At 34.5% G+C, this 127,980-nt stretch overlaps 1 protein-coding gene across 1 annotated transcript; it reads right to left on the minus strand.

Annotated features, from left to right (window-relative positions):
* Nucleotides 1-18,040: 18,040 nt before the first annotated feature.
* Nucleotides 18,041-104,600, minus strand: RTTN (rotatin). The gene is made up of 49 exons (XM_067292157.1): nt 104,410-104,600; nt 103,105-103,342; nt 102,319-102,517; nt 100,409-100,498; nt 99,972-100,050; nt 98,520-98,634; nt 97,817-97,967; nt 96,439-96,604; nt 93,716-93,897; nt 89,311-89,426; nt 84,801-84,971; nt 83,236-83,448; nt 81,865-81,977; nt 80,598-80,724; nt 78,693-78,818; nt 75,888-76,004; nt 73,506-73,645; nt 73,153-73,324; nt 71,951-72,050; nt 70,000-70,088; nt 67,267-67,384; nt 66,899-66,995; nt 65,999-66,067; nt 65,585-65,773; nt 64,309-64,548; nt 62,666-62,810; nt 59,773-59,927; nt 58,532-58,751; nt 56,063-56,191; nt 53,655-53,762; nt 52,848-53,006; nt 52,625-52,696; nt 48,595-48,787; nt 46,714-46,796; nt 40,785-40,896; nt 39,949-40,147; nt 38,843-38,933; nt 37,700-37,853; nt 37,407-37,544; nt 36,218-36,429; nt 32,493-32,598; nt 29,880-29,974; nt 28,068-28,145; nt 26,101-26,227; nt 24,141-24,340; nt 22,064-22,331; nt 20,700-20,803; nt 20,262-20,331; nt 18,041-18,499 (listed from the first exon to the last, which is right to left on the minus strand). Exons 1-49 carry the CDS (start codon nt 104,598-104,600, stop codon nt 18,417-18,419), a joined length of 6,909 nt encoding a protein of 2,302 aa, XP_067148258.1. The 3' UTR covers nt 18,041-18,416.
* Between the last annotated feature and the right edge of the window lie 23,380 nt (nt 104,601-127,980).

Below are 127,980 nucleotides of genomic sequence, written 5' to 3' on the forward strand. Positions count from 1 at the left end.
AGATAGCCAGTGGCCCATCTGATGCTGGGTGTAAAACTTTAAATAGAAAAGAGTTGAGTTGAAGACTCAGTGTTGTTTTACTAGTATTACAGAGTTATCTTTTGCAAACAGATCAAAAGATTACTTTCTATTTAGCTTGTCTCAGGAAATAGAGGTATTACTGTTAAGAAAAGCAGGAAATGGGAAGCTTCAGAAACTAAACTACAGATTTTGTATTGGAGAAGAAGGGATTTTGTGAAGCAAAGAGGTCTGGTCCCTGGATGCTGTATAGCCTTGTGAGATGCCTTGTGGCTTTTGAACCAGCTATGCAGGGTCTGTAAGTTCTCACATTTAAATCTTTAATAATCTCAGTGGCTAGCTGTTCTCAAACTGTAGTTGTAAGTGAGGTGACAAAAAGTCTAAGTACCTCTCTAGCTTGAAATATTATTCTTTATGTCATGTTACACGTGTATATTGTAGTGCGCAGATCTGTGGTATTTCACAAAATCTAAAATGGAAAGAAAAAGATAAATGTATGTTAATAACTTTTTTTATTATTATTACAAATCAAACTTCCTACACATCTGTTTTCCTTAATTGAAACTGAGATGAAGTATTCAGGAAGTCTCCTAAATGAAGACAAATTCCCTTGAATGAAAATTATTCCTCACTCATCTGTTTATATATAAATTACTATTTTATTGGTCTGAATTTCATGCTCATTTCTCTCCATCTGGCATTAAAAGAAAAACAGAAGAATATTAAGGTCCAGCCCCACATGGTGACTAAGTACCATTGATATAATGTGTTGTCTAAAGACATTTATTTGTAGTGGAACAGGCACAATTACTATAAAAGTCATGCCAGGGATTCCTGGTCATCTAATTCCCAAAACAGGGTCCTTTGCCTTGTCTGCTAAAAGAAGCAGCCTGTAATGGGAATGTTACTGGGTCACCCTGTAAAGACTGAAATAAAAGTCCCCTCTGGATGCCTGGGCAACACAGCCAGCACAAATTAGAAAACTGCAGGCTCTGTAAAAGCTGACTCTACAGATGTAATTTGGGAGCAGGCACACACTTCCAGTACCATGTTTTCACATGTATAAAATGTAACTTAAAATAGTATAGCTAGAAAAGCAGAAACACAGACCATCTCTACCCTGCTGTCCTAGGTAGCACAAGTATCAGCGCAGGTAGCAGAAGGGCAGGTCCATCTTGCAGCCTGCTCCCTTCTAGCCTCCTGCCGTGATCTCCTTTCCTCTGATCCTCCCTGCACTCCCCAGGACCAAAAAGCTGGAAAATTCACATATCTCTGATCTACTCTGGAAGAAACGCCCATAGCAGCAACACAATTCATGCTCACCCCATCGCGTTAAGGCTCTCCCTCTCTTGTTCTCTGCCCACCATCCTTGCTCTTCTTTCCTGGGAATCCACCTTCTCTCTATTCTTTGAAGCTCAAAGCAAAAGAAGGAGTTGATCCTGAAGACATTCAAGCTGTATTTAGCTAACTGTTAGCTAAATGCCAATTACATTTTTGAACATGAAAACAGCATGGTGGAATTCTCCAGCTGAATGTTTAACTGTAGGACGTGGTTTAAAAGAAAAGATAGAAAGAAAGATGAAGAGAAAGATGACTGTGCAGTGAACATAGTGGAGAGCTACAACTTGGATTTTAATATTGACTTGAACATACTTTTTCCTTGATCCTGGATGAGTCATTTCACTTCCTGGTGCATTAATTTCCCAAACTCCAATACATAGATAATTTATAATGAGCACAGCTGTTTCAAAGTATGTCAAAACGATCTCTATAATGAGTCTTTTTAATGGAAATTGCTAAACAAGTGTGAAGAGTAAGACATATATATAGGGCCAGCACCATATGTTAATATCCTTTCTAATGATTTATTAATATTTAAGATTTAACATATATAGATAGGCCTGTAGCAATAGTGGAGAAAGAGAGGCAAATATACTTGCAGACTGCCGCTGCTGCCAGAAAAAAGGCCTTGACTGTGGCAGTATAGTGAAGCAGGTGGTAGCTAAAAAGGGAGACAACTCCAGGTACCACTTCTATACCTTCACCTCTGCAAATGATCTGGATAGGTTTCAGTGTCTGGATAGTTTCAGTGATGCTTCAGTGAAGATAAGGAAGCAAATGAGGTGAGCGGAGGGAGGGTTTTGTAGTCTTTGAGCTGAGTCTGAGCCTCCCCTGTGCTTAGGTCTTCCCCCGGAAGCCAGGTTAACCAAACTGGAAAGGCAGTTCAATTACGAAACATATAATTCCCTATTTCTTTATGGATGATGGGCCTCCTGTTGCTAGCCTACTACGATTAAGGAAATTACCTCCTTTTCTGTTCACCATTCTATTTTTCCTTAAACAGGATGGCCGAGTGGTACAGCAGGCTAAAGGCACAATAATTCAATTTGCTTTTTCCTATTCTGCATCTAATCTAACTCAATCAATAAATCCCAGGATTGGATTAATGCACAAGCATGCCTGATTCAGTAGCATAATAGATAGGTATCTTTAGTATGTATTCATTAACCTCAGAGGACAAGTTTAGTTAACACCAGGTATTCTTCCAAAGAGAAAGGAGAAAGCTGTGAATTAAAAACAATCACATTTTAGAGATATCTTGGCAAAGATGATTTAGAGAGAAAAAAGTTGAATGTAAAAGGCTTTCCCAAATATAGAAAAGGAAAGAAAATACAATCTACATAGTCAAGCGCTCAATAATTTTTTATTATTAAACATAATAGCCTCAGAGAGGCAACACTATATAAAGTATAGTATCTGTAATAAAATGCTTCAACACAAAATTATCTATCTTTGCAAGAGAATATGTGCATAAAGGACTATATTTTTACCTTTGTGGCACTGGAAAATTATTAATTTACATTTTTGGACCTGGACTACAAACTAGATTCTCATTCTGCCATAACACTGAGCACCTAAATGGGTCAGGAAGCTGAAGACTATTGGTGATAAAACAACAGCTATAACATGAAGGCTAGATGACACTAAATGTTGAGATGCGGGAATGGTAGTTTCTCAGGTTTTTCAAGGAAATTAATCATAACTAATCAATGACATCTGAACTATGTTTAGTGATAGAATGAGCTAATGATGAGATATAATAGTAGCATAAATGTGTGATTAAGGAAGTGGAAGAAACACCACTGCTGAACAAATGTAGAACTAGAAGCACTTGTGTCACAAACTATCAAGCGAAAAGGGTGTTGGTAGGAAATAAGAAGGTCTGTGATATTTTTTAAATTCACTGTGTAACTACTGTTCCTTTGATGTGTTCATAGCAAGAGAGTTTGCCTGTGACAACTTGCTGAACTTTAGTAAAGTTTGCATGTCTGCATGTGTGAAGGGGAAATTCCTAAAACAGCCAAATACTTCTGTCCATTTAAAGAAAACAAAAGTGGAAAATATGACAAAAAAGTGAACTTAAGATAATTCTTAAGATGATTCAAAAAGACAAGCTGATCTACTTTAAAAAAAGAGGAAAATTTCAACAATAAATCCTGGGAAAATAAACAGATAATTTATTTTAGATAAGAATTTTCTTTATATTTTAATTAAGTGATTACTTAACAATAGAGGCTATCACAAGGCATTTTCTATCTAGCTAAACCTTTTCTATTGACTGTAAAATATATGCCACTGATTAGCACAACAAGGTATCAAAAATATCCTTTAAAAATATTTTCTAAACTCTTCCTCTAGTTGTAGAATAGGAAGCAACTATTGGATTTCCCATTTTGCTGATAATTTGTTTTGACCTTGCATTTTCATCTGATAATAACGCAGAAGACAGCATTTGACAGACATGAAAGAAACTAACTTACAAAAGAAAGTAGCTTATTACATTTGGGTCTCTATAAATTTAATGTACTAATTCTGTTTAGTTGACTATGCTTAGCTTTTCTTTTTTTAATTTAGTTCTTGTCTTCCTGTTGAAGTTTCCTGTTTTATTAGTTTCCAATAAGTGATATTATTTGCAGACCCCCCAAAAGTTTAATGTTAATGAAAGAAAAATCAAAGCAAAAAGACTTCCAAGGCTCTCAAACAAATCCCTTGTTGGACTGGGAAATAGATTCTTCCATTTCCAGACACAGCCCTTCTGGTGCGCCTGTTATCTTTCCAGAATTATTTCTTTTTCTGGTTCTACTATGCTTTTTATGTCAATCATTTCCCTAAAAAGTAATGCGCTCTTACTTTAAAACTGTTAAAAGCCACTTTCAGGAACTGCGTATTGCTGAGTTTGTCTCTTGTTGGCAGAGGCTGCCAGAGCTGTTTCCTAAGCCCTGCCCTCAGCTAGAGCCAGGGTGTAAAGCCTTCCTGCAGAGGCAGGTCAGCTAAGGCTGAGGCCACCCTGAATTATGATGTTGTCAGCTTAGCCATGTCTCCAAGAAAGATCTGTAACTTATACATGGCAAATAAGTTTATGGCTGTAAAAATGGCCTTCAAAAGCCAGAGAGAACACTAAAGAGAGAAAAGAATGCATCTTTTTTATATGGCATCTCTAACCTTTTTTTTGTTGGCACCACCAGGACCTGACGAAGTCTACTTTTCTAACAAAGAAAGGTATCTTTTGTACCTTCTTTTCTTCAGTCCTTTTTGTGCCCCATTATTAAAAAAAAAAGGGCTTAGTAAACAGCAAAGTGACCCTTTTTCATTTTCTGATAAGGCACATTTCTGTCCTTACAAGAGCAAGTCAAGCTGCTGATGCTATCTAAAAGCTCCCTCCCTCTCATAAAAAACCCCAGAAAACTAAAACCAGAGGAAACCCCCTCAACACCAAACATCCTGGAGTTAGTAGCGATGAATGCAGCAAATGAGACAACTGCTTTGTTCGCTCTTGCCAGTTTGTGGAGCCCTGTATATTGCTTTTCTGTTAAGAAAAAAAAAAGGGGGGGGAGGAGGTGTCGCTGGGCAGCAAAGGGGAAAGGTGACTGTCCGTGCTGGTGGGGCTGCTCAGGGGGCGAGCAGGACAGGGGGTCACGAAGCAAAGCGCCTGCAGAGCACGTGCCCACCAGACAGTGAGGGGGGGACCTGAGGCACGCAAGAGCCCTCACCTCCATCTTAGCATGCCTTATAGACGCTGGGGGCTGCAGAGATTTATGCAGCCATGGGCAGCTGAAAGGCTTCGAAGCAGAACTGGAGGAAATAACTGCTCCCGTGAGGACACAGGCTTCAGGGGGAAATTTATTTTCAAACTCTTTTATTTAATCTGTCACACCTAGGAGTTTTGAGATCTATCTTTCTGAAGGGTTACCTTGACATGGTTCGCTACTTGTGTCCTGATGAAACCCAGCCCAAGGCAGCGCCACTGCAAGGTTGCACCCTGGGCACGGCGACTTCAGGAGGAGCAGACACAGTTCTAGCTCCAGAGGCCTCCTGATCTAGTGATCCGTTACACAAAAAGGGCTGATTTGCAGATGGCTAATTTAGCACAAATGCACAGCCACATTCTTCATAACCAACTAGCAACCTCTTCCCTAATAAGTATACTGCTTAAAGATATTCAAAATGGAAAATGAAAAAATATTGGTTAGCAAATTCTTGAAGAGATAGGGGACTAAACTCTCTCGCCACTCTAGCGGGGAGAAATGACCTGAGGAGTGAGGGAGGGGGAGAAAAGTATAAAGAAATATTATAGAACCAACTATCTCCTACCAAATCCTTATATGGGTAATAAAATGGAAGAATCAACAAAAGACAAATCTAAAGAGAAATTAAAAATTCTGTTCTATTGTACGCAGGATCTTATCCTGCACCCGGCATCCAAGGATCTGAGCACTACTGAGCTTTTTACCTGATTCCTTCAGTCTTTCACAGCCCCAGAAGAAAGGCTGAAAGAAATACAAATGCATTAGAGGGAGAGATCATCTGTTGCTCTTTTTTTTTCACCTCTACACCCCTATGCACAAATACATTGCAATTCTTCAAGTGAAAATCCCCTCCCTACTAAAATCAAGAATAGATGTTTCTGAGCACGATGTTGCTTTACAGAAGTTTATTCACTTAGCCAAAGGTGTCACAGTCAACTGTGAATTAACTGAATGAAGGAGTAGCTGCTGCAATCATTTCCTTTAGTAGAAATAGTGTAATTGTACCATAACCTCCTGTCTGATTCACTACAATCATATTACTTCTGTCTTATGCTAAAGCAGTTCCAAAGAAATCAATGATATTTATCCTGACATAAAGCAATAGTGAGTCACAGTCTCAATTAGTGTCTTCAGTTTGAGAAGGAATATAGATTTTTTTTTATTTTCCAAAGCAACCATGCTCGCTGATTTCCAAGAACCTGAAAGTTTGATTACATTACATCACTATTGCATCAGAGCACCCATTTCAGAACGATCACAAGTTATTTTTTGAGGATTTATCTTTTGAATTGAAATATTGTGACTGCATTTTGTTTCATTAGTGTGTTTATAAAAAGAGGCACCAATCTCTGACAGGTTTTTTAAACTCTGTAGATGTGATCTATACGAAGCACAAAATTTCTGTAAAGTAGCATACCTGCCAAAGGATCTCTTATCAACTATCCTAACAAATTTTATTGATTTGCTACCAATCAAAAATATTATGCTTTTATTTTTATGCCTTGGTTTAATTTCCCTCAATTGAAAGCATGTGTGAAACTTCTACCAGTTTGAAATACATTCCGTTTTAAACCTTTCAAAAACCTTTAAAAGCTGTAGATACTTCTTTTACTACATTAGGAGTTTTCTATTCTTAATTGCTATTTTGTTTCTTTTTTATTATCATGAAAGAAAAGAAACAAAAGAGACAAAGTAGTGATCTGAGTTTATGGCGTCTTATGTGCAAGCGTATGAAGGCTTACCAGAATAATCTGCAGCGTGACATGAGCAAGAATTTAAATGGGGGGGAGGCTAACGCTGCTGTGGCATCTTCAGAGTTGCCTGACTGAGTTTACGGTGATCAGAAATAATGATGAGAGACGCTGGCTTCGGACGCACTTCATTCGTAAAGTTCTAACAGGAGAATGTTCTTCGCACACGTGTCGGACTTTCGCACAGGCAACTTTATTTTTCAGGTTGTTCAAGCTAATAGCCTAGATCAAGATAAGCAAGGTCAAAATTGTGTTTATCTTGTAGCTTCCTTGCAGTGGCATTTGTATCAGTGACAAGGTATATTTATTTTTCAACCAGAAACCTGGACACATAGCAGAAGTATTTTATTGTTTGATTGTTTTTCAGAGCAAAAAATAAAAGATATACTTATATTATTATCACTACATTTTGTTCCTGGATTCCTGGCGTGATTGAGAACTTTGTATTCTGGCTTTTGTTGTTGTTTTTTGTTGTAGTTGATGATAAATGGTATTTCCTGGATATTATGTTTGAGTCTCAATGGGCATTTTTTTCCGCAGCTGAATCAATTGTATTCTCTGCTAAATCTGAGACAAATGTATTTGCCCCCCTTCCATTTGAGCAGAAGTTCTATTGCTTCAAAAAACGTATATATAATATACAGAATGTGGCAGCTGAGTTAATTCATCAAAGGGAGAATAGAGTCTTCTGGGAACAAAGATACAAATTTCATGTCATTCTGATATAAGCCATTCTTTATATGAGACAGGTAGTATCTAAAGTATCTTAAATAGTCTTGATTTCACTTTGATTAAATAAATAGTCCTGATTAACACTTTAACAGTGTTAATTACATCTAAAAAGAGAAATTTCTGACCCTCTGAATTCATTTCTTCCTATCTGACCTGCTGCTTTTGAAAAAGGCCATCAGGTTTGTTGCACTGCTGCAGGCAATGAAATTCCTGGGGAAAAAAAATTACAGTTAGTTTTGTTAGCTACCAAATAAGGCATCTCTGTGTCTTCACCAAAACATACATTTTAATTCCTCTGTGAGGGGACTTCTGAGAGAGACTACTAAAAGACTAATTCCTTTTGAATATAGCAGCAATAAAATGCACTGACGGCAAGACAGAACAAAAGCACAGCTCTACCCCTCATTTTCTTCAAAATTCAAAAACACCTTGCAAATATAAATTGAGCTTCATAATGCGCCACGTGGCAGCCAGCTTGACTTTACAGACAGGTGAGCTAGTCCCAGTTTGCCAGGGCCAGACCCTGGGGACAGCTTTGCACACCGTTTCACTCTGTGCTGGGCAGCAGCAGATTACCTGTAATTCTAAATCAGAGTGGGTTAGTTTCTGTGAAATCAGAAGACAAGACAGAACATTTCTAACTGACACTAAAAAAGAACTACTCTCAGAGCTTAGGGGAACGGCACAATGAGGACATTTTCAGCAGAGGAATATAAAACTGCCAGACAAGATCTTCTTACATTCCCTTTGTTTTCCATGAAAAAGATCAAGGGCTTTGCTGTGCACAAAACTTACACTTCTGTGCTGCTAAAGTTAGAGCAATGTCATCGTCCTTGGACAGATGCAGTTACACCAATAAAAAGTTTATTATTCATTTATGGTTTCATTCATATATGAGAAGTAAACATATATGTGAAAGTTATCTCTAATACAGTTAGTATAATAGTTACAATAGTCATAATAATAAAATAATACTTACACTGGTATAGAAAAACTTATAATATTTTAACTAAATTGCTATAAAAAAATCCAACCTTAAAGTAGTCAGTTACTCTCTTAAGTGATTGTTTAGTGCCAGACGACTGCAATTCACGGGGTAAGGTTCAACAAAAGTTTCTGGAATGGCAGTAATGGCAAACAGCTTAAGTAGGTCATTACCAAGCAAAAATAAGTAAGAAAATAAAGATCAAACAAATGAAATTCAAACAAACTATGATGGCCCAGATAGTTGTTGTTTTCACAAGTGTTGTACAGCTGTGATGCTCTGAACTTGTTTACTACAACATCAGGCTATTTTACTTGTTATGCTCTTTCTCTTCTTTTCACCTATAGTTTCAGTTAGATTTCAAACCCTTGGTTTAGTATTTGTCAGCTACCACTATTTCCATTTGATGAGTTTGTCTCAAACTGAAAATAAATTTATGCCAGCCTGTCTGGGAGAAAGCACCGCATATTCTAAAGAGTCATATGAAAAAGTATGTAGGCTGTTAAAGATCTTTCTTCTGATATATTATTGCAAATACAGTCCCAGCACCAAATAAGGGGATTTATTACCATTAAGAGATATTTCAGTTCAGAGGTAGTATAAAATAATTTACCCTGAAGAGCTACGTTCTGGGTGATTACATTTTGACCTCAATTCCTGCTGTCCTCCATACTGAATTTTTTCAAACAATAATGTTTCCCCTGCTGGGATCTAGTCCAATATCTCCTAAAGTTAGATCTTTCTATTCACTTTAATGGTCTTTGGTTTCTTAAAATCAGTTGCTGTTACACTCATAAAAAAATTTATTTGCATGTTGCATGATAGTTATTTTGTCATGAAAAGCTTTTAAAACCATACTGGATAAAAACCACAATGTCAAAGTACGTGTTTAACCACACACAGACTCTAAGTATTACTGATGGAAGAATACCAACCCTTACGAACTACTTTAGTGGCAGATTTTTTCCTCCTTTTTGTTCCTAGAAGATGCAAACTTCTTGTCATTAAGAAAGTCAGATTTAAAAATAATATTCAGAGTAATTTTTCTGACTCTTGCCTCAGTCATTTTGCCACCTAAAATAGTATTTATAGCTTTATTTAAATTTTTTTTTTGCCCTGTTTATGTATGAGAAACCCACCCACATGAAAATGGCAACTGACTATAAAATAGAAGCAATGGAACTGCACATTACTGCCAACAAACACCCAAAATGAGCAAAATACTGTTTCTCCTATAAAAGTTAAATGTAAAAATGGTAAAAAAAGCTTCTTCAGAAAGAATCACTAGTTTTTATGTTAACCATCACTATTTACTTTCAAGTAATTCTTGCTATTTTAGCCATCCTTTGATTACTAACTTTCCAACCCGCTGTATGGGGGTGGTTGGAAGGGAGTACGAACACAGAGCAGGGGAGAGTTTTGCATATGAATAAGCTTTTTGCAAAGATGCTTTGCGAATCTTTCGTTATGTACAGTAATTTCAGACAACACAAGATCTTTAATTTAAGTAAGTGGAGCATTTTTAATATGTAAGAAACCAGTATGCAGGTGAATTAAATATTCCTTGTTTGCAACTTATCTGTTTTTAATGCTGGAAACAGCACATTTTGCAGGTGCAAAGCAACCACACCAAATGATCTAGGAAACATTTTCCTGGGCTCTGGATTAAGGAGCAGCTGATGACTTAATTCATACAAACAAATTAAAAACTATACCAAAAGTTCAGAGACATTTTGAATTCTAGTGACACTGACTTTACAAGCAAGGAGAAGCTTGTTTTAGCCCTTGAAACTTACTTGCCATTTATGACTTTTAAACCGTGGAGGATCTAACCTGAAAGGCATTAAAACACATGAATAGGCCCAGTATTCAGTAAATTCCAGCTTCAGGAAGCCTCTGAAATTCTGATAAAATATCTTAAATTGGAAGTAATGCAGAATTTTTATTCAGCTCTTATTCTTCAGCTCTGGAAGATACCTTTCTGGAAAGATCTCCTGATGGGCAAGAAACTCGGGATGAAAACAGAGAGTGAGTCACCTTCCAGTTGCCATGGCAACAGGAAATGGCCTTCTGGGCAAACTGTCCAATGCGGAGGGTCCTGGACCAAAAACTTACAGGAAAGAATTTTCCCCTTCTTGATTTAGTAGAAATCACTTCTGAAGGGGAAGCATTTTGAGCTTTTCTAAAATACTCTAAAGTTGGGTTTATGGGAGCAGTACTGCTACTCTGATGTTAGTACATTGGCTGCTGTCGCCTCAGTTGAGAATGCATCTTTCTCAGTTCAGCTAGACTTTTGACAACCGTGTTCTCTCAAAAGAGCCTTTAGAAAGTCAAACTTTTAAAATTCTTTCATATTGCTCAGGCTTATCGTTCGGTTTAATAATTGGCACTAGGACATTCTAGCTGGTCTCTGAAGTAAGGTAAGAAATCTGACAGCCTAAATGACAACCTAAACCGTGGAAAAGGTGGACAGCTGCACTTGGAGCTAGTTGAAGTGTCTGTGTTGCTCTTCACGTTCAGCATCAGGAACATCTAATTATGATAATCAGCTGGGAGACAAGCAAGACAAGCCTTGTCTTTCCATCACCCCTGCACCTGCTTTTGCTGCAGGCTGCTGCCTTCCTCTCACACTCTCTGCAGAAAGTTTTGTGAAGCCCCAAACTTTTTCGCCACTGCAGAGTGCTCATTAGCTCTCATGGAGAGTCTCTCCCTCCCTCCAGCAGGTCCCTCAGGCCCAAGTGCAGTGGTCCTGTCATACCCAGCTGCTGAACAAATACATGTAGCGATTACCAACAGACGAGCTGAACAACTATCAAATAAGATACAATAATTCTGTTTCTTGGATATACTTGTCCATGAAGACACAGATAACTTTTTTACGGAGCAGATAAATAAGGATTATATATATTCTTTGGGGGCACCAAATGGCATTATTTTGCAAAGTCGGCAGCTATGGGACGTAGGTTAGCTTCTGGATGATGCTGTAATAAAAATGTCTAGTAGGTATATATCCACACATCTAGATACTTGGATATGTAGGAGCCTGTGATACAGACCGGACACAGGAGATAAACTGAGGAGGCATGATCTTCATGTTAAGTATGCTGTATGCAGACCTCAGCTAAACTGGCAAGCAAGTTTTTGATTACGTATGTTTTATTATTCATGGATCCAAAGCAAGGACACAGGCAGTCATTTAACTCCCTGTACATGTTACTGAGTCATATGTAGTGAAGATTTCTGCTCTCCCCCCAGTTCTGTTCCGTCACAGTGAAGCCTTGCACTGCTCAGTAGTTATTGAAGGAGGGAGAACAGAGAATATTTGGTTTTAAAAGGCATTCCTTACTGATCATAACCTTGTATGTGTTTAAGTTTCAGATCAGCCTTCTGAAAACGTTCTCAGTTATGAAGCATTCCTAAAACTTCCATTTATAAGACAGGCAAAACTTGTGAAAAATCACAAGGTGGGTAAGTAAGTTGCTTATTCTAATAGTAAACAAAATCCTGTATCACCTACACGAAGCACTGGGAATTGCAAACCTGTATTCTGATAGCTTTAAACATTTCAAACATTTGAATCACTAGCAGTGTTTCTTGTCTCATAGTATCCTACACTTCTTGAAGTAGTTTTTAGAAGCACATTTCATTTTCTACAGCAGGAGAAGAAAAAGAAAACACGCAGTTTTACCTCCCAGTGAGAAGAAAAAATAGCTCTTCCAGAAAGTATGTAAGGATATGCATTGCTTGTGTATTGCCTTTTTCTTCTTTTCCAAAAATTCTGTCCAGCTGAACCAGTATTGCACTAAAACGGTTGACAAATCAATGAGAAAAACAATAGATTCTATGTATCCTTCTAAGCAAAGGATCCAAGAATATCTAGGACACACCTAAATCAGCTTTCTCCCATTTTCAGAGATAAGCAATGAACAAATAGGAATTTGATTGCATTTTTGCCTTGCTATCAATAAAGTTAGAAACTACATTTAACTAGAACTTTTCTATTCTAAATAAAATGAATCAAGAGTCTTTGACCATCGTACCAGTTTAAAAGATGTGGGTGAATGCAGTCTATTCTGTCACTTAGAAACTAGGTTCAGCTCTATGTCTTCACGGACTGCGAGCACAGCTCTCAGCTGAGAAAGCTTTTGGCCAGTTCTCCTCCAGTATAATTTTACTGTGAAATAGCTATGGACTTTTGAGGATACTTTTTATTTCTATTCTGAAAGTGGTTTCTGTTGTATTTCACTGTATGCCTTAAAATCTCACAATATCTAAGTAAATAAAATACGATAGATGAGATGATAAAAAAATTTTTTTTTAATCAGCTACATTTGATTCTACAAGGTTAAGGTTTGTTACCAAATGCTTATTAAACAAATATTCCATTATAAGCAGAGAAACTTTGCTTGAAGGTTAAAGTACTACATACAATACGTTGTATAAAATACTTAGAACTTGGCACTTTTGCTACCATGCAGAAATTTATCATTAACAAAACTTCTTTGCTTCTGATAGATGTCTATCACAATTACCTATTGTGATTATTTCTTGCACTGGAGGTACAAGGGAAGAAAGCAAGATTAGCAAAGTTTTCAGCTTTTTGCAGATAAAAGCACATTCTGTAAGTTGTAAGGCATATCTCTGACAGGCTAAAAATAACAACAGGGGCTTGTATGCATCACCCATGCTTTGTAAAACCACAGACCAACAGATACCTTCAAGCTTCTTGAAAATCATCAGTTGCATTTGGCAGCAAGAATTACCATTAACCTCTGCGATTTCAATAAAATCATGCGGATGCTGGTCTTATGTTGGGGAAAGTAGGAGTAACAACAGATGCTGCTTAGAAAAAATAAAGAACAATAAAAAATGATAATAATGCTTATTCTTTTCAACAAATTAACAAACTATTGAAAAGTGTCTGGCTTTATGACTGAAAATGTCAGCATCATGTTTCAGATTAGTTTGATAACAGTGGCTAACAATTTCAACTGCATAATTACACACATTATTAAGAAGTATTAGAAAGGCCAAAGCAAATTCAAGATTCAAATACTGGATAGAATCACTGGCCAGAAAAAATTTACATTTTTAGGTCCCAAATAATATTGGATCTACAAGGTGAATAACAATGTGTTAATAGTCTAAAACAGAGGAAAAGAGATAGAATAAAAGTTGGAAAACACTAATGTTGAAGTTACTCAAAATTTGTTTAAAAATTCTGAAAAAAGTATAGAAATGAAATGTGAAGCCAAAAATCTATTTATGAGTTTCCCGAGATTTCTTTAAAAGGTTGATTATTTTTATTTTCAGCTAAAGAGGAAAGGAAATGTAAAAATTTTGTGGAAAGAAAAGAGAACCTGTTTCCAAATAGCCCTAGCACATATTTATTAAAAAACTCTGCTAACTGCAACTGTCTCCCAGCATTTCCATTTTGAATAAAATAATAGAATTGTAGGAAAAATCATATACAGTATTTATTTCCATTAAAATTATGCTTCTGCCCTGCAAAGACTTGCACAAATATACTAAACTTCTGAAGACGAGGATCTCAGAAATGCAAAACTTCATACTCCTGCGGGCAAACAGTCAAGCAGCTAGAACGACGGCATAACGTTCGGAATGATTATTCAGAATTGACACTTTTTATTATTTCCTGCTGTGTTTACAAAGAAAGAGCACACTTGTGAACTTGAGTGTGCTTGTTTACTGTAAATCCCAGAGAGATTATCACTCTTCATTTTGGACACGAGAAAGCAGCTGCTGTAAGAACCTGCTCTTCCAGTGAAAATGGGCCTGGGTTTCACACAGAAGGGTTTTGTTTCCTGAAAAGGTTGTGGTACATGAGTTAGGGCTCAGAGGGGGGAACATCCGGCTGAATAACAAACGCAACTGCAAACCCCCTGCTGTTAATCTACAGCATCTAAGGCTCCAGGTATCCAGACACAACTTGCCCAAGCCCAGGTGGTGCTGAGGCCAGAGGATGACTCTGGCCCGAAGTGCCAAACTCTTTCAGATTCCCCAAAACAATGCCGAGGGGCCACGCTTGCCCCGAAACTGTGCCTGGAAACTGAGGGCAGGGAACAGCAGTAGCTTGTACATGCCAAACCTGCGCCAGGCTTCTTCAAACTGTTTAACACTATAGACATTTGACTTCTTGTGCCTTCCACTGGCTCCTGTCATTATTTGACTTACTAGTATAGATCTTGCTTGGGTGTCTTCAATTAATTTACTGCTGAAGGAGGTCAGGTAATCACCAAAAAGTGAATAGGCTAAGGAAGAGGTAATAAATGAAGAAAGTATGTCTTCCACAGTGTGGCCTAGGAGCCAAAAAATGAACTGAAAAGGATTTAGGAATTATGAAATTATTTACCGCAACTGTTTCTCTTTCTTCTAACGCCTTGATAGTATGACTGCTATGGCATTGGTGTAGCTGCACAAGATCGCTCTAGGAGGCCATCTGAGGGAAAGGTCTGAAGGGATCCTTTTTTTATAATCAGAAGAAAGCCCAAGTGGGTAGTAGAGTATCCCTAGACTCCTTAGAGCAAAGGAGGAGGAAAATCTTCAGATGTCTTTTAATCAATTTTTACTCCTAAAAGACAATAAAACACTTCTCTGAAAGACAATCATATCTGAGAAACTGTCTCAGTAGCCTCTTTGGAAGCTGTGAATATGCAATAGATGACACATCAGTCCTGAAAAATCTAACAGCTTTATTTTATGTATGTATCTCTTTTGCATTTAAATAACTTCCCACTTAATTATAAACTACAACTAAGACTGTAACTAAGGAAGACCATAGCATATCTACACTAGTGCAAACTGATCGTATTCTCCTGGATAAGGATTTTCAAAAGACTCCTAACTTGCATAGTAATACCTTTCATTAAAGAAACGAGATGCATGCTGTAAATCTCCTTTCAGTCTAAGTTCTTTAGTCTCTTCGGGGAATCCCCCTCCACTTTAATTGCTCTTTCCTCTGTAGGAGGAGAAATTATTTTACAGCTTTTAAAATTTGAAGGTCACAACCCTGAAAACAGATGCACTGCCAAAATTCTGAAATTAAGCTTAACTGTGAATGAGTCTCAAGTTTTCAAATTTCTTTCATGAAACCTATTAAGACTTTAGGCAACTGTGAGCATAATTACAGTCATCTAGTATCACTGAGCAGAAATTATAGGGTCACATGTCCTCATAACCCTCCTCATCATTATAAGATCATATTCTCATGCTGGGAAGCAGGACACACCTACTGCATCTCCCTCAGTTTAGGAGATAAAAATGATGAAGAAGGTGCTGTCCTTCAATCTCACCTTTGAATATTAATTTTAATTTCCATTTTCCTTAATCTTGAAGGGGAGAAGTTTCAACGAAGAAACTGAAAACAATTTTCTTCTGAAATTCTGTGAAGGCTTTTCATTGAAAGTGAATAGAGATTTGATGTCCATGCCCTTGGGGCACATATTGTGATTTTTCTGAGAAGCAGTACCAAATAAAAGTATTTACTTATGCCACCGTTGGGGGTTGGGGTGTGTGTGTGGGGGAGACGCCTGCCTTCCATGACTCTAAGATGTTGCAAAATACTGAGAAAATAGAAGTTATCTGCATGCTCGTTTGGGCAAACACACCACTCATACCGTAAGACTTACCATAATAACAAATGTATTAGCAATTTATCTGGATTTTTCCATATTAATAATTTCATAAAGAAAATGTATAGCTCAGGAAAATAGAAATGTTTAATACAAAACAGGCATGCAGTTCTTTTACGTTCTTATTGTATTGTACTTGCATTTAATAAAGCCATTCAGCTATAACTAGCTTATAGATATTCAGAAGAAAAGAGACAAACCACTATCCAATACGCTGTAAAGAGATACTACCTTAAATAAGCAAACTCTTGTCTCTGCAGGTTTAAACAGTTCAGAGATGGAGATCAGTTTGCTATCAGGGTTACAAGCTTTCAAACACCTCTTCATTCATGCTCTGCAACTTAGCATAGTTCCTATTTCTTGAGGATATACTACTTTCTTTGCAAGGTTAGAGATTTCCAAGATTGTGGATCCCTAAAAATATTTTAATATGAATCAGATAGAAACAAGATTTAAAGCTGAATAAGCTTTAAAAATGCCACCCTCTTTCATCTCACTAGATCCATGTGGATTTCTGTACTTTGAAAGAGCTCTCTCTTTGTCTTGCTAAATGAATAAAGTTATTTTCATTTAAATGAATTTGGCATTGAGTGGTCTCATTTTTTGTGTCTCTGAAAAGGGAAGCAAACTGACAATCTGCATGCTGATTTACAACTTGACTTAGGAGAGAAATCACCAGGGGCAAGTACGTAAGAGCCTGAAAAGAACCAACGGTTGCTAATTTGAGGAGAACAGGCCTTCCTCCATAGGCCAGACCCAGAATAACGACTTCCAGAGCTGTCTACCCACTTGTGAGTGTTCGGATCCTCGACTGCCTTGCAGCTTACACTTCTGCAAAACTCTGAGATGAGCATGACAGTATTTAATATCCACTTTGCAAGTTACAATAATGATGCAAGGTATCAAGTGGAAAAGAATCAGGCTTGGGTGGTCTCCCCCTTCTTTGTTTTCAGAGGGGTTGTGTTAGCTGATACAGAGTCACATTTCTGGTAGTGATCTAATCCAGCCATTAAAAGCATCATGGTTATGTCTATTAAATAATATCACATCACACATTATTTATAAGCATTGTCAAAGAAAAAAAAATCCCGTTTTGTCTGTTGAAAGTGCTTTCATTATCTGGTTAGGAAGAGAAGGCTACTGACAGGTAAACATGACCTTGCTACAAGTCTTTTAGAGATGTTACCCAAGATTTGCTTTCTGTTTGCTCATTTTTACCTGTCGCTGACAGCTCACACAACTACAAGTGTTGAGAGAAATCCATAAATACCCTCTAAAATATTTCAGAAGTGTTTGCAGCAAATTTGGCTGTATGTTGACAGGCATCATTTTCTGGCATGTATTTCCCTCCTAAACTCATTTTGTACAGAATATATAGTAGCAATTTAAAGGACACATAGACCTAAATAACATACTGTTTTTTTCCTCAAGGCAGAAAGAGTGCTCTTTTTGGAAATGTTTATGAAATGGGATCCAGCAGATTGTCTCTCAAAGTATTTTCTACAATATTGTAACTAAAACTGATGCACATACCTCATATCCTTTATAAACTGGTGTGTTAACAAAACTGCCACCTGTAGTATCAGTTAGTGGGAGCTCTTTTTCACATTGTTATCATTTAAGGAAAAAAATGCAGCAGTTTGAACTGAAAACTCCTCCAAAAAAAAACAAACAAACCACATTTCTATTCTATATCTAATAGGTAAAGCACGCAATGACTGACCTGGGAACACTTTCAGTTCTTAAGTCTATTTCCTCTGTGTTCACCTGTGGCATTGCAAATTACAATCCATAAATGACAAATACTAAACTGAATTAAAAAAAAAAAACTTTATTAAAACTGATCCAAACCAGCAATTCTACTACTTTACAATAACATTTGCAATGCATAATTTAAGAAAATTACTGATTTTTCATATCTGTTTCCTCTGTACATTCTTTCTGCTACATAAGTACTATAGATAGTACCATCATTATAACTTCCCATTGGGATTACAAGACAAATAGTTTCAAATCATATTTAGTGCAATTCTTTGATTCAAGGTGATCAACTCCTTCCTCAAAGACTTCGCAAATATCTTCCATAGCATGCTGCTGCCATAAATCCAAGGATTAGAAGTATTTTCTTTAAATTCCTGTCCCCTCTTGAGCAAGCTGTCCAGTTTCAAAATGAGAAGTCATCTGATAATTGTTAACAACCGAGAAGCTGCACTACATTCTCTAAGCATTTTAAGTGGTATGCATTTAGCTGATTTCCTTCTGGCTGTGGAGTAGCTAAGGAGAAGAAAAAACATGACTTAAACTTCTAGTTGATTCTTAGCATAAAATGATTTTTTTCAAAGATTATATCAAATGTGTGGTTGAGGATTCATGCTATTTTCTAATTTTTTCCTCTATATTGGGAGCAGCAAATCAAGTACTAATACTTTATTTTGCAAAATGTGTTTTTAAGAAACCTTGACAGAATTAAGCAGCTGTCTAAGCCTTCACTCAGCTGGGACAAAGAAATGAAAACTGCCTTTTGATTATGCTATATTACAATACAGGTATGCCTGATAGTTGCCAAAACCTCTGGGAATATTTGTTTCTACGGTCCTTTCTCCATGTGAAGGACAAATTTGGAAATGAAAAAGAACAAAAAGTGTGTTGAAAAATTCCTCCACTTGTACTCAGAAGAACAATCTATCATTCTGGTTATTAACCCAGACATCACTGTAAAGTGATCAAAGCTTTATTAGGGTAGGCTAGTTCAGAAACTTAATGCAGGAAAATATTAATGACAACTTCACATGACTAAATGGTTAAAATTACAGTTCCATAAAGCATTTTATAGTCAATATTATAATTTTTTTTTTAAATTCAAAATGAATATTTCAGTCTAAGATCTTATGTTCTAAAGTAGTACATAAATAAATAGGGATCAATATTGAGGTGCTAGTCTGTAAAAACTGCAAATTTCTACCTTGCTGATTCAACATGTTAATTTGAAAAAAATCTTTGATCTGTGCTTTGATATATATACCACAAATACTATAAAGAAACAGATAAATCTGTATTATTCTTTATCAGCTATAACACACTGAGTACATAAAACGTTTCATAATGTTATGATTGATGGTTAACTTAGTAAAGGAAGAATCTGGAACAACAGAACATAGATGAAATCAAGGGATGAGAGTTACATAGCACAAGAAGAACTATCATGAAATGTTCTAGCAAAAATACACCTCCTCCTTGTTAGGATATTGCCAAATAGTGTTCAATGCAAGTAGAAATTTTGTGGCAATTCCGTCCTGCCAGAAAATTTAGAATTTTAAATTCCTGCACGGGTAAACCTATCTGAGTACAAAATACAGCAAATGCAATCAGTGGAAAAATGAACAGCTTAAAATGAAACACTTGCAAAATTGAAGTCTTAACTGCAACTACCAAACCTACTGCTAGCTATTGAAGTTGCAGCTACAGACCAATGTCTGAGCATCATTTAAAAATGAATGCTCTTGAGTTCAAAGTAATATATTGTATAAAACTACTCAAACTACAGTTATCTTCAGTTACTTAAAAAAACCCTCAAGTTTTCAAAAAGCCAGCTAACTCTTGGTACAATATTTTCAGACTGGTACAATGAATGGTTCTGATCTGTTCTCAGTGTAGTTGAATACAGTAAGGTTGAACAACATTAAGCACCTCAATGTTAAATGGATAATTTTTCTAAACACTAAATTTAAGAACTAACAAAGCACAGCACATAGTAAAGAAAGCATTTTGCTGCCATATCTTTAAAACTAACCTTAGCAATTTCTCAGGTCTTATTTACAATTTGTTAACCAAGAGACATTTTTGTATATCTGTATTTAAGAGATGCATAACTATAAACCGTATCACTATTTGTTATTTTAGGGATAAAAATAACCTCTCAAAACCTATGTTTTTGACTGTGATGCTGTAACTTAGAATGTACTAATGATCTATTTGATGGAAAAATTACAGACTGGCATAATTCTTCCAGATGGAAAACAGTTTGTTCAAAACTTACTTTTCTTCACTGAAGAATAAGCTTCATCTATTCTCCTCCTTATTGATAGATTCTTCAAAGTCACTTTTGCCTGTCACACACAAACAAAAATAAAGCAGTTTTACTTTTCCCCCACATGTTGTCACTTTATTAATGAAGATAGCTCTTCTACTTAAAATTACAAAATGACAGTAATTTAGTAGAACATGATATCCAGGAATTTTAGAATTAGCATATGACTGTATCATTGTACAGTTTACATTTATGTAAACAATCACAAACCACATCAAGCTGCTTACATTTCATGTTGTATAACATGACCTGAGCAAATGATTAAAATTGGAACTGCTGCTGTAAACTTTATTTTTATTTATTTAAAGGTTATTTTATAGCATAATATTACAAATTTTCCTTCAAATGCACTTATTTTTCTTAAACAAGTGTTTATCAAATACGAACCTTCTGATAGTTGTGAAGCAAAGCCCAAAGTGAAGCTGCTCCAATTCTCTGAACATCAAGACTATCACTTTCCAAACAGGTAGATAGCACAGTGATAGCTTTATCTAATGAGAGAAAAAAAAAATCACCTAGCAAAAAACATCAAAAGTGCACAAAAGTATTTACACTTCTGAGTATTTTTATGATTGGAGTGTGCTTATTTCTATGATATCTATCTATGACAGATATTGGTATGGCACAGGAATTACAGAAATTAACTAAATATGTCTGAAAAATTTGCAGATTGCATTGTAAAGAAGTGTTAATAAGCACACAGCAAAACAAAAATAATCATATCTAAAAAATTAAGCCATAAATAGTAAAACATGTACATGTAATGTACAGCCATCACCTATGCATAAGTACTGAGTAAGTCATTTTCATGAAACTGTTTTATAACTCCCAGTAGCCACAATTACAACCACACTGGAATAAAAATTAAGATGTTCCTTTTTTTACTTAGTAATTACTATGTAGGTGATTTGTAAGTGATGAGAAATTTGGCCCCCACCTGAGGTCCCTTAATTTCCTAGGCTTACTCTGCTCTGTTTGTTCAAGTCTGCTTGTTTACTTCATAAAACAAATGCACTCAGTAGATGATATAATTGAATAATGTGTGTCTAGTTAACGCAGTGAATCAGCATCTTGGAAAAACAAAATAAAAGTAAGGACACTACAGAAGACCTACTGAGAACTTAAGGAAGACAAGAGTTTTCTCTCTGCAATTAAATGGAGAAAAAAAATATGGCTTTTACAGACAGACACAGAGAAGTTCACTCCATGTTGTTATGTTAAACATATATGCTACAATCACCACAACACCTATGATTTGTTGGAACTAATAAGGTTCTGTCCAACTGAAAGATAAGAACTTCTGTGGTGGTAAAAAAATCTGAAGGAGCTTATTTCAAGATGACTGGCACAAGGAATCCTTCAAATCTCCCTCTGAAAAAAATTGTAAAAATACTTAGAGTCATCTTGCATTACTATATTTCTCTATATGAGAAAACTGTAAAAATACTTCCATTCATGTTGCATTACTATATTCAAATGACCAGTCTCGGAACAAATCCTGAAAATGTTTTAGTTATCTGATACATTTGCCTTTTTTTTTTTTGCTATATATTCTTATAAGTACATTTCTGCCAAAATATAATTTCTATAATCACTTCTATGTTGAAAATGACAATTATTTTTATAAAAATATTTTCTAAGTAACAATATTGATTTCTTGATGAGTAACCCAAATTGCAATGAAAATTTGGTATTCTTGAAAACATCACATTCTCAGAGTAAAACAGTTTCAATACCTTTCAGATACTTACCATTAGCTAGTATCTTGGGTTTGTTAACTGGACTAAAACAGATGTTATGTAGAATAAGAAGTGCTATATGTTGGTTGCTCTTGTGTTTGTATTTACACATCTCCACAATCTGGTCTAAAGTACCATTTATCTTCATAATCATCTGCTGTCCATCTTCTCCCAAAGATATGTTCAGTAGCAGCTTTAGCCAAAGAGTAGACACATTACTAAGATTTTTATGACTTCCTTTTGGTAATGACAGAGACAGAAAGTTCTGCAGGAAGTTACTCTGTAGGAAGAAAACATGCAAGATATTAATATTTGTATTATCGTATGCTTTCATTGCTGTTTGACCTTCCAATCTGTAAACTTGAAATATGTATAATAAAACATCAATACTATTTCTTGGTCAAGAAACCCATTATTATTCAAGAATGTTTAAAAGAAATATTTATGAGAGATCCATGTCTTGTTTAAAAAGGTAGTTTGATAAAATACATTTACTTCTATAATAACTTACACAATACTGATACTTAAAAGTTGGTCCAACACAAAATATTTATTTAAATGGCAATATCAGTCACTCCACAAGTTTTTTGTTTTGCTTTGTGCTTTTGAGTTTCTGCTCAAAAATAAGCTGGAAACAATTTATTCAAATCAGTATAGTATTTAGTATGTTCTTGATTCATTAATTATTATTTTGTTATTAGCAAATCTTAAAAGTATAGTATGTCCCCTTCACTGTTAGGCATAGTACCGCCTCCCATTTTTGTAAACTTTGAAGAGAAAGATCTTTGTCTTGATATCTCACACACTACTATTCCTATTCTCAAACAATCTCCACTTTAAGGAGATTTGGAGCAGGTAAAAATCTATTCCACTGTTGCAAGAGAGCAATGTTGTAAACAACAACATTTCTACCATGAAAAAAGTCCTTGGCTAAATATTCCCATCCTCGTAGACCTCATACAATAACGCATGTAGGTATCTGGCCACCAAAGCAAACAATCCAGCAGACAAACTCACTGTGGTTTTGTTCACACAAGTATAATATTGCTGACTTAATTCTAACAAAAGGAATTAGCAGTTCTTAGACTTATGCAAGCAGAGCCCAGGAGAAAGAATGAAGAAAAGTAACATTACACTAGACTGAAACTCTGAGGAGAGCTATAGACAAAACAGTTCATTTAATAGACCAGCTTCTATAGAATGAAGCATTTGAGATATCTTTTTTAGAAAAAAGTTTCTGAGAATAACAGTAAGAGTATAATCATTTTTCAACATAATTACTGTCATAAAAGGATCATATTTTCCTCCTTTTCTATTAGGTAATTAGGCCCAAGAAAGAAAATGTTACAATTAAACTACTACAAAAACTGCTAAAATTAATACACTTTTAATAATTGCTGTTGTGTTAGCTATTTTTATCAGGTCACAACCATGCTAGATCATCTACACAGTTTGACTCCCTGTCCCAAGGTGTTGAATTTCATTAGATGATGAAAGTAAAATTAAAAAGAACAAAACAAAAGAAAAAAACAGATCTTTCTAAGAACTTTTGATAAAACAGTGTAAGGACCATTCAGTGTACAAATTAAAAAGGAAAAAGACAATATTTATGTGTATACAATAAAAGATGATTTCTACGTAACACCCAATTACTGGTATATATGACATCTTCTCTAAAACCTTAACTTTTTAATCAAGATTTATGCTTCACAAAGTATAACTATTTATCCAGTGCTTAATTTCTCATTTACTCACATGCAGTTTGTTCTACTGTATGCTCACACTCATAATCCAATAATATATGGGGATATTAAAAATTCTGCAGCCCAATGAGGTTACAAAAAAACCATTAAAAACTATAAATAGTGTAGTTCCACATGCTATTTCTGTCCAGACTACTATGAATATGACTGAAATACAAGCTGCACTTACAGAACAGTAACACAACTCCAAAGTCCCACAGGTTTTGCTTCCTGTAGAAGCATTTCCATGATCCCAAGACACTCCATATTGAAATTGAGGGTTTATTAAGAAAAGGAAATTGCATGCATTGCAGTGCTAAAATCAGTAAAGAATATTATTTACTTACTTTTTGAATAACGCCTTTACAGTCATGAGATAGAGCAAGGTTAGAAAGAAGACAAAAGACCATCTGCTGAATTGGGCTGCTCTCATTCGATATTCGGGTAGCCAATTTCATGATGTTATGCATTAATGAATTGCCAGCTGCACTTCGTACAGATGGAAGCAGCGGTTGTCCACCACTCGCCCAACAAAGTGAACCACAACCTTAAAGAAATGAAATCCTTATCACATGAGAAAATTTCATATACATTAAGAAAAGATTGAGCTGGGACTGATGCAAGGTGTTTTTTTTTTTTCTTTTTTTGAACCACAGTGAAGCAATGGGATGGGCTTTGAGTAGAGAAGTGACCTGGATGAGACGGTTTACAGGCATGGCAGTCTATTGTTCTAAAATCTAAGAGCATATTCTGCTGTTAAAGAGAAGTTGTTGCTTTATTTCAGAGTATTTCCTTAAAAACTGGAACACTGCATCTAAGACATTATTGGCATGAGAATCTGAAGTGACCCACTGAAACTGTCCCAGAAAAGAAGCCTCTAAACTTCTTCTCGAACTTTTAATATTTTTCTTAAAATATTTTTCTGACAAATAAAAATGTTGTCTGCATTTGTCATTACCTTGTACCATAATAACAAGCAAAATTCTACGCTACAGAACTACAAACTCAAAACAACATCAAGGAACAACTAAGTTACAAACATGATGTATGTAAACAAACATGCATATACACATTTTTATTTAGTGGCATTTGCCACCTGCAGCCACAGTTACTTTCTTACATGGCAACAGTAAATGAAAATGGGACAGTTCATTTCTTAACTGCTATAAGCAGCCACAGGCATTTCTTTGTTCAAAGACACTAAAGGGAAGTGGTTAACGAGTTCAGAGCAGTTAAGTCTGGGTCACCTCATAAGCCAACTACCCTGAACAACAGGAGAAAACATGATTAATTCAAAACCACATCCCCTTAATAGCAAGGAGAACAAAATTGCAACCTAGAGCCACACAACTGAGGAATAAGAAAGGCCATCAAAACTTCAATCCTGATTTCCAATATATCACAGGACATTACATTCCTTGCATTTAATTCTATATCCTGTAGTTGGCTAATATGTATCGACCTTTCCTCAGTCCATATTAAAAAATATGTTGTTCATGAAAAACAGCATCACGAACTGTTTGGGGCCTGGAGAAATTAACTTAAAAAGAGTGTAAAAAAGCTCATGCAGTTAATGTATTTTAATTATGCCATATCTTGAAGGTAGCTTGACAGGGAGAAATCAACAGATACTTAAAGGTCTCTTCAAGCCACTGGAGAATCATAATCTGAGTCAATAACCAGAATATGAAATGAGGCAAATTCATACCAGAAAAAGGAACAGGTTTTTAACAGTGGGGATAATTACTCATCAAAACAAAACAAATCAACAGAAATAGAGGATTTCCCCCAATCAAAAGAGAATCCTTATGAAAAACTACTTTAGTCAAACACAAGTTACTGAGTCCAATAACAGAAATAATTGGGTGAATTTTAATAGGGAATTAAACTAGATTATTGAATGTGTCAAAGACGGAATCTTCTTAATAAGGGCTAAAGTATAAAGTACTGATATATGTTCTCTCTGATATAATTCCTGGGAGTAGTATCTCTACAGTATACTTCTCAGTTTGGCAGGACTTTCGGTATAACCTTTAGACATGGTTTGAATTAAATGCTATTTAATCCTTTAATATAATTGTATTCTTGCTAAACCAACCCAGCTATTGAAAGTCTTGAAAGAGGAACTGGGCAAAAATCTTGAATGTATTAAAAATCAAAACTCTCAGACTGTGATGAACCAGCTTTTGTACTTTGCTCTTATGGTAGTAATAAACATCATCATTCTTTTCCCCTTATTATACTGTTTCTATCCTCATTATTCTAGTTAAATATTTGATGTATTATATCATAGAGTGACTCTCATACCTGCAGGATAGTTTGCAGTGTAGACCCAAAGCAAATGCAGAGCTATTTGCATCGAGGAGTCATCTAGTAAAAACCATGGCCATAGTGAATGCAGAACAGGAACAAGATGAGCTTTGAGCGCTGCCATCTGCGAGAGTATGAGGAAGAATTTAGAGAACTCTATTATTTAATATTTTGAAAAGATTACACCATTTTAGCAAAAATTTAAAATAACATTTACTTTAACACGAAGGTCTTTTTAATAAAGTGGGAGAAGCATATTTTTATCTTATTTTGTCCCATTAGTTCTTTTAAATGATTGTACAGAGGGAAGTGACACCCTCATTTGAGCACCAAAGTAACTTCCAGTATATTCCACAAGACAATAGCTTAAAATCAATCTTCAGTTTTAAATATTTTAATTGAACTATTTTCAGGGAATACCTTAAAATTATCTTTAGTGATATGTATACCAACACTTTGCCATATATACCTTAATATTAGAAAGTTTTGGTAGCAAGTTCTCATGTATATATTGATATTTTTTTTCCCTTCAGCTTTGTAATACATAGTTACTGAACATTATTTGCTAGGAACTGAATATATTGTTCTGGAAAACCATACTGATGTTATCCAAGAACCACTCTAAAATATTTTAATTACTATGAGATATATAAAATAAAAATAAAGATTTATTCATTCTAACCGAGTTCCCAGTCTACAATTTTATTCTACTTAATTATACTAATTATTAGAACTCAAAAAGCAAGGACACAGGAGAGTACATAGGAGAGCTCTACAGAGCAAAAAAAAGCAAAACATTTCAATTATCAACAGCAAACACCTCTCCTTCAAGCAACTGTCTCTGCAGACCCCTGATGAAGGCAATTAAGAAAAAATAAATACTCAACAATAATCTCATCTAGTTTCTGCCTCAGTGGTGGTGAAGCAAAAGTTCTTGGTTCCACAGGGGAAAGGTTGCATCACTGTAGTCAAAGCACTGATATATGGGAACCTTAGGAATAACCAAATAGCTTATTCAGGCCCATAATATAAATGGTGTTCTGTACACAAAAAAGTTGCTAACACATGCCCTCAGCAGCAGTATTCCTGGAAGGTCTGGAAATCTTCCACCGAGTTGCCCTAAGACCTTTGCTAAAAGTAGCAGAATTTGCATCACAATGCCAAGACAAATTAAACTGTGAAAGAAAAAGCGACCTGGAAATAACTGCGTTAAAGGTATCAACTGTAAGGAGTATGAATAGTAGTGATCAGAGAGAAAGAATGCAGGAAAGAAAGAAAGAAAGAAAGAAAAATCTGAGCCACATGGAAAAATAAATAGGGATAAGAGCTGAAATAGAAAAAAAAAAAATTAACAAGCACAGAGAAGTGATGAAGAATGTAAAGTGAAAAATGGAAGACAAGATTCTGAGCAAAAGAAATGAAGAAAAATCAAAACAAAATTGGACCCTGCAGGATCAGTCTAAAACATGCTATTATTTTACTAATTTAACTGAGACTGTATGAAAAGTAAATGGCAAATTAATTTTTAGGGATTTTCTTTTCCTTCAGAAAGGGAAAAGGAAAAGGAGAGAAGAGTAAGGAAAATAAAGAACACATCCTTTTTTAATCTTTACAGGCTTTCTTATTCTCCTTTCTTATGACCCCACACCTTTCTTCAAATCCATTTTTCATGTTATCTCTTTTGAAAATTGGATTGATTGATTTCTAACCAAGAAGAAATAGGTATAAAGGATGACTGTCATCTGCAATCTTTGGGACACAATGTTTCAATATGAACACTGAATATCTAATGCATGCATAAGATATTCCTAGGGCAGGAATAATAATGAAATTTGAACTATTTCTTGCCATTAATATCAAGTTTAAATCTAGTCAACTTGAAAATATTTTCAAAATAGAACAAATCTATGATCTTTATTCACTATCTCAATGTGGTGGCAATATTTTAATATAATAATACTTACTTTGCATTCTTCATTTTGAAAGAGACAATTTCTGAGGAGCTGCATAGCACACCTTAACTGCTTGATAAGGCTATCCTCCTATTTAGACAAAAGTATTTAAAGATCATCAACATAAAATCAGGATTAATTTTGTGCAAGGGAGAAGAGAGTTTCAAAGGTCAGGTGCAAATCTAAAGGTGATAATGTTCAGGTCAAACCTGTTCTGTAGAGTTTCTTTCTGATCTTAGATAGGATTCATCTCATCTAGCTTTAAACAGGCAGACATGCATGTACACTGCAGACATTTACAATAAGTTACTTGTGTCATCCTCATCTCTCTTTATAACCCACAGATAGTATTTCTAGAGGGATTGATCCAGCTAAATGCAGAGATCTGTAAGGTAGAGCTCCATTTCCCTTACAACTAATGAAGGGGAAGGAGGGAACAATTTTGGGGTATGAGTTATTCTATCATAAAGCAGACCTGTAAGACAAGCCAGACGAATCATCCCTAGAAGCATCTATTTTTCTTCTTTGGATATAAAACAAGGATAAACTAGTTTTATCTCGCAGATCTCTACATTTAGTCACACCAATCTATCCTTATCTTCTCTGTGTCTTAGTTCCCTAACCTTAATATTGGAAATAGAAGTACTTTCAGCCTGATAAGAATATTGTGAAGATAAATACAGACCTTTGAACAGCCAGGTACTATGCTGAGATTTAACTATGGAAGTAAACAACGCATCTGTCTTCATGGTTGTGCTGTGACACTAAAGGACTCTAGCCATGGCTGACCTCTAACTTTGAAGTGGTTGACATGTTAAACCACTTCTGAAAGATGATCAAATTCCAATAAGCTCGTTCACCACAGGCAGCTATTTCTGTTTTTATCAAGCATAAAGGAACAGAGATGTATGTAAAATAGTATTCAGGCCTCATCTCAAATAAAGTGAAGCAACAATACTTGCCTTTAAACGATATCATGTGCAGCTGATGACATTTAGTGATAAAGTAAAAGTCTATCTCAAAAACAGCAATGAAAAAGTCAAGCACAGTCGGTGAAAGACGAACGTACATGTCATCATTACAGATGCCATTTATAACGGGTTTGTCCCATTTTTAAGTAAATAAAATGCAAACATTGAACAGTTCCTTCAAGAACTTATGTGCATTATATATAATTCTCTATTTATTCAGTAAACCCAAATTACAATGAATCCCACAAAATGCCATAAACTACAACTAAAACCTAGTGTGTAAACTGTTACCAGGTTAAAAAGATACAGATAGTGTGGATACCACTACTTGTTTGGGTTTTTTTTTTTGGGGGGGGGGGGGTTGGAAGGTGCAGATGATGGGACACTTCATTTTTACTAGGAGCCTTTTTTTTTTTTTTTAATAAAGCTTGACTAAGCTAACCATTTGGGTCTTGTAAAGCATTTAATGCCATTTGTTGTCATTATGGTAATTTATTCGGGAGAGGAAAGGAATCTCAGGTAAAATGCTTCCATTTTTCCTTAGAATAAAGCTAGGTCAAATGCATTATTTTTCCCAGCAGTTAAAAGAAAAAGGAAAAAAAAGATAAACTCTCCCTGCTGGGGAAGGAGGTCAAGACCCAGTGAACATAACATTGGGCAATGGAGTGATTGAGGGTGTGAGATAATCAAGTAGAGTAAAAGCTCTAAACTCATTGGTTCTTAAAGAAACCCCAGTACCCAGATCCACTATGGGTTGTCATTTACTCTGTCTCACCCATGACAGAAAGCCAACAGTATTTGTCTCAATAAAAAACCTGAAAATGCCTTATCATATCAGCCTTATGGATTTTACCTTTTTTTTCTGTGTTTTCCCAGGCTTTAGGGAATCCAAATTCATCTGTGCATGAATATGTTTCATCTGTTCTACACAGCTGTCTATCAGGTCAGCTGAAAAAAAAAAATCATGAACATGCATCTTTCTTGCAATTATCTTGATTACTGTTACCAACTTGAACTGAAACTTAAGGGTACAGATGACCAAATTCTGAAAGTTCAAGAAATATTGCTATCTTTTTGGTTTCAGAAAGTAACTAGCACACTCTGGGATGGATTGAGTACAGTTGGATGATCTCAAGAACCAAGAAAATATTTGTCTCCTCTTGCAAACAATTTCTGTGAGATGAACTCTGAAAGAAGGAGGAACTGATAAGATGGAGAGAAGAGGATTTTTGATGAATTTTTCTGATTTTTTTTTTAATATCTATAGTTCTGTATTTCCACAGGTTGCTGAAACAAGGCAGATAGCTGTCAAAGATGGAGACAACAAGGTTGTCCTTGGAAAAAAAATTGTGGGGAAGAGGATTGCAATTCATAACTTTTGACTTCTTCAACAATGCTGCCTAGAAACCTAAAGGCTGAACCTTCAAGAGGTTAGGGCAAATAACCACATACATTTATCTTACCCCCATCTTCCCCCTTGCTCTTGGCAGATTTGCTATACCTGAGGAGGAGACAAAGAAAAGCAAACATTCCAGTGGCTCAGAATCTAAAATGTTAAGAGAGGCTCTTGTGACCTAGAGCCCTTGAGTTATTACAAGATCATAGGATTATGCAATAATGAATGTTGGAAGGGATGACCTCCAGAGATCATCTAGTCCAACCTCCTACTCAAAGGAGTCAGCTTTAAGAACTGACAAGGTTATTTGGGGCTTTATCCAGTTGGGTCTTGAAAACCTCCAAGGACAGAGACTGCACAACATCTCTGGGCAACCTGTTCCACTGCTTGACAGTCCTCATGGTGAAAAAGTTTCTTTATAGCCAGTCTGAACCTCTCTTGTTTCAATTTATGCCCATTGTCTCTTGCCCTCCCACAACATGCACGACTGTAAAAAGCCTGGCTGTGTCTTCTTGACAACCTCATAGGTACTGGAATGCCGCTATTAGGTCTCCCTGAAGCCTCCTCTTCTCCAGATTGAACAAGGCCAGTTGCCTCAGTGTCTCTTCAAAGGGCAAGCGCTCCAGCCCCCAAACATCTTGGTGGCCCTCCACTGAACTTGCTCCAGTTTGTTGATGTCTTTTTTGTGCTGGGGAGCTCATAACTGGATGCAGTATTCTAGGTGTGGTCTAACGAGTGCTGAGTAGAAGGGGATAATCTTTTCCCTACATCTACTGGCTATGCTTCTGTTAATACCAGCCAAGATGTTACTGGAATTCTCTGCTGCCAGGGAATACTGCCGGTTTGTGTTCAGCTTGCTGTCTACCAAGATCTGCAGGTCCTTTGTAGGTCCCCAGGCAGTCAATTCCCAGCCTGTATTGTTGTAATGGGTGGTTTCTTCCCAAGCGCAGAACTTTGCATTTGTCTGTGTATGTTATCTGGTCCCTTAAAAAGTAGTCCTTAAGAACTGAAGAGTTGGTGTTAAAGCTAGAGACATCTTCAGGACATTGCTTTGACATCAGAACTCGATCCTCTTCTCATTTGTGCTGCATTACTGCAAGGTGACTTGAAGGCTGCTCTAGCACAGGAAATGCTGAACTTTATGCACTGATAGTGCCTTCAAAGGAAGATGAGTCTCTTGGGTGACCTCTTGTGACACCAATGAAAGGAGAATCCTGATTGAAGCAAGGGCTAAGTGGACAGCCAGTATCTTGGGGAGGAGCAGAAAGTGGGTATATAATGCAGGATTAGAACTTTGGAGTTTGATGCCAGTACTGAGATCACACACTGAACAGATACATCTAAGCTATTTCAGTGTGATCGAGGTTTAAAGAATCAAACCAACCAACATGGAGATGCAAATACATAGAAAACAACCCAGACAGAAAGTGTATTTGTGTTGATCAATAGATATTAAGTGTATATTACATGAGAAATGCAAATGAGCCAGTCTCCCCTGCATTCTGGTGGACTCAAAAAGTCTCTTACCAAAGGATTTAGTTTTACTACTGAAAAGCAAAAGCCTTGAGCATGGAAGTTGTTGCCTTCCAAGAGGCAGGCAGGCACTTTAAAAACTGTAGAATGGGAAGAAACGAACAAACAAAAGAACATTTGGGTAGAGAGAACTGAGAATGCAAGGCATGCTTTCACCTACAACACTATATTGGCAAAGCATGAAACAGTTAAGAAATGGAGGAATTCTCTGAAGACACTGCCAGTGCAAAGAGATCTCCAGTTTCACACGGATGAATATACCACTGGCAGTAAAAGCTCACGTTTCTTCTTACTGTAACATAGAACGTGATCTAACTACAAATTTTAGACTGGTTACACCACAATATTTTATTTCTATCTGAAAGCTTTAATTATTAATAAATGTTATCTGTAAAAATTTGTTAAAAGTGTTACTGAAAATTAAGTCTTTTGTTTTGACAAAGAACGTTATGATTTTTAAAATGTGAAAAACACCAGCAAATATTTGATTTATAAAGCATTTAACATACGTTTTAAAATGTATTTCCTTATGCTCACCTTCTAAAGCACATTTCTGGGCATTTTTACTGACAGCTAACAGGGATAGTAATGCACTTGCAGCAACTTGTTTCAGGACATCCTTTGAAGATTTTCTTTCATAGACCTACAAATAATGCAAGATAAATGACCATAATGGAAAAGTGGTCATACATATTAAAAGTGGTCATACATATTAAAAGTGGTATTCATACCTGTAAATATATTGTTATAGTCTATATTCTCATTCTGATGATTCATCAGTGTATTCCTATTTGGAGTTCTCCCTGCACATATTCATATTTATAGCTTATCTGCATCAAAGTGTTTCACTATTTTCTTAACTAAAAGGTTAAAAAAAAAAATTCCTTTGCTCCTAAGCCCAACTCTTCTTATTCTTTTCTTTACATTCTACCTTCCTAAAGAACAGATTCCAAATTTTGGCATTCTACAGAACTTTTCTAATCTGCAGCCATGCTATCGTAGACAACTCAGTAATATTCCTCCAGTGCAATCTTATTTTCCTTCAAAAGAATGTTCAAGAAGAGACATTGAATATCTGTGAATTTCTTTAGAATAAACACATCACTGACACAAATAATTTTTAGATACACTTCCAACCAGAGAAAAACCATAGTTTGTCTTATTTTTGTATCCATGTGAGGCCTTTGTGAGCACCGTATTTCTAGTAACTAATAACAATATAAATATTCCTTTGGAAGTATAGAGATTATATTTATTTGGAGCCATATAACAAGACAGTTGAAAGACTGGGCGCTGTCTCTGCTTTATATATTATCCACTAGAGAACGTTGCCCGTCTAGAATTTTTACCTAAAATACAATCCCAATACTGATATCCAATATAAGTGAAAATGGTATGTACTAAAATCAGAAGAATACAGTAAAACTAGAACTAATGTTGGATCATTGCAGAAAGAAAAATATATTTTAAAATTAGCCCCAAATACAGCATCCCAATAAAAATCTTAATACATAAGATAGAAATCTCATGAGTACCAAGCCAAAGGACCTCATAGATTGGACCTCTATGTACATCACATACATCACTTTAATATTGGCTTTTGTCCTCTACCTAGTAATTGCCTAACACATTTTTCAAATTTTAATATGCAATAAAATATCAATGTTTGCTCTAAGGTTATCATTTATTGAAATGCTCAGTGCAGTCAGGACTAAAAAGGTCAAGAGATGAAGAATAAGAAGTTAATAACATGAAAGAGAAAACTCAATGATATGAGCAATTGATGGCAAATTAAAGCACCAACGCACTGACTGGGTTCTGCATTTATAGCTAACAAAAAAAAGATCGTATTTAGACTACAACCAGTTTTATCAGATCCCAAATGAAATCAGAAAGCTATAAGCAACATAAGAGTTGTCTACCTATATTGACTATTTTCCATATTGATAGGTGGTGGTTTAGTTCTACAGCAGAACATTTAAATGTTTGAATAGTTTAAAAAAAAATATATAAAAAACCATAAATGTTTAAACTTGATGCTCATTTACCCAAACCACGAAACAACAAAATGTTGAGTTCCTTTAATATTGAATTGCCTAATAAGTAGATTTCATGATTTATCCATTCAAAGCCTTTTGCAAGAGTAAGTGGTGAAGATTTTATTTCTACCCTATTAAATTGCTAACTGCCTATATTTTTCCTAGTATTTAGGAATATTGTAATCATGACAATATAACATATTACCCTGATAATCTCTCGAATTTTTTCTCCTTTAATTAAAATAGTATGTGGCTGATTACTGATTAAATAATTAAGATTGGTTATACTATATTTGTATCAATTGCTCTAAATTTTTAATTTTCTTATTATTTTCTAATTTTATCTTAAAAATTACCAAAAGTTCATCCTTTCTTGAAGCATACTCCTTAATAATTAATAATTGACTACTAGATACATAGAAAAACAACAGTATGTAAATTTATAATGGCTTCTCTCTGCAAATCCTATAGTTTTTAAACTCAGTATTATAATAGTGAAATGAGTATGAACACATTCAAATCTTTTTGCAAATTATGATGTGTAATAACTTTCAAATGTCCCAAAAGTCCTTAAGGGTTAGCTACATCAACAGATGTAGCTATGTCAGTCTGCACCCATTGTAAGCTAGTTTAAGGGGAGATCAAAGACTTTGCAAATCTTTGTACAGCTATACCTAGGCAAAAAAAATAATGTCTAAACTTGAAATTTGGTGTTTGGATTATGGTAATAATTTCATTATTGCTTTTTTATTTCTGATCTTGCAAACATATATACGGGTGTTAAGGTTTATGTGCAAAAAATACAGAGACCTTTTAAAGTCAGCATGTGCATGTTTAAAAATTGGTGTATGCAATAACACACATTAATTTAGGACCTGGTCTGCTAATATTCACACTTGCAGACCAGGGCCTAAGTTTCAATGTGCCACTGCCTATCATCCATTTTGTAGATTTTATGTAGTTAAGGTGACTAATGGAGATTACTGATTGTTTGACAATTCTTTCCTTCTCTACATCAGTCAATTATTTGCTTGGGTACTTCTCTTGGAGAAAGACTATATTTAATTTTTTTGTTTTGTTTTTTTAAACTAGATTACTTTATTTGTCCTATGGTCTCCTTTAACTGCCTCTCAGTGATGACCATGGTAAAAAAAAAAAAAAAAAAAGTAATACATAGATGCATTTTGAAAGTAACACAATACTGGAATGCTACGTCTTACTGGTTTGTAAATTTATTTTTCTATTTTAACTGTTAAATTTATCTTTCTCCCTTTATCTTTATAATTCTAAAATTAACAAAAAGAAAGCATTAGTAAATGGAAGTGCTTCAGCTTTACTCAACTACTTAGTACATTTTATTCATGGATCACTATTATTGTTACAGGGACAAACTGCATATGATTTAAAGAAGGACAATGACTATGTAGATAGAAGAACTGACTTGTGAAAGAAGATAAATTAGGTACAAATTTCATATACATCTTGTCTTACTGGTAAGTAATGGAAGAAATTTTAACAGTCTGTAATAAATGAAGGATATAAATATGAAGGAGGTAAAAGTAGTATTTAGGACAGTACAAACAAGTATAAATAAGAATAATGAGATTACATTAGGAAAGAGAAAACATTCAGAATGAGTATCTAGAAATATGGCTTATCAGTAATATATATTATGTTGGGCAACAGGTTCCCAAAGGAATGAATGAAAATATAATATCTGACAGATTTAAAACTAGGTTGGAAAATACACTATTATATGTTCCCATACCGCAACAACACTAAACTACAGGGCTTAATGGCTCATTTTGGTTCACAATTTTTATGATAAGGAGCTTGTTAAGAACAAGGATGCTGCCATTTACAGTGGGAATAACTATATTTTGAGTCTTAAAATCCCACTATATGTTTGGAAGAATAGAAAGAAACATTTCAGTATGTGGCCAAATGTATTCTACTCACGCGCAATCTTCCCCATGTAAGATTTCATATCATGTTGTTGCAGTATGACAGTAATTGTCTTGAGAGGTACTGCCTAGAAGTTGCTTCTCTGCAACTTGTCCAGTTTATTACACAAAGTTCAAAAATAAGTTTAATAGACACAATGGATGAAAGATGTCTCAGTTCATAACTGGAGACTCAACTAATTTTTCACTAGATAAAAACATTCCTTTCTAACAAAGTACAAAAATATATCCTACAATCACATAATCCAAGTTTAAATACCTGAATTATTAATCCAGTAAATTGAGTTACTGATGCCTGACATCCTTCAGCTTCATCCAGAAGAAAGCTAACAGTTGGATTCTGGCATATACTCTGTTTATCTCGGAGCTGTCTTTTTCCTTCTTCAGTCAAAAGGGCAGAGAGGAACTGTAAACTAGCCATATATAAACCAGGACACGCGGCTGACAGATTAATACAATCACAAATGGTATCTGAAATGTTAAATAAAAAAAAATAAAGATGTTTATGTTTCATTCTGTAAAAAGCTAAAGTGCTTCAGAATTTCAAAAGATTGATCAAAAAATGCGGGAGCCAAGAAGCAGCTTCATTGGTGTACTTCACAAGGAATCCTACAAATTCTATGCATTTGACAGTAAGTCTTTAAAAAAAGTAAGACAGGAAAGTTTGAGTTTTTCCTAAGGTTTGAATGAATTATTTGTTCTCCATTAACTTGACTGAAATTAAAAAGTTACTTTCCTTTTGCTAAACCATTCGTTTGACATTTTTCTGAACTCTCCTCACTTTATTCTACAGCTTACATTATAGCACTGACAGTAATCACATTTGCTTGATATGCAGCTGGACTTGCACTCACCAGATCACTCAATATACACCTGACTGAAGTCACAAGCTTGAACGGACTATACTCACAGTTCAATGTTGAAACATGTTAGAGAAGCTTGCTGACTCAGAGCCCTGACTAGACAAGTAACTAGCAAAGGAATTTTAAAAATGACTGTATAATATCTCGAATTGCAGTATCCCTCATCTTCCCTCAAAATTTTTTGCTTTTGTTTTATGTAAGATAAAATAATACATATGAGGAAAAAGCAAAATGCTAATTGACCATTTCAGGCTCAAATGTACTGTATTTGGTTAAGGTTTACAGTTAGCAACACTACTATGCATGCAAATAAAACTTGTGAATTTATGTAGCAGTTCAAAAATTAGTCTGACTGTATAAGAAAGAATTATAAAAGTTGAATAAAGGAAAAAAAAAAATCAATCAAGCTCTCTTAAGTGAAAACCTGGCAAAATAATGTTTATCATTATGGATATGCTGTTTGTATACAACTTGACAGCATCTAATCAGGGATGACCTCCTTCCCCCTCACTGCCCTTTTTATTTATTTATTTATTTATTTTTAATTAGCTGCAAGGTTACAAACCATCCAGGAATAAGCGTTACCAATTACTGCTGTCCAATGATTTGCAAGAGCTGCTGTCACAGATGGAAAAGATATTTGGCCACTTTTCCACAGTAATGTGGCTAGAAGATTGAAGTAATCTATCCATGTTTCATGAAGTGCAGATGTTAACTCAGCATCTGCAAAGAGAATGTAGAAAAATCAAAACATTTACGTATGCACACAAATTTGAACAGCCAAGCCTGACCACAAGGTTTGACACTTTAAATGAAGCTGATACTTAAGTAAAGACCTGCATCTGTCTGGCTATTCTGGAAACAAAATTCTTTATTACCAAGCCCATCTTTAGAGCGAATGGAGAGAATTGTGAAGCTATTTCCCAGGAGAGGTTTCAACAGTTTATCCTGGATTACAAGCTGAGAGTCCACCAATAAGCATGATTTCAGAAGCCTGGACACAGACGATAAGTACTGAAGTAGCAGTAACACCTGTTAAATATTTTTAAAAAGATATGAAATTAAGGCATATATTTGCACTTTCCACATATTTTTGAGTTAAACACATTACCTCAACTTATCCATTTAATTTTGAATTTATATATACCACTTAAAAGAAATCATAGGACATAAATTAAAATTTGTTTTCCTAATTTTTACAGTAGAAAAAGAAACATAATTCCTACTCTGGAAATGCCTGTGTGAAGTATTCTTTCTAGTGAAAAAGTATTAAGTTCCTTATGAGAAAGTCATGGCTCGTGTAGACTGTAAGAGTTTACTGGAAGCTCAGAAGGGAAAACAGAAAAATAATCACTAATACTGATAAATATATGCATATTTCCTGAAAACAGGAGCTTTGTTTTAAGCTTTAAAAAAATTATTGTTGGCATACTTACTCATTTATTCTCAAAAAATTTCCACAGCAACACACTTCCTTAATGGTCTGGGTATTTTACTTCAAATTAAATATTTTGATACAAAAGTAGTCCCATTGGCAACCAGTCTATACACTTTGCACATACCACAGTTAGTTAAGAACTATGCAAGTGTCTACAAGACTGGGGACAAAGCAAAGCAGACAGGCAATAAGTATAGAATTTAGGAAGAATCTGTATATGAAAGCTGTTTAAAATTTCAACTAAATGCGTCAGTAACTGTATAAGGCTAATACTTCAATACTCCACAAAGAAATTCCATCATGTGATTTTTAACTGCTCAATTCAATTTGTATTTTTAAAACACAACTGGTTTTTATTTGTTCAATAGTTCTAGGTATAGTTCTTTTAATAGAGAAATAATTTTTTGTATGTTGAACATAGCACATCGTTCATTTTCTCCGAAACCTTTTCATAAAAGCAGTGTGTCACCTGAGTGTTACCTATGGCAATGTGTCTGGACTATATTAACAAATATAGATTATATAAACATAATTAACTTCACCATTTAAAGAAAATTCAAATGATAACAAATACTTCTCTAACCTGAACTTTTACATGTTCCACATGACAGGGATGACCCAAAGGAGCTTTCAGTTCCAAAATACATCTCTTGACTAGATTAGCATTTACAAGACTAAAATAAAGCAAGTTGATAAGAAACATGTTTAAATACTTAAAAAGTCTACTAACTTTACATTAAGAGTTCATTTTAAATAAACAGAGTAAAATAAATTATGAGGTAACTATCTCAAAATAGTTTTTTAAGCATTAGTTGTAGTGCAACTGCAACCAAAGTAGCATAAAGTAGTTTCAAAACTAGACTCTTCATTTCTTCTTGATTGCTTATTTTCTCTCCTGTATAAGAATTAACAGTTTTGTACTAATATAAACTGTATTCAAACAGAATTTGTTTTTATTAATTTATGTGTATAGAGTAACTACAAAAGCTTTTGAAAGTCTTAAAAAATAATAATAATAATAAAAAAAATTTCACACATCACTTCAGGACTTCCAAACACTTTCTTCACATAAAAGAATCTGTTCTGACTCAGGCACAAACATGGAGAGTATACAATCTGAAAACTATTTCAAATTGTTCTTCCTTTAAGAAAAGAACCAAAATATTAGGGTTTTGATCTAATATTTTCCCCAAATTGCCAAGGATTATTTACTCTCTTTTACTGTGACAGCCCTTGGTCCGTCCTCAAAATATTCCATGCAAGTAAAAAAAGAAAAATCATACAATGAACAGACATGATCTGCAACACTGAATGCCTGACTGCATCATATATTACTCTACTAAAGAAAAAAAATCAAATCCCCAAAAGGATGACAAAATGTTCATCTAGATGAAACCTAAAACATTTCCAGAAGAACACAGTAGTCCTGGGGAAGAACACCACCACAACTAGAATCATCAATATTACTACCTCTACCTATAAAAACCTAAATCCTCTTCTTCCGCTATTTGTGTTAAAAAAAAAAAAAAAAAAAAAAAAAAAAAAAAAAGCGCCTTTGTTAACATCCCAGAAGCAAGATCTGATCAATATCTTTAACAGTTTTGGTATGAAACACTGGTAGATCTCATTTCATTCTTTTTACCTCTATTACTACACCTGTTTGTAGTTCAGCAGTTATTGATCTCCTACCTGCTGAGAGCTGTTAGCAAGTGTGCTTGTTGAAGAGCAATTCCAGTATCCTTTGGAGTGACAACAAGCAGATTATGCAGAAGGCTGCAAACAGCTGACAAGAGAGAGGGTGTGACTACGGCACACTGTTTAGACAGGACAACAGACATGGGAGAACCATGTTGACTTGGAGATGCTGTTGTGGTAGTATCACTCTGACCTAGAATGTTTTTAATAAAAACAAATGAGAAAAACAAAAAAACACAAACGAAAAATTAGGGCAGTTACAAAAACAACTTGTGCTCTATTTTTCATAGAATATCCAACTTCCCTATATACTTAAAACAGTACATTCTGGAATTAAAAAAAAAGAAATCAAATACAAGAAAAGTGTTATTTAAAATCATTTCAAAATAAACTGTTCTTTCTATAGGACACTAGTTATTATTAAAGATAAATGGTAAATTTGTAATGATAAAAATTTTGTTTTCACTTCTTTCCTTCACAGAAAAATTGTGTGTGTGTATGTATGTTTATCAATCTACCTTGACAGCTTTATTAAAATTGAGTGTTTTGAAAGGGTGACCGGTTAACAGGAATGGAAACTAAGTCTCACAAATGTGTTACATTTCGAACAAGATCAACCATTACTATTTAATGTCAATGTATTTCACCTTATTTCATTTTAAAGACACGGGTTTATGCTTGTCTTCTAAAACAACCACTAAAAGTGTCAGAGTGACTGTTCCAAGAACACACAAGATTTATATGCATATACAAATACTGGAATATGGACAGGCTAAATAATACATTATATTCATCATTATGTTTACAAAGTCAATTACAGTTTGGCTTACCTTGAGCCATAAGCCTATCAGCTGCAGTTTCAGGAATAAAACTGGTTGAATATGTTGGGACTTTTGCCTGAAGCTCAGTAACACTCCCCAGGGATGGTGATGCAGACAGAATCTAGAAAGCCATAAAAAGCAAACTAGCTGATTCAACCTTTAACAGAGCAGACATATTTACATTTTGCTTGAAGGAACAAAAATAAGCTTAAAAATTACTCAGTGTTCAAAACCAATTTGATTAAATTTTGTTAAAAAAATATAAACACCTGAGAATTGAAACTACTGAAAACAGGACAATATGGACAGGCTGAAACATTTCAGTCCACAAACTGGTCAATGCCCAAGAATGATACTGGAAATTCCTTCTCTTCATCCCTCTTTTTTTCATCCATATGATTGACTCTATCCACTTTTTGATGAGGAAAGAAAGGCATGACTGAAACATTTAAAATAGAGATTCTTGTGCACTTTTGCTCTACAGAGAGGATCAAGGCTTGTCCACTTGTACAAGGACACACTTAGATAAAATATAACGAGTGGGCTACTCTCATCAGCCAAAGCTTAACTTCTGGAGCCTTTCTGACTCTGAGTGCTTCTCTTAACCTTAGTCTTGTGATCCTCAGACCTGTTGGTTTTCTGGTGAAGATACATTTACATCACAGTAACATACTACCATGCTGCTTCTATTAATTGAGCAACTAAATCACCCGCTGTATTATTAACTTTGCATGCTTTCAAAGGAATTCTTAATGCTCTTGTCACTGTGTTTTAAACTGCAAGCACAAAATCAGAAGACCGAGACTCTACAGCTTAATAATACACTTTGTGACCTGCCAGGACCAGTGACCTGTCTCAGAGCACCTGATAAATACCTATGCCCGGTTACTTTTTCACTTCTGTTCTTTGATTCCTAGCTGGACTATTCACATAAGATAAATACTTTTCAAAGGAGTCATTGTTGTACAGTGTAAAGAATACATAATGTTGGGGACAGTAATGGAATCCCAAGTCAGGCACAGCTTTAAGAAGGACAGTATTAGACTTTTCCTCACAGTGAGCCTTCTAAGGAAGACTGAAATATTTCAAAGGTTTTCTTTTTAGAGTATTATTAGAATATCAGTTTGAATAATTTTTACCTAAGGAAAAGTCTGAAGTGACCCAAAAGACAAAACAAAACAAAAAAATGGTGGAGGGAAGGAAATCATGAATTCCTCTCTTACCCACTGAACCCTTGCAGATAGGTCACTTCTTTCCAGGCTTGGTTTCAGTTTACTGAGTGGCATTCTGAGTTACAGAAAACACTCTACACAGTCTTTTCTCCTCCCTAAGAAAGTTTTCTGTTTTCCCCTCATTCTTCCCAGTCACTTCCAAACCTTGTCAGGCTTCTAACAGCACATCTTTACAGGACACTGAATGTTTCCCTGCATGAGCTGAAGGGTTCCACTTCTGTGCTGCAACTCCCTTCTCTCCCCCATTTTGCACTGGTTTCCCACTATTGTCTGCCCTATAGTCTTGACTTTTTCTCTGCAAGCATGCTCAGTTGGTCCTCAAAAAAGAGCAGGGGTCACTAGCCAAGCTACAGTAAGATTTGGGGTGCATATCTGAATCCCAGGACCACATAATCACTAGGACATGTTTGGGTACACTATATTCTTCCTGTAAGCAAAAAACAGTACCAAATTGCATCAGCCCATTGAAAGTCAAACATATATGTATTTTACATATATAACTAAAAAGCATATTTACAAATTCAAATAAATTAAAAGCTTTCTGCTTGCTGATTTACATCATTATTTAAATCAATAATTTGTATTAGAGTAAATCAATCCATCATGACACTCGGCAAACTCTGCATTTATTCAGCACTGTACTTTAATTCTAAGCACTTTAATAAATGTCAAAAATATATATTAAAATATATGTGTGTGTGTGCATGTATGTATGTGTGTATATATATACATACATATACACTTACATACATACATATATACACACATATATACACATACACATACACACACACACACACTTATATATATAAAGCACAAACCCAAAATACTGCTTCTAACAGTCCTTACAGTTCTTCTGCTATAACTACAGCTCTGAAAGAAATTATTGCTCTATTGGGACTCATCTCAAAGATATTATTATGAATGCATACAAGCTTTCACGTGTTAATAAATCAACACGTCACCTACGCTGCACAACATGTATTCTTTCTGCATCCTGTCAAACTGTCTGAAACTTATGGTCAAAGATATAAAAATAAGGTCTTATCTAACTGAAAAAAAAGAAAAAAAATCAATAATAGCTTTATCTGGTTGGAAAAATATACCTTATTAGCTTCCCACACTGATGGAACATTTATTGGTAATTGCTTCACAGTGGGATATGGGGTTAAAAACAGACATTTGCTGCTATCTTAACAGAAAACATACAATAACACAATGAAGTCATTTCCACAGTGTTCTGCCTTCCAGGAAAGAAAAGATATTACCACTTTTATAAATCACCCTTGATAAGGATGATCTGGGGGTCTGGGACATCATACCCAGTAGAGGATATTTACAATTATTATTTATTTACTATTGCCACCATATTCTTTCTGGGAGCAATGAAGCATTCTGGTGCTTAACAGTGAAACACAGAAATTTTGGAAGGTGATGTACTGGGGAGAAAGAAGTGGGGGGAGAGAACTGCAGATTAGAAGAACTAATACAAAAGAATACAGAAATTGTCATAGGAGAAACAAGACAAAGGTGATGGTTTTGCCATTTATCTACTAGATATGAATAAAAGGTCTTTTCTTAACCTCTAGTATAAAAATCCCTCTGGCATTGCTTTAATAGGTATGCAGTGATTAATTCTATTCAGTGCTCTTCTCAAAGGTTTAAATCACTTTAGTGTAGAGCACTCTGGTATCCATGGATCCAGCAAATAAAGCATACTTTTTTTTAAAATATAAAATAGCAAGAAGATTTCATGGCCATGACTTAAAGCTATCTGGGAAAAGTCTGTAGATCCTTTAACCTGCACCATTCTTAGCCCAAGTTTTTAAACAACTGTTCATTCTGCTAAGCAGTCCTGGGCAAACAGACCTGGTATATTTATACAATGTGAAACAAGTTGGTATCTCCATGCTGATGGTGCCTTAAAGCATACATATTAAAAATAAAACAAAGATGTTCATTAAAATAAAAGTAAGGATTTGTTTCCTGTCATGATAAATTGAGTTAATGTTTACTAATGTACTAGTTCTATAAAAGACATTATTTTCACAGAAGTGAACTCTTTGTAATATCCACACTACCGTTTACAGAAAAAAATAAGATGATTTTGACAAAAATCTGCAGTCTACTGAGATCTTAAAGACACTAAATACAGTGCAGATCAGTTAACAGAGTACAGGCAATTCAGCTCTACTACTGCCTTTTATGTGACCTTGAGTCATTGATTTCATCCCCACATTGCAATTCTTCACTCTATAAAATCAGGAGAGTTGCACTTACTGCCTCTGCAAGACCTCTGACAGACTACTTTATAGACTAGAGTAAATAAGAATCATTTCTGTTATTGATGTACTTGCTTTTTAATTTTCTCATTTTTAATTTTTACAAAGTTGGGAAAAAAAGATGAAGCCAAAAAGTTAAATACTATCTTCATTTAAATTTATGTGAACCCAGCGTAAAGTCAGCCTTTGGATAGCTCAAATTAACTATTAATTACATGAAAACTGAAAAGGAGAAAACTAGCAGTGTCTTTTTCTTTTTGTCAGAACTGTTTTCATCCATCCAAAAAAATTCAGCAGACCTTTTCTCTGTTCTTAGAATTCAATAAAAGGACAGAGCTTTTGCTTCCTCAAAGATCTTCAGGATGTGGCTTACTGAAGCAAAAAGCAGTTTCAGCTTCCTAGATTGGCATTCTTGCAACGAATGGATAAAGACAGATTTAGAACATTTATTCATTTATTTAAGTATTATTATTAAAAAAAGTAATTAAAATATAAGAAAAGAGCTTCTGATAGAAACAATTTTACTTGGATTGATAGCTGCTAACTCTCAATTATTTGGGACTGTTGTCATCAAATCTGTACCAGACACAAATGCATCAATATTTTTCCTTTTAGTATGACATGTGGCTTCCCTTTCATCTGTGATGGGGAAACCATGCCATCTAGTGGGCTTGGAATAATTATATCCTCATCAAAAGACCAAATTCGGAGACAAAAATCTATAAGCTTTTTGCATAATGACTTCATAAATGTTTTTCTCCTCCTCATACATCAAAATGGAAAGTTTTGGGCCAGACTGTAGGAAAACAAAATGTAAGTGTATAAAAAATAAATTGCAAGTACCTAATTTTAAGACAGTCTGAGTTTTTAAAATATATCTTAACTTTAGACAACAGATAAATACTTAATAGTCACTAGCCACTCTTTGGAATACAGTTTCTATTTAGCCTCAGTTCCCTTCTGCTGTCTTTCCTCTCACAATTAATACCGACATTGGAACATCAGACCTAGGCGTCTCTCCTTCCAGTGTGGAAACTTGCCATCTGTCATGTCAACACGGATATTTTAAAGGTAAGTAACCTAGTCAATAAAAAATAGAGTTTACAGCTGCTTATAAGGTCCATAACGCTAATGAATGTGAAGGACAAATGGAAATTAAATAATCTTTTATAAATGTTAGCTTTTTTTATCTTAAAAGAGAAAATACAATCAAATAATTGTTTTGTAAAATCTTTATATTCAGTAGTGGAAGCAAGAAAAAAAAATCCTTGTATATAACTCTCTTACATCAGCTGTAAGAGCATAATCCTCCCAAATACATATAAAAAGTCTGACAACATCTGGAAGATTGATACAATTGAGTACATCATCGTATCACACTGTGCTTTCAGCTATAAATAATTCAGAGTTTTCCATTTGTTAAATGCAACTGTAAATCTAAGTCTTTATGTTAAATAATAATGCTCTTTTACACATATAAACGAAGATGCTTTAATCTGATCTAGTAAATTTCAAATTGGACTTTTCTTTTTTTAAGTCACTGAAGCTGAACCTCCTCTCAAATAATATGCATAGAAAAAACTGAAACTTGTTCCACTTTTACGCTTGTAAGAAGGTGACACTCAGATAATTCAGTTAGGAGCAGTTTGGAAAAAACTGCTTTTAAACAACTTGAGATTCCTATGTATTTTCTTAAAGAAAAATTTTATTATATTTTTTTAGAAAGTATTCAAGTTAGCCCCTATTTCATGATTTATAAACACTCAGTTTTCAGTTTCAAATATTCAGCTCTGAATATTAAAGTTCAAAATATCTCCAGGGTTTTTTTTTAATAAATGAAAATCAAGGTCATTAATAAAATTGCTAAAAAGGAGAGGAAAAAACCCCCTAATTTTTAAACTAAATTCTAAATTATTCAGAATTTTCCAGATAACAGTAACGACACTTGATAGCAATACATTGATAATAATAAGTCAAAGCAATAATGAAAGATGACAACTGTGAAATATTTTGAGACACAAAATTTCAGTACTGGTTATATTTTCATTTTCATCATCTTGCACAGCAAAAAACTTGCATAACATTTTGTGAGTCAATAAAATAGGATAGTAGCCTGTTGCATTTGATAAGTCTTTATCAAATCAGCACATCTATTCAACAGAAATTTCTAGAGAATATGTCTTGCTGAGAGAAGCTACAAAATCCATCATTGCCTTATGCATTTAACTAGATAAATTAAGCCATTTTATTTGTATTTGCTCAGGTAAATACCATAAAAGTTTTTGTTAGTGTTTAAAGCTAATTTAGAGTAAGTTTCAGTTAAGTTTCAGCTTTTTCTCTCAGCATTTATAACTAACTAATTTTCTTCAAATCATTTCAGGAACAACAGTATATTTAAAATAAATGGGTTACTCTGGAAGTTACCATAGTATCAGATGTTGACAGAGAATGTGAAGACTGGCTTTCAGTGGATGGAACCTTCCAAAGATTAACTGAATCATCAAAATCTGTAGGAAAACCAAAAAAGGATTTAAAAAAAAAATGAAAATCAAACAGAAAAAGTTTTCTTTTTCATTACCACAAGACCAGCAGAGTGCTTTAGCAAGCTTTCCAAATCATTGTTTCAGTGAAACAGAAGTAAATGATCAGTTTTTCTTCTGAAGATCTCAAAATGTTTAATAGGTTTTCACATGTTGCACCTATGAGTTATTATCCAGCAAACCCCTCAAACAAGCAGTAAAGAAAGTATGCTATATTCAGCTACAACATAAACCTAGAAGAAAAATACATTCAGCTCAAATTGCAGTTGCAGAGGCTTTACTCATTTGAAATAGTTCAGCTTTAGTTATATTTACAAAATAATAAGATAGAAGTATTGAAGAAATTGGGTCTCACAGCATAAATAGGTAATAAGCAGATGCTCTCATTTTCAAAAAAAACCTTCAAATTCATATTTTAGGAGAAGGTAGTTTAAAGAGAACCAATATTGATAAGCATATTGAAGGCAGAATTACTTTGTAAATCTGTTTCAGAATAAAAAGCGCCAAAATATTGTATAGTGGAAACCTGTCAATAACAGGTTTTCTTTGGAAGCTTTTATACATTGGAGAAAAAAAAATAAAAATAAAAATAAAAAAATAAAAATCAAACAATATAGCACTAGATTATACAGTTTCCAAATTCAAAAATCACAGAAGTAAAAGTCCTATAGATATCTGAGCTTATTACTAAGCTCTTAGCTATTTAATTTTATTTTTAACATACCTTTATAAATTGGGTAAGGTTTGAGTTACTGAAAAATGTGAGGAAAATACATAAAAAAATTACAAAAATAATTTCAGAAAGATAAGCCAAAAAACATGTGGGCTTAGTAAGGGAAATAGCATTCCTCTTCTGTATGTTTCTGTAACATTTATTAGTTGAACAGAAACAGGCCTACAAGAATCTTTCAAATCTGCAGCTTTAGGAGATGAAAATATAGGATCCTATATGCAAAAAAAGCAAAGAAAACAAAGCATGAACTTAATTTCTTTTTCCTCCTTTAAAAAGTTTTTACTAATTGATTTCTTTCAAGAATTTCCTAACTTGGTAAACTTGAGTTTGAAATATATATTTGGACAAGAACGTGTGTTCCCACAGTTCATCATAGTAAGACTTAAGTATATTACTCAGAAAATTAATAATCTATATAAAAATGTATAAATCAATATTAAAAAAATAATAATGATCTGGGATATTCCAAGGATATACAGGTTAAAAAAAATGTAACCAATCTAAATACTTAATTATTTCAGTCTATGAATTAAATTAGATCTGCATGTCTTAGAATACAGCTGACAAGCACCTCGGAGGCCTTTCCAAATTATAGACCTTTAAGTTGAAAATAAAAAGAAAAAAACAAAAAAAACACACACAAAAGTAGGAGTGTATAGTTTTAAAAACAGTCCATGTAATTTTTTTTCCCCTGTTCCCTTTTAATATACTGGTCTGTCACAAAGTCACTGCTGTAAGAAGTATTCTTTCACCAATATTTTGCAAGAAAATGGATTGTAGAACCAAATACATCTTTTCCATTAATAACTTTTTTGAAGATGTAAACAAGAGTTCAGAGCTACTTCTCAGATATGTTGAACTAATGAACTATCTACTCTTAGATCTTAAGGGCAACCTTTTAACTTAATAGTATATCCAATTAGTTATTCAATTTAACCTCCATTTTTATTAAGAATTACTTGAGGTAAACTACTCAAAACTGGAAATTATTTAACTAGATTAAGAACACAAAGTTAAATTAGTGTCACTTACCAGTCATACCACCTTTTTCTATGATCAGATTGTCTCCCTTGGAACAATTCAAATCAAACATGTAACGTCCTAGGTAACAGTGCTTCACCATCTGATTCAAATGTTCATAGAAGTGGCAGTGATAGAAAAGGGCCTGAAGTGCAGGTTTTCCTATCTGTGGCAGACCAGACTCTTCATCATATACACAGGGTCCCTGAAGACATGAAGTTCATGAAGACCATTTCTTTAAAGGAATCTTTAACATAAAATAAGGTCTGCCTATTGGAGAATATACTGTCCTTACACTACAGCTATCTATTCCAATCTGCTATAATAAAAGACTTATTTAGAAAACAAAACATAAAAAGAAAGAAATTCTCTTTGAAGACTGTTTTGCATTAACTTGTTTTTAAATATCGACCTCAGGGAAAACATTCCAGAGAGTTGGATTTACCCTAAAAGAAAGACTTCATAGTATTATTTCAAATCAACAGTTTGATTTGCCTGCTTTTGCTACAGTATTTCTCCAGTGCTTTTTACATTAATAGAAGAAAGCAAAAAGTCTTTGCTCAGCTAAGATATAACCTGTTTTAGATGGACCATAATAATAAAAGTGTTAATTGGCAAAAGAACCCAGATTGAGAAAAATTCAAACCAATTACATCCTGCAATGAAGTTTTTTAGTAGGCATCTGGCAGTACTTTAACAGAAACTATTTAAAATTACAGGAAATAAAATTTATCAATGCTATTTAGAAACTTTCTTTGACAGTCAGGAGATAGTTGAGTTAAATCAGCTGCAAATAAGTCATTTGAAAAACACTGCTTGTCCTCAACAGGCTGGATCTGATCCAATCCCACCATTTACACTGAGTACAAGCTTACTTTGCAAGAAAAAAAAACAATGGATAAAGTGGAAGGAGTAAAACTATTTTGTGTTATAAGTTATGGCTAGAGTTTTGGATGGCTACTGCCTGTTCTTTTTGGTTGCTGTAACATATAAACAGATTACTTTCATTATTTGCCTTTTATACCAATTAATGAAGAACCAGATGTAACATAAATAGTTTGAAAAAGAACACTACCTCATGTAAACTGTTTATGATGAATTATAAAACTGTAATAGTGCATGGTCAGCAATATAGTTGGATGGTATTAACTATGACAAATGAATACTTCAGAAATTTTGTATACATAAAGTATGATTACATTTAGTCAAAGTTTTACTATCCAGCATTGTCTTTGCCAGTTTAAAATACTATGCCAGCACTTTATGGCACAAGGGCTGCACTGGAAGAGTCATTCATCAGTCACATTCACAACATGCTCTGACTTCAGCAATCTTTAGATAACACAGTATGTTGTAGTCTCATAACACACTACACAGGTTGATTTTACTCGTGCCACTTTTCAAAGTAGCATAGCAAAATGAATTATTATAAAGCAAATCAACTGCATAACAGCAACACAACATACATTCACATGAAAAAAAAAATCCCTATAATCTCTAGGAACAGCATTTTCTTTTCCAGCCCCCTTTTCCTAAGGGATAAAACAATAATGCTCTACTTTAGCTATGAAACATTATTCCTGCTATTCACCAAATCCTCTTATTAGCTTTCCTTTGAACTTTGCTTGCATTAACTGTTCTACAGACAAACTATCTCATTTTGTGCAAGGCAAAAAATAACTCTCTGAAGTAGTCTTATAATTTTAATTGTTGTTTGCATTTTCAGTTTTCATTCATGTTACCATGAAGTGTTGTTCAATATCTTCAGCATGAACATGTATTAAGTGATAAGCAATTTCCATTAAATTGCACTTTTTAATAAGAATCACAGTGACTCAAAGCTCGTATTGATAGCACTGGAATTCACTTGGAATTCTGCAACTGGATTCAATTTTTGTCACCTCATCATAGTCCTTGAAATGTTTAAAAAGGATTAAAAAGCAGCTTTTAATACAGTTTAGATCCATAAGTTACAGTGTCTGCCCTTGCAAATCCCCTGCTATTATAAATTTAAAGAACTATGATTTATATTGATAAAATATAAGTATCTAATGCAAAGACTGAAACAAGGGCCGGATTTGAGACACTACCTGAACATCTTCCTTTACTGTGAGATATAAAGGAAAGATAAGACATACTGTAAAATGCAGCTCTGGAAGAAACAGCATAACTGATTTTAGGTGCAGCTGGACCACAGGCAGCCTCTGCTGATAAAGCAGTAGTAGTATCTTCCAGCACTAACTTGATCTTTTTTGAAAAGGAACAGATAAAACAGAGTATGTATATTTCTCCAGAAGGAACCTACATGGGTACCATTGTTCTAAATGTAGGTAAGACCTCACAGAGCAGAGAAAATACGGCCAGGCAGAATGGGTATCATAGTAACAGGAGGTGAAAAATGAGGAACTCTCATTCTAAGACCTTTACGTGAAATGAATCAAGGTTGTTGATGGTAAGATGAGATGACCGGCTCCAGATCAGAACTGGAAAAGTTGGTACAAGTATACTGGAGAAGAAAAATAAATGTGATGAAGTGATTAGTTGCCACAGTAGTTGGCAGTCCATCTGACTGAAGGAGAGTCCAACTATTAATAAGTCACAAGAAAAAGATAACCAAAAGATATTTAAACTTCCGCATCAGACAAGTCCAGAACTGGGGCTATACAATATATGCTGAGATGGGACAATTCAGACATCATCACAGAGATTAAGAACAAATTGTATTTCAGTTTGATCCTCAGCTGTTTTAAATTCACCTGTAGCACCACTGCATTCACTGATGATTTACAGATGTTTTCCTATTCGGGTATCAAATCCAAAAAGCCAGGAATCTTGGTAAATATAGTCATCCTTGAATACTTCACTGATTTAGTCCACTAGTAAACATACTAATAAAATAATATATTTTATTATAGGAAGAGGAGGTTTCACAATGGGAAGTTCTGCACCTGGGGAGGAATAATCCCATGCACCAGGACAGGCTGGGGGCCGACCAGCTGGGAAGCAGCTCTGCAGAGAAGGACCTAGGACTCCTGGCGGACAGCAAGCCAACCATGATCCAGCAATGTGCCCTTGTGGCAATGAAGGCCAACAACAATCTGGGCTGCATTAGGAAGAGTGTTGCCAGCAGGCTGACGGAAGTGATCCTTCCCCTCTGCTCAGCACTGGTGAGGCCACACCTGGAGTGCTGGGTCTAGGTCTGGGCTCACCCGTACGAGAGAGACATAGACATACTGGAGCATCTCTCATATGAGGAGAGGCTGAGAGAGCCGGGACTGTTCAGTCTCAAGCAGAGAAGTTTCAGGGGGGACCTTATCAATGTGTGTAAGTACCTGATGGGAGGAAACAAAGTAGACAGAGCCAGACTCTTCTCAGTGGTGTCCCATGATAGAACAAGAGGCAATGGGCAAAAATTAAAACAAAATTCCACTTAAACATAAGAAGAAACTTTTTTGTGTGAGAGAGTAGTTGAACTTTGGAACAGATTGCTCAGAGAGGTTGTGGAGTCTCCATCCTTAGAGATATTCCACACCTGACTGGACATGGCCCTGAGCAACCTGCTCTTTTTGACCCTGCTTTGAGCAGGGGGTGGGACTAGACAATCTCCAGAGGTCCTTCCCAACCCCAACCATTCTATGACACAATTTTCATGCCACCTCCAATACTCAGATCCACACTTAAAATCTTCAGGCATATACAGAATAGAAACAGTGTTTTTTTAGACAGCATTCAAAATTACATATAAGTAACAAGCTGTTTTGTCTCTTTCTGAAAAGGCTTGTTTCTAGTCACTCATAGATTGATTTCAAAACATTTTATAAGCATCACATGCATAGCATTTCTCCTTCCTCATACCACTCAAATCATGTAGCATTTCAAGTCTGGGCAAAATACATGACCAGTTTGTATCCTAAAACATTACTGACACTATGTAGGTAAGCTTTTTTTTTTTTTTTTTAATAGATATACTGACATGTTTTTATATCAAAAAATGTCTCTCTATGACACTATGACCTTCTCATCAAATGTAATAGTCACTCACTTGCCAAGTACAATCTTTCACATCTTCAGTAGGAATTGGGATCACAAGGAGATTCTGTAGAATAAAAGCAGCCTGAAAGAAATGAAAACATCAATATTCCCATTGCTACATTACAACTCAATAAAACATCAAATTGAACAGCACAATCTACATATTAACTCATTGCTCTAGACATATGCTGAAAACCACAACCTAAGATGGCAGAAGGACACAAGAAACATACCTCCCTGCGCACCATGCTACATTCAGATTGGTCCAGAAGGATATTTATCACTGTTCCCCATAGTCCTCCTGAAATGTTTTGGCAGCTTTCTGCTAAAGCAATACATCCTACTTCAAGAGATGTAAGAGCTGATCCTATTCCAAGTGAGGTAAATCTGACCTAGTACAAATAAGCACAATACAAAGCCACATTTCTTACAGTAATAAGCAACACTAATTATTAAAATTCTTATAGAGTTAGAGGAACTGAATCTGTAGCTTAGGAGGAATGTTTTTAAGAGCAACAAAGTTTTTTCCTAGATTCTCTCTGATCATATCCCCACAATCACAACTATGTGTAAGTAATAATGATAGAATTAATAAAAAAAATACTTTGAATATTTAAAATATTAAGATAGTCTTCAATATTCTTTATATTTTACCACTTAAAAATAGTTCTGGTTAACAAACTTTCATAAAATGTAGCAGATTTACACCAAACATATTTGCTCTAAATTTGTAGTTCATGTGTGTAGTTCAGTGTTTCTGCTTTGCACCTAAATAAGGCAGTTTTCATCAACACTGCTTTATGAATCATTATCATGAGTGACTAATGAGAGGAAAGAAGATCAGAGATGTAGGGAAGCATTGCTCAGCTGTTTACATGGAAATATTCCCCCACAATTGTTATTGTTATTCAGGATATAGTCAATAATGTTTTGAATAATTCAGAACAGTAGCTTTAATATTAAACAAATTAATGAAACAAAAATATTGCAAATATTTAAGTGCCAAAATGAGATATCAACTTAACATTGTATTAACTAACCTCAGGGTCTCTATCTACCCATAAAGGAACCAGCCATGCCAGACCTAGCTGAGAAGGAACTTGCTCTTCATTGTTATCATAAGGCAAGGACCAAAGAGATACCCAGTCCTGATAACAGAAAATAAAGTAAGAAATTATTTTATAAATCCTTCAAATTCATGCCAGCTTACCAACAGCCTGAGCTATCAATTACATACTAAAAGTCTTTAAATTCACGCAGCACTGATATTACAGGAAGATTTTGATTCTCCTTCTGTAAAGATATGCTTAACTCACTGACTTACCTGCTGAGTAAAATTAAGTTTGTATCTGCTTCTTCACAAGATTAGGATAGTAGTGCTAAAGAGATATTAAATATTTCACTTGAGTATTAGGATAATGATTTCTATTCAAAAATTGCTCCTTATATTTATTTTCACTCATTATTAACATCACCTTTCTTTTTATACATATACATAAAAATATCAAATGAGACCAACATGCATTTGCTTCTTTGACCATAATTCTTTCCTTTTCTTCATGTACTTGTTACCTGATTTAAATGAAGTCATGCACAGTACCACATACCACTTAGCTGAAGATTCCAGGAAATCAAGCTTGACCTTGCAAATTCATTTCCTTAGCTCAGGTCAAAGAAACATACCTGCAAAGTGCTTTGCATAACCATGTCACTACACAAACAATGCAGTGAGTTCATAATGAATCATGATATCTAAAATTTTAGAGATATGTTTTCTGACCAACTTAGTTCTATAGATTTTAACACAGCAGATGACTCAAATTTCATTTGGAGCACAGTATTTTGCATGGATCTTCTCAATACAAACAGTATCAATAACAAGCATTGATTTTTACAATCTGATTTTTTTTTTGCATTAAAATACAAAATGAAACACAAAACATAAGTCAGTGAACAAGACCATAAAAAAAGAAAGAAAAAAAGAAGATAGATTGCTATAACTCCAGTACACCCTAAATACATGCTTTATTTTTTATGTTTTCCTTATCGTAAACACGTGTTAATCACCTCCGTCCATCAATCTGGGCTAATGGATCTAATGTTTGACCCAACAAGGCAGCTCTTTTAATACTGAAAAAGCAAGAATGGTCCATAATAATGCAAAGAAAAAAAAAGTTGTTTTAAACTAGTTTTTCTTTCAAGTCATTAAACTGTGTTTTTTAAGTTGGTATGATTAACAACAATTTTTTTTTATTTTTTTTTTAAACATGGTTATCCAGAGTACCTTTTGTCTACTGCTGCTTGCACAGAGGAATAAGGCTCATTTTTTTATTCCTCTCTCCATAAGATTTGACACTAAATCACATAATTGTAAATAATGGCCAGGATTTAAAATTTCTTTATGAGCATAAGTTATTAGAACAGTCCAGGTAGTAACACTGTTGTATACAGAGATTATGATTCATAGTCACAAACAAATATACCACTGATCATTATACAACCATTCATATTATTCTGTAAGACTGTTTTAAGAAACAGTTCAAGTCTATTCCTCCTTCTATGCACTTATGATCTAATTCTCTAGAAGTTGCATTCTTCCTACAGTCTACTTAATTCTCTGTACCTGGTAATTTTGATAAACTTTGTCAGCACTTGATATCTTGAAGGAGTACACAAACAGATGTGGAATTTGGGGAAGCAAGTATATTGCTATTTCTAGTTACAAGGAAGTGTACTTGATCATACTGGAAGTTTTTCACTTGTGGCCACCACAGATATTAACTAGAGTGGATTTTAACTTTCCCATATGGCTTATACTCAACCACTGGATTTGCTTTAGCTGCGTCAAGATGAAGGCAAATTTTTCTAAACTCTCAAAAATTGTCTTTCAAAATATGCTCATGGAGACATTAAGCATAGACATAGAGTTTGATTGTAAATAATGATAGCTCCTTTTATAAGTGAAAAATAATCAGATTCTTCCACGTATGTATATACATATGCACGTACATAAGTCAAAAAGCCTATTATCTATATAAGGCTTAAGAAATAATGTTGTTATAAAACCTTGAAGTTATTAATTATACATAAAATCTTGATTTCTCATTCTTTATACAAAGTCATACTTTGTTCTGAAAGAATGCTCTTCTAAATCTACAGATTTATTTAGAGAATGATGCTACTCAATTTCAGTAAGGTAGAACTGAACCTTCAGCTATTTTGTAAAAAATATTGTATCCTATTAATTTATCCAACACTATATACTAAATGAAAGTACTAGATATATATTTTTACTATTGTCACATAAGACTTTTTTGTCTGTTGTTACATAAGACTTGTTCCACCCACCTTGTACAAAAATTAGATTATAATTTAACTTCAGCAGTAAAAATACATCCATGCATAACCCTCACAAATGACAAGGTAAGGACAACTATAGCATACTCACCGCATCCTTGGCTTGAGCCATCATTTCATGGGACAAGTGAAGCAAGCAAAGAACTGTGCTTTTCGTAACACCTTTTCCCATGAAGGACATAGCATTACCTCCCCATTCAACATAAAATGATGAAATGACCTGGGAGTGGAGGAACAATTTCATGGTAGCTTTACTGTAAGTAGTATTCAGATAAGCACATACTGTCCTACACACTAATAAATCATAATTTAAATTCATGGAAAGATGGTAGACTTTACCAAATACACATATTTAGATGCACTTTAACAGCTTTTTATTTGTTATAAGTCACGTGGTCATACATTGTTTTCTTATGTGGTTAAACCCCTGAGGTTCAGTGTTTTGCAGCTGGCTGTTATTCAGCTCTAGTGTTCTTCATTTGAAGAATGAATCCTGAAAAGAAACCTGAAAGTATGTGTTTTTGCTGGAAACATTCCATTTATTGTGCCCAGTTAGTTCTATGCTTGGAATTAAAAATATTGTTTCTTTTCAAAATTCTGTGCTCAAGAAAGTGGGTCATTTAGATCTTTTGTTTGAATTGGAATAATGTTTTCTATATCAGATCCTAGTGAACAGAAATAAAGATCACAGAAACATAATACAAAATAAACTATTTCTGACAATGTAATTAACCATACAAGTTAAGATGAGAAGTGTATAACAAAACATGACCAAAATATATATATATTTTTATTTATAATCTTAAGACTTACACTTTTTAGATGCATTTTTCTCCCCAAAGCATGGGGATTTAAAACCTCTACATTTCTGTTGTTCTTTCTTTCACTGTCCCACTCTATGCAAATTCCTTTCACTCCTCTCCACTCCTCCTCCCCAAAAATGAAACTTAAATTTATTTTCACACTTGGGCCAATTAAAATTACATAACTCTTCTGCACATAGAACTTGTGTGTTACCAGCTGATTTCATCTTAACTGATGTTTTATTACCAATTTGTCTAGTAATAACATTTATTCCATACGACAATATCTACAGCTTAGTGCCATTTTTAATCTAGATTTCAAACTGAAGAGCTCATCTAATCAAGCAGCTCTAAAATATTTATTTCTATTTCAGAAATTTTGACAATTTAAGACTTTCCCCTAGAACACTATACTTTGTTTCATCATGAATTTGATTAAAATAATCACCTGCATGCAAGCTTTCCAAGTAGGCATTCATATAATTCAGAATCACAAATGAATTAAAAAATACATTCTAAGACTCTTTCGAATCTCTAACAATGCAACAAACAAATTTTACTATTTGAAACTAAAAATAAAGCTTCTAAATGTACCTTACTGTATATCTGCAAAATAATCTATCAGAAGGCCAAATCTTTGTTTTTCATACATTTTTAAGCACCACAAAAAATTGTAACATAACTGAAGACTGGCCATTTTGAAAGATGTAATTTTAGGAGCAAATATTACTTTTCTATCAAATCTATGGACTTAAACAAATGGGAACACTGGAAGTAAGGGATCTACCACCACCACCATCTTGAATCATCTCTTTTCTTCTTTCTCTGTGTTAATAACCTGCCTAATGAGTTACTGATTTTTTTTTCCTTTCACCCAAGGTTTTTGCCTGTGTGAGAATAAATTGTTTTTCTCTCTTTAGCGCTTCAGTTATAAAACACTATTTTTAATCTTGCTTAAAACATTGTCACTTGACTTTACCTCTAAAACAAAGGAAGAAGGCACATACAATATAAGCAATCATCATAAGCAGACAACAGTTTATTTGCTCTTCACAGAATCATAGAATAGTTGAGATTGGAAGAGAGCTGTATAGAACACCTGGTCCAACCCCCTGCTCAAACAGGGTCAGCCAGACCAGGATGCCCAGGGCTTTGTCCAGTTGGATTTTGAATATCTCCAAAGATGGAGACCCCACAACCATTCTGGGCAACCTGTTCCAGTATTCAATGACTCTCACAACGAAGAAGCGTTTTCTTATGTTCAGATCGAATTTCTTGCAAATTCAATTTGTGCTCATTGCCTTGTCTTGTCAGTGGGCACTACTGAGTTGGGTCTGGCTTTGTCTTCTTTATGTGCCCCCTTCAGATATTTATAAACTCTGATAAGATCCCCCAGAGCATTCTCTTCTCCAGGCTAAACAGTCCTAGCTCTCTCAGCCTCTCCTCACGTGAGAAATGCTGCAGTCCCTTAATCAACTTAGTGGCTCTTTGCCATGAGGGCAAATTCACTCCAGTAGGTCCCTGTCTTTCTTGCACTCTTGATTTTTTATTTATTTATTTATTTTTAAAGTACAGACTCACATCACTCAATCTAGTCTTCATTTTCCTGCTATTTACTTAGCAGAATAAAAATGTCTTTCCCAACCCCTATTCCTAGCGATGATATCCACTAAGGAGTACAGCTTAAAAACCATGTCATTAATTACATTGTGCTTTATAAGCATTCACACCAAAAATACGCAACATAAGCTACTTACTTCAAGAAGACCTGTTAAATATTTCTTACAAATTGTGATAGGTTCAACCGTAGCAGAATAGGTACTCCAGTCTGGAAGTGCTGTAACATGAACCATTCCTCGTAGTATTCTTTCCAACGAAGGGAGTCCATAAAAGTGTGGCGCATCCGTTAGCCTTAAGCATTGTAGCAGCTTCAGAGCCAGCTCTGTTCTGAAAGAGCCCGCAAGTTCCAAGCCCTCTCTGGGTTAATTGTAAAAAGCAAAAAAGGATCAGCTATCAGTATCAGTATGAAGTTACTATAATGAATCATTTTACAAGAGGCCAGTGCCTCATTCTTCTTCTATTATTCTGTCAGTCTCAGTATCTGAATTAGTAACTATCACCTCATGCACAGAATAAGATGGAAGCAAATATGACCTTTATAGTCTCACCCAGATTCTGAAAGCATAATATTGCACCTTATTATAACAGGACTTCTTAACCAAAAGGTAGGTTTTTTTATTTATGTTTATTCTGATTCAAGAGGCAAAAGTTTAAAAATGTTTCAGTCAGTCTACAATTCAGCTAGAGACAGAACTGGCAAAAACTTCTATAATCCTTTTTTTCAGCTGTCAAAATTTAATAAGTTGAATAACTGAGTTGGTAGAAAGATGATGATACTGGTTTGAAGACAGTATCTTTATCAACTATTCTGCTTTGGCACTTAAATATATATTATGTCAAGCTGCAGTTTTAATATCTCTTAGAATACACTTGGATGGAAAGATTAAGAGTGGGAAATTATTTTAGAGGAAAAAAACAAAACAAAATAGAAATTCATCTTTGTATTTTCTTGATTGGCAGAAAAGGACTGGAACTTCATGCAGGAAGTAGATGTCCAAGCTAATGACTAATGTGCAGAGATGCACTTTATTAGGCTAAAAAGGAGCTGGATGAAAATAAACATTTGTTGGTATTTCAAATATTCTATTGTTTTATTTCCTATAAATAACTGCTAGGAAGCCAACCAAGTTATCAAATTTAATTATCGTTTCTTGAGAAAGCGACCACTACTGCATACCCTTCCAGGTTAATTTCCTAATTTTGTTGTGAAAAGGCCCACCAAACTTTGATCTTCAATTCAAGAGGGGTATAGTCCATTTTTACAATTTTAAAAAATTGTGTCACCATGTAATTATATATAAATTCTGACTGAGATACAGTCTCACTAGATATTATGTTCTTCAGTTGGAATTATATGGGCAGATCCCTTACAATGTACCTGTCAGTCACTGACTTAGAGCAAAATAGCAATGTGTTAAAAAGACGAATGAGTTCTTTATCCAGTTGCTGCCTGACAGCTGTCTGTATTTCATCTATTTCACCCTGCACTTGGGATTCTGGTCGCACCAGAAGGTCCAAGAGTGAATCTGGCTTCTAGAAGAAAGTAATAAAAATACATTAAGTAATAAAAATACATTCACACAATGCAGTATTGACATCCTGTTTTAATACCTACACTAAAACCATTCTTCTGTTCATAGCTTGCAAATCACAAGTCTTATAAATCACAAATTCCATGATCATTTCACTAAGAAGTATTTCTGTAAAAAACACAGTAAAAACTTCCTACAATTACCTATTACTTGAACGTACTAAATGGCATAAAATAATGTACTGTTACTGCCTTTAAAATCTCCTGGTATTAAGCCATTATACAGTGTATTTTGAATCAGTACAGTCAAGAAAAATTGAAGTTACACGTGCCAATAACCTGCAATGAAAAAATAAATCACAAGAAACAGAAAACACATAGTAGAAATACTAGCTCAAGATGCATCTTGTACAGCTAAATTTCTTGAAAGATTGAAAATCACCTGATTTAAAGCTTTTATATGAATATATTGAATGAGAAAAAATTACAAGAATTTATAGGATTCCCAGTTAGCCACATAGAATTCAGATACTTCAGTTTATAAGTATTAGCAATGAAGACTACCAAGCCTTATTTGTAAATGCTTAGATTGTATTTTGAAATGGGAAAACACAAGTACATGCAGATTGTACTTAACATAGGATATCTCTTGTAAGACCATGAACAAGCTTACTTTGAGGGCAGTGTATTTGAGAACAATACTTTATAATGCAAACTTCCAAAACAGAAGCCATCACTATCTTTGGTACTCAATAATTATTTTTATACAGAAAGATTGGGTTATTATATTTTGATAAATATAATAAAAGCTTTGTTATCTTTATTTTCTGTTTGTTCTTATATTTTCCCATTTCACACTTATATCAAATGAGCAGTACTGGATAGAATGGCTCTCTCAAATACAAAACGTGTCTAAAAAACTGAAAAGAACAAAGTTACATTCTTGCAATACTATTCGTGCAAATTTTACTATAGCCATTGAACTTTATGCTCATATAATACCTTCCTCAGGGTTGTAAAAGTATTTCACTTAGATATATTACAACTACCTTAAATCGAAAATGAATTGACAGACATACTGAAAGAAAAAACTTGTCCTAATTTTCAGTTCTTATTCTTAATGCAAGACAAATAATGTTTACTTGTATCGCTCTGCCAAGCAGAAAATTCTAAAACACCTATATGAAATCTGCAGCCTGAAAGAAAAAACCTGTGAAGTCATTCACACCTACCAGTCGTACAATTTTCCTGCAGTAATATTGTAATAACACCAGTAACAGTAGACTGCCAAATGGGTTTAATAAACATTTTGCCTTACCTAAATGATTTCAACCATGTCATCAACAGTAAGCTCCAGTATAGAGAGGATTTGTCTTTTAAAAAAAAAACAACACTTATCTCTACTCTTTATATTGCCTCGTGAAAAAGAGAGACAGAGAAGACAGTAAGTTGACAGTAAATTGAATCATTTATCTATCTAAATTACATAAATCTCCAGTATATAAAAATGGATAAATTTCATTTCTACTCTTGTGTAAAATAATTTATAAAGGTATTTGGAGCTTAAAGAACTGAAGGAGAAGTGATGTTTGTACCAGATATTTAGAAAATGGGTCCTAAAAGTAACAGAAACATCTCAAGTGGCTCCAAAACAAAGTTGGAAGCAAAAGAATAGAAAATACAATTAGAAAACAAATTATCAGAGAATATGCCAAGGTAAACAGACATAACTGGCAGCTGTCCTTTGTGTTAAGTACTTCCCTTTATCCTGTCTTTTGCCGAGATGAGCAGCATACTAGGAAAAGAAAGCTAAGTGAGTTATGGCTTGCAAACTTTTCCATAAATATTCTATAAGCTTATTCAAAATGCAGAAATCTGTTACTATTTTAAGAACTAGAAAAGAATTTGGTATTACAATTATAATTTTGTTCACTATATTCATAATAGCATAGTCTCAGGAAGGGCAAGCAGAATTCCCATTTTTCCTAGTTCTACATTAAAAAACAAACAAACACAGAAACATATTATGTTAGTAAAGGATAAATACAACAGACTATTCATAATTCTAGTGCTCTAAAATAATGACATTTAAGGAAAAGAATATGCTGTTACCTCACTCACTATCCTCTTAATGTTTTAATATTATAAAATGGGGAACAGAGGAGTGACTGCAATACATAGACTGCAAAGAATAGTTTAGTTAAAATCTTAGGATTCACTTTGCCTTCCAATCTTTGCATTAATACCATCAAATGGAAAGTTTCAAAATTATATAAGTCTGTGTGAAAAAAAAGATACACTGATGTTTTTATTTTTAACAGGTTCTTGATACTAATTTTACTGTAAACCTACTGCTAAAAACTGCCTGAGGTACACAAAATAAAGCTATCTGGAAAAGTTAGCATGTACAACATATTACCTCATCCTTTGATAGCACCAAAGCAAACTAAACACACAGGTAGATGGTTTTTTCTACATTTGGCAAATGTAACATTCTGCTTTAGAGAAACAATTCATATAACAAACAAAAGAGAGAAGGTAATTCTCTCTTGTTCAAAGTTAACTGCTCCAAACACTAAAATTGTAGTACAGACCACAAAATAACAGCCATTAAAACTACAAGCTCTGATATTTTTTGGTTTTGTTGAGAAGTCCTTTTCCTAGAGCAGCTCACCACAAACAAAAACAGGTTACAGTTGCATCATTTTGTAGACGACAACTAACTTAGATATATTCTTACATTCTTATGCAATGTTTTCAGCATCCACTTTAGATGGTCTGTTTCCAAACTTGCTCTCTGCTCTCTAAGCAATTTGTTTAGAAAATTCAGGACATCCACCAAAAGCTTCTCATCCTCAACAGAAGCTGGAAGCACTTGCAGAAACCTGTAATGCAAACAAAAATACTTTCTTTTACACTTGCAGCACATTAAAGAAGTTTAAGATCTCAGCCTAGCAGGATTGAAGTCACCTGCAAACATGGAATTATCTATATTAAACCTAAACTGAAAAATACAAACAGTACCATAGACCAGATTAAAAAAAAAAGGAAAATGTTTGTTAGCTATTCAATATTAGCATTTAAATGTAGTATCAAAGACTAACTAGGCATTTTTGACAATTCTTATTCTAAATACAGCAGTTAGATCTTGTGTTCTTACATTTTGCCATTTTTGTATATGTAAATAGGCAGATAATAAGCCAACACTAAAAACTAATACTAATTTCTTCAGGATATCCAACTATTTCCTGCTGATTCTTTTGACCATTTCCTTCCAGTTTTTTTCAACAATTTTACAATTGTTACTAATGAGCTTTTGGAAGTGATAAATTTCTTCAGGCAGGTGGATGTCCATAAAATCGTCTCTGTATTTAGCCACATCCCAAACTAAAGGGTTGCAAAAATTTACTTAGACTTGGCCAAGAGCGTGACCAAGATAAGACAGCATTTATATAGTGCACTAGAAGAACATCTGTAGGTTATGAGAACTGTTGTCGCTTAAGCATGGAAGGGAACAAATCACTCTTCCACGCCCTGTCCTCAATGCAGTACATAGGGCAAGACTCTCATCGCAAATGTTGGGATCCCAATGTGGATAGCTGGACAAAAAAGCAAGTTGGGTCTCTTTCTCTCCAATTATCCAATATAGAATATCCTAAAGTCATTCTGGCATTAAATACACAATTTGTGCTGTAGTTTAGGCAACACTGATTTACCAGAATAGCAACAATCTACACAGAACTTTGCAATTGGAAGTAAGTGAACCTATGCTTTGAATCATGAGACTGCAAGCCAGCTATATCCTAGCTATACAGTCACTATCAGTGAAAACTGCACTGGAAATAATAATCTCCACTGAGAGGTAGCTTATATTCAGATTTAGTGCCACACTCACATGTCTTCCGGCTGAGCTGGGTACAGCCAGAACAAAGTCACTTTTGCTTGCAAATAACTACAGTGCTCTTTTAATGTCATTAAAGATTTATTTGCAAACAGGTAGATGAATTTTAAGAGTAGAAATTACTTCTTTTTTTGCCCTAAAAAAAAAAAAAAGTGAAACCACATACAAACCAAACACTCAGAACATCAGGAAATTAAAAATAAATAAATAAGCTGAAATAACATACTGGCAAAGCCAAGATTAATGTTACCTGCCTTGGTTGGTCTCACCTGTCAGCTTCAGTAACCACTAGGAGACACAGTTCAACTACAGGACCACACACTATTTTCCATGGGACCATTCTGTTTGACCACATGGGTACAAAGCAATCAGAATCAGAGATGCAGGGGCAATTAATTCCATAAATTTCCTAGTTTTCATATTTTCAACTTTACAGTTTAAACATCATACCCTTAATGTATTTTTTCAGTTAACGTGCTTACCTGTTTAATGCTCTTTGCCAAAAAAAGCTCTTCAAAGTGTTTCCACAAGGCCCAGAGTTGTATTTTAAAGCAAGTCTGTCATTCAGAACATAAAAACTTAGCCTAGTGACAGCAGCCCTAACATCTCTGTGGGATACTGCCTGAATGATTGAATTAAAACATTCCTGCAGTCCATAGCTTGTGTGTGTTATCTTCAGTATAAGAATGTCTTCTGAGGACAGTTTTAGCATGTCTAAAAATCTGACAAGGCATAAAAGAACAACGGTTAACAGTCAGTATCTTTAAACTATTTCAGGGAGCGTCGACTCCTTCATATTCTAGTCCAAATGAGAAAACAAATTATAAGCTGCCTTACGAATTTATTTTCATTAACTGATTTTTCCACCTCTTTTTAAACACTTAAATCCTGAGCTGTTTGGGTTTTTTTTTGAAAGATGGCTCCTATTGAAAGTTAGTATTTACATGGTTTGTAATGAACTTTTCCTCCATGCTGTTGCACTTGGCCAGTTAGACAGTAGTATTCCTTTTTAAGAAATCACTTTTTTTTTTTTTTTTTTTGGACTTGAGGGAACTTAAAATAGAAGTGTAATCAAAGCATGCAGAGTTTTCTATGGCCCAGAACCATATTATTTACTAATAAAACTTGTAGGACCTCTTAAAGGACAAAACAAAATCTGTAAAAGAAAAGTCATCAAGATGAAAAGAGGTATAGAAACAAACATTTTAGTCCTATTAAATGAAGTATCTCCTAAGATGAGGAATTCTGTATACAGAATATTCTCAAACAGAGAAATTATGCATAATCAAGAGATAATCGAAAGATGTAAAAGGAAATTTCTTGATTATCCACCATAATTCTTAGTATTAACATTAAAAAGTGTAATTTTATGGAATTTATATTCCTAAAGAATAAACCATGCAACAACTCAGGGGAAAAAAGACAGCTCCTTAGCAAAAAACAACAAAAAGGAAAACAAAAAACCCAGTCACAAAATAAGATGAGTTTCCTGTTGTCTAATTCTGCCTGAGTCTGGCCATCAATATAAGTTGGATCAAGCTCTAGCCTTCATGTGCAGGTGCAATTTAGGTAAAACATTAGCCCTTGACGTCATATCTACAAAGTCCTGGGATGTGATCCTTTACATTTAAAAATACAGCATTCTCAAATCATAAACAGCTTGAGCTGCAGTTTGAAGCTGAAAAGCTATTTAACCCTGAAGGACCGTTAATATTATTGAAATGTGTTAGAATTTAAAATCAAGATAAAATGGCTTACATTTTTGCTTCCTTCTCATAATTTACCAGTTGCAACAGGTTTTCAATCCCACGACACCATGACAGATTCCAAGCTACCTTAAGCATGTCTGACACAGGCTTCATAGTCAGGCAGTCAGAAGACAATGGCATAACAACAGAATTGGGGCTAACAGCATGATGAGCAGTGATTCTGACTGGAAGATGATACCTTAAAAAAATAAGTTGAAATACTCAATTAGAAGAAGACTTTTACATTTGCAAATAAAGTTTTTGAAAGCCTTTGTCAGAGGACAAAGTCTTGGAGAAAAAACTTCACATTTAAAAATAAAGACAATCTTATTTTTAACAAAATGTATCCCCTTTCTCTCCTGTTTCTATCCTTCAGGGTTGACAGCAAACAGAAAGAAGCAAAGTTAACTGTAAAAAAGCATACCGTCTAACAACAGCAACAGGCAAACTGAAGGAAGGTAGGTCAGTATCATTACTAGATATGCCATCAACCCTGCAAGAAAAAGATTAAGTTATAGTTATTATTCACTAATTTAAACCCTACTTTTCTACTAATGCTCCTATTTCTTCATTATTCAGATATAGCTGTATTTTTTTCCTCCAACTAGCTCTTTGGTAAGCCACTGATAAATACATTTGTATTAATAAATATTTCTTCATGATTATGCAATTTTAAGGTATTTCTTAGATCACGCATATACTAAATACTTGCTGCAGGTGTACTGCACATAAAAATGAAATTAAAGATGACTTATCAGAGCACATGGCTTTTTAAATTATATTTCCATTAGAGAAAAAACAGGCATTATAATTCTTTTCAGTACATTTCACATGTGTGAATTCTAACAGCATATTTTTTCTGAATTACATGCAAATTTCAAATAATAAATTCTGAAATATTCTTCATAAACTGAAGTCTTTTTTAAAAAAGGACAACTGCTACACTTAAAAGCCAGAGTAAATGGGAGAATTCTTACTAAAAAAAAAAAGAGGACAGATCAGACCTATAGCTTTTTATTTGATTAGTGTACTTTCTCTTTATGGAAAGGTGTCAGAGAGCAATAGGGGATTTTTGAAAACAAAAGTAAACAGAAGTAACAATGAAAGATGAAGCATTTATACTGTAATAGTACATCAGGTAAACTTGTACAACATGCAGCACAAATACTGAAACAATTTGTTTGGCCTACACAAATAAGCAATTCATGTAATTTTAGAAATATAAAACTTCTGGCAATGATTTGTTTGGGTATATATAAACTGACTTTCATCAAAACCTAAAATTTTGACTAGAGATATATAATTAAAATGTGTTTTTTCATACCATGTTTCTTGTCTTGCTACTTCATCAAACAACAGAAGACAAAGCAATACCGTAGTTTCAGTTAGAACAGCACAATCATTTTGGAATATCAGGGAAACTGAATAAAATAAAGATATTTAAAAAATATGTTAGGAAAACATGAATATTTAATAGAAGGACATTGGTTAAACACTACCGATTTTTACAGTCATTTTGCCAACATCTTCAACAGATGCCACTTCCTGGGTAACACTAGCAAACAATGATTTTTCTTTTAAATATTAAGGACTCTGAAGAGATCCAAGGTTCTCGGGAAGGCTTTTGGTTAATGTTTCACATGCGTTCTTTCTATCCACATATTAAAATAAAAATAGAAATAAAATCTTTACCTCTGAATAACACAAGCAGGAAGGATGACTCCTGTGCTAGGGACAAACGAACAACTGGATCAGCATATGCAAGTTTCCATAAAAGTGTTAGACATGGTAACACTATGCATTCCATGACCTGCAGGACCATATTAAATATTAAATAAAAATATCAATTAGAATGATCTACTGTGAGATGCTTAGTACAAACGTTCATGCTATGAACCAATAGATTCTACTTTTTGTAGCAGAGAAGCCTAGAACTTTCTTAGACAACCACATTTGATCCAAGTGGTTACAGCACATTCATTCAAAAATATTTAATCGCTTCTGTTTTTCTTAGTAATCAGTAATAATTTTATTGGCCTCTGGTCTCCTAACACATTTATATAACACTCATTTCCAAAATACATATTTTGGAAAATACATAAGTACATACAGAAGCACATACATGAGCTGAAGGATTTCCAAAAATAAACAAATATTTACACTCATATAACCTTATTCATTTTTTGATGCAAATAGCTATACCGTATCAGATTAATTTCCTGGGTCTAAACCTTTCAAATGGAGAAACCTCAGAAGTGGAAGCAGCTTGCTCAGCATTGAAATATCAGTGAATGGCCAAAAATAGGGCCGAGTCATTGCTCCTTAGAATGAGAAGACAGTATGTCTTTCACAGATTTGTATGTACATTGTACCATTACTTTGCTTGCCTGAAGTTCTATGTTTAAATTTTGTTTTAGCTCCATCATCAAACAGAGTTCCATTTGATTTTCAATAGATAATAGCCATGCTTATTTAGAATGGAAAGAGGAGTCTTTGGCATAGCTATATTTATAACCTTATTTAAATTGTGCTTCTTCCCCTCTACTGCATCATTCATCCTTTTCTTGGTAGCCATTTCCCAAAGAGCATGTAAGCTTTTTCTTTTCTAACGATTTTAGAATGAAAATAAGAACAGTTTGAAGGGAGAACAAGAATCTGGGCTAGATTCCCTCAGGACAGCAACCTAAAGACTAGTTTACATAATCATATCTACATGCTCTTTCTTTGACCTAATGAAACACACTTCTTATCTTATTTTCAGATTCAGTTACATCAGACAAGAGGTAGGCAGTGCTCCCACTTCATTTATTATCCATCCTGGTGGTTTACTAACTTTCTTGGTAAAGGGTTTGAATTATCAGAGCTTGACGGAGCTAAAGATGGGAACTTGCTGGATGTGTTCAAGTGACAGGAGTAAGGATGGTGTAAAATAACTGTTTTACAGAAGAGACATAGCAGACCATTTAAGATCTGAAACTTTTATCATCAACACAGAGCTGACTGGCAAATTTCTGAATCTTAGCACTAGAAGAAGTGGAATTTCATATGTAACTGTTGGTTCAGCCTCTCTTGATGACTTGATGTTGAACCTCTCCTTGTTCAACATGGACAATTTTAGATTTCTCCTCTAAATCTAGGATTAAGTTACAGATTATAAAAGGCTAAATATTATATATATACACAATTTTCCTTTTTAAGCTTTATCTTAGATTCTTGTCTGACTATGAGGGATCTGTTTAAGGCAATACATTTTCCATGCTTGTATTCCTGTATTATTAACTAACTATGCTAATACCTACTCACTAGACAAAATAAAACAAAAAAGAAATATTTTTATTACTTTTTATCTCAAAAAGGTAAAATAATGAAGACATTGCCATTCTACAATAGACATTAAAAAAAAAAAAAAGAACCTTACATCAGATTTCCCCAACTCAGTATCAGGGTTTTACATAAGTACTCATATTCTAGCTTTGAACTTGACTAGAGATCCCTTAAAGCTACTGGGATAAAATAATCTTAGATACTGACAGTCGGGGGGGGGAGCACTACCATTACCATTACCAAAGAAGAGTGGCATAACTTTGACAAGTAGGAACAATTCCACAAAATGGCAACCAGGCTATTCTCTTTTGTATTTTTTGAAAATCATTACCATTTAAAAATTCTCATAGGATCTTAACATATTTCATGGTCTGGACTGTTGGCTTACTAGACTAATACTATTCAAGCAATTTAAGAAATACACAAAAAAATTAATCCAATGAAGTGACACTGAGCAACTTATAGCCTTATTAGCTATATTAGCTTTCATAAAATGATTTCAAATAATGAATTTCAGAAAAATTCAATACAGAAATCTTGCATCTGCAACAAATAAACACTCAATTCTAAATGTGATCTTGTGTCCTGAAACCCTCCCTGGTGAGGCAGAAATCTTCTGTTTGTCAGAAAATTGCTTATACCCGAACATCAATCTGACTAGTATATTCTCATATATAATTAATAAATGACGGTTTTTAATTATATTATATCTATTTGCTTTGGGACATAAGTCTGGAGACTATGAAAAAAGACATATTACTTATAAGTTTTTTAGCTCATTAAAAGTTCTATTTTGGTATCTTTAAAAAAACCCAGGGAGGCTCTGGCTATCATATTTCAGAACCACACTACCAAGCACAGTTAGTTCTATGACTAGTTACTATCATAGGAAGTAAACCAATCTTTTTTCATTAACAGAATGTTAGCATATTGAAAAGCGAAAAAAACTAAATACATATTGGGATTATATGTTACTAAACATTTGTATTCTGTGCAGAATCAATGCAGTAACAAGATTAGTGTTACAAGTACAGAAAAAAGCAATTATACTACCACCACGCTATGCAACATTTGCAGAAGAACCTGTGCCAGTATTTTTACCTTGCCATCTCGATGTATACATTCATTGAGGTAAGCCGAAATCTTTTCTATCATACCCAACTTTTTCACTATATCATGCATTTTGGTATCTGTAAGAAAAAGCATATCTGTATTAGGAGCCCCTGGCTCCATATTAAACTTCTCAGTGTGCAATCACAAATTTGTGCTGTTGAAAGCAACAGTTTCCCAAATCGCTAATAAACAGAACAAGTACAGCTCTAGCATAACAATGCAAGCCTCCCTAGAGTCTTATCAGCAATCCTTTAGTTAACCCATCCCAAAGAAATGTTACAAAACATAAATATTATACAAGTCTTCCTACAAAGCTTAACAATAACTGTGCAATTTGGGACAACAGTTTTAGATAGAGATGTCTGCCTAACAAGTGAAAAAGACCTAAGACGCTCAAACTACTAAACAGTCATTACAGGACAAATTTTAGCCAATAATCTCTAAGCCAAATAATAATAACAATAATAATAAAAAGATCTCCATTTCATTTGCAATCATCTGATTATATCAGCCTCTTAAACACTGTTATTAAACAACCTAAATATCTTCCCCCAAAATCTTTATGTTCCACACCTACAGAGACCTCAGTGTAACTCAAATGCTGGCCATCCAGGATTTCACTTTTAATATTTAAAGTCTTCAACAGTTTAATATGCAACTAAAAATGACATTAAAAATCAGTCATGAATCTGTCAATGAAAAGTAACGAGTTAAATTATTTTCCACTGAAACCATCATTCAGAACATCGGGTTCAAGAATATTTAACAACAAAAAAAGCCGTAAGTTGTTTGGGTTGGTGATTCTTCATATGAAATTTGTTCTGATAAAACAGCTACATTTTTTCTTTATAATTTCATCCTATGCTAGATTTTGCATTAATTTTTTTGTCATCTGAAAACTGTGGCAGCCATAGCTAAATGTATTTTACAGGATATAGGAGACATTTCTTCATTTTTGTGTTGTTTCTGTCAAGAAAAATCCTTATTTTAACATTGTCTAAGACGTCATCTTCTCATGGTGAAAAATTAATGTTCTATCATTATGGTTTGTCTGCCTTGAAGAAAACATATGCTTGAACCAGAGTTTGAGTAGGCAGAGTACAGACCTCCAGGTTTGAAACTCCAGAGTTACGGTCCCGCATTAAGTCAAATAATGCTCTATTCAAGATTACATACTTGCATCTTAACTTAATCAAATATTCTTTACCAGAATTCATCATTTTTCCCTTATGAGTAACACAATTATAAAAAATTGTGATGCAAATTTGTGATCAGTCACTTAAATTAAATCATAAAGAGTATAAGATGGAACACCTTTCCAGCAACATATTAGATTAAATAGCACAGCGAGCCTGCATCTTCATGTTGAAAGAGATTATAATCATGGAAGTTTATCCTGAGTTTACTGAACTCTCAATCACAGAAATGACATTTAAATGCACTTTAACTGTGGTTACTACTTAGGCTAACTCAAAATGGAAGAAGAAATTCTGGAAGCTAGAAGGAACTCTTCACTAAGTGTAAAACCCATTTCACTAGCCTCCATAATCTAAGAATTGACTTTCTTACCTGAAACTGAGTTGGCAATAGGAAAATTCTGAAGCATCATTAGTTCTAACATACATCACAAAATGACAAATATTAAAATGAAGAAGCAGAAAAAAACCTGTTACAGAGCTTACAGAATTAAGCTTACTCCTGTAGGGGAGTTGTTCTTTTCTGCAGTAAGAGCACCTTATTCTTGAGTACAATAACAACAAATAACTAAGTTCTGATTTGGACTGCTATCTTATCCACAACAGTGTTGCACTCTGGTCCAAAGATATATGTAAAATCTACATAAAATAAAAGCACCCTTAGCAGAAACATACACAAAACAGCCAAACTATAAAGTCATTGATGATCAGCAGATGAATAAAAAATTTCTAAAGAACATTACCTTGCAAAATTATGGCTAGCTGTTCGGCTGCAGACTTTCGTAGAACTAAGTCAACAGCATCAGAAGTCAAGATACCATATAGTTTTTCAACAGTTTCTGCCTAAAAGTAAAACCATATTTAGATTTACATACAGTATGCTATTGTGAAACAAGGTAACTAGCCAAATCTCATAACAGAAAGTAGAAAATATTCTACTAAATATTCTTTATTAGAATGTATTTGATTAGATTCCACATGTACGTAATAAGAAAGGATTAAGTTATCTTTTTGTAAGAAATCTCTAATAATTCCTGGGGTACATAAGAAGAGAATAGTTTCTAGCACACAACAGTTGGAAGCAGACTTCTAACCAATAACACTCAGTTTATGCAGGATTACAGAAAGCTCAAAACTACACAGAAATGCTGTAATACACTTCTAACTTAGTGAAGAGGAGTGCCTTTTTAATAGCAGCAGGGTTAGAACAATTAAAATAATCCTGCATTCACATACAGATTTAAGATCCTAACTTTTTTGAGGAAGTAGGGGAAGAGTATAAATCAAGTGTACAATGACTGGTCAGAATCAATTTTATCACAGGGGAAGCATCTTAGCTTTTTTTTTAAATGTACTGTTAACCTGCAAATGTTGAGTGTAACGGAGAAAGAAGAATGGAGTAGAGGTGGTAAGGAAACAGCCTGGCTGATTGAATAAAAAGGTAACTTTACCCATTGGTAAAATACCTGTGATTTGTTTTCAAAAGCTGTAATGCTAAGAAAACACAGACAAAAGTTTGTAATGCATCTTAGAATATTTCAAGTTAAAAATTCTTTGTGGCTGTTTCAATAAGAAGGGATTCTGAGTAAAAAAATTCTCTACTTGAGAAAAACCAGACTCTATCCATGCACAATTAAATTGTTGTAAGCACGGCAGGCCTGTATTGTTTGCAGTCAAGCTAAGTCTTACTGTTAACTTATCTGCAGAGAGGAAAAAAAGAAGAATGAATTCTTTTCTTACTCATTGTTGCACCTTGTAGTGTGAAAACTACTGTTAAAGTTCACATGGAGAGAATATATCTATGCATATATCTAACATATATATATTTCTTTTTATGATATGAGCCAATTTGTATGAAATATTGCAAGCTTCAGAGAATGATAAGTTACTGGACAGGTGGAAAAGAGTTGAGGAATGACAGAATATTTAGACAGATTTTATTCACCTTAAATACCGACTCTGTTTTATCATCCAATTTCAGCTCAATAGCTCTTTTTATTATAAACAAGTTTGAAATGCTGGACAACACACTACCATGCAGACGTGGGCGTTTCAGGCTGGCCCCTTCTTCATTCAAAAGATGGAATGATAAATGTTTAAGTGCTACAGAACGAACCCTAAAGGAGTAAATGATTAAAATAAATACATAAAGTCCTCATACTGGAAATCTTTAGCTTTACAGTTAAACATTACTTAGGTCATACAATTTCTATTGTGGAAAAAGAAATAAAGTACTCAAAGCAATATTGGTCAATCTGCCTTTTAAGTCAACCCACTGTACTACAGCATATTACTCACAACTGCTTTTTTGAGAAAAGAAGACGCAGAGCTGCCCGTAGTCTAGTAGCTCTAGGGAGAATACCCTCTCCTTTGTCAGAGGTTGTTTCACTCAAAGTGAGGATGCAGTTACCTAACGTATCTTTGGCATCAGCATAACCCTAAAAAAATTTTAAAAACCCAAATCAAAAGAACAGCTTAATAAATAGCAAACTAGACAATATAATTCCCCTTTATTTTTTATTTTTAGGAATGAGGTGGAAGGGGGGAAGCACCAAAAATGCAACAACTTTAATAAAACCAGATATTCAATTTCTGCAGATTAAAATTCCTCCATGAAAATAATTGAAAAAAAGCCCTTAAAACAACAACAACAACAACAACAACAACAACAACAACAACAACAACAAAACATGTCCCAGGAGTATTTTGATCTGGAAGTTTAGCCTTCAGTCCATTAGCATGATGCTACTCTGTAAGTTTCATTTTCATTTTAATAAATAAAACTCAATTATTAGGTGAAAATGGCTTCAAAACAATAAAGTCCTAGCTATTCTTTTTAGATATTTAGTCAAAGCATTTACACATACGACCAAGACAAACCAGAATCAGTTATATAAAATACTGATGTCACAACCATTTAAACAACATAGCAAAATAAAACACCTTTTATATGCACTGGGTGAAGATAGGCTTCCAGCAAGCTCTGCTCAAGTATCTGTTACACACAGCACACTACAAGCCACAGCAGAGAGAAAACTACTATTTGGAAAAATGAGAGTAGGGAAAAGTTCTCTTTCACATGTTTAACCTACAGCTTATATTAACCACCTACCTACCTAATCTTGAATATCAATAGAAATACAAGATATGTATGTGGGTAACACAGGAAAGTCGATATTACCTTAGAGCTCTTTCTCTCCCAGTAACCTCTCTACCACTTTCAGTTCTCATAGTGCATTTCCTCTGCGTGGCTTAAGTTTTCCTGACTGATCCTTTTATTTCATGAACCATCCTGTTGGCAATTCTGCCCCATTTTTGCTTTGATTTACGCACTTTACTTTGGGGTTTAAATTATACAAGCACTTTTTTCAAGTTATGGTAGTACAGAGGTACAGGCAATCTACATGAATAAATGGTAATGACATGAACAAGTAGGAATAATTATCGTGATATTTTTAGAGGAGGAATGTTAAGTGTGGGAGAATGGTTAAGTGAGAGAGGGCATGATCTCTTAGAAGTGAGCAATCCTGCCTTCATGATGAAGGGAGGATCCCACGGCGATGTGAACTGTCCTTGAGCATTCCTAGACCATTACAAAAGGGGAAGGCAAGTAGTGGTAAACAAGTAAAGGAGGGGGCTGACAAGCCCCTCCACGTGAACAGCAACTTTGCACCAATCATATATCCGCTTTAGGCGCGTGGACAGAAGTAAACCAATCATACAGCTATTGCTAGTGCATGCTTATTGCTTGTCTATATACTCTGTGTAAGCTCTAATAAAGGGAGAACGACCATACTCATATTGAGACTCATCGTTACTCCGGGTCCGTCCCCCCACTCCGACAGTTAAGGAACAAAAAAGGTGACAAAAAGTATACTTGGATGTACTAGTCAAATTAAAAAAAGAGAGAGAGAGAGAGAGAGAGAGAGAGAGAGAGAGAGAGAAATGTATGGCAAAAAGCAGGAAGACATAGATAAGTGCAGCAAGATATCTATCTTGAAGACCATAGGCAAACAGTAGAGGGGAAACCTCCAGCACTAGAGAAAAAGCATTAAAAAATTTGGATGGAGCAACTATGATGAAAATAAGACTGAGAAGGGGAAAAGCTCCTGTCAGATTGAGCTGAGAGTAAAAATAGGGGAAAGAAAATCTGCACAGTTCTTATAGAAATGAAGACTCAGGTCTAAGCATAATATTGACTATTGACACTTCTAATAAATGGGAAGAAAATTCAGAAACACCAAAATAGGCAGTAAATATAGCTTAGCTATTTGCCTAACACATACTTGATCTGAAAACTGTATAATCACACAGAAGTTATAAATGTTCAAATTTAAGAATTGAGGAAGGAGAAGCACTCCCACAATTAGACACTAATTTGAAACAGCATGCAGTATGTTTCAATCTATACTTGGATTTCCAAACATAGCTTAAAACAATTTAAGCCCTGGTAAGTACCTGTTAATGACTAATTTCCAATATATCCCTTCAAAATTTCAAATTCTAATATTACCAGGCTAAATTTGTTTACAAAACCAAAAGGAGTAATTTTGACTGGCATTAGGACCCATATAAAACATTTCTCCATCTGACAACTTACTATTTGTTAATCTATTTTCCAGTGTTGCTGTTTACATAATGGCATATCTCATACTATCTCATACATAACAGCACAGGTACCTGTAAAACAGGAATGATGGGATAGAGGGCCTCAATAAACTTGTTCCAAGTCAATACTGTCATTACTAGTCGTCCTTGCAATAGGTATATCAGAATGGACTTGGCAGCGGAGTTCACCTGCTCGGTAACAAACAAACAAAAAATAATAATAAAAAAGATGCAACGGCCTAAGTTTCTAGGTCAGTTTGTCAATACCGTAATAGAAAATTCTGTCTTTGAATTTTATACAAACACAGCTCAAAGGGAAAGGATCTATGAATAAAATGTAGTCACACTGCAGAACACTACTTTTAAATTGTCAGTCACATTAAATATTAAGTTGTAGAAAAGCCTGTCAGAGAAAACACACAAACTGTTCTCCTGTTAACAGGACAGACAAATTCTTGGAATTTAAAGCCTCTAAGCTCAGGATAATAATAAAAAAGTGAAATGCCAGAGATTCTTTGCAAGGTTACCTATCTATAAGATACATGGTTAATTTATTTTCACAGCCTTAGAGAGATGACTTCAGAGTGTAATTCCTCTCCAGACTACCCATGCAGTAGTGAGTCTAAGCACCCGATGTGCCAATGGTGAAATATTACCCTTCAAGTAACAATTGTTACTTGTATTGTAATTTGTTGTAATTACAATTATTGTAATTACAATAAATTGTAATAAATTGTAATATACCAAGAGTACTGGAGTTTGTTTTTTTCTTCCCCCCAAATGTAAGAATATGCCTGAACTTCACTGAGCTTTAATATATATATAGCTTAAGGACAGGTCTCAGTGCCTTTTTACCCAATCAATTTCATCTCAGAACTCTGGTTTTTATTTTCTACAAACATCAATGAATTTTTCTGAAATGAAAAATTATTACAGGTTATACACCTATTGGCCTCTCTGTCCTCCAGGTAAAACAAACTCTGTTTCTTTTCTTTCCTGACTCTACATTTCTGGGGTATTTAATTCCCAGTCTTTATGATGTATTTCTGGAGCTACAGGAAGATAAAAGACTCAAAACCTGTTATTTCATTTCATTTCATGGCCTCAGTTTCTTGAGGTAAACAGTCGAACTAAGAAGGTTATCAAAAATTTCAAATTGTACATGAATTCATTTGTAGCTCTGTATCAAAAAAGGAAAAAAGGTACGTGATATAGTATTCTCTATAGTCACCAATGTATGTTGAAAGCGTTTACAAGCTATAAATTATTACTGCTATAAAGGTAACAGAGGAAAAGAAAGTTCCTAAGAATTATTTTTCCTTGTGTTATGTTAAAAAAATAATAATTAAAAAAAATCTATCTTTAGCTGCTAAAAAATTGCATTTTATACCAGAACGAAACATTCTCTCACTCCAGGCAATAAGAACAACCTTTCAAAATCTCATTCTAGCTTATCTTTAAGAGTTGGGATTTTTAAAAACAAAACCCAGCATTGGGATACATGATTCTTCTCAATTTCTTCTCAATGTCACAAGCCTGAAAGATTAAGCTGACATTTAATGATAATTTAAATAGCAGATATACATCCAAACAGTAGAAAGAGTAAGCCTGGACATGACCTGATTTATATACATTGGTAGGAGAAGGGTAACCATGCCTTATAAGGTAAAGAGGGCGACATGAAATGATTCTTATAAACATGCATTCTCCATCCCAATCTTTTTTTTAAATTATATATCATTTGATATGCTTGACCAATAACCAAAAGAGAACACTTGCAGTTTTTTTAATAAGGCATCCAACCAAGCAGTCAATCAAAATTAAAACTTTCCTTGGAAAAGATAAATTATACACAAACTACTAATATATATAATCAAACATATCAAACACTTTTTATTTCTCTTTGTAAAATGTTAACCTCTGAAAAATACTTCCAAATGGAATTGCACACAGTGTTATGTTAAAAGTCTCAAACTCATTTCAGCAGACAAGCAAAACTGAATACTTGGATATTTTTCAGAAACAAAATTAAAATGAAACATCTGTGTAGCAACAACAAAAAACAAATTAATGATCCTTAAAACAAAACAAAACAAAACAAAACAACTCCCACCCCAAATTTGTCAATTACTCTTCTTTCACCTCTGACTCTAGGGACCTTGTAGATCAGCTATAAAATAGTTACAAATAACCTGAATAATTTTTTTTTTCCTCAGAAGTCCTCAGTTAGGACTAAAACTAAGTAATGAGTGGATATATGTTAAGGTTAGGACTGTAAACTAAGAAATGAGTGGATACACATTAAGCATTCATACATATAAATGAACTGAACAACTACAAACAGATCCTACTTACTTCTGTAACACTATACTATACTTCTATAATACATAAATAAAAACATAGATGTGTTCGCAGACATGAAAAATACATTTTTATAGCAAAGACATTGCAGATTTAAACTGTCTCTTTGCTCCTTAGCTACTGCACACATTTCAGAGGTCATCCCAACTTTGCAGAGGCTTGAGACTTCATGTTTGTCATAAATGTAAAGCATCATGCATACTGTTTTGTCATATGCCCACTTTAGTAGGGCTGAATATATTACAGGAAAAAATAAAAATAAAACCTACAGATTATTTTGTTTTCCTTTTGTGTTTATTACACTGAATAGCATCCCACTTATAGGACGTCGTTTTGTCTCTGAATACATCATAAAGGTATCCTTCAATTTACTAGATGTTCACTGTTTGCATAGTTTTTTTTAATATACAAGAAACTGAACGTAATCCAAACTTCAGCCTCAAACAGTCACGCAGAATATTAAGACCTATTTTGATGCACGCACATCAACTTATAAATATAGCTTAAACACAGTACCTCATTTTTATATTCCTGAAGGCCAAATGTAGAGATTTCATATAAAACTTTTGGATGAAGAAGAAAATGTACTCCATGGCAGACTGAAGACACAGGTTTAGCAACATTATGAATACCTAAACAGTCCTTCAGTGAAAATGAAAGACGGTTAATTTTAAAATTCAAGATAGTCTCTACTACTACATCTTGTTTTATAGACTGCCAGCAGCTGTCACCCAGTGAAAAGCAGCTAGGAAGACTACAATTCTGAAAGCTAAACATTTTGGTACTTAAACGAACACCTTCTTTGTACTTCATTGACTGAAAATTCCAGTTGCTACACAGACTGAAACGGAAAATCATTTTGTTTTAATTTTTAAATAATAGTAAAAATAAATCAGACAAACTTTATATACTGTTCAGTATTACATTAAAATAAGCAAAACCTAAAACAAGCAGGTACAATCTCACAAAAACATATAGGTGTCATTTGGTGGAGGTAGTTGCTTTTTCTGTGAAAGACTAGTTCAGATATCTTTTCATATTAGTGAATTGCACCATAAGTACAATATGAAGTTTAGCAGGTGCCCACTATACAAAATAAGAATGACAAACCATTATGATATTGAAAAATTAAAAGTTAAGTTTAACTAAGTCTGTACCTATCCAGAAAAGCTTTGTTCAACCTATTCTAAAAAGTACGTGTTGGGCTAAAGAGTGGACAGAAGGAAGAGTGAGGATATTTAATTTAAGGCCAACACTGTGGAGAGGCCTCGAAGAGTGTCTTTATTCTGCAGGATTAGAAGTCTGTATTTCAATGGCAACTTTGGTAACTTTTAGGAGGCTTAACCACACACCAGGACTTCATTATACCAAATGTTATATGTACAAACATTAGAGCCCTATTGCAACAAATTAAGGTCTGAGGCATATGCAAGTGATTTCCAATAAGTTTTCAAGAAAAAACAATGCCTGTTTAACTGCTGGCCTTGAAACATAGCCTGTATACTTTCTATTCATGCTTTACCACATGCAGTAACGATTGTGCAAGCTAAATTAAGTCTCACTGACATGTACATATGAGTTCTTCCAATGGAATTTCATAAATGAAAATGATTGCAACTCAATACACAACCCAGATGATAAAAAAGGGATCTGCTCTCTTACACCACTTGGTCTTGAAGAGCTAACTTTTGCAGAATGGTAGAGGCGGTAATTATTCTTTTCACTGATATGAGCAAATATTACTGACTACCTAAAGACAGCTAATGAATAAGACAGTCATTCCTATTATAGAGTATAGTCATGCTTTCAGGACGTTCACATTCCTTATCCCTTGGGCTATCTTTATAAATAACTCGTGAACATAGATCGAAAAAATATACATACAAAACTAAAAGAAGATCCCCAAGGTTTTAAAACTTTAAAAATAGTAATACAAAAGGACTGACTTGCTCTTAAATCCTCTCCAAGCTTATATAAATATGAAAAAGAGACATTTTTCTTTCAGATTTTCATAAAAGTTAAACAATTAAAACAGAATATAGATAAAAACATATATTATGAAAGTGTCTGTATTTTATTGGTATTTTATTGTTTTGTTTTAGTTTTCCTTCAGTAAACATCCTTGCAGAAAGCAGTCAGATCAAAATGATTGTATGTTAAGGTACAATTAAAAAAAATATAAGGAAAGGGAAAAGCTGCTAAGAAGAGAATGGAATCAGGGCAATCTCATTTCAGCAGACAAACAAAACTGAATGCTTGAACTAAAAAAAATAATAATAATAAAAGACAAGCAAAGTCCAGTCCTGTGTAGATCTCGGTATATAGTGCATTAAACAGATTTTTCTGTAAAAATGGTCTTAACTAAGGACACTAGAATATATATGCTTTATTTAGCATAACACCAAAAGCATTAGTTCTAACCTTAACCACTTCCAAACAGCAGCGATAGGCTTCAGTCTTTATGCTCAGCAAAGGATGAGACAACAGATGGAGAAGCACTTTCTGACTCTTAGCCTGGAGCAATGGGTTAGCCTGGGCAGACTTCCAACTAAAAAGGAAATACAGTTAAATTCACACAGTAGGATTAACTATGATTTGTTGTATGTAAGGAATGAAATTATTTTAAAGTATCCAAAGATGTCTACAAAGAATTTTCATGCTAAATTTCATGATAATCCTTTAAAAATACTTAAGTCTTACTGAAAGGAAGGAGGCTTGACAGACAGAAGTTCAGAGATCACAAAATATTCACCAAAATCATAATTATCAACCGTTACATTTGTACAAATTTCAAACACTCTGGTAGAAATTAGGAACCTGATAAATATGCCTGTTCATCTGAAAATATTGTATTCTATAGAGCTTCAGTAGGCTCTATAGATCATGGTATATGATTATAAAAAATTCTATGCTTTCAGAATGTTTTCCTTGTAGAGGTAACAGTTAAAGTACAAAAATCAATGCAAATGAATTTCTTGTTTATTGAAACAGTAATCACACAATAATTCTAAAGCATTAGATAAACACTGAAAAGTGTTTCAACATTTCATAACTTTAAAACAATTGTTAGAGTACTGTTGAATGTAGTTTCTTTTGAAAAATCCTTAAAGTGAAATTATGAATCAGCGTAGTATTAAGATTTTGTATTTCTAATCAAGTGCTCAATATAGAATTTTTCCAGGCACCAAAAAGTAGCTTAAATTCTCTGTCTAGAGATACAGAAAATCGAAAAAACAAATAAATCATGTTATTTAATAAATGAGATGCCATATTGCAGTACACAGCATCTGAATGAAAAAAGTCCTTTAGGATTTCTGAGGGTAAAATAAAGGTAGTTACACAAATACACCTGAAACAGAGGAATTCATAAAATACTAAATAGAAAGACAAGCCAAAGTTTTAATACAATTTCTTTGTAAACCACATGGTAACTTTATAAGCACAATCATACAGTGTAAGTACTTGGAGAAGAATAATGGATGAGGTTTTCAAGCATCTGAGATTCAACTTAAAAAGAAATACCCAATAGGATGGTACAAAGAATTTTAAGAGACTTTTCAACAGCTGAAATAATGCAGTTGCTCAAATATAGAGCATTAAAAAAGTCTTGAGATTCTACAACTTGAGAAAGCTTTTCCATAAAAAAGACTGTATTTAAAAAAAAAAGTTTTAATAGTAGTTTACTTACATATTTGAGCATATGTGGATGCATTCCTGAAGCAAGGGAAAGTGCTGATGGTAAGGAAGACTGCTTAATGCCTGATCTGCCAATTCTATTAATTCAAAAAGATTCTTATCCCCCTGAAAAGTAAAATAAAGGGAAAGAACTATCAGTATTAGTAATATTAATACTATAAAAAGTTCCTGCACAATCTTTCAGAATTTATCATGTAATATATCTACTAACTATAGTTTGGTTTGTCCTTTCTCAGAAAAGTTATATAGTTAACTTGATTCACTAAGAAATTACAAACAAATACATTTTAGTACCTGCTCTCATTGAGCTTACTGAAAAACCTTCAGTTGCTGAATCCCAATAAACTTTTATTAAACATAATGGGAATAAAGAGTGGCTGATATTTCACAGCACGAATACTGTAACACTAGTTAAAACACTTTTTAAAATGGCCAAGAATACTTTCTTCCTTGAACAGTTTATACTTCAAATCAAAATAATTTCTAAAGAAAAAATAATATTCATTTTACATGAGAAGAGTATAATGAAGGATTTAACTACTAAAAATTTTTAATAATTCACTGTTAACACTGAAGAACGAGATTTTGAAATTTAAGTAAATATGTCTTCATACTTTTAGTTAACAAACATATTAAACACAAGTCATTTAAATTTGAGGGCATTAACTTCACTGTAAAGTATACTTAATGTAAGTAATAGTTTAGTCATAAAGTTCAGAACTTGCCAATATAAAAAAATGAACTAGCTTCATTCATCTTTTTTAATACTTTACATTACTGAATTTTATTCTTTTATCTTTTTTTCCTCCAAGCAGTAACAATGGAAAAAGCATTTTGCACAAGCAGGAATTACATATGGATTATGTGGATAATGGAGAAGAATATTTTAGTACTATGATGGAATCTCTTTACTAATAAAGCAAAGTATATTAGTTGTCTCCATAATGGAGAAACACACAGATAATAATCTCACACATTCTAGAAGAAATTTTATCTAGAGCTACAATTGCCAGGTAGTATGGAATTAAAGTATTCTAAACTATTTAAACAGCATACTTTATTTTTTTTTAAATAAATATATTATTCATTTCTTTCCTACCTCTTTGTCTGTAAGAGGTTATATGCCCATTTCCAATCTCCATGTATTCTTTCTTTTTCTTTACTTTGCGTAACATTTTTACAATGACATGAATAGTATTAAGTGAAAAGGAATGTAGATAAACTGCATCTGCTTAACACAGAATACTCATACCTATGGATTTTCCTCTGTATTGCTAGACTAGGGTTTTCGTTAGAGAGGGAGGGAAATGGAGGAAAGAAATTTGCCTACAGGAAATATATGTTGTCTAGTAAAATTCCACACCTCCTTATGAACTTCCATCATAAAGCTGCAAGTGCATTCAATCGAATAAGCAGCTTCTGAAGCTTGTTTATAAATACTGTAGTTCTCTGAACTCATCTGCTCCAAATAGGCTGCCGTGGATTCATGAACATTTGGATATTCCAAGGAGAAGGGCATGTCCAGAGACAGAAGAAATAAAGCATCCAGCAAATTCTTTGGTAAAACTTTACTTGCCTTCAAAAAAGAAAAGAACTGTCAGAATAAAACAGAATGAAAAACTTTCAAATACAGTAAAAACAACAGTATTTGCAGTCATTCAACAAGTGCAATCACTAATGCTGCTATTTATAAATTAGAGGAAGAGACACATATATCAAATGAGTTTTATATGAAGAAGATTTTTTTTTATTATTAAAAAGTGAGAGACCAGTAAATGTCAGTTTTAAGTCAGACCTGCAGACAGTCTCAGAAGATACATATGATCCAGTCACAACATGAACTACACAGATTGGCTAGGTCAAATTACTATCACACCACTAGATGGCAGAGAACACACAGATCACAATTATTTCTATACTTTAATCACTAAAAAGCTATCCAAAACCCCACTTGGTAATATTACACGCTAAGAACAGAGTCTTTTTGTTATGTTTGTTGTTGTTGTTTTTTACTACAAGTGTTTATGCAACTAAAAATTGTGACTTCAAACACAGCAATTCTTTTTTCAACTCCTATCATGCACAGAATTAAAAATTCCACATTAGGTATATAAGAGCATAGTAAGAAAAAAATATAAAAATTTATTGGAATAGTATCTTTATACTTATTTTCAGGGACAAGAGACTACTTACATCAATAATAAAATATTTAATGTTCATAAAAAAATCAGTAACTAAGTGAATCTGAGTAGTAGATTGAAGAATTTCTAAAAGAGAGCTACACTGCAATACAAACTGATAAAAACGTAGACATACAGTTTTTCAGGACTTTAAATACTTTAGATGCTTTAAATGTCTACTAACATCTTCCATCCCACAAAAATTTCCAAACATCAGAGCCCTGTCTAAACTGAATAGAAAAAACAACCCACAAGGTACAACACACAAATTTTAAAGAACATTAGAAGCAAAGAATATTTAAAATCACTATAAAATATAAAATACTATAATTTCTCACTATGTTCCATCAAATACATTGAAAGACAGTGATGATTTTAAACAGTAAGTAGTTCTAGACATACAGTGTTTACTATCAACAAGCGGGGGGCAGCATAGCTTTGCAAACCACACATGATACCTGATTAAAAAAACGGTATAGGAGGAAAAAGAATATTGAATTCTGAAAACCTCATTAAAATAAGAAGTATATTAAATAATACTTGAAATCTGAAGCAAACAGTGCAGAATACACTAAAGATGGGATAGAGCTGTCTTCTGTGCTCATACCACAGCCAATGTAAGTCAGGTGAACTTCCCTGTCCAGCGAGTATTCTTCCAGCACTAACCATTGCAAAAAGTACTTCTTTATACTCTCTTAAAATACAAAAATCAAAACACAACCACTTCTAAAATTAGTGATGACCTCACCTTTTCTACAGGCAGAAGCGTTTGCAGCAGTCTAATAGTGAAAAGTGAAATGCTAATAAATGCCATTCTGTGATGCACCAATACCACCTCAGGCTGCTCTGCACTAATATTGGTTTTATGATAGGAAATAGTTTCTCCAAGCAAACCAAAGGCCATAAGCAGCTTGCCCTTCTGAAAGTGAAATCAAAGATACAATCATTAGAAATAATTGTCACAATATTATTATATTATATTGAAATACTTATACAGTATTTGTACTATTTTAACACAATTATACAAACTAATTTAAAAATACAGAAATAGAACATAATACATGGAGTTTCATTTGTCATCTAAACAGAAGCGTGCTTTACAGTTGTAGACCTGACTGCATTTTCACTTGTAGTTCTAAATACTTTATTCTGTAATTACCCCTTAACTGGTTGCTCTCCCCCTCCCCTTTTTTAATTCCCCTTCATTCTGTTTTTGAGCTTTTGACATTTGATGTAATATATAAAAAAGTATTTTGAAGTTCACTTTTAATATAGAAATCTTAGGATCTAATTTGAATCTGTTAATGAAAGTTAACCATAAAAAAAAAAAAGAAATTTACACACACACACACATATATAAAGCTTTGAAAAAACAAATGCTTTTTACACCTATTCATTCTCAAGAAAAACAGCAGCACATTTATTAGATTACATAAAAACCTGCACTAGAATCTCTATCATTTGGAGAGATCCAGAAAAAAAGATCATCTGACACTGGAGAGAGCAAAGTGATTTTCTAGAATTTGGTCATCTGAAAAAGCCAAGTTTGTATTTAAGGATGCTTAACTCTGCCTTGCCTTCTCAGTCAGTGAGAACGAAATGAGAGATTTAGCTTATTAATTCTACAAATGCATTAAGCTCTATACATCTGACTCAACATGGCCAAAGTTGAAGAAAATGACAAGAAGCAACTGACTAAATTAAATAAGTCTTTTAAAGTAATTATCATCAAAAGTTATTTCACAGCAAGATGAAAAGGATGCATGCTCATCTTAAGAGTTCAAAAAATAAGTTTCTTCCTGCCCTACTAATATAGTTGGCAAAGGCAGTTGGAGCCTCAGCCTCAAGACTATAGGAATCTCAAATCAGCAGTTGAATCAAACTTCTTCCCTAAAGGATGACTGTCTCAAACCAAATGATCCAAAAATTTGAGAGGCTATGGCTGTAAAGAATCAAACTTTTTTGATAGGGCAAAAATCAAACCATACTTAAATACACATTGCAAAATTGGAAAGCAATAAAAACTTTACTTGGGGGAAGCTACTGAAAGAGTAACAATATAGGCAAAATACATACATTTACAATTAGACATATTTTTGAAAGGAATTTCCAAAATATTTATTTTTCACTAAGATATTCTTGTTCACAGAGTTTTTAAGCTAGATTTCAAACAAATAGTGTCAAAGAATCAAGCTATGCAAGAAGTGCTTTCAAGCTTCCTAGACAAGAGAGACATTACCTCTTTCCCTTGGAACTAATATAAAACATAAAAAGAAAACATGTTTTTTAAGCACTGAGGACTAACAACTCTATAAACACTTTATTTCTGATAAAAGACATTTTATTTGATGTAGTACTAAATACCATATAAGTAAGCTTAACAGTTAAGTTCCTGGAATTGTCCATTACGTTCAGTTATCTTCTACCTAATTAGTTGAACACCAGAAAAGATAAAGAGATGTTTTAAACCTCCTGCACGGCCAACTACTTTATCAAATTTAGCTTTACTTATTGGCACTGGACAGTCCAGATGCATCACAAATAGATGCAGATTCAGAACCTCAGTGGATGGTGAAGTTTATATCTGAAAAGTAATCATTTTACTAGTGTAGCTCATAGTTCTGCTAGTGGAATAAATTATACCACCAAAGCTTTACTTACATACATATACATACATACTTATATATATATATGCGTGCACATACACACATATACATATATAGAAATATCTAATTATCTAACTTGATGGCAGAGTTATGTTTGCTAGTAACATGATTTTTCCAGACTACTAAGAGCCATCACAAATAATGTGTGTGATGCTGCTCATAGTTTCTACTGTAGTTCGACAGATTTGTATGCATGAGTTATTTTCCTTCATGACAAGATTCTCTGTCCAATGAATATATTTGTTCAGGTCATACAACAACCAGACAAAAGATTTTAATATTAATTTTTTTAGATCAAATGTTCAGTAAGGCATCTTCAGTATAGATTGATGTTAATCAATGACAACAGATTTTGACAAATGAGCGTCAGTATACTAAAGCAAAGAAAAAAGTCCACATTCACTGCTAGTTCCTATTAATAAGATACATATATTATCATGTCTGCAGGAGGCAGTAGAGAGGTAGGGAAGTCTACATAAAACAATTAATACCAATGACTGTAATAACTGGTTCATATTCAGTGGTATTTTCATACAACCTAACAAGTCATGAGCACCTAAGATTAAGCTTAACTCAGATTTTTAGATGAGTTGCAGTCTCTGCAACTCTGATATGTTTGCTACATACACAAACCATGCTGGCTAATGTTTCAGTCATCTTCAAAAAGAAGCAAGTCACACATTGTTATTTCATCTGGTAATTAATAACTTGACATTTCATAAAAACTTAAATTTCATCAAAAACTGTGGCAGATATTTCACAAGTTTTCAGAGATTGTAAGGGCAGATTCATCACTCTATGAACACAAAGTTTGGGATTCTAACATTCAAGGGTCTAGAAGACAACCAAAGGTCACTGGTAACTATACGTACTAAAAAGATGAAGTCTACACTTTATTACTTACTTAGCTATGTTAATTCGAAAGTTATAGAGGCAAATAAGTAACAGTTCTGGGACTGGAAAGCAAGTCTGCCACAGATACGCATGCACAGAGGATGAATGGCACCTGCTGTGTAATAGTAAGCTTTTCATACATTTGCAAAAACTTTTAAAAGAAAGGAGACCATTTAAGAGCAAAGACCTTCATTATTAGGTTTTTTTCTTACTGATTTTAAAAGGCAAAGAGCATACCGCAAATATTAGATATTATTTCCATCTTTATCATAGCCTGTTAAATGTTAGTATTACTATTTAAGTATTATTTAGCATGCTTTTATAAAAGTTGGTTTACCTGTGTTTAAATCAGGTTCAATATGGACAAACTCAAATTAATATTAATTCCTTAATTTATACACTTATTTCAAATGAAGCTGGCTTCACATTTATTCTAGAGCAGATCATGAAACTTCCCTACATATATTTTTCACGATATGAAGATTTTAAAACACTTCTGTTGTATTTGATAATAAAAAGTAAAATTATTAACATCAACCAACCCTTAAACAAGAGATTTAACTTTTTAGAGGCAAGTCTAATCTAAAGGAATAGCAGCCAAAATATGACATATTACATTAATTGATTATTACAGTCACCAAAATATGATATAATTACATTAATTAATTGGTTATTACAGCCACCAAGTCATAGAAATTTGGTAGAGCATAACTCTTTTTTTCAATTTGTGAATATGACAAAATGCCATAGCAAGTATCAACTAACCAAGCCAGTCCACCTTTTTGCCTTTCATAGGCTGGCATTTCAGCATTTGCATTTCAGCAAGTGTAAAAGCATTTCAATGCATAACCTTATTACATTTAAATTAGCATCCTATGATTAAGAAACGAATTAAGTTTCATGAACACACACCAACCTCATTTATCTGAAGTTGAACTACATTCTAAAAAAGCCCTTTGCTCTATTTTCCCCAGGATCACTAAGCAACTTCTTCAAAATATTCCAAGACAAATAACTAAAGCATACAGTTCATTTAAAGCTTGAAATTCTTCCCCTGAGGTTCTATAAATGTACATAACAACTTTCAACTGTGTTCAGGTACGTATTTCCAGCAATCAATTGTTCAGCCAACAGCACTTTAATGTTTTGAATCTCTCCTGAGCCAAATACAGAATCTTCCTTTTTTTCCCGGCTAAGCAACAGAACTAGGTATGGTCAAAATCCATGCAGGGATCTACAGGGATCCCTGCATCTGAAGCGGATACCAAAATCTGACAATTCCAATCTCGGATTTTAACAGTTATCACCCTAATTTTAAACAGGCAGTTTACATGGAGTAAATAAAGTGAAAGTCATCATTTAAATCAAACTGCTTATCTAATATTTGTAGTCAGTGCTTTCCCCCAAGGTCCCTTTCCCTACATTTACTTCTCTCAACATAACAGCCTTTTACTCTATGGCAAAAACCACAATGACTTATTTTGTTGAGATGAAATTTCAGTGTCCTCTAATACGAGATTTCATATTTAAAATATATAGAATGTGGCAGTAATAAAACCAATACTAAACTATTTAAGATTTTGAAAGGGGTAGCCTCAGCAGAAGATTAGATATGTATATGAACTACTGCAGAAAATGTCAGAGGCTTACAAAAGCAGACTGTTAAACATAGCTGATCAAAGCCTAAAGAAATCTTACCAATTCCAACCCAAAAAGGCTATCATCTTCCCAAACATCTTCAGAAATAGCATCACCAATAAGGTACATGTCTTCAACAAGCAATTCAAGAACTTCCATTGTCACTCTCCTACTGCCTAGGAATACAAATGATGAGACAGAAAAATTCAAATACAGACAAAGTGTTATAATATTCATAAAATATAATTTTAAACATAGGATTATTCCAAATGTGGAATTTTGAGATTTTAATTTTTCTGTACACTTCTACTAATTTAGTTGATGCTAACTGCCATCAACTAGCATGGAAGATGAATCATGGAAGATGACAACTAGCCAATATCATAATAGAAGAGATTAAAGCAGTCATTTACTTGAGAAGAGCCTGTATTTGCTTATATCCTGTAGTACTACAGAAACTTTATTATAGTCGTAAATCTGATTACTTGACTTCTCTGGAGTTTAGAATAAAGTTGCTTAATTTTCCTCCCATCCAGACAGCTAAGTTACAGAATTTGCCTTCATATTGCCTCTTCCTGTTAATCTGCATTTTCAATGCAGCAGAAGTAGCTTTCTTCCTGTACTGTTTCATTTGAGATCTTCTTTTGAAAGGCAAGGAGGTGAATGACTACTCTCTCTACTTATACTTTTCTCCATAACATTTTCTCTGCCTCTGTTTTTAGTCTAATATTTATTCTGTTTCATAGCTTCTTCTGACTCAGTAGCTCTTAATCAGAAGGCTAATATGGATTGTCTCTTAGTGACTTTTAGACAGAGACTTTGTATAGTTCTATGCTTACACATGTGGGTACAGAGAAACATAGCCTGAGCTAGATAGATTTAGATAGATAGACAGTTAGATTTTTACAGTACATACAACAAATATAGACCTCTAATGTCCTTAAATAACTGGACATTGGAGGAAAAGCAATGAAAGGCTAGCAGGTTTCAAAAAGAATAAGACAGAATATCTGGAGTCAGACCAAGTATTTTCAATCTCATCAGGGATGACCAGGGAAGAGGATATTCATGCAGTGATAACTTCCCCCAATTACTCCATCTAGCACAACCATTGGTTTAGTTACTTCCTGATGGTATGTTTGTATATGGAGCCGTGGATGGATTTCACGTAATCTCATTGAATTTTTCAACTGATTTTTCAACTACCATACAGATTTAGCATCCCTCAAGATCTAGTAAGAAGAAGCTCTACAGATTAAATAGACACTGTGTGAAGTATTTCTTTTGAATGCCAGATTTGAATCTGGCATTTGGTGATTTAATTTGATGTCCCTTGCTTCTTGCATTAGAAGAGAGAGTGAATCATCATTTCTTTGTCGTCTTTGCTATTGAAACTTTTGTAAATTTTATAGACTGCAGAAGCCTTGTTGATATACTTGAGAGGGAAAAATATACACATACACACATATATATGTAAACATGTATATGTATATAAATAAAAATTACATCACCAAAGTTCATTAATTTGCGGCCTAAGGGTTCTGCTCTGAATGAGCATATGGCACAAAGAAGAGCACAGGGCCTTTCAGAAGGCTTGCTTTTTCCTGTCTGGCAGAGTGCTGTTTTCCATTTATTTTAGGTAAAATGTTGCCAGTGACTGACAACTCCAAAAATCACTTTTTCTCTCTTCACAGTTATGCTGCAAATTTTCAAACAAATTTCCTGTGCCTAAAGCTTTTGAAGGCAACCTAGTGAATCATTAGGAATGTTAAAATCTTCCCGTTATAATTTAATTAATACTGCCTCACAAGCCAGTCTAGCTCAACAAAAGAAAAATTCCAATAAAAATCTATACCAGAAACAGAATATGAGCTTAACCGTAACATGTTATACAGTAAAAGACAAATAAGATAATTTTACAGTAGGCTTACTGTTTTTATTTTACCTATTAGAAGAACAATGAGATATGCACTACACTATATAACATCATAATAATGCTAGTAAAAGTGACCATTGATTCTACTGACAAAAACGATTCAGACAACATTACCACACCATCATCACAAAGTCATAGTGTGTCTTCAGACCGTAGGGTTTCAGATCAATGGAAACAGGATAAAATAATAGTTTGTTTTCTACCTTTGTCACATTACAGTACAGTGAAAGAAGTGCAATCTATTAGACTTTACAGAAAAAGCGTAAAAAAAGACTGAGTGCAAGAGAAACAAGGAAAAACAAACCTGATCTGAAAATGAAACTATTTTAGTTCGATGATAAGATACAAACAAACAATCTTGAAAAATGGAAGAACTTATATTTTAAATGTGCAGATTCAAAGTGGCAAACTAAAGAACTGTATGAAGTATCCTACTGTATACAAGTCATTCCCTGACAAAGGATTATAACCCTAGAGTTAGATAAAAAAAACATAAAAGCTACCAATGAAATTCTGGCCTGTTTTGCATCAAAATGAAACATGCCACTAAAACTGATTGCATCATCCTACAAGGAACCTGTATAAATACCAAGTGCACATTTCCATTTTTTCAGTAAATGAAAATGCAATCGCATTCCAAATAAATTAGATGAAAAATTTCCTATGAGATACTTTCCTGCTGAAGTTCTCCGACACAGCATTAAACAAGCAAACAAAAAATTCCAATAAACTGCAGAGGCAAGTACATTTTTCAGTTTATCAACGAGCATAACAGACAGGTTACACTAATTTTGCAAAAAATGAGCAACTGGCTGTAATCCATGTATCCATTTGAACACTGTTTTCTTTAGCATGGTATTAGCAGAAGGCAAACAGTGATTAAGAACAAATTACCTGTGGATTCTATAGTTCTGTTCTTCTGTTGTTTACAGAGGTAAATGTAATCAGAATTAAAAGAGAAAAGAAAAAAAAAACAAACACACACAAAACAGGACCCAGAAATACAACAATAAATATCAACAATGCGCACACAGGCAGGCATACACACACACACACACTTTATATATCTATAACTATATATACATACACACACAATTCCTTCTTTCTCTCTCTCTTCTCTTTCTATGTGTGCATGTATGTGTGTGTGTGTATATATATAGATATATGTATACAGCAAACTTTGATGATCAGATAACATTCTGATGATTGATAACAACCATGCTTGATGCACGCTTTGTATCATTGGGTTTGTCTTTACGCACAAGAAATTTTCAGCTATTCATTTTGTAAAGAATGTTATCAAAGAACATTCAAAAACCAACTGAAAATAAGATCTAGAAAAATCTAGAAGTAAGATCTGAGCAAAGAATCAAATTCTTCCTAAAATATGGAGATTTAGCAGATAGATGCTCAGATTCTACATGTTGCAAATGGAAAAGATGGAAAACTCTAGAAAAATTATTTTCTATCATAAATAAAGGAGAAGCTGCCAGAAGTCACGAACATGCTTTCCAACAGAGTTAGCATTTGAATATCACTATTCTGAAAGGGAAAAAAACAAATGTTTTGTTGTGTGAGCTTTTTTTTTATTTACAAAAAAAGAAAATATGCATTGAATAATTTTACTGAGGGACAAAGCTTAATATTGATGTTACAGTCAATATATAAGTAAAAGAGTATTTTTGATACAAAAGAAAGAGTCATAAGAAGTTAAACAGGCCTAAAACAGGACTAAACAACAGTAGATTTCATACATTGTATAAAATCAAGCCCCCAACCAGTTCTGAAAACGTTGATAAGCATATTCTGGTCACAGATACATTCTTCCAACTCCTATATTTGAAAACCTTACCACTTTTACCAATTTTGAATGATACTGCTTTACAACTAAATGCTGTTTCTGATAACCTTGGATGAAAAAGACTGTCTATTCAAAAGGTTTTGCAATTCAGAACCTTTGTAAGTTACACTAAGAATTGTTACTGATATTGAGACTACCATTACTTATCATATTTCTTAATTAATACACATGTATAATTTATTACTGCATGCATAAGAAAAAACCCAAACTTTTCCAGAATTTTTGTTTATTATTTCCTGCACAGAAGGAAAATAATATGCTCAAAGAGATTTAAAAAGAGACTTTAACAAAACACATTTTGTTAACGGTGGGTATTTTTTCTTTCTCTCGAATGACGTTTTATTCTACCATGCAAGTTTTCCCATACAACCATTTCTTCCTCCTTCCTACCACTACTCCCCATCACCAGTAAAAAGCACCCAAAATTTCTGTAGCACATCCGGAAATAACCAGAAGAATCTAGCTTGAAGACCTGAACAAAACCTCTAGGCTAGAACTGCTCTAATTAGTTAATATGCTTTGGTAATCATACATACCTCATTTGAGGTACTCACTTTGTAATACCAACTTCTTAGGTAGTTCATACAAAAGTTGTCTTAAGTATCAAGTTCCCCAAATGAATGTGAAGGAGATATATAAGTGACATATTTCATTCAAAACTTTCGCACCTGTTCTTAGAAGAGGTATAGCACTTTCCAGGATGGAAACACAGAACTGAGGAAGGCTAAGCTGTTTCATCTGTAATTCCAAAACATCCTCATTTTCAAGATCTGGCAGGTCAATATGTCCTACATCAAATGGGGAGTGCAGAGATATTCTCGAGTTTGCGTTTGCTTGAGTACTGTTTCCACTTAAAAACAAAAACAAACAAAAAAAAATTTCTAAAGAATAAAGTTTTCTGTTTTTCCAAAGAAGAAAATCCAAAGATGTTACCAAATGGCATCAAGTATTTAAACGTCCCCCTTCCTTCCAGGGCTCCTCTGCTCTCCTGCAATGTTGCAGAGAAAGAAGATTGTTTGTTTTTAAAATTTCAGAGTTGCTAACATGACAAGTGAATGCCTATTGTTTTGGAAGCAGTCTTCAAATATGCACTTAGAAATGTATATTGGAAGAATTCACACGTAATGGAGACATGCAGTATTGCAAGAAAAAAATTAGTTGGTTTGACACTTCTTTCAATGAACAAAGGATAATAGTTGCTTGAAGCAAGGCCACTTAATAAATTAAATTTTACTTGTACAATACCTGCTACATTAAAACCATTCTATTTCTGCAGCTGGCCACATAATCCTCAGAAGGAAAACAAAGTAAGAGTCCTATGTCAAAGTCTGTAGGGTTTTTTTGTCTGCTGTACAAGAAAAAAATATATTCTTTTCTCCCCCTGCCAAAAGCCTTAAGTGCAACTGAGCATACATAGTAAAAAAAATTAAAAAAAAAAAAAATCAAAATACTGTTCACAATTTTTATTCTTTTCTACCTGCCTTCAAAAGGAACCTAATTCTGTTGGCTGCACCATAATTAATAAAACTCACAATTAAGTTTTTCCTGTGATTACTAATTTTTCCTATCCAAAACAACATTTAGTTAAACTTTTGAATTGTTTTTAAAAATCTATAGGGTCTTTTTTCCTTTAAAACAACCTGAACAAACAGAATTGTGGCATGACAGTATTACATCATACTGTCTCTACCTAAAAGTAAGAGATGGCTAAAGAACAGCAATTAAGAGTTTAAAAGCTAAAGGATTATATGAAGATGATGCAAGAATATAAGCAAAAATGATGAGTTCACCAATAAGTAAGTTCTGATTACACTTACCAGAAGGTGAAGAAGGAGAGGGATCAACCATAAAAACAATTCAGAATTCAGAAGAGGAAGGGTTAAGTTTCCAGGCAGAATTTGAAACAGACAAAAAGAAATTGAGAAAGAGTCTCAAGACTCAAGAATAAGAAAAAAAGTTTACAGAATGGCAATAAATAATTCGTATTACAATTATGAAGAGTTGAAAAAGACAGATTGACTAAAACGAGCTCTTTAATTTTAAAATCAAGGATGTTAAAGCAGCATTACAGACATTTCTTCTTTGTTGCTTCCTTTATATTTTCCACTCAATATGATGGGTTTTTTTTATGCTGTATCTGGCTGGGTTAAATTGTATCTTTGTCAGAAATGTGACTGGAGAAGCCGTGAGCAGGTATACTGCCCCACACAGGATGCAGAAAATTTAAAGTGTACATTCATGAAGAAACAGTTCATAATATGGTCTTATACTTTCAAAAAATTATAATTTCCTGTTCCATAAATGTCCCCTCACTTTCTTGACTAGCACTTACTCTGTGAATTATCTGTGTTGACTTCCTCACCACACAGACAGCCTGGCCACCCCTATTTCTTGCACAATATTCACCAATTACTATTAAATTGTGAACTGTTCAACTTGGGAAAACAGTCAGGTTCTACAATGTATAGAGCCTGGAGTTCATTTACAGTGCCATATGAATACATAATAAAAACTGAATATATTAAAGATGGATAAAAATAACCTTTTAATATAATGACTCTCAAAATGCATTTACAGTTAACAATGTGAGCTATTCTCATCTGTAATATCAGTCTACTTTAAGTGTTACTGGATTATTACGCCAATATGGCAAAGACTCAAGAACTACCAAGCAGCACTCAATAAGGATTCACAAGAACTTTAAAATTCCCAATTACTAGGCAATAAAAGATGGTGATTCTGGAGCAATAGCTGTTAAGGCTGTTTTGTCAAGATGAGTAACATGCACACACATACAATAACCTTAATATTTTGAGGGTATGAAGAGAATTAGTAATTTCATATTGGAGTTGCATGTTTAGATAGTGTACAAATGAAATTTGCTTTAAGAATTTATGCTAGAATTTAGAGTTTAATGGAAATGTTTATACAGCATAATAATTTTGACTATACTGTATACAGTTACCCATGAAATGTTCATTCAACTTAAGAGTTTTTTGTCTCAGCTGCTGAAGAAAAAGAAAAAACCCTGACTTCAGTAATTGTTAAGGCAATAGTCTCAATAAATATTTGTCCATGTCTTACAAATACATGCACAAACAGCATAATAACAATTGATATCATGAGGGTTTTTTTTGTTTTTTTTTTTAAGGTTTATTAGGTACAGAATATGGTAGGCAAAATTGATCTTACATATTCTTAATACCATTTAAAGAACTAACTGCCTTTATCTATTTCTTTGTGTCACTTAATTACTTTCCATATATGTGATTTAAATTCTAGCAAGCTAATAAGACTCTCACATTGTCCCACAAGTTGGAAAGGAGCTGATGACATAATTCTATATTAATCATTTTAATTAAAGTCTAAAATTATTTCCTATTTTATTCACCTGGACGATGCTGCATCCCAGTCTTGACCATCTCCTCTAGGACGCTGAACTGTCCGACCAATAACAGACGGCCGAGGACTACTACTTCCAGGTGACAGATTCTGAGAATGAAGAGGACCTCTTGCTTCTTGACAGTAAGATATAGATGAATTCTGGGAAGCTGTGCCTTTATGTAACATAAATAAAACTGACATTTCATACATAATCCGTTACCGGAATCCATAATTCTGAAAGATACTAGGTAGTGAAGTAATGGTAAAAGTAATTAAGGTAGGATATGGCAAACACCAAGTAAATATTGGCAGCCTAAAACAACCTATCACTCACAAGTAGCAGAGTTTGGAGACTCAATTCCAGTGCAAAAACTGAAAGTTACAGTTAAATCATAATTCTTAAGTTAAAAAAAAAAAAATCTCAGCAGAATAATTTCTTGACATATTGTATTAATTCTGCTGTAAGTTTTACAATCGCACAGTGGAGGAAAACAATGCTAAAACAGTTACGTAAGCTTCAAATAAGTGTTTCACTATCTCTGGTCAACTATTTGAAGTTAAGCATAAACAAACCAAATTCAAAAATAGCCTCCTACTTTACTATCAGAATAAAAATATTAAAACATATCAAAAGAGAGCCAATGTGAAGACGATTTAGTTAATAACTGACTAAAATACAAACATATACAGTGTCTGACTAAGGTTATTGGATTTGCTCATGTTATAATTGAATTAGCAAAGATACAGCCAATAGAATTTATTGAGATTAAGACACTGAGTATAATGACAATCTTATGAAGAGAACCAGACTACCAATTTAGAGAAACATAGAGTTGATTAAATTCATCTGACAAAATGGAAACAGGAAAATCATTACAACTAATCTACATTACTAAATCTACAAAATTTAAGCATTAAGAACACTGTGAAACAGCCATAATGACTGTAATATCTGAAACAATGATTAAACTATTTTCAGCTATCAGAATACAAAAAGAGTCAGCATGGCTCATCCAATTCATAAATAACTTGTCAAGCACTAATAGCTTGAAAACTTTTTTGAGCTGCAACAGCTACCCACTTTTATTTTACAGACTTCTTTTAAGCTTAGTTAAAAATTCCTCTCTGACATACAAATAATTGGACACAGGGAAAAGCTGATGCATAGAGAATCACTGGAAATGATTCAAATGAATACTTAAAGTAATGCAAGTACCCCAGAAATATTTGCTAACATGAATAGCACCCAAAGGCTAGTATTGAATGCCATTATTGAGCAAAAGTTACAGAAGATTCCACTTATTATAAACTGATTTTTTAAATAAAATTATAGATAATCTTATTTATAGTAAAAACAAAACAGTAAGTATTTTTAAAAAACCCACCTTGCTCACTGGAAAAGAAGTTTGGATCTCTGTGAAAGTTAAGTCTGTTTCTTAAGAAGATGCATAACTGTTGCATGCACGACACAGCCTGCAATGCTAAGCGATGTCTTCCATCTCCTCCAAAAGCCAGCTTTAGCAGAGACAAAAGACTCTGCAAATGCAAAACCATTAACATTGGTAGCTGAACATTAACACACTCTTATGAACTATCACTACAGCAACCATCTTGATCTATATACAGTTCAAAATTGTTTCTAAGTGTTTAAAATTCACAGTAAAAAGTAAATAGGTTTAATTACTGTTTTCTTACTGAATGCAAGACTATCAGTCCTAAGGATAAAGCTGAGTTCCATACTACTCTATTTTCAATGAAGTCACTACTTTCATTATGGGAGTCTATTAGAGAATGCAGGTATGACATCAAAGCAAATTTATCTTATCCAGAAAAAAACGAAGCATTACTTCACAACACACTTGGTTACCAATTAGCAACACAGATCATTACAATCAAATAATTTTCTAAACACAACATATAGCTAACATTCTTTTGCTATGCACCTAGATTTTACACTGAGTGAAAGAGACTTTTCTTTAGCTACTCATAGAAGTAAATAGAAACAAAGTGTATCATTTACATCAGTTCTAACTTGGCACAACTTATGCCACAGCACAACAAAAACCTAATCTTGATGGTAATTCTCACCTGTACAATCTTTGGTCTTTGAAGGAAGATCTCAGCAGGAAAATCTTGCATAATAACATCCTGGAGAAGCTCACACGTACTCCAAATTAAACTGTGGTTGTTACTTCTCAAAGAGCTACATGCAGTTCATATTTAAATATGCAAAGAAAACATTAGTCATCAGCTTGGACAAGTTCTTACAAGAAAATTATAATCACAACACTGAATACCCTAACAATGCTGTAATACTACCACTATGCCATTTTCAAACCTGAGCTACTGCTTAGCTATAGTAATTCTGTGTACAAGAAAGAACAAACTCAATTCCATCTCTCATCAAACCAAATGTAAAATTAAGTTCCCAGAAGAGAAACAACTTTATTCATTCTGAGTTTGAAATTATGATAAGAAAAATCAGAAATTCCATGGAAACTAGTTATAGTATCAGTGGTATACAGTAAGCAATCCAATGCTTATCAGTAAGAAAGCTTTTCATTAGCAAGGTTCATGTATAACTTATTCAAATTACATTATGTGAGAAGTTACAAAAAGGAAGAAATTTAGTAACTATTCTCTAAAACTTTATCTTTGTAAAAAAGAATAACCTTTCAGTTATTCTACTTCACTTTTCCTTTTCCATTTTTGTTGTTTTAGAAACCACCATTAAAAATTCAAGTATATTCTGTTTCAAGGATCTATGGTTTTTTTCTACACTGACATAAACTAGAAAATGAAATATTAAAGACGTTTTCAAATTCCAGGGATCTTTTGAAAGGAAAAAAAGCAAAGAAACCTATTATATGAAAACTTACATTTCGAGTAAAACTGTTAAATAATCCAGTCCATCACACTGCATTGCTAGCTATGCTGAAAGTCTATCACAGCTCTGTATCAACTCATAAGCAATCCCAGTAACAGAACTTTTCCTTGGGCCACTTTAAACACTGATATTATAAATGAAAGTTAAAAAAAGGAGAAGAAAAAAAAAATCACTCCAGAAAGAAGATCTGAACAGCTCAAGGCCTGAATAAAAGTTTGTACCTAAACTTATTGCCTTAAACCTAGTCAAGCTACTAGTAGAAGTATGGACTTCTCTGCCAAGTGGCATTGGAGGTGAAGTTAAGATTTTGTTGCAGGTTGTCTAAAAAGGCTCTCCATAACACAAAATTAACTGAATAACATCTTTGACCCAGCTTGACAAATTTAAAAGAATGAAGCATCATGAATCAAAAACATACTCTGAATTAGACTTCAAGTATGAAGAAAGACATTAACAGGAAATTTCCCTGTTACAACTCATAGTTTATGGACTCTGCTAGTCTTCAATGCAGCTTTTATAATCACGTATCAAAAATTAACTCATTAATTTTTTACAGGTAGAGCCTAATGATGCAGAAGTACAGAAAGTTTGAACCACTAGAATCAAAGAAAAATAAAAACTACAACTGAATGGTAATGTTTCTTTTACTGTACCTTTCATTTGATGAAAGAACATGTCTATCTGTTGAAGTCAGAGTTAGCCAAGGAAATGTAGAAAACTTCAAGCATTTTACTGTTAAAAAAAAAAAAAGTAGATATTTGAAGTATACTTTATAGGGCTACTACACTCTACATTTCTGGATCTTCCAAAAAGCATCAACATTTTAAACTATTTTAAATATTATAGCATATTGTAGCAGATTTTTATATATTCTACTACAGTTATACAAGCTATTTAGTAGAAAAAGAGAGAAAGATTCATTATGATAAATGCTGTTTTATAAGCATTATAATTGAAGTTTCTGTGACACTAGAATTCACAAAATAGTAACAGGAAAAAGAACTGCCAATGTTATTTGTAATGAAATTTGATCTAAACTACACCTCCAAAAACTTTAATTAACATATTTGTGTTTTATAATTACACATACCAATTGTTCTTTTAGGAGGTATTTCTAACTGCTGCATGTGACTTCTATCTTGACAAAAGTATCCAGTGAATAACTCCTCCTGAGGTAGAACTAAAATAAATAAAGGGTAAGTTTTAAAATGTACACTGAAAAAAGAAATGCAAAACTCAATCTTCCTTCATGCTGTGCTTGAACTGCCTCCCTTTTGCCCTTCAGTTTTAACTTACTAATGAAACTGATTTAAAATAGTCTCAGATGATCAAGAAAGCAGGGTAGAAAGAATGTGTGACTGCATATTTTTATAATCATATTCTGCAACTGTTAAGCTTTTTCCATTTCCTTATGCTGCCTTGCATACCATGCAAACAATAGCAAATCAATTATACAAAATGAAGAATGAATCCAGTGAAGAATTGACAGCCACGAAAATGTTTTCTTCTAATCTACCTGGGTAGTAATAAAATTAATTTTTAAAATCAACTATTTAAAATCTCATTCTACCAAAACCGCTCTCTTCTGGCCAATGAAAAAGTTTTGTGTACTGAATGTAACATGTATATTACTATGTAATAAGTACAATTAATATATAGGGTATACAACAAAAAATATATAAATTATGTAACATTAAAAGCAACCACTCTGGAACACAGATGATAGCAATATTTGGTTCAAAGGATCAAACTAGACAGTGACCAGATTATAACCGTAAAATTTTTCCCAGTAACTGAATTTCAAACTGAAACTGAAATATATCATCTGTGTTGTTAAGTATTCAGACAGTTTAATCCACACATCCGTATAATTAACAGCATAAACAGGTATTATGTGCAATATTTCAGTTGGGTAGATTAGAAAAGGTAGAGTTTAAGAATGCATATGCAAAAGATTATTACATATTTTCTATACAGTGGCAATCTTAAAGTGGTAAAAATCTAGCTAAACTCTTGTGGGGACAGGAGGAGAGCAGAAGGGAAAAAAAAAAAAAAAAAATCAATGAACAGCTAGAACACAGTTGCAGCAAACTGAAACTCCAAGAGTTGGAAATGCTGCAGAAACCACAGAAAAATTACTTCATCCCTGAGATTGCATAGGATGGGTGCAATCACCATGGCCTACACTGCATTGTAAAACAGCAGTGTCTTTCCCACAATAACCAGGAGGATTAACTAGGGATTCTTCATGGTACATAATCTCCTCCTTTATAATTTTGTGCCTAAATATTTAAGACAGAAGAGGAGAATGATGTGGGTTTGCTTCTTGACTCGATCTAAGTGGTGCTATAAATCATTGTAATGATCACAACTACAGTATAACAGATTGACTTGTTTGTTTGAAGAGGCTAGATAATGGAAGCAAATTATAGCACCTCACACATTTTATGTAAGGATTATTTATTTTGCTATGACAAATGTTCATCCAAAACTAAACAGATAATGCATACAACACTAAACTAGTTTTAAAAAACCCTTCTACTATGATCTATCCTACTTCTATATTTTAATTTGAATTCCCCTCAAAGTTAAGTCTACTATCCAAAGAAAGGTAGCAAGGCATACTGGCGTAATTATTGAATTACTCAAAATTGCTACGCTTGCTGCCATAAAGCAGTCTTTTGAAGTTATTCCTGTGCCATGCCCTTTTCACATTATAACTAAAATGTTACAACATGAAGAAAAGGACAGAGAAGGTCTGATGACAGACAATAGAACTGCTCCTGTACTGAGGATTCCATTAAAGGAGTGGCACTATCCAACTAAGCTAATTCTAGGTTCACACTTTTTCTAACAGAATCCACCCTACCATACACTTCATTAAATTCCAAAACTATATTTGCCTATTATGACTGAAAAAATCTACTCTTCATACCTAGAAGCTTTTCATTTACTTTCTTTTCATTTTAAATAAGTCACACTTCCAAATATCTAATTTACCTGAATGATCTACTGAAGGCTGAGGCTGAGTTTGATAACACACTGATAGATAACTAGAAGGAATTCCAGAAGGAAGCAAGAACAGTCCATCCACAATCCCATCAATTATAGCCTGCAAATTTGGTTCCATGTTGGGGCGAAGCTGCGAGAAGAATTCCACTGCACCAATTCCAATCATTTGCTGGGCAGCAGATGGATGCTACATTAAAAAAATAATTGAGAAAGTTAGCTAGAAGAGTCTCAAAGTTTCTAAATCAGAGGGGAGGGAAAAAAGAGTTGTTATTAATATTTAAGTCAGATTTGGTCTTTAATTATCCTGGAAAACTGTTCATCAGTATCAAAGGTGGAGGATTTTTTTTCCCCCTCCTCTGCATAGTTGCCGTTTAATGATTAAAACTAAGAATGCAGTAAGAATGTAAGAATTTGAGATCTCTGATATTTCTGCAAAATTTTCTCAACTCTTCTAAAATATATTGTATCATTGTTTCAATCTTCACATTTCAGGAACAGAGCAAATACCTAGCTGCAAATCATGCCTGTAGAGGAAATCAAACACTAACTAAGAAACTGAAGAACCAGAGGAACTAAAGTAGAAACGCAGAGGGGTTATAACACAGCAAGTCACCTGAACTGTTTTCATTTCCATCTACATTCAGTGACTTTACTACTCCTTTTTTGTAAAACCTCATTACAAAGGGCTGCAAAATAGAATATTCTCCAATTTTATTTAGCTTTAGCATTCTAAAGGCATATACTTTAAATAAAAGTAGATGTTTCATGTCATACCTTAATCAAATTGTTCATGAAATTTAGTACTTCCTCCTTCATTGGTACCACTGGAAAATTGAACCACTCCAAAAGATTAAGGAAAAGCAGTTTTTCGTGGACAAGATCAGCATATGCAATCAAGTTATGATCTAGTTTAAACAGAATATTCTTCAGAGATCGCTCTCTTATCTCTGCCAGCTCATGACCTGCTCCCAAAAAGGTATAAAAAAATAAAATTATCTCACATAACTGATTTCTTATTTAGATAGAAAGAATACTGTCAAAGATTTGTGAAAAGCTTGCATTTGTCAGTGTTGTGCTTACCAGGAATACAACTACGATTGTACTCACCAGCACTAAGCTAGTCAAGTGTATTTGTATGGTGTAAAAGGGACAGAATATTACAGAACATACTGATATAAACAGGTGACAAATACAAAACAAGAAGAGGGCCTCTTTCTTGAAACGCACAACTAAATTCTGAAATACTCTCTCAGAACGTATAGAGGATGCTGAAAGCTGACCTACATTCGTGAAAGCAATCGGACAAAAATCTACCCAAGCCAATCAAACGCACACCACATCTGAAGGCCTCCAGCATATCTCAGGGAAGCATCACTGCGTGCTTGCCGCTCACTGTCTCCCACAGATCTGCTATAGGCCAAGGTGGAAAACGGGAGACGGGGCGAATCGGGCCTCCAGCCCGATGCAGCAGGGCCATTCCTGTGGCCGGGCAGGAACAGTCACCCTCCGTGTGGGAGGGAAACAGCCCTCACGTCCCCACCGTGTACACGAGTAGGAGTGCTCGCCTGCATACCTGATCGGTTTGTCTCCTAAGAAACCCCAGTAAAATCCCCCCAAATGGGATGACTGGGAGAAAGGAAAAAGGGGAGAAGCATAAACCGCCCTGGCCAAGTAACGCAGCTGAACGTAAGGGCAGGAGAGCCGCCAGCTCACGGCACCTAAGGGAGGCGGGAGCCGGGAAAAGAGGAGAAGTAACTCAGTGGCTGGGCGACAGGTCGCGCCTCCGTCTAGGGAGAAAAGCCTGTATAAGAGCGGGATGTGCACTGGGTGCTTGCTGTGAGAACAATGGAGCCAGAGGAGACAAAAGGGGGGCGGAAAAAAAACCCTCGCCTTCTCCCTGACAGCAGGTCTACGGCGGGGAAATGGGCCGTAGCGCCTGGCGGGGGAACGGCAACGGTACCCCTGAACGGCCGGGGCCCGGTACCTCCTGCGCCGCTGCGGCAGAAGAGGCGTGGAGCAGGAGCCCAGGGACGCGCAGGCAGCGCGGAGCGCAAGGGGGGCGGAGGCGGGAGCCGTTACCGAGCTTCCTGACGAGCGCGGATAGCTCCATACCGCCGGCGCACCTCTGCCCGCCAGAATTCAACCGCCGCGCCGGTTCCGCTACCAACAGCCTCCGCCGAGCCACAGGCGGCCGCGGTGCACCTTGGGAAGCGTAGTCCTTCGCCTTTCCCAACGGCTTCCTCATTTGCTTTTCGTTGCGCGCTAAGCATCCTGGGAGCTCTCGTTCCCCCCCGCGCAAGCCCCATCGCGGGGCGGCCTGCGGCGAGAACGAGAATAACTACAACTCCCGTCCAGCCCCGCGGCAGGGGGCGACCGGCCGTTACCGCCTGGGGGGCTCTCGCGTCGCTAGGGGAGCCCGCAGGGCGGGGAGATGGTGGCGGCGCTGGTATCACCGTCAGTCGGCCGTTGGCGGGGCGAGGGAGTGACCTCGCTGGTGGCCCAGGGGAGCTCCCTCAGGGGGGGCCGGCGAGCTACAGAGGGCAGCGTCGGAGTTACAGCATTCCCGCCAGCTATGAAAGAGCTCTTGCTCTCGTTTCATGTCGTTGCCTTGCTCTGGCCCTGCGTGCGGTGACTGGGCCGAAGCCGCTTACTCGTGCGGGCCAGCCTCGCCGCCGCTGGGAGCCCTGTGGAGGCCCCAGCGCCTGGCGCCCTCCCGAGGCCATTTCTTCATCAACCGCGAAATAGGACAGTCTTCCAGTATTTCCCCAGCGGAAGTGATTAGTTTGGAAAACGATGCTGCCAGACACGATTTTGTGGAGTTCTGCTGTTAAGAACCTCTGTCCATTTTTCAGGTTTTCTTGGCAGGAGGACTGACTTTCCCAAACGATTCCACTTGGGGGTCTGAATGAGCCAAATGAGTAACTGAAAAGTTGTAAAATCTCAAAAATCTACAGTAGTATTTTTCTGAGAGAAAAGGAACACTTAGAAATGGATTTGCATTTCAGTAACAATAAGTGAGGATTCAAAAATTTCGGTGCAAACAGGCTTCAGATGGATACATGCAATTATTAGCCTGCTTTTGCCAACTTGACATTAATTACCCATGTCCTCAAACTGCACGCTCTTTCCATCAGTATCCAGTGCAATACTCAGCTATGCTATTTACCATGAAAAAGTACTCAATCATGCTATCTGAAAATCTTTGTATTCCCAGCCTTATGGCTCGAAATGCACTACCTCAATAGTACTGCAATGGTCCTGAGGGTTAGTCTGTGAACACCATCTACTTACTCTCTAGCAGCATTCAGAAAAATAAGCACATCTGTAGCCATTGCAGTCCATACTCTGAAGGAAATTGCCACATTGGTGTTCTACTTGTAGCTTAAATATGAGCTCTGCACATAACTCTGGGAAGATGACTGCCGTCATTCCTCCATGTTTATTTGCAACTTCATTTCTAAAAATGAGTATTAGTTGTCTGAGTCCAGACAGTCAGGAAAGAGTCTATTTTCTTCATCCTTCAGTGCCCTTATGACCTGGGTTTGGAAACCAGAGAATGATGTATGTTTATAGTAATCACTGAGTACTTGCTAATGTTTCTTTGATGTGTCTGAAAACATTGCAAATAGCTCTTGCTGACTCATATATGGATAATGGATAATGGGATGCAGCAGGGGGAATTATGAAGGTTTTTTTTTCTTGTGCATGTAACCTAGACTTCAGAATTACATTGCCTTGTTCATAATGTAAGGCAATTTCACAAAGCAGAGTTTGCACAGAGTAAAGAAGCATAGAATATCATAGGATGTCTGACCAGAAGATTGATGGGTTTTTTTGAAAGATGGTACTTACTTCATAATTGGAAAAAATAAACTGATGGCAGGATAGCAAGTGGTGGATGTTGTTGCATGTGTATGCTCATGCAAAAGTTTTTGCATGTATCTGCAGATGCACAAATCAAAATGGCTGTAATTTTCATGGTTTATTTTTTGATGTCATATATTGCATAAGAAAAACATTTTATCTGCACCCAACAAAAATGTGAAAAGTGTCTAATTTCTAAAATGACATATGTCACTATCATTTCAGTTTATGCCTAATTGCAGTTCCACCCTGGTCTCTGTCACTGTGCTATTATTTCACAGTAAACTTAAATGAATGCCCTTCACCTGATGTATTAAGGCTCTACTAAATTCTTAATCGCAACTCAGAACTGTCCATCATTTTGCAAGACAGTATTGTATCTGTGAAGTAATAAAACAAAGGGACTTTATTAAACTAATTGTAAATGTACTATGCTTGCTGCAATTAGTTTTTTCCACAAGAGGCTGGATCTATCAGTGCTTTTCAAGCGCAATTACAAAGGAAGCATCACTGACTGAGTAAAAATTCCTTCTAGCTGTGCACTATATGCTCATATAATGAAAACTGAAGTGCTCCCATCAGACGGGTATAGGGCTGCTCACATTTCCCCTAGTAGGTTTGGTACAAACTTTATGAGATGCCATACAAGAAATTTACCATAATAATGGAATGTATTTGTATCTCTTTGTCAAGCAAGAAGGAATCGCTGAAGCAGTCATTTCCTGACATAGACTAGCTAAGAACTTTTCTTCAGGAAAAGGCATAGGTCAATATAGGACCTTCTCATCTCTTTAAATATGGTCAATCTAGATTGCATCAGGAATACAATATTTTCTTACATTGTGTTCAATGTCTGAATTATACAAATACACACGAAAGATGCACAAAAGATTCACAAAGTCGTCTTCAATACGCAGCACATGTAAACTCTCCGTTATCAATACACTCCTCTGCATTGTCAGTGCTATCGATTTCATTCAGATTTTCTTAACTGAAGGCCTGATTAAGTTCGACTCTGAAAGATATTTTTGGCCTTGAACAGCAGTTCCAATTTTGCTGCTCCTGTTTTTGACCAGAGATAGGATTGTGTGTACCCAAAACAATGATTTGGGGGCACACTGTATGAGCTGGTGCAATATATTTTATACTAACATGACTCAACACCACTATTAAATTAAGATGATCAACTGTAATCAAATGTCATATTCATTGTTACAAACATAAGAATGGTATGTTAAGAATGAAGTGTATCTTTTAAGGAAAACTAAAAATCCCTTTTACTGCATATTCAAAATGAAAGAAACTGGGGATGGATTCAGTAATTATTGTTAGGATTGTGATAAAACCTAAACAGGAGAAGACTGGTCTCTCATTACTGGAAGTGCTGATTCCTTACGTGCATACTCCTTCTGCTTTGGACTCCCACTAATGCCTCAGCTTTCTGGCCTACCTGCTCTTCCCATTAACCTTCAGATTCCTATAACTATTTCCCAAATCAGTTTGATTTTTTTCCTCTCCTTTGGCATTATTTAACACGAGTATCTGTTCTACCATGTATATTCTTATCGATCTGTAGTCAAAATGTGTAGGAGTTTCGCCACTGGGGAAATTAGTCACTGCATCTCATTTACAATGTCCCTTGCTGCTTCCTTACTGTATTCTACATATGTTCTGCATTAAAGAACTGCCTACTCCTCTCTCATCTCATGCTTGGTTTCTATAATTCAGATAACTTTTTTCAATCTCTTTTATATCAGCTGTGTTCTATCCCAAGCTCTACTTTTGTGCCAAAAGCTGTCTTCAATAAAATCTCCCAAATCTGTAGGCCCTTGGGTCAGTCTATTGTCATTGTCTGAAATGATACTTGAAGGTACAAATCTTTTAATATGGGATGCTCTTTAATTTTGAAATTTCCCTTCACCTAAATGTCTTAGAAAGAGATGAGCTTGAAAAAAGCTTTTTCAGAGTCTTTTTTTTTTCAGAGTTTTCAGAGTCTCCTCTTATTTGACATTGTAAAATATTTTTGGATATAATGTCAGTGAATCATTCAATGCAGGATAAAGTCTTATTTTCTCTACATTCCTTTATTAAAGCTCTCTATTCAAAACAAAATTTACTTCCTTTCCTTATGGCTTTTTAGTTCTGTCCTCTTATGTTCCTAAAGTTACTCGAAGATCACCATATCAGAGATTACTCTGATAATATTCTCACTGTACTTCTGAGCTTAACTGCTGCAACTTCTGATTTTCTGTGTATATCCTGCTATCTGACTCTTTACATATGCCAAAGAGCAGCAGCCTTATGTGTAAGAAACATCAGAGCATGTGGGATGCAAAAGACTAATTCCAGATGCCTCTCAGAAGAGAGCACCAAATAGGGACTGTGATACCCCAACCTCACTGACTGCTGCAGCTACCACAAACCCTACTACCTACTAGCTGAAAGAGGATTGCAAGAAGGAATGAAAGAAAGCAAAGGGAAGGGGAACATTGGGAATGGAAGGAAATAGAAATGGCAGAATACTGTGCTAGATTGGTCTTCCCCAATAAGGCATTTCTTACGGTCTACTTTGATCTTATCTGAGGAAACATATATCAGGAGGATTCTTTAGTTATTTGTCTCCTCTAAACGTTGTTAGAACAGAAAGGGAATACTGCTCACAGAGTTTAGAGAAATCAGCTTATTAGCCATTATAGCTCTAAAACTATCCTCCTGTAACATGTCATCTTTTAGCATTTGTCAGATTCCAAAACTTTCAAAAGAGAGATGTAGCCCACAGACTTTTTAATGACCTTTTTACAGGCAGTAAGAATCTTCTTCCCTCAGAAATATAGGACCAACTTAAAATAAATGTTGGATGTTTCTTTTACCAAAATGAAAAGGCTAGATTAAACTGATGTAAATTGTATCTGCACCCACTTCACAGAAAGGGCTGGCAATGCAACGCCTAGCATACAGCTGCACTGCTGATTGCTAGATTGCTTTATTTGAGGGCCCACTGTGTTACATAAGATTTCTGGCGCAGGATGCATAATTACCAGTCACAAATCTCTTCCTTTTTATAAACAAATTCTAGTTATATCATTGAAAATTAACAAATTATTCTGATAAAACACTGGATGTTATTGAAACAGCTAGTGGTTTAATTTATCTGTACCGATGCATTTCTTTACTGTGTTTAGATAATCTAGTGCATTTTTAGTGCATTCTGAAGGGACCTTCTTCTGCAGTTTATTACTTAGATAATATTAAACATCTCAAGAGGGTCTACTATTCTAGGTGCAAAATATACTCTTAAGAATTGGTAAAGTGTCATGGGGGATTACCTTCTGCTAACACTAATGCTGTACATCGTTGTCAAGGATAAAAACAGATTTAAAAGAATCAGTTCTTGAATTTGGAAGATATTCCCATTTTAGTCAACACTGCAATATTTTTGTTTTTATACCGATGTAGCTCTAACTAAATTATCAAATCTAGGTCAAAACAGGAAATAATTCCTCTTCAAATATTGATGGAATAATCATGTTTGTAGCATGTATTAGTTTATGGACTAGTAAAAACCTAGGGTGACATTAACAGAACTGAATACACTTTTAAATAATTAATATTATTTTAATTAATAATATTAGTATCTTCAACTTATATGTAACTTTTTATCTGGCTGAGAAAATGAGTTGTCCAAACTTATGTTATTATCCCTACACAACTCAGCCACATAGTAATATTCATGAGTCCATCCATTAATTAGCCATTACACTTACCTCATAGTCTCTGAGTTATAGGAGAAAAGACAAAGCTGTGCTGAGTGCCTCCATTTTAGTACTTTTTTCCAGTATTGCCCTTTCCTTGGAATGAATAAATAGCCAAAAACAGTGCCAAAGAAAGAGGAAATGAGATTCTGTTTCCATTCTGTCTTTTCAAGAATCTACCGAGTTCCTCAGACCTATGATTGTAATAAATAAAGGATGGCCTGCTGTTAATGCACAGGGCTTGCATCCAGCAAACATTCTAGGTTCACTCAATCGCATCAGGCAGAAAGGACAAGGGAGACAAAATTACCAATGCAGAAATTCAATTGTAAATTCCGTCCTGTCTTGAGTAGGGCACAATTTCTAAAGAGAAAGACAGTGATTCTCACGCAGCAGTGATTTGATCTGAGATGCAGCTGGAATTGTATATTTCATATTTCTCAACTCTTCTCAGTTTTGGGGAAGTGTTGAAAATATAATAGTCATATGCTGAAATATTTGGACAATGGAGTTCTTTGTCCCATGTTCAAGTGAAAGAAATATTATAAGGAACATTTTCTGTTGCCAAGATCCTCAAAATCTTCAAAATATTTTTATTTCTATCTTGAACACAATTTCAGAGTGGTATATGCCATATATATATCGATCGTCCCTAATATGGATCTGATTTCCTGCTTTCTTCCGTGTCTTTCCTAAAGTTGGAAACAGAATCTTGGAAAGCAGGTATCTTGATATATCATTCTTTGTCTTCTATTACTACTCTTTAGTACTCCTTGCATAGGCCTAATAACTGTTAGTGACTCTAATATTTCTCAGTTGCTATAAGTGAGGTCAGGCGAATGCTGTGTGACTTAACATTGCTCACAAATCTGACATCGTGACATCTGCAAGAAGGGTAATTGCCTGAATGTCCTTGGACAGTAATCAGTCTTTGAACGATGTGGGACTTTCTCAATTTTTTGGCAAGCTTTCAAAGCTTGTTAAGATAGACCTGGAATATTATGTACTTTTTTATGACTACAGATCTTAGAGCAAATATGCTGCTGTTAATATGATGTGTAAATTGATCTAAAGTATTTTGTAGGATTGTCATACAGTTGTGTTCTTTACTGTGGCATGAAATCCTACTCTACATGCCTTTTGAATAAACCAAGTGATTCTTAAAAAACTATTTATTTTTATAGGGACACACATAGCATAAAATTAAAAATGAAATTCTCAATCTTTTGATTAGGCTCACAGTCTGAATAAAGTCATCAAATGTAAGCAAGTTTGTATTCTATTAATAAAGATCATGGATTTTTTTATGTGTTTGAAATTAAAGTCCAGCTTTTAGATCAAGACAGCAGATGTATATGCAAAGCCTTGAAGGTTCTGGATCTCTACTGACTACAAATTCTGTGCTTTTTTTAAAAATTTACTAAAATATTCAAAACAAAAATAAGCAAAAATGGAACCAAAAAGCATATAATGAAGCAAGTGTTAATGGTATTAGCCTGTACCAAAAAGAAAACAATGCAATTATCAAATCAATATAATATCGGAGTCAAATAAGCAAAGCAATCTAAACATAGAATTTGAATTTGCTGTCAAATGCATTGCACCATTCCAAAAGCATATTTTAATGCTTTTTAATAAATATTTTAAAATAAATGTAATAAATATAGGAAACTGACTGTCTATTCTATTGTAAATTTCTAGTAAGGAATTTTTTTCAGTTATTTGAACCTGTGATTTGATGCTGGCCAAGTATCTTAATGTTAATATGAGGTTAATATCAAATATCTGAACTAGAACTAGATAAACATGCCTCTGAGGGAGTCTTGAGCACTTTCCTCCCTTCAATTGCAGTGAAAATACAACAGTTTAGACTTTAGCAGAGTATTTTTGGTAAGCAGAAATTAGTCAATTCATATTTACCAGAAATTTCGGCTGATGATCTGAAGTAACTTAGAATTTGTAAGCATGCAAAGCATTATCAATTAATTTATGAAATATTTAACACTGGTCAAAATTCAGAAACTCACTTTCTGGCCACTTTCCCATGTGAATTTCACAAGTATTCCCTTAAGCATGCATGCACTCAGACTACACTTAAAAAATACAAAGAGCAAAAGATCTCCCAAGTAATAAAAAATAAAAAATGAAAAACAGGACACCTTTGAAAGGATGTTGAAGATTCTTCATTTCTGGATGTCTTTTGGACTCTATAAAGTTGAACTGTGAATCTGGACAGGAACATTATATCATTTTGGCAGAGCCCTTCTTGTTAATGGTCCTTCATCAGCTCCCTGGATATGGGTCAAAGGCTGCCGTGTCCTGATGCCAGTGTCAAGATGTGCTCTGCCCAAAGTGATTTCTTGGAAACTTTTAAATATCTGTTTTCCTCCAGCAGCAGGAAAATTTATGGCTTCTCAGGCCTAGGACTGATTGATTTGCATATTTTCTCACTCAGCCTTGTATCTCTCTCTCAGTTGTTAACAATCAAAGACTGTCAGCTGGTGTGTTTTGAATGGCAACTCCTACATTTTTTCTGATCTTATAAGCACTTTTTCAAAAGCGGCATAGTGAAATTCACCTGTAATATTTCTCCAGGATACAGGGAATGCATGAAACCTATTTTCCATAAGAAACTTTGGTTCTGTCTTTTAAAAATAGGCAGTTTTCCAAATATCCTGAGAACATTTTTCAGAAGTCACTTTGAAAGTGTAACCATATGTATGCCTTCACCTAGTCATATTTTCTTAGTTAACTGACAAAAATAAGTTTTAGCTAATGTCACCCTGCTAAGTCAGAATAGCTGCCAAGAAACAAGCTGGATGGATCATATCCTGCCTCAGGAATTAATCACAGAACTAATTTTTAGCAAGATCCAGACTCTCCAGATCTCAGTGGTGGTGGGCAATGAATAATATACAGAGGAGAAGGGACATTGATTCATTTTCAGGTAGCTGAATGCACTGTGTTCATGTACTGGTATGTGTAGCCCGAGAGAATAAATGAGGCATTCACAGAGAGACACCTAGCATGGATGCCAACTTGTCATTTTTACAATATTTTCTGATCATAATTTCATTTGGTTAGCATACTAAATATAAAAGACAGAAGCTTCAGTCACACTCAGTGAAGAAGAGGTTATGTGTTAAAATACTGAAGCTGTCAGCACTACTGATGTCAGCACTACTTAAAAAAAAAACAAACCAAAACAAAAACGTGTGTTTTACCAGCACTGTGGGTTTACATATATGTGTAAGTAACACAAGGAGAAGATTACCACAAAGTCTGTCTTCACCAGTCTCTGATTTCCACCTACATTTGCCTCCGATTTTGCCAGGGTGCCTAAAGGTGTGAATTATCTGATGACATGCATTATCTGTGACTTTATTTTCAAATGTGGGCACTTTTAAGGGATGTGAATACCCCGCGGGATGGATAAGCATGAAAATATAGTAAGCGTTGTGTTGCTGTTGATGAGTCTGTTTTGATTGGTTGGTTTTCCAAGCATAAATGACATCAAAGTTCTGTCATCATCGAAAATTCTGGCAATGTCTTTTTCTAGTTTCATACAGGAAAACTTTATTGACAACATCCTAAAGATACCAGACATATGACACATGCTGTGCCAAAAATATTTTATTTTATTCAGTACTGAATTCTTTAAGATCTTGGTTCCCACATTCCTCTTAATCTATCTACTAGCAATTTTTTTTTACAAAATATGCATATATGGATTAAACTGTGATAAAATTAGAAGATGCTTTAATCTTCTTTTTATCATAGAAGACACATTCTCTTTACAGACAATGTTTGAACATTCCCAAACCCTATACTTAGTGAAGAAAAATACACTGTTTATTCTATGAATGATGTAATGGTGGGTGTTAGGAGAAATGCCACTGTTTTGTTGGACAATGCTGCTATTCTTCTGTTTTCAGGACAGAAATCTATGTTTCCTAACATAATGATACTTCTTTTTTTTTTTTCTTTTAAGTTGAGCACTTTGCAATTTAAATTCTGGGTATTGAATGTAGGTCATAGGAAAAGAGGGCCAGCTAACCATGTATACCTTCCAGTTCTTAATGTCTAGGGCAGAGGAAAGAGTAATTTAGTATCTGTCTATTGCTGTGCTCACTGCCTGCAGGTAGCAGATTTATACTTACCTCTAAGAAAGCAATTTATTATAGAAATATTCCATAAAATTTGTCTCTCAGTTTGCACTAAGCAAATTTTCAGAACTCATATTGAAGGAAACCTGGATTAGACAGCTGTAGCAGAGGTCCTGCCAACCTAAAGTAGTTAAACAGCTCTTTTAACTAATAAGAAAGCTCTAGCTGAAGAATGTAAAGGCCCTTTCCAGTGCCAGCAGGATTCTTGTTACAATTTTATTAGCCTTACAATTATAAAATAACTAATTTCATTAACAATCCATTTGAGCTGTGTGACCCTTTCAGAGAGAAGGATGTAAATTCTTTGTTACTAGTGCTACATAATCATTTGTCTGATATGCAGCACAAATCGCTTTGTTAGATCTAAATCTTTTCATTCGCTCAATTCAGAGGTCTATTACTGGCTCGCAGTTTAGTAAAAAGATGAGTGAGGGCTCATATCACTTCACTATGTATGGATTAAGCAGCATTTAGCTGGTGATGTTTCAAAATGAGACATTCAGTCCCAGATTGTGCCTCCCCGGATCTCTCTTTTAGCTCCAAGCCACCCATTTAACCGTCAGAAAGCTATATCACTACATAGACATCTCAGTGAAATGACAAGCTGTTGGATAGCATTTTTCCATAAGTGCATGCATTAGAATGAGGATAAAGAAGATCCTATTTTTCTGTTGCCTTGTTCTGTTTCCTTATTTTGCTCTTTTCAGAAATTAATGCATTTCATCAGGACCAGACTAAAGTGATTACCAAAACCTCATCAGCAGTAGGCAGTGGCTTTGACACAATGATGCTGTTCATGCACAGATATCAGCAGAGCTGAACTGGCAGAGGAGAAGGTGTACACGGCCCTCTGTAAAGGGAGCAGCAGCAGCTGCCGTGTATACCTTCCCAGCACAACAGGGAGCATCTCTGGGAACTGTTATTAAGAGAACAGCTCATCTTCCTTACTACTAGTGTGGGCTTAAAACTACAATCTAGCCCCAAATTACTGCACGATAGTTTGTACGCTGTAAAATGGCATGATCCTGCTCTGCTTCAACTGCAATATATTACTGTCGGAAGAAGACCAGCTGCAGCCTCGCTGCTCTGTGTTTATAGACACCCACTATGTGACATGCTGTTCATGGTGCATGAGAACTAATGAAAAGGGGGTTAATTTAATCTTTTGAACCTTTTGGGGGGGTCTCTTCTGTTTTTAAAGGAAATGTTTTAAAAGTGGCAGAGAAGTAGGCCACCCCTCTGGGCAACTTGAGCCACTGTAGAAGGGACCAGTGTTGAAGATCTTTTCTTTTTCTTTGCTCTGAGGACTGAAGCACAACAGAAGCAGAACCTGGGAAAATGGAAAATTGGGATATACACTAGATAGAAGCAGGATTTAGCAGTGACCTCAGGAGACATTCAGAAACAGAAGAATCTCCCACCACTATCTAGCCACTAGGTCTGTTATCACAACATAGTGCTTTCAATGAGGAGAAAAAGAACGCTGGTCATTATCCCTTAAAGACGTTTTTCAAATCTCCTATCTTAAGGCAGCAGTCCTGGTGAATTCATCCCACAACCTTTCAAAATAGCATTTCAAAATTGCTAATGAATATTCTGGAGCTTGCCAGGTTCCCTCTCTTCTTTCTGCACCAAGCTGTCGCTGGTTCAGATAGGAAAGTCTGGGACACCTGGTAAAAAACAGAATAGAATTCACTCATGGTCTGTAGGCAGTCAGAAGGAAAACTGATTTCCTGCATGTCCCCTTGAGGAATATTAAGCGCAAATTTAATGAAGTAAATGACTGCACTGGTATAGTAGCTATCTCAAGACAAAATGCTAAAGAAAACCCGTATCACTACATGACCTGTATCACTAACAAAAGAGAGGCTAGAACTATGCTTTAGCTTCTCAAAGGCTGTAGATTATTTACAAAATCTCTTTTCAAACACAAAATGATGAATTAGGTCTCAGATTTTTCATAAGCAGCTAAGATATCCAAATATCCCAGTATTATTAACAGTAATGGAAACTGGGCTAGGCAGCTCTGCAACATCCACATCTAGAAATTACAAATGAAAAAAATCTAGAAAGTCTTCCAGTTCATTTTTGCAGGGGGGAATATTCTGTATAATATTTATGAAGGCACTATTCAGCCTATTTTGACTGTTTCTAATGATTTATTTCTTTTGACTTATGTAATTATTCTGAACTCTTTTTTTTACTTTATATATTTTTGAGTAAGGATTAATCTTGTTTTTCTGTATTTGATTTTGCATGCTTACATTTTCATTCCCGACAGACAAATAGACTATTTCTTTCCCTCTTCGACTTTAACATCCTTTATACATTCATAAATTGGTAGCATGTCATTTATCTCAAAGTTTCTTTCCCATGCAATTTCTATACATACTAATTTTTATTAATCTTTCTTAATCTATCATTTCTTTAAGCTGTTCCTTCTCTGAATAGATTCAGTATTTATCAGTGTAATTTAAAAACTGCAATACATAAAAATGCAATCCCACTGACACCATTGCTAATTTCACACAGAGGTTAAAACCTTGGTCCAGTTAAGTCATTGGACATTTTTACTGCCTTAGTATTTAATCAAGTCAGAGGGTTCATTTAAATTGTTGACATATCACCAGCCTAAGGTGTATATATTGGTTATGTTTCACAAAGAACTTAGGTTCTTTACTCTTAAGAATTTAGTTTCTCTCTTAAACATTTTCCTAGGAAAGAAGAATTGTCAAATCCTAATACCAAAACATTAGGACTCAAGACAGAGGGAGAAAAATGTTTAATATTGTTTAATATTTCCATTTCATGTTTTATTCAGAGCAAGTCAGGGATAATTTAAATAATACTTTACAATTTATTTTTAAAATGTTTTCCAGATCCGAGGCCTTACATGACAAGTGTTCCTGCTGCAATTGTTGGACAATTACCAGCTTCAAAAAAAAGGAGCTTAGCAGGGAGACACTGAGATAACCTTAACTATTCTGCTGCTTCTAAGATAAAATTATATATTGCAGTAAAATAAACAGTTACACTTGAAATTCTTTCTGAGAAAATGAGCTGTAATTCACAACTAAAGGAGTTCCACTGACATCATAAGCTGTGAAAGTGTGAGTATTGCATGAAAGCATGCCAATGGAAATCCAAGAAGACCCTGTTACTTAAATATTTCATCAGAAGTTATTTGTTATTAATCTGATACTTTTCATAGTTAGCACAGCAAGCTATCTCATCCAACAGCAATAAAATGTCCTTTTCTAGAAGAAAAATGTCCTTCTGTCCTCATCTGTGAAGGATATTTCAGTAAAGCGTACAGGTATGAGGGTACGCACACATATCAAGTCAAAGGCATTTTGAATAGCAACACTACCCTCATCCTCCAGCCTAAAGTCAGGATTGTCCTTACACTGTCTCTCTCTATTTTTCAGCTCTTTTAGGAATTATTTTCATAGTGCTCATTGATTTAAGTTAGTTAAGAGTCAAATACAGCTGGAGACTGAGACAGGTATTTGATGGGGAGGAAGTACTGGAGGATGCCGGGGAGCCAGTCACCACATGCTGATTATGGTCTCCTGCAGAGTCCTGTGAATTAAAGAATCCTAGGGGCTCCGCTTATTTTTTGAACAATTTAGGAAGTGGTTTCATCTACTAAGTTCTCAACTGTATTATATAATTATCTTGGTATTTGAGGGAATAAAGAGACTTCTTTAGATGAAACATCCCACACTGGGCAAAGCTTTAAATAGATTACCAGCTTTAGATCAGATATTAATTAAGATGTTGATCAGGTATTATAAATACTGTATTTGTATTTTTCTGTGACACAAATAAAGCTAATGTGTCTGACATTTTTTTCTCTGCTATTCTTTGTTTAATCTGAGATGTTAACATTGCAAAATTTTTACTTTGAAAGATTCTAAACAGTTTTGAAGTTTCAGGCTCCAGTTGTAAAATACAGTTTTCTAAAGAAGACACTCATTCTTTTGATAACAGATGAGTCAGAGAAAAAATGTAGACACAGACTTCTTGCCTGTAAACTTGTATTAATAGAACTTCCTTGTTTGAGAAAATTGTTCATAACTTCAAAAAGAGATACTGGCCCAGTTAAAGTAAACACTCTTAAGTGCCCGGATATGACTAGGTTTGGAAAGAAAAGGTATTGATATTAGAGATAATTCTATTCAGCAATGTATCAGAAGAGCTGCAACAAACAGTGCAGCATTTCAAGATGCTGAAATGCACTTTAGTGCTTATTCCTGGCAAATGACGTGAAAACAATTTTTGCAAAAAGTGGAAAGATACAGTAAGGTACTTTGGATTGCCAGATATATGATCTTCATGGACTATAACTTTCAGTTTGACTAGAATATTATGACAATTAAAACAAAAATAAAATACTGTCTTAAGGAATAATGAGCTATCTAATCGTAACTAAAACAGATGGGAAATCTTAAGTTCTTTATTCATATGCAAAGGAACAAGTTAAGTTTTAAAAGGTCTGACCCTTGTCTGGGGTAAATTTAGAGATCTTCACTGAAGGCAAAAGCACTTTTATGGATTTATATTTTACCAAAGCACTGAAATAGGTTTGTAATTGCATGGAGGGGTTTATCCCTATCCATCACTGAAGTCAATGGACTATGATTCATAGCAGGTGAAGGGTTAGTCCTGCATGTTGCCTCATGGACATTATCTGTAAGAAGCAGGCAAATAAGGTCATTTATACTCAGAATTATACACTTTCTTATATTATTAGGTGTATAATATTAAAAATTGAGCATCCCAGTACTAATGCTTCCTTTTTTTTTCCTTTTTTTTTTTTTTGTTGAAAGGAATTATTACTCTTTTCTATGGCATTCCACAGGATTTCATGGCTTGTAAAATCTCTGCTGGAAATCCTAAACATATGGGAAGGTTCTAAATAGAAAGTCCTAATGACTATATTCAACTACATTTATATAACTGATACAAGAAAATGTTCCTGGTGGTTTTCAAACCAAATTTTTCAAGCCAAGGAAAAAGGAAGCAAAAAACAGTGTTAGCTAGGAAGCTGGTTATACATCTTTCAGCAGAAATTTGTTACCTGTTCTCAACTACACAATATATATAATAATTCCCCTACACATATATGAAAAGACAGTAAAATACAAGAACAGGAAGAGCTAGGAATAAGGAGAGGGCTGTCTTCCTTCACTGTATTACAGATTAGGCAACTCACTTGTGCCCAAGTTCTACACGCCCCACATCAATTTACCATAACATTTTGGAAATATTTTTATTATTAACAACATACAACAGGTCATTCTTTTATGTAAAGGACATGTCCTTAACAGAAAGTCAAATTCCAGGGGACGATCACTACAAAGAAGTTCAGCTCAGAGCTGATTATTTGAAAGGACTGCAGAAACTGTTCCTAACATCAGGTTTATATAAGGCAAACGTATCCTATGAACAAGTGCTGAGTCACACAAAATTATGTAAATTACAGACGGAACAAATTTATAAGATCAAACAGCCCATCTCTTGGCTATTACAGGATTGTTTTTTGTACTCTCCAGTATAGTCCACTTCATTATCATCAAAAAGAGAGGTTAATGTATTCTGAATTCCCAGTACTCAAGATTTTGCATTTAAGTGGATCTAACTGGCATGCCTAAATATTTTGCTATTTTTGGTCAATTCCAAAGTGACTAGTGCCCTCCTCCCTGCTCCCCCCCCCCCAATTTATTATAGCTTAAAGAGGGCAATCTCTGGGGGGCTAACACGTACACTTTCTGAGGATTTTGACATTTGGCTGCAATTGTCTGCACCTAAAATATTCTATAGGACATACTACACTTAAAGCAGTCAATGCTTTTAGTGCAGTTGTATTTAATGCCCTTTAAATATGCCTTGTGAGAAAACAAAACATGAAAGATACATCTAAGAAAATTTACAGATTGAAATGAATTTGCTTTTCAGTGTAAAATTCAAAATGTCTAATTTTTTTTTTTCTGGGATTTTAGAATTCTGAACCCTCTAATAAAGTGGATTTACACCTTTGCTTCCTTTTTCTTTCCAGGCGTCTCTCTATTGTTTCTTGCGTATGTGACCGACATCCCTACACTAAGGGCTGGAGGCTAAAAAAGGCTAAAGGTTTTTTTTTGTTTTTTTTTTTAGATATTCTTGTTATTAAAGCCAACGGATGTGGGCAAGTGGGAAAAATTAATGTTAACCTCTTGTTTCCGTCTTTATATCGCAGTCAAACAGCTATTTGCATACATTGTCATGTAGCTTGCGTTACAACAATGACTGTCCTAAATAGCACATTGCAGTGGATTTGCCTGAGTAACAATGAGAAGCAGTGAAGGCTCACAAATGGCTTTGTTTGCTAATTTGTAGTGAGGAGGTCAGCTATAATGGAATCTGCCCTTTGAGGGTAAGAGGAATTGCCCATATGCTGTTCCCAGCTCCAGAAACAAAGGCTCCACACATAGAGTGAAACTAGTGTTAAACTGCTGTAACACGGCGAACACTTGATTCTTTATTGCTTTGTTTATTCTGTAAGCCATTTTCTCAAAACTTGGTTACATTGGTGCAAATTGTAACCAAGATCTGCTCTAATTTAGCAAACTCTGTCACAGCTGAGATAAAAAAACTGACCAAATTGTTATAGGAAATTTCTTTTTTTTTTTTCAGAAGCTACAAGTCAGCAAAGCAAAATGTAATTTATCCAAGTAAAAAATAAGATTAAAGCACTAAAAAGGTATTAATGTTTTATTTGTTTTCCTCAGGGAATATAGTTTAGTACTGTTTTACTGGACGAGTATACTTTTATTGGTATAATTTTATTATTGGAGAAAAGGTAAGATTGCCCATTAAAAGAAGTAATAAATTAGATAACAGTATAGCTGCATAGCTTTCTACAGACAAGTTTTATGAAAATATTTTTTAGTTTGAGTTCATATTAAGTTTGCAGTTCCTGAAATTTGGCTTTCAATCTTGAAGCTCAAAACAGGTTATATCCAGCCAGTGGCAGTTTATAGAATTGCGGATCTGAACAACAGACTATTATGGTCAGTGAAATAATTATACTTATGAAACTCTGTCAGTACTGAGCAAAAGACAAATGAATTTCAAATATTTTATAAAGCTAAGTATATGCTTTTTCAGTTATCACCAAACTTGACTGACACTTAAATTCACTTAAAATTAAGGACAAACCTAATATAGATTTAGGTTGCAAAATATTTGTCAGCTTATTGGTAAAGCACACTGAAGTTATAAATCTTGATTTTGTAGATTAACTAAGAAGTTGCTTAATTTTATTTGTTACTTTGCCTTTCAGTTATCTTGAAATAGGTTGAAATTGCTGTTTTCAAATGATCACAATTGAATATACCTAAACATTAGACAGGTTATTATTTTGATTGTTAGGAAGGAATCACTGGTTATAAAAAATGGATTTTGAATATCAAGACTTGTAAAATCATGTATTGAAGTTTTAACACGGTTGATTTAGTCCTTTTTCTTATTTTTTTCTGAATAAGTGAAACAGAATACCATTTAGATTATTACCTGTCTTATGTTGGTTATAGTTTAATAAATTCAGACCTGTCTGTGACATATGGTCAGTATTAAATTGTATTTTGTACATTACTAATACAGAGATTTTCCCATGGTCTTTGACTTAGACTTTGACTTAGCTTTTCATATTATGCATATTAGGGTATGTAGGTGTTCCTTTCCAGTATAGATGACTATACTGCAACAATTGCATTAGTATATTTTCTGCAGGGAATATAGTTTGGACAAATATAGAGAAAACTGTCATTTCTGTCCAAAATTTGAATCCCCTAAAATGAAAACTCCTTTTTCCAAGAAGCTTTTAAATTTACTTTACATTGATGGAGGATAGTAATGGGGAAGTCCTATCCTAGCCTAATGTGCTAAATTTGATTGGCAATCACAAGCTTACTTGATACTGACATAAATCAGTGTTTGATAATGGAAATAATACTTGGACCGTAGATAATGATTCTCTTGGAGAAAGTTCCTTACAGATGCTAGACTGGTTGGATAATAGTCAATGAAATTACACACAGGATGAATTTGCTGCCATTTCTAATTAAGTTTCACAACAGTCCTGAGAGGTAGGTAAGGGATATGAATTACTTTACGTATGTGGAATGGCAAGCAGACTGATTAAAGGCAAAGGCAGTTTAAGACTCAGCCTGAAAGAGGAGGATGGCACAGTCTCCTGGCTGCTTCTCTGCAACATGAAGTGGGCATGCATTCAGCATGGCAGATGGGGACATTAGAGCTAGAGCCTCCCTTGTGTTGCTCTTTCATACCTCTCTAAAGACAACATTTGAAAGAGTACCTTCAAAGCGTATTTGAGTGATAATCCTTGCTTTTCCCAGGTCTGGTTTTCAGGTGTTGAATATCTGCATTTCCTCTTGTTCTCAGCTGACATATTGGAAATGCTTAGGTGTCTCTCAAGATTAATTCACAAGTATTTAAATCCAAAGACATTAATACCTAAAGTGAGAGGTCATTTATCAAAGAATATACTTTAGTTACTTGTTTAAGATTATCTGTGAAGTAGACACCAGCAGAAAAGCTGGATCTGTTGGCTTTCATGCTCAGGTTTTTAGTCATGCCATTGAACTATTTACCTGTGTGCATTTCAACGCGCCAAGGATCCCTTTTTGCATCAGGTCCCAGCTTATGCTCAGCTTCATTCATGTTAATGGACCTGTGATGCAGTAGAAGGCTGTGTCAATAGTAGCTCATTTAATTAATTTCTATTTAAGAATATTTCTTGCAGGGGTGCTAGTTATTATTTTGCCATTGTAGGTTTCTTCTGGAAATGCCACAGTGGTTGAATTCTCGGGAAGGTCTTATATAATCATCTCCCAAAGATACATGAATGGATTAGGATTTCCAGACATAAGATACCTTCTGTACGATGTCTTCCAAGGAAATTTTAAATTTTATAGCTGCACATATTTCTGATTTTTTTTAGAATTCCATGAAAATTGCATTTATTTACAAAATATGAAGTTTATTTCAATAACTTGCCACATTCATAATGTTTTAGTGTCTAACATAATCCTAAAATGCCAGCTTAAAAAGCATGCAGAGTTCAGCTGGGATTTCAGATATCCAAAAATGCAGAAAACTCTTTTGACTAACTTTCAAACATCAATACCATTATCACAAGAACACTTGGATGTAATTATAGGCTTTCTGAATGTAGAGAGCTGCAAATATTCTTTTGTTAAAGACCTATCTTCCATGCACTCATGAGCTTAAAAAAAATAATGAAGAAGCAAATAGCTATATTTAGTGGGATTTTGCTTCAGTGTTTATTCTCACCCAATTTAGATAAAGAGAAGCACGGCTGAAGGACATTTAACTTATCAGCTTGTGGCAGTAATTTTCAATAAAATGCACGATGATCTGAATAGAAACATTAAACATTTGGATAGTATCTCTGATAAAGGATAAACATAGATAAATAAGGTCAATACCAATCTTTAGAAGAAAGAAACATGGTATTGTATTCCAAATACTGTTCAGAGCTACAGGATTTCTCCTGATGGCTTTACAGCTCCTCTGTTAGGATTGTTCCAAACCTCTACCCTGTTTTTGTCTCAGGAACCTCATCAGTGTGGTAAACAAGAACTTAAGAAAGCTGAGTATCCTGACAGAGATAATTTTTCAAGTGTTTTCCAATGACAGAGGAGAAAAATAGATACCTAAGACTGTCTGAAGCTTCCACTTTCTGGTAGCAATCAGCCATCAAAACCTCCTGACGTGGTGGCCAAACATCAGACTGTATCTGATGACTGTTAAATACCCCATCAAACAATACGCTTTCACAAGATAAGCCTAGTAGAAGATGTGATAGCTGCTCACTCACAACTGGAATTTACCTGAGTGACGACATGTAGTTTCATTTTGCAAGCTTGTAGACACCTATCTTATATTACATTAGGTGATATGACCAGAAGAACTCTACAATTCATGCCTTCAAAAATACAGAGGCAAACATTTCTGCCATTCTCTATATCTAGCAAAAGCTTTTAGATATCCAAAAGACTTCAGTAAGTTCTTTAAATATTGACTGCCAGATAATATGTCCGTTCAACAGAAGAACAATTTTGTCTGGCAATTTGAAGAAGCCCTGAGAAATTTTGTTAAGAAAAAAAAGTTAAGACATGTCCTGCTGATGAGAAGAGAGGGCAGCCAGTACCTGGGTAACTGAAAAATTTCAAGTCAAACAGGATTTCTTTCCTGTCCTTTGATATTGCCAGTTTTAGCTGAATGCCTAATATTATTTCTAGCGTTTCTTCTGACTTTCCTCTTTACACTGATGTGCTTGCTCCAAATGCCACTCCTCACAGTGTTTAATGCAAAGGGATCATTTCTGCCATGCAATGAGAAGATACTGTTACAAACGCCACAGAGACTAAACAAAGCAACTTACTCTATAACACTGTGTCATCTAACAGGAAGTGACCTCTGGCAGAAAGCAGGTTGGGCATCTTGGTTTTTCTTATTATTATGACTACCTTGACAGCAAGTGGAAGAGAGGATATATATGATTTGAACTACAAATATGATCGTGAACCAAAGGCCTACACAGATAACAAAGCCCGTATTTCCTAATATTAACAGTTTAGCAATGCAATTAGTATGCTTTTCAAACGGATAGCAAAATTGTACAATTTTGCAAAAAGTTTTCTGCCTACAAAATTTTGCAATAATATTCTTCATAATTTTGCACAATCTGCTTTCTTTTGTTGTAAATTTCCTCAGGATGGATGATATAAATTAACTGGGAACATGAAGTAGTCCTACTGTAAGCTCTAAGATCTCCTTGCCCCCCAAAAACCCAGCCGCTTACTTTCTCTGCCTGCATCAGACCTAACTGCAACTCTTGAAAGAATCTGTTGTGAGGAAGGCAGATTTAGCTATTTAGAGACTAAAAAGCTGAGTAGCTTGTATCTATATTTGATTTTGTGCTTCTAGACAGTTAAAAAAAATCCAAACGTAATGCTTACACTGTTAAACTTTTCCCACAGCTTTACAAGAATTGACAAGGTCACAGCCTGAGGTAGTATGGTTGCCAGATGTCACACCGTTAGTTACAGTCTTAGACAGAATAGGATAAGGTGTAAGTAGGGAGAAGCAAGACTTAAAATAACTGTTCATGTAACACGTTTTCTGATAATGTTCTTCTAACAATGTAAATACTGTTTCTTATTTCATAATAATATTAGGAGGATCTTACTGACACTATTTTTATTTAACAGAAGTTAAATATTTAGCTCTGTACATTTAGCTATGTACAAGTTATGTTTTTAATTATCAAGCTTTTCATAGGAAAAATATCCTTGAACACATCAGATCCTATCAGTGACCTGTGATTTCTTTGAACTGAACATTCATACAAGATATATTTGTTATCCATTTCACTTTAATATATTGTGTTCTACAGAAAGCATGTTTTTTTTTCAAGCAAAGGCAATACTTTTTCAAAACACCTCTCTTAGCTTTGAAAGTCACTTTCTCATCCTGGGGTGCACATAAATAAATCATTGCCTCACTTCATTGGCTTTTGATGCTAGTTTTCTGCACTCCATTCTTCACTGAATGAAAGCTATATATCTTTAGTAGCAAGCTTGGTAATGTCAAGCTGATGGTGGTTAGTTGTTCTGAAACTTCCAGAAATAAGCTGGAAAATTGTAAGTCATTTTCTATACTTTTGCTTTTGTCCAGCCTGTCACTCCTGAACTGTGTATTCTTATTTCTCAGATTAGATTTAGTATGGAGAACTATGTTACCTGTTGAAGGTTTTCTACAAGTTATTCTTCATCATAGAACAAATTATACCTCTTAAAACCAGTGGATTAGATTTTCTTACTTCTGTAAAATTAGTGATTTAGAAAGAATAACTGATTAGCAGTTGTAAAAAGAAAAGAATATACATGGAAAATATATGTGTCTGTACCTGTATTCTGTTTGCAAAAGTGCTTGTCTTGATAGCACTGTACAGACCATTGTAGGCACCTGCATAGATGTGAAAAGGGATAAAACAACATTTAACAATATCCTACCATGCAGCTACCATTTCCCTCCATTTTGCAGCAGAATGGTGGAGGCCACACCCTGACACATTTCACACCATGGCTAGTGCTGTTATGCCAGTAGGCTCCAGAAGGAATATTCTGTGTGGTATGGATCACACATAGCTGGAAACACAAGACTGGAAAGTAAGTCTACATGTCATTGAATCCATTCACCAAATCCACATCCAAATGTATAATAGATGTTTAATCTAAGGAAGGTCTATAAGAATATGCATTCCCCTTCCAACATGCTCTCCAAATCATACCTAACCAGGCAAATGAGAAACTTGAAGCACAGGGAACAATAAAACTTGTGGTATTATTGAACAGTAAATCTGAACTTTGAAATGAGGAAATGAGCAAGACTGACTCAATAATATTTAAACTTATTAAATATTATTGCACTTTGATGTGTGTAAGTCTGGTAAACTGTATATAACAGTATCTTTCACCCTCACACAGAGCACCATCATTAAAAGGTCAGGTCAAAATAATATATAAATTATCCCATCGCAAAAATAAATAAATAAATAAAACCATCCTGTAAATAGATTGGCCAATGTAATATCATCAGCATATGTTCATTGGCATGGCAAAGGAAGTGGCCCATGTATGAGAATCTAGTAGATCACTGCATGTGAATAAATAGTTGTTCTGTGGCTATTTTCATATGATGTTCATTAGAAACACAAAAGAAGTGCCTCCAGCAGTTTTTCCTTAGAAGCAGACAATGCAGCTTTTGTCTTTTGAATCTGTATAAGAGAGTCACAGGCTGGAGTATAGCATATAAGTTTCCCCTAAGAATTAATGATGTCTAAAAATAACATGAGTGAAATATGATTTGGTTATCAGATGAATGTTAAAGTGTAAAAGTAAGGCTCTATTAAATTTCATTCTTAGAGAAAAATGACCCTTCAGATGCATTGCCTATTTGCTTAGGGCAATCTTACAAAGACATGTAACAGTAAATTATCATATACAAATTAAGCTTTGACATGAAGGGATCCTTAGAGAGCTGGAGAGAACTACTTGCATATAAATAGTCACAATAGGGTGTGATGAATCTAGTGACTTAGAGGGCAGTGATAGGTAAAACAGTATAAATAACTGTAAAGAAACAAAGTCACCATAGTGATTATCTTATGTGCTAGTAATCTGGAAGTTTTCACTGCAGGGCTCACATTCACTTTCTACTGCACCAACAAATGATTGGCTAAAACCAGACTCACCAGCAGTGTGCAGTAGTAGAATTTCACTGAAATAAATCCATTTTCATCAGATAAAGCTCACTCCCTTAGCATATATCCACGAAGCAGATTGGAAAATCTGAAATCACTGAGATTCTCTGAAGAGGCCTCCTCTGGCACGAAGTGGGTAGTCAAAGTTATTTTGATGTGTATGAGATTCCTTCCCCTAGAACCTTTTTAGTAAAATCAGGATTTTTCTGTAAATGCTTTTATTTATATTGATCATCCCATGCTGTATTCCTGAAGCCTTGGGCCTTAGAGCTCTCACCTGCTAAGAAAGATAGATTCATGAACCAGAGCAGCAGTAGCCAGATGAAGAAAAAATGCTGCTTGGGAAGGCTCTATGCTTGTTGCTGCTGAAGTGCTGTTTAACCTTGGTCAAAACACATCGCCTTCCACACATCTTTTACCCATCTTACTATTCACAGTGTAAAGTCTTTAAATCAGGGCCTGTCACTTCCTGTGTGCAAGGCCCAAGAGCGTGAGATCTTAATCGCCCTTA

This window comes from Apteryx mantelli, chromosome 2 (genome assembly GCF_036417845.1).
Source record: "Apteryx mantelli isolate bAptMan1 chromosome 2, bAptMan1.hap1, whole genome shotgun sequence".
Lineage (NCBI taxonomy): Eukaryota > Metazoa > Chordata > Aves > Apterygiformes > Apterygidae > Apteryx > Apteryx mantelli.

Coding starts and splice junctions, on each gene's coding strand:
- RTTN (XM_067292157.1), bottom strand. CDS start 104,600: ATGCTTAGCGCGCAACGAAAAGCAAATGAGGAAGCCGTTGGGAAAGGC. Junction 81,978..83,235: donor TGATGGAAGTTCATAAGGAG/GTGTGGAATTTT, acceptor TTTACTTTTCAG/GGGGATAAGAATCTTTTTGA. Junction 22,332..24,140: donor GTAAAGGCGTTATTCAAAAA/GTAAGTAAATAA, acceptor TTCTTCCTACAG/AGTAACTTCCTGCAGAACTT.